We start from the raw sequence: 132,500 nt of genomic DNA, 5'->3' as shown, positions 1-132,500 counted from the left end.
CTCTTTCTTTTGTTTGCATCATCTTGCGCCGCTTGCATTTTCAATGTGGAACTTGTACTCTCGCCCCTCATCCCTAGAGGCCCTACAGGAGCTGCACATATTGCATTTTGCCATTAGTCTGTTCATTTCAGTCGTGTGCGTGCGCCCACACTTTTGAATGGGCAATTTGCCATGTTGACTAAACGAAGTGGGAAATCATGTTTTATAACATCATCATTCTATTTTATAAATTGTTAATACAGGGGTCTTCAACAGGGGGTCCGGGACCCCTAGGGGGTCCTCAGAGTTACTACAGGGGGTCCTCCAAATCTTCCAGTCCTTTTTAATATTAACAACTTGAACCCAAGTGTCCCTATTCTGAGAACTGTAGCCAGAAATAGCAGATCTACAAGCTCACAACGCCTCGCGCTCACAACGCCTCGCAGCGCGATTTAGGGATGGGACGATAAGCGATATTTTCGTTTATCGTGATAAAAAACACTCACGATAATCGTATTGTGGAGATTACATTTATCATGATATCGTCCTCTGTCATGCACTAGGATCAATTCACCTTTTATTTGCCGAGCTGCATATCCGGTATCACTTAAACCCTTTATGAATGGTAAAAGGTACTTATAATATACGTACTTGATAGAGTCTTTGACTCTTTTCTTCGCTCTATCAAATGTCTTAGCCAAAAAATAGCCGATCTACAAGCTCACAACGCGTCGCGATGCGACGCGTTGTGAGCTTGTAGATCAGCTATTTTTTGGCATATGTTCCGGCTCAGGATAATGGATTTTGATTATCACGATAATATCGTAAATCGCGATTTCTTTTGTCACAATAATTGTGATATGACATTTTCATATCGTCCCATCCCTACCCCCCAACCCCCCCCCCCCCTTCTCCTCTCCTCTCCTCCACCCTCTCTCCCCTCCTCTCCTTGCTTCCTTTTCCTGGAGGAGGTGTAGAACATGCCAAGTAAAACCCCCACCCACCACAACACCACACACACACACACACACACACACACACACACACACACACACACACACACACACACACACACACACACACACACACACACACACACACACACACACACATGCTGAGTGGGCGGGGCCTCCAGTCAGAGGGTCTTTGTGTCAGAGGGAGGACCATGCTGTGTGACTGACTGGTTGACACACGGATGTGTAGCGTCACACACACACACACACACACACACACACACACACACACACACACACACACACACACACACACACACACACACACACACACACACACACACACACACACACACACACACACACACACACACACACACACACACACACACACACACACACACACACACACGGGAGGCTTTCCGAATGGCTTTCATAGACTAGATGTACTGGTGTGTATTATTTACTCGCACAAACACATCCAAGTATGAATGAACACACAAACAAACACAGCCCAACAGGCATCCTGTGCGTAGGGGGGGGGGGGGTATGTCTTTAATATGTAAATCCTCAAGGGATGGGGGGGGACGCGCGTGAGTGTGTGTGTGTGTGTGTGTGTGTGTGTGTGTGTGTGTGTGTTTGAGAGAGCGAGACAGGGGGAAATGTCTTGTATGTATTCCCCACATACTGTACAAGCGTTCATCTGCCTGCTGCATTGCACGGCTGTGTGTGTGTACAGAATAGTGATTTTTAGTATTCGAATTATTTGACCTCAAAGTATTCGAATAGTCGAATATTCGACAGGACTGGCCAAACAGTCAAATATTAAGTAAGCAAGAGGCGAACATTGTGAAAATAGCAGATCTACATGCTCACAACGCCTCGCATTGCGAGGGCTGATCTCCAGCCAGACACATGTCCTTCTCCCAGCATGTAGATCTGCTATTTTCACAACATTTATCTGCGGAACCGAGTCACATTAAATGTAATACCTACAATTCCAAGTGCTTGTCAGGGTGGGGGTCCCCAGTTCAAATTATTTTGTTGGTCACGGCCTAAAAAGGTTTGAGAACCCCTGGTACAGAGCATTAACAAATGAATCCACCAGGGGCATTGACAACTCATTCTTATGACTTCCTATCTAGCCAAGCTTTGTAAACCATGAAGAAAATAATATATATATATATTTTCTAAAGAGAAAAAAAAAAAGAAAAAGAAAAAAAAAGCAAATATTCGATTTCGGTGAACAATGTCGAATAGTGACTTTGATATTCGAATATTTGGTGAATGGCCTAGTACAGTATGTGTGTAAAACGAAAGGCCCTCGGCCACACCCAGCCAGCCCAGCCAGGGCCGATCTCCAGCCAGACACATGTCCTTCTCTCGCTGGGGACAGAAGCAGAGGCAGGGTGGGGGAGGGGTGCTGGAGGTGGTTATTTGAGTGGGGGGTGCTGATCGAGGGGGGTTGCACTGCCGTGGTAAAATACGAATGAACAAAATGTGTCCCCCTCCACCATCTGTCAGGCAGAGATGTACAAGAGACCATGATTGAATTTGCAGCAGCTTTTTAAAATAACATAAATAAATAAATCATTAATAAAACTCTGGTCAGATCTGATCTTTTCATTTCTGTTGACTAAAAGAAAATAAACGAACAAACAAGAGAATGTGACAATGTGAAATTGGGAGACAGCTGTAAAAATAACATTTATATTTAGTATAGGGAGATCAGGCGTCCCGGTTTGGACGGGAAAGTCCCGTTTTCAAGCTGCGTGTCCCATTGTCCCGACAAATATCTCTAAAACACTAATATGTCCCGGCTTTCAACATTCACTACACAATTGTCCCAGTTTTCGCCAGAATTAAAATAATAGTAACTGTTTTCAGTGGTTGCAAAGACATTTATCATGTTCTTTTCATGACAACATGCTCACCTAACCAATCAGAAAACATGAACAAATTCATTGTGTGTCTGAATTCAACGCTGAGGCTGTTTGTCAATCACTCACTGTCTGTATGCAACCCTGCGTGTATGTGCGCGTGCACAAACGTTTGAGAATGGGCACACGCGTGCGTGGTAACATGCACATTAATTTTAGGGTCCCGGTTTTAGGCAACAGTGGTTCGCGTCCCGGTTTGAGCGGCTGAAGATATGGTCACCCTAATTTAGTACGTAGTCAATCTAATAAAATAGCAATTTAATGTAACTAGACGTTAGTATAATGCAGGATTTCACATCAGCCTCTCTTCTTTATGTTCGGCAGCATAATTGGAGCTGAATCCAAATAAAGCCTCAGTGTTTCCCCACCCTAATGCCTGACTTATACTTGGCTGCACGTATAAATCAGCTTAAAGTCATCATTACATGACACCTCCGCGCTAGTCTTTACAGTGTGTTTGAGCCCGGCGTGCCACCCACATGTCACCTCTGTATGCAAAAAGGATTAGAATGGCTGTTAGGCTTGGCCCCGCCAAGCACAAAACACGCACAGAACGCCGCCTTTGTTACACCAGCTCACACATCACTGACAGCATGGATTTTCAACCGCAGGATTTTTAAACCGTCTTGGGAAAGAGAGACAGACGAAGCTTTGGAGAAAAGCATCAAGGTATTTAAAGCGAGATAATTCACCTTGCGTATGAGGGATCAGTCGTTTTGCTTGAGCGATGACAGGGAATGGGATGAATGGGATCTATGTTCAGAGGCTACAAATGGAGAGCTATCTAAATGCACACTGTTCATGTTTAGTCTCTGGCACAAGGGAGGCCATTTAACCACTTAAGATCTATATACTTTGATGAGAGGGGTGCCCCAGGGGTCTATCCGTAGCCCACTCCTTTTTTTATCCTTTTAATTACACCAAACTTCTTAACTGAAAATAGCAGATCTACAAGATCACAAGGCATCGCAAACGCAAAATGTTGTGAGCTTTAGATCAGATATTTTCTCCCAATGTTCCCCTATTATGAGTGACATGCCCAGAATAGGGATGCTAGGGTTCAAGCGGTTAAAGGTTAAAGGCCCTAAGACAAGCTAACCTGTATAGGAACTGTGGCTACAGTGACTGGCGCCACTAGTTGTGCTACTCAAACTTTAACATTTCAAGGTCTTCCCTTAACTCTGACAGGGTACATTTGTACCCCCCTAAAGAATCCCACAGAGTCCCTGGAATCCACTTTGAGAACCACTGTACTAGAACACACCCAACAGTGCACTGTTTTGCAGTTTTTCACCTGCGTGAGAGAAAATAACTCTCTATACCAGGACGCGGCACAGAGAATACAAACTACAACAGTTGCTATGGTTTTGATCGTCATTTAAAGAAAAGGGAAAACATAGTAGGTCAAAATGGTCAAAGTATTTTGCCACTTAACCCAGGTTTTATACTTCATTTCATCTCTCAACGGTGCCCGTCTAGAAGTATACAACGCATTGCATTGTGATGAGTTGGGTGCTAATAGAAATGACAAGCCACAAATAGGGATGCCAGGTTGAAAGTGGTTAACAGGCTATGTGGTTATATTTTATATTGTCAAAAATCAACCTTACTGACCAACTCCTGGGCACCTTTACCCCTTGTTGCCATGCGGCCCTGTTACATCCATTACCTCCTCCTCAGTGGTGCGTTGTCAGGGTGAGCTAACCACTCGGATATGATGATCTAATGCAGCTAAAGTGAGTCTGCATCTGGGGCTTCCCACTGCATTCACCCTGCAGGCCACAGGACGCACTGTACCGTACTGTACTGTACTGTAATGTACTGTACTGTACTGTACTGTACTGTACTGTGATGATGTGCTATGCCCAGATAATGTACAGAGATACAAGTTATATATAGTCTGTGTGTGTGTGCGCAGGCGTATGCACACATGTGTATAACAAAGGCCGGAATCGCCGGATAGTAAAAGAGGAGAAGGAAATAAGCCTCAGCTGCATCCATTTTTCCTCTATTCTCCCTTGCATTCATCTTGCTGTCCTCCATCTCTGCCTTTTCCTTTCTTTCCGTTTTCTTCTCATCACACCTCAGCTCATTCATCCATCCATCCATCCATTCAGGCACGTGCACTAACCTCGCCTCACCAGGCTTTCTGGGAGAAAGACTGGTATTCGTTTACTAAACAGGTTGGTTGATCCAGTCGGGAATCAGTTTTAACCCAGTTGTGCGCATGCGCTAACTGGGTTAAAACTGATTCCGGTTGGTAGTTCTGGCCAAAGTGTAGTCCGTTTTGAATACAAAATGACGTAAGATGTCATCCGCTCCCGACCAGATCAAAAGCCCGAAATTGGAAGCGATCCCAGGCTACACGTGCACACATAGACATCAAAGGGGGCTTGAACCCCTTACCTTTTATCTGTCTGTAAAAACTGCCCTTTCCAGACCATAAATGCAATTTTTACTATGGTGAAAGAAATGCAAATGCCCCTCTTTCCATGCCATACCTGAAGGCAGCATTCAATAGAATTGCCTTGTCAAAACTCTCCTGAACTTGAATGCAGCATCTTACGTTGAAAGAATTGCCCTCACTGTGTTGAAATCCATGCCGTTACGCCACATCTCCAGTAATGACTTGGTTATGCTTAGTTCAGTGTGGTATCAAGCAGCGAAAATAGCAGACCTCGCAGCGCGACGCGTTGTGAGCTTGGAGGTCTGCTATTTTCGGCGCTTCCACCAAAAGGCCCCTTTGCAAATTCCAGCCCCTGCCTCTCTTAACATTCTCCCTGCATCCATTCAACTGCCTCTTTCTTCCCAGCTCTCTGGTCCCTCCTTGCCTCCACCCCACCCACCATCCTCCCTTCATCCTCTCCTCTCCTCTCCTCCTCTTCCCTCCAGTGCGTTGTGCTAGGATCCAGGCATCGGTCATAAATGCCAGCACATCATTCTGTGTGTGGCGCATCTCTGGTGTTAAATAGAGCCTGACCGATATATTAGCCATCGCTTGACTTTTCTGACGCCATCGGTGTCAGCGCTTATGCAGTCGATGTGCTCCAATTTCTAACCACTATTTTTGACATGTCATTATAGGTGCGATGCGTTTTGTGAGATCTGCTTTTCTTTTTATTCCATATAGGACTTATTACTTAAAGAGTTATGAAACCCAAAATCACCTTTTCTATAAATAGATATTATATCAATGAGTCACTTGTGATAGAGAGCAATGATATGGTTCAATTTCCCCATAGGCTTGTGGATTCAGAGCTTTCTGCTGTCTCTGTAGCTATTTCTGTGTTCTTCCAGTTTCTGGGTAGAAAAGAAATATTTGGCGCCACTCATTACATATTTGCTCTCGGCGTACCATTAGTTCGGCGTGAGGTGGCTTATCTAATTAACATTAACGTTTGTTTTATATATACAATTGCAGATAACCACTCCTACATTTTAGAAACCACTCCTACATTTTAGATTTATTTTCATATTCTGAATTCTGATAAAACAAATAAAGAGGCGGGGTTTCTCACTCCTTTAAGTGGTTAAATAAAATACAATTCACTTCATGACTGTATTTTATATTTACTTGTTTGCTTGTTCCTGGTATAATTAAAGTCACATTTTGATTTCATATCTCACATCAGACAAAACATCAAAAACTGGTTGTCTAGTGCTCTCCAAAGATCCGGTATCGGTTGAGCTCTACTGTTAAATGGAACATACGGTCTAATGATGTCTTCATCCACCCAGCACTACTACTAACATGGCGAGACCAACATCTTAAGGCCATTATATATGTATGTATACATACACACACACACACACACACACACACACACCCTAGTAGGATTAAACCCTATATCCCCACAGCAAACAGCTGGTGTGAGCCTCCAGTTGGTCGTTCGGTGGCTGGATGGTTGCTGTTGCCCCAGAGCTGCCTCCTGCCCATGTACGGAGAATCAAGCGTGTAATACAGAATTCTGTGGAGTGCTGTAGGCCCTAAGGGGAGGCTATGCTAATGTAATTTCGCTTTGGCAACGGGGCTGCCAACGTCGTTTCATATTCATGGGAGGTAGTTATGGGATTTTTTGGAATCGTGGTATGGAATATAATATGCTGCGGTGGGGGAAACGGCAGCCTCACGTGCAGTCAGACACATCAATGGAGTACCTGAGATGAAAAACAGTCTAAAGGTCTTTGCACACTGCTGCGTTTTTCGGGCCGAATATCGGAGTGAATTTCGGAGTGCGTGAATAAAAAAAATCAACCTCACGTTATGTCAATTACGTTTGCACACTGCCGCCCGTTTCGTATTTATTTTCGGACCAGTGTTGATTTTTTCCGATTTTCGCAGCTGTTACACTGAGTCCCTTGCTCTCTCTCTCTTTCCTCTCTCTCTCCCTGGCCTACGGCTTTCGGATTTCCAAAACGCAACGAAAACACGCAGTGCAGTGTGCAACCACCTTAAGTCCATATTTTAAAATTTTGAAAATAGATATTATTTTGATTTACCAGTCTGTAAACCACCAACTAGAAGTTTTTAATCTATTACATTCTTAATGCACTCCCCTCTCATTTTGTTGAATTATATATTTTTTATTTAATTCATATATATTAGGAATTATAAGACATAATGCTTATGGAAAGTGGAAAAACAGTATATCTCCAACAGTTTGTGGAACAACAGCCGTACAAGCAATATTCAGCAGTCAAAGGGAGCAGATAACATTAAAACAGACAATTGAACAAAATGAGGGGGGAGTGCATTAACAATTTAACAGATTGAAAATGACTAGTTTGTGGTTTACAGTCTGGTAAATCAAAAAAATATCTATATTCAAAAATAAATAAGGACTTAGACTGTTATTCGTCTCAGGTACTCAATTAAAAAAAGACACAAAGCCGGAACGTGAGCGAGTGCGGTTCGTACGTTCGTGTCTGTGTGTACTGTACGCGCACGCGCGTCTCCTTCCGTAACGCTAACATAATTAGAGTTTGATGAGAAGCAGCTTTGCGGTGTGCCGACGCGACGCCGGTCGCTGCAGTTCCGGTGATGGATGAATCGTCCACAATGAAGCCCATCACTACCAACTGGTGTCCAGTGATCTACTCCTCTATGAACGCATCTGAGTCACCAGGGAAGTGCAGAGAATATTAGAGAGGCAGGGGCTGACATTTCCAAAAGGGCCTTTTGGTTGAAATATCGAAAATAGCAGACCTACAAGCTCACAACACGTTGCGCTGCGACGCGTTGTGAGCTTGGAGGTCGGCTATTTTCGGTGTGTGATACCACACGGAACTAAGCATAATCAAGTCAGTACTGGGAAATGTGGCGTATATGGCATGGATTTCTACACATTAAGACGCTGCATTCAAGTTCAGGAGAGAGTTTGAACTAGGCAATTCTCTTGAATACTGCCGTATGGAAAGGGGACATTTGCATTTCTTCCACCATAGTTAAGGGCACTTTTTACAGACTGATAAAAGGGCAGGGGCTCAAGCCCCCTTTGATGTCTATCTGTGCACGTGCCTGTGAGTCACCTCGCTTCTCTTCGTCTATCCCCTCCCTCCCTCCATCCATCCATCCCATACTCCACCCCCCCTCCCCTTCTCTCTCTCTCGCTCGGTTCTCTAATTCTCTGCATTCTCCACCTCAGCACCATGGCGACGGGGTGATGCATCAGCAGGGAGGAGGGGTGGGGAGGTGGTGGTGGAGCAAGGGGTTGGAGGAGGTCAGGATGCGGGGCGGAGGGGGGACCACCTCCCCGGCAGCCGAGAAAAGCCCCTGCCTCCCTTTGTTTAGCAGCACAATTGGGAGCGTTTCCCGGGTAACCGGTGTGCCCCCCCCCCCCCTCCCCCCCGCGTAAGGGGGGAGGGCAAGGACAAAAGAGAGAGAGAGAGGGAGGGAGAAAGAGAGAGACAGAGGGAAAGATAGAAGAGAGAGGGAGAAAGGGTGGGAGGGGCCTTAGCGACTCATCCATGTCATTCACCGCTGAGGAGGAGTGTTTGAAAGCCAAGCGCACTGATTGTGTGCAACAAACGCACAACACACACACACACACACACACACACACACACACACACACACACACACACACACACACACACACACACACACACACACACACACACACACACACACACACACACTAATAGTTGTTGTGCGGAAAAAAGGACTCACTGTCTGAATGTGCTTCTCATTGACTTGGGAGGCCAATAAACATGGTGTTGGACATTAAATAAAACAAGAGCTCGCTTTATGCCACAGGTCACGCTGTGCAGGATTTATCAGACCATAATGTGTGTGTGTGCACATGTGCGTGAGACTACTTGCTAGCTCTTAAACTGAGTGTAATGACCAGTGCTTTTTGCCCACTGCACTGAGCAATATGTCTGACAGACTGGCAACCAACAGGGAGCCAAGTCAGCATTTTCTTTTTTAATGTATTTTTTGGGGCTTTTATGCCTTTTATTGATACAGTAGACTGACAGGAAATGGGGAGAGATGGGGAGTGACATACGGCAAAGGTCATCCGGATCGGGAATCGAACCGGCGACGCCGCGGCAACCATGCCTATGTGGCGGTGCCTATGTGGTATGCACCTTGACCAGTAGGCCACGGGACGCCCCCAAGTCAGCATTTTAAACACACACTTGCATGCACACATACACACGCACACACGCGCGCGCACACACACACACACACACACACACACACACACACACACACACACACACACACAGACACACACACACACGCACACACGCACACGCACACGCGCACACGCACACGCACACGCGCACACAAACACAGACACAGACACAGACACAGACACGCACACGCGCACACACACACACACACACACACACACACACACCCACAAACACGGCACGCACAAGCATACACACACAAACACACACACACTCTTTAGAAATCCATTCACACCGCCTGGGCGGGGTAACTAGGTTATCCTATACAACAGCTGTAACAGAACACGGTTTATCTGCAGTCGCTGTAAACCTGAGACAAGCCGCTAATAACATGACCCCAAACGACAAGGAAACTGGTGTAAATGGGGGCTGTTTAGAGACCGTGGACTAAACCTTTGTCCCTGCTCTGTCTACGACGACATGACGAACATTAACCACTTAAGGTCTATATACACTTTGATCTACAAGCTCAGAACACACTGCATCGTGACTCATTGTAAGGCTTGTAGATCTTCTATTTTCACAATCATTGAAAAGATCTGAAAACTGTGCAGTGAGCCGATAGCAGAGTGGGACCACATGGGATCAAGTGCCTGACAGCGAGTCCCCGGATCGATTCCCTGGACGGATCATTTACTGCCTGTCGTTCCCCTGCTCTGTCTCTGTGTTAACTGCCTCAAGGAAGCTAATAAAAACATTAGGAAATCTAGCGCCTGGGCTATAATGACAAGCCCAAAAGAGGCAAGGCAGGTATAAAGTGGTTAAGTGAATGATCATAGACTAGAGCACTAGTAGTGCAGTGCATGGCAGTGGGGATGTTGTCCATTATTCAGTGTGGTGCCCTGGCTGCAGTGCTGCCATGGTCACACTGAGCTCACAACAAAGGCCATCCACTTGCTGGAGAGTAACCACTTGTAAATAACTAGAGTATCTCGTTGCTCTGTTGTGTTGTGTTTGTCAAATCTAGGCACAATGTGAGCGGAGTGTTTACTTGCACTAATGCACATACGGTAGTTAAGTGTACTTATGTGTACTAGCCTAGCACAGCTAAACTCTATCCATCCATTTTTAACACAAGGGAGAAAGAGTAGGCACTTCTAGGCAGTGTGATATACGCCAGGCTATTGATGTACGTACATGCATATACCTTACATTGCAGTGCATTCCATTTTCCTTCCCCCTAATTCTGCACATTCCCTATTGCTGCTAAGAGGTTTTTAAAGAGGGTTAGAATTAATGATGTGCTGATCAATAATCTGTGCCAATATATCGATATTCCCAATCCACACATTTGGTATATTCATTAAAGAAAATACATATTTGTTTTACAATTAAACTTCAGCTTCTCATTTATAATGGGGAATCCTTAATCCTTTTACTGTAAGATGATTCCCAAAGAACCATAGGCATCACAGTGAGCCTAGGAAGGAAGATGGTTGTTGCTGACTAGCAGCCTACAGTATTTCAATGATGGAAGAAGTTCCAGGTTTCTGTCATTTTATGACGGCGGTTGATCCCCAATAAAAGAATTCCCCGGAAGGATGTCTTTGATGTTTAGGGAAATTCCAAAGTAAGTCAAAACACCACTGAAACCACTCTCTATAGCATATACAGTCAAATCAGTGTGGTAAGGTAAGGACATCAAGAACCGAACAGTTAAATATATAATTAGTTGCAGTTTTTGCAACGCTGCCATTTTGTGTAGAAAAAGGTGGAGTAAGTCATTTAAAATCTGGTTATATCCCGAACGAAACTGGCTCATTTTCATGTTTCCATGCATTGCTGTCATGACCATACATTGGTGTAGACTTCGCATGGTCTCCAAAGTGAAACACAGAAACACGTGTTTTCTGCACGATAGTGGTGAATCATTTTGATCCTGACTATGACTGGCAACTACTTTACTGTGGAGATCATACACACCAACATACTGTTTCATGTATGATAAGACTCTGATGCTATATTTACTGGCTGGGTGAAAGCCCATTCCTTCCTACAACTAAACAGTAAAATCCACAGTGTTACAGTAATTTAACCATGTTAACCCTCACGTTCCTATTTTGGGCATGATGAGGGCAATGTTCTTTTTTTTTATGTTCACATTCTGACCTACAAGTTCACAATACATCGACATGCAGTGCAAAGTGAGCTTGTGGATCGGCAATTTATAAGTAGCAAAACTATAAAATTGAGCTTCGGTGTTTCACTTTCAGCGTTAACATTAATGCTCCAGATTTTACAGTATAGGACCTTTTACTATCTTCCTTCCATGCCAGCACGCACGCACGCACGCACGCACGCACGCACGCACGCACGCACGCACGCACGCACGCACGCACGCACGCACGCACGCACGCACGCACGCACGCACGCACGCACGCACGCACGCACGCACACACACACACACACACACACACACACACACACACACACACACACACACACACACACACACACACACACACACACACACACACACACACACGTTACTACCCGTTTACTATGTACTGCCATGACAACTGAATTTCCCTCATCAGATCAATAAAGGTCTATCCCTTTATAATCCTTAGTTTTGATTGAAATGTGAGGGTGTACAAAAGCCACCAAATGGACACTTGGTTCCATTTGTACACCCTCGCAGTTAAATCAACTAGGGATGGGACCATAAGCGATATTATCGTTTATCGTGATAAAAAACACTCACGATAATCGTCATGCACTGGGATTAATTAAACTTTTTGCCGAGCTGCATATCTGGTACCACTTAAACCCTCTATAATTGATAAAAGGTACTTATAATATACGTACTTGATACAGTCTTTTTTTCACTCTCTATCAAATGTCTTTGCCAATAAATAGCAGATCTACAAGCTCACAACGCGCGTTGTGAGCTTGTAGATCTGCTATTTTTTGGCAAATGTTCCGTCCCAGGATAATGGATTTTGATTATCGCGATAATATCGTAAATCGTGATTACTTTTGCTGCGGTAATCGTGATATGACATGTTCATATCGTCCAATCCCTAAAATCAACACAGGATTTGACTGTGCATGCTGTTAGGAACACATGGGGAGTTCTGCTCTATTCTCCTGCTGTCCCCCACATCAGTCAATTCAAGACCAACACCTATAAATGGGAGGTTCTATGTGCCACTCAAACCAGCACTCATTACAAAAGAAGACTAAAACGGGGGGTGGGGTGAGGTTGATGCTCCATTTCCCTGTCCCAGTGTAACCACTCAAATCCACCACGCTCCCCCAGGGGCGTCACACCAAATTCTGAGCCCTGGGTACAAGGATTCACTGCGGGCCCCCCATGAATGTTAACTATTGAAAAATAGCAGATATACAAGCTCACAGCGCGGCACTGCGAGCTTGTAGATCTGCTATTTTTGATTCTTTTTTTTTTGAAAATGTGTGCAAGAAACCTATGTTTCCATGTCAGTGGTGCTCAAACTTTTTCATGTGAAGGACCCCCAAAATGATATGTATTTGGCCACGGACCAGCATTTCAAAATATTTAGTTCCAGGGACCCCCCAGAAGCAAAATTTGAGTTACAAACGTTCGCTAAAAAAATACATATATTCAAAGATTTGCACACATTTTCACGACTTTTCAAAAATAGCAGATCTACAGGCTCGCAGCGCGGCACTCGGTGCCGCGCTGTGAGCTTGTATATCTGCTATTTTTCAATAGCTAAAGTTACTAGGGCCCCCTCCACCTTGGGCCCTAGTAACTCAGTCCCACTTTCCCCCCCAGTGTGACGCCCCTGCACTCCCCCCCTCATCCAGGATATCACCAGAACAGAAATAGCAGATTCCCATCCCCACTGTCCCTGGGGCCACTGTCCCACTTCAGCTGGGGAGGTCATTCAACGGTCAAGAGATGACAGACCAGGCAACGGATTTGCACAACAACAGAAAATCCCGCTTTTTGTAAATAAATCGTTCTCTGTGTGGCTTCTCCGAGTTCAGACAGCCATGAGAAGAGGAGATCTGTGCAAACAAAAGAGTTTGAGAGGTAAAAAAAAAAAAAGGCAAAAAGATCTCCTGTGCCAGTTTTTAAATCAAGCCTATTAGAGAATTTCCATGCATGCTCATCATGTTGCCAGCAGTCATATGTCGATAATATGCCGCGCCAAAGAACTACTAGATCAAACAAATAATCATTTTGGATGGCACCATTCACACAATCAATACGCTTTCAAGATATACTCGGGTGTTTTAATGGACAAATTATCCCAGGCTCATCAAAAGCCTTCTTGAAAACCAATAGATCTGGAAAAAAAGAAATAACGCATTCAAGAGAGACACCACTTCAGGGGGTTTTGACAAGAACTGCGTAAGAATGGCAGCCGTTGGTTCTCGTCCAAGGCCCGGTCTCTCCATGGTGCGAGGCATTCATCATCATTATCACGGCCATTCAGCGGACTTAATTCCCTTTAAAATCGGCTGTCAATTCTCATTTGGCTGCATTCTCCCCCTCAAGGGCTTTGAATTCTCTCATGGACTTAGTCTAGAGAGAGAGCTGTTGGTGACACAACGCCGGGAGAGAGAGAGACAGAGAGAGGCGTAGTGTCTGTGATTTGGAATCTATTTGGGCTTTTTCTCTGGTTTCCTAACCCAATGAGCGATTCTTTCTCAGCATTAAGAGAGTCTTAATTGTGTGTCCATGACCAATCAAAGTGAACAGCGTCTAAAACCAGAGGCGCCTCTCTATGTTTAGCGTGTCCACGATTTCTAATCAGGCATAAAAAGCTAACCTGGTTCGAAAACACAAGATTGGGTTATTACATGTCTCAGGCACGTAGGGCCAACAATGTGGACAAGACTAAGAGTCGAAAAGCCACACTAGCACCCACCTAGAGGCTGCGCTATTCCTCACACCCAACCAGACAATAAAAGCAGAATTGACTATTATTTGGGACGGAGAGATTATTACCATTAGATTATTATAAAATGACGTTTTAGCCCGAAGGTGGCACCAGAAGCAAGGTCACGAGGTCACTCAAATAGCTAGGGTTCATCCTAAAGGGAGAATGACCAACCAACTGACAACAGTCATTGGCAATTGCCTCCTTTATTCCTTAGTCCTTACAGCTTGTAAATGTTGTCAAAAATGTATTCACCAAACTGCTAAAACTCCCGCCTCCGTGACAGTGTAGCAGTGTACCTGTCCACCATCGCAGAGTCTAGAGATTACATCCGGGAAAATGTAAGTTCTCGCATAAAAAAAACGGGAGGGGCGAGAAACACATACGGGTAAGCAGAGCGTCTACAACATGAACACAATTGGCCCTGTTCAGCGGGAGAAAGACGGGTGGGGAAGGTGATCTTTGTCGCTGCACATACTCTCGAGAGTCTAGGCTACGGCGACACCTATCAGTGGTTGTTGTTGAACGGGAGGAGTGGGATGGAGGTGCTACGTCCTCCCGGTGGGGGCTCCTCATCGGTAGGTAGCTGAGCCAGTTGGATGAACAGCAGTAGCAACACATAAATGTATGGGATAGAATTAAGTCATTATGCCATAATGACTAAATTCTAAATTGGGAGATAAAAGGGGTCAAAAATATATATATTCATATTTTTTTAAACATGTCACATTGCTTATAAGTTGGCTATTTATATATATTTTTGAATAGATCTTAAGTGCTTCTTTGTAGGGAACACTCAGGATTGTACAGCGCACTCTGAATAAAAGCCCAAAGCCTGTGCTCTGCTCTGCTCTGCTCTGCTCGGCTCGGCCAGCCAGGCTCAGTTGAGCACAGATGTAATGTGATGCGATGCATGTTCACGGGGGTTACATAACCCCTGGATTTTAATGGCACAAAACTCCTCCTCCTCCCTTCATCACTCCATCTCTGCCTGCGTATCTGGAGTACAGTTGAGCGCAGAGAGAGCCAGGCACAGATGGTCGGGCAGACATAGCATCTATGAGCGGCAGGCAGGCAGGGAGAGGAGAGGAGAGGAGGTCAGAGGGGACGGGAGAGCTGGGAGAGGAAGGCAGCATACAATATGGATGAATAGACTAAAAGGATGGATAGAGGATGGACGGGTGAATGGAAATTAATATGAGGACATAACGGATGGATAAATCAGTTCGGATGAATAGTTTAGACAAATAAGAGGAGGAAAACATGGACGGATGGGTAAACAAATAAATATTTGGAAGTACGGACGAATGGTCACAAACAGAGGCAGGTGGAAACAAAAGCCTGGGTTATACTTGGTTTGCTCGCAGGTGTCGTGCACTGAAAATATGCTACAAGCTCACAACGTGCAGCAGCGTGACAGCGGCGTAGATTGAACTTGTACATCTGCTATTTTCAGTGCACAACTAAGAATAAATCAGGCTAGATAAAGAGCGTGAAAGATCTACAGACAGAGTGAGACAGAAAGAGACGTCAAACGTGTATCATGATGACGGCCAGTAACTGTTGGACAGACTGAGGGTCCGTGGGAGCTGCACACATAAAAGATGGGATTAATCTAACGAGGTGATGCATCTGCTCCGTGATTGAGTTCAAATGCCTACGTGGACGTTTCAAAGAGGATAACACAAAACTACCACAATCAAATACCATGAGCCGTAAATCTATAGATAATCTATGAGAGGCAGGAGTGAGACAATAAAACGTAGGATAATTTCAGGAATCCAGGCTTAACTCCCATCAAAAGCATAGAGAAACTAAAACAAAAGAATGCCTTGTCTTGTTGGCTGTGCCGTGTGTTTATTTTTCGGCCCGCCGGAAAGGAAGAAACCCAGGTTAAGTCCACCACAGACTGCTACAAAGTCTGTTATGTAAAAAGGTTTTAGACATTGATTTGAACAGCCTCAGTCTAGATGTTGCAAATCTATGTAAAAAGGTTTTAGACATTGATTTGAACAGCCTCAGTCTAGATGTTGCAAATCACACAACCCATCACTGCAATAAACTCACCGGGACAGGATACCATTTTGGAATAAGATGCCGCCTTATACAAGAGCACAAGAGTGTTTTTATTAATAATGCAGCAACTGAAACAGCCATTCCCCTACCCCACACAAATACCTCCAAGAGGAAACTTAATTTCTACTTAATGATTTGGAAATTATGCTCACGGCCCCCGAGGCCAGACGAGCGATATGAAAAGTAGGCTAGCACTTTGGTATTATCAACAATTAGCAGTTAGCCAGCTAACCGTGGTGTGAAGTGGAGTTATCTAGGCTGCTACTACGGTGCTACCAGGATGTCCATGGGGTAGAATGCACAGCAGAAAACCACACTTGACCTTTAACTCGATCATTTCACAAACCCACAAGAGGTTGTGTGTGTGAGGGAGGGAGCCAGTGAGAGAAAAGGAATAGGCCAGAGTCTCTCGGATACAGATAATGTGTGTGACAACAAATGTCACTTCCTTCAGTTCTTATATGAAACAAAATGTGAGCGACCCAGAGGAAGATAGGGGTGCCTGGAAAAGGTCAGAGAGAAAAAAAAAACAACAAAGCAAGTAAAAGAAAGAAAAGGGGAACAGAAAAAGGTCACAGAATGCAAAACGAAATTAAAGGCACCATTTCAGAAACCCTGTATGTTTAAGATAAAAGAGCAATATTTTTTAGATGTGTGGGTCGGTCTTTGTTTAACCGCACGCATTGTGTTGTGTTTCAGGGCTCAAGTCACATGTCTATGACTGAAATCATAAAGGAGCATTAAAGCTTCTTAACCTACTTTTGCTTGGACCCAAACACACAGTCACACACACACACACACACACACACACACACACACACACACACACACACACACACACACACACACACAAGCTCATTAAAACGTTAGTTGTGCATATGCAGAGGGACATCAGATGCAAGGCCAGGGGACCTACAGTATTTGGTTCATTGACCCATAGTTTATACTTAAATTGGCCCCCTCCTTTTTTTCCACCAAAATGGAATACCAAACACCAAATCCCTTCACTGAAAATAGCATACTCCCAACAGCTCAGAACACATCGCTTTGTGGATCAGCTATTTTTTGCAGAAAGTCCACCTATTTTGACATTCCCAGATTAGGGATGCTACCAGGTCATGTGGTTATAAACATAATGGTCGCCAATGCTTGTATAGACTTGTAGATCTTTTGCCAAAATGTTCACCTATAACATGCCCAGAATAGGGATGAGGTATAAGTCAGGTATAGTAGAGCGACAGCCGACAGGATACCCAGGACAGAGAGAGGAGAGCAATGGCACACTCACAAGACACTATACTAGTCTGTGGTGTTATAATCTGTGTACTATTACTGACTGAGCCCCCGGGCAACCAGAATCTTGGCTTTATATCGTCGGAGAGAAACCTTGTATCTCTTTCAAGTTTGTACTTTTTTTCACCAAGTAAAGCCCTGCTTCATCATACAAGGCTGTCGCACAAAGGTAGTGAAAACAGCCGATCTACAAGCACACAACGCCTCGCGGTGCGAGGCGTTGTGTGCTTGTAGATCTGCTATTTTCACTAGTTGAGTTCATTTTTAAAATGATAAATACAAAACGAACGGTCTTGGACATACAAGGTTTCCACCCGACAACGACGATATGAACAAAAGTAAAATAAACAAACATCGAAACTATTGTCACATGGTTTCCCTATACAGTATGTGAGCATTCATTCGAACCTACCTCCATGGCGAGCGCTGCAGTCTGCTGGTCATAGTGGTTCAGGACGTTGGGCATGAAGGTGCCGTTGTACGGGAGCCCCTGGCACATGCGCAGGGTGATGGGCTCGCAGGTGAACGTGCTGTGGCTGCCCGCCGCCGCGTCCATGGGTATCGCCACGCACGCCGCCAGCATGGACACCGTCAGCACCCACAGGAGACCCATGGTGGGTCAGCACAGACCAGACCACCGGACGGACACCCAGGGCGGGGGGGATTAGGGCGACGACGGTTGGACAGCACCAGGGTACAGCATCAGCTTTGTTAAGGCAGGATGGGCCAAAGACCTCCGAGATGATGGTGATGGAGGGGACACAGGTTTACGGGCCGTCTGTGACTGCGAGTCTGTGACTGCTCCTTGTCTTTGACTCAGAGAGAAACAGTCCATGTCGCCGGTAAGTAATATCCGAGATGGCCATGGCTGAGGGTGTTCACATCCATCACCAGCAGACTTTCAGTCACCAAGAAGAGAATTACATTGGTCATAATACTCCATCAACTGAGAGATATTTATGAAGATCCCTTGTAGGTGTAATATGTAGATTGGACTTTTCTGCCTTGGTTTTTGGGAGACAGACCAAGACCACGGAGGAAGATAATTGAAGACAGATATTGAGAGAGATGATGTTTGGGCTGGGATCTGAAAAATACAAGCGGAAATTATTATTATTTTAATACATATTTTCAGTTCAATTTCAATTCAACATATAGTGTATTGGGTATTTTGTACTTGGCCTGAAAATGACCCCAATTTCATAATAATTTAAATAGGCTAATTAGAGAAAGCAACCCACAATGGGCTGCTGTTTAAAGATGGATGGTAATTGGCTTTCATGCATGGTCTGTTAGGGTGGGTGGTGATATGGATTAATGAATAAACATAATTAATTAATTAATTAATGAATGTACTATTCTGCTCACCCTACATGGGTAATTGCGTGAATAATTGCAAGTTATTACATTTACAGTAGCCCACAGTAGCCTACACACCCATCATGGGTGTGTAGTCTATGGTATAAACCTATAAACCTATAGCCTTGGATCAAAGACTATCATAGATGTAGGCTGTTTTATCGATTTTGACATTTATAGCCTACTAAGTCAGACTCGATAAAACACATCTATAGCCTAATAGTCTTGATCCAAGGCAGGCTAGTACAACCCATAATGCCAAATAAAATGTAAAAATTAGAATACTTTTGTTTGTGGCAACAAAACCTTAGTCGGTTACTTAATTTATCAGACAATTTTAATTGATAATAGGCCTGATATACACTGTATATAAAATATATAGGTTTATTCAGTGCGCCCATTACATTACCTGTGCGTAATGTTATTATGGGCGTGCTGGTGCTGGCGATAAGTGTTCACGGACCGCTGCAGCTGCCGGGCAATTCACCAATTAAACGCTCGTGTGAAACGTGTAACTACTATGAACGTATCGTATCATCATCAGTATAATAATGGTGTCCTATCGGTCATCATAGCTGTCGGCTCATCATCATCTGCACGATCAAAAGCGCGTAACGTAACAGAGTCGAGAAACACTGACGCCCCGATATAAAGCCTAAAAATAATGTCATGCAAACGCAGCGGAACAAAAGATGACGGTTACTTCATGTGTGTGTGTTGTGTGACTGCCGATAGTAACCGCTCCTCTATCCACGTTAAAGCGCTGCCGGGCCGGCAAGGCGGCTCCGACGCTGCTTTCATTTCAACGCCGTTTCCAAAGAAGAGCCGCGTCCAGCAACGGCGACACAAATGTCCGTTATACGCGTTCATTTCTATCTATTTGATAAGAACTTTACCTTGATATTGTGTGGAAGAAGATTCACGTGTAGGCTGCGGGCTCTTCTCTTCGCTGCTCCTCGAGTTGGTATAACAATGAGTGAATGACCCTCCACCTCCTCCTCCTCCTCTCTCCACCCTCCTCTCTCTCTCTCTCTCTCTCTCTCTCTCTCTCTCTCTCTCTCTCTCTCTCTCTCTCTCTCTCTCTCTCTCTCTCTCTCTCTCTCTCTCTCTCTCTTCAGTTCTCACAGCAGGTTTACGATGGCTGGCTCCGTTCCGCGCGGCCGCGCATCGCGGACGAGCATGTCTGTTGAAAGTAAAAACGTTAATCTATGCCAGCCCAGGACTGGACTGGGGAAAGTAGTAGTAGCTTTATTACAGTGTTTCTCAAACGTTTACATTTCAATTCAAGGTCTCCCCTTAACTCTGACAGTATACAAATCAGGGTCAATTTCCATTTGTATGCTGTTGATGTTGCAGACTTCTATGGGTCAATTTAGACCCCCATTAAAGGAACCCACAAAGTCCCTACTCCCTAAAATCTACTTTGAGAAACACTGGCGTATTATATGGGTTGTTGTCCGACACAGTTTTATTCCAAAATTCTATAAATATTTAGGGTTTAGGTCCGCATTTGATTTACATTTTCTACTCCAATGAAAGTTGTAAACGCACAGGAACGTGGCTACTTTAACCAGCACGACACTATTTATGCCTAAACTTAACATTGCAATGAGAACAGCTACCGGCAATTTACTGTCATCATTAGGCCTAGAGAGCGTACATTTCCAAAAAGTGTGGCCATAGGCTACAAACTGCACTTTATATCTGGTCAGAAACAGCCCGCCGACAACCATGTTACAACCTAACAACAGCCGGTCGACAACAAATGTTACTGCCTATCACTGATATGTTATCAGTAACAACACAGTTGTCCGCATTCACACATGCTGTAGTGTAGTGGTTCTCAAAGTGAGGTCCGGGGAACCCCAGGGGTCCTTCAGGGAGTTCCAGGGAGTCCCCACCAAATGGACCCTTACAGTAGGCTAACTTGGAGAGTGCACAAATGGAACCATCTCGGAGTTAAATTAACATTGATTTTACAATATACATTGGGGTCCCAGAGATAGAAATGCCATTGACAATCACTGCTAGAGCTGTACAAATTTCTCTTAAGAGGGTCCCTGGCATATCTTTTCAAATGGGGATCTGCGGACTAATAATAAATGGCAATTTGGGGGTCCTCGACATGAAACAGTTTGAGAACCACTGTAGTAGTCAAGTAGTAGGCCTAGGTTCTCAAACAAATGGACCAGGCCCATTTGCACACTCAGAGTTAATGAACATTTTACCTCCCAGGAAAAAATAGGGGGAAAAGAAAAGATATCAAGGTTTAAAAGGTAGGCAACTACTACCTACTGACTGTACTGTAGAGGCTGTATAACCTATAATGTGGGTTATTATCGGTTATTATACTGTGGCGCCCCCCTGTGTGAGCAGACGGGTAGTATTATTGTCTCAGCAGGCGGTTGTCGCTCAAGGCGTGAGCGCCAGATTACTAGAAGAAGAGGGAGGGAGGGAGCCCACTCAATGTTGCTATGGTAACATGTAAACTGTTTTAGTTGTAAAGTGGGAAGAGAGGAGGCCTCAGAAACAGTTCCTTGCACAGCTAGTGCTTCTCTTATACCCAAGAGGATCAAGGATAGAAGACAAGGCTATCATGCATATAGATAGATAGCCTACGCCTGCCATGTGGATAAGAACTGATGGTGAGTTGAATGACAGGATAGAGAGATAACTATTTGCTTTCAGCAATGTGCACAATATAAGTCATAGATAGTATTGTGTGGTGTACTTTAATCATAACAATGATGAGTGAGTTTTTTTTTTCTAGATTGATATTCCTATGCATTTGTTATATTGTTGTTAATGTAGTCCAACTGACATATTATCTGCTTAGTATAGTGTATAAGCAAGCAGGTAATACACATCACTATTAGTGATGTGTATTACCTGCTTGCTTATATTGTAAGTCGCTTTGGATTAAAAGCGTCTGCTAAATGCCTAAACTGAAACTGAACTGAGTGGAGACACACAAAACATGTTCATGAAGCATGGTTTGTTTTACAAGGTTTTAGTTTGTCTATTCATTTGAATGCATTCTTATATGTAGGCCTACAGGGAAAAGTGGAAAACACTACACTGTGAGCTACAGTGCTGCTACCTCAATCACCTCATTACAGTAGCAGACTCAGTGGAACAGAAGAATGCCACTTGCACCCAGAACATCTCTGAGCTCTGCTAAGATGCAGACCAAGATGAGTGCCTGGACACCTCTCAACCACCAGCTGTCCAACATCAATGTAAGTCAGTCATCTGGCATCTTATCACTGTTTGCTTAGATCCACTTCAGGTCCTATAGCCTGCCCTATACTTCATATTATGATAAATCTTATGACAAATAGCTAAATTAGCCAGTCACTGTAAGAACAGATTCTGTTTAAAAACTGAAAAAGTACCGGTAATTTGCTGCCAGTACATTGTCCGTTATTATATGGACACTTCCGTCAACTCAACTCTATAATTAGCTTTCACTGGTATTGGCGGGTTTGTAAGTTATCAGAGATATTCTCAAAGTTTAAAAAGTAGGTCCATTCTATTAATATTGCAGATTTTCTTTTCAAATATGAACATAAAAATATGGTAGTGTCTCAAACACATTTGCAACACCAATTGACTCAGATCAGGTGAAAGGTAAAATGCTCTCCATTTTAGGGCTAAGTATGAATATGGAAGTGCAGCACCATGGTGAAGTGCTGTTATTTCCATATACAGTTGAGCCCATTTGATAAGATTCCATTTAGGCTGTTAAAAGAATACAACTTTCCCTTGCCAGGGTGGAATACGTTGTGGCTTTGAGGGACATGCAAGTATCCACATTTTTGGTAGAATGTGTTCTGTTAAGTAGAGCACTTTGATGTATACATTGACAGGTGATGTTATGGTTATCAATTCTAAATTATACAGTAGGCTACTTGCTGATCCATCCAAAGTGTTGTTTTGTTTTGAATTATAATGCTTGGGTATCGCAAGCATATGGGTTGTTGTGGTTGCACATATGTGGTTGCACATATTGCAGATTCTTTTTCACAGGGGAGAAACATTTTGTAAAGGTTTATGTTGAGCTTTATTCAATAAAATATTGGATGGATTTGCATTGGTGTGTCAAATATTTGCTTTCGTCCCCTACTGGGACCACCGATGCTGAAAATCATGGTACTGTCTAAGGCATTTTTATAAAAGTGTTCAAAAAGTGACGTCATGATAGCCTGCATCAGGTTAATTTGAGGAAATATGGGGGTAAAAAAAAGAAATGTGCAAGGCAAGATTGGGTGTCACGAAAATTGATTGAAATGGGGGGAAAAGAGATTTGTCACCATGAAATTGAAGTACAAGTCAAGTTGCTATCAGCTTGAAGACATTGCACCTTCTGTTTGATGTGAAGAGTGCACACTGCAGTTGAAAGAGCCACTAGAGATGGCAAAAGGGTACAACAGCTCAAGTTTCATCACTTGCAAAAAGACACCAGGATTAAAATGTTTTGATTGAAAAATGTAATCAAAATTTACATTGATTTGGGGAATTGTGACACCCACCCTTAATATCCTAATTATTTACACATTACTTTTGAACAAGAGTTCAGTTGTAGAGTCCTGTGGTTAGTTAGTCCTGTGCTGTGTGGTTACTTAGATGGTTAGACAAGTTACTTTGTTCTCCCCTGACTTTGTTCTCCTTTGACCTCTCGTAGCAATACCAACAATAACCACTGGATGGCAACATTGGCAAATTGTGTAACGTTATGACGTTTGAATGTAAACAAAACTTGTCTGTTTATGTGCGATAATTCAGCAGGGCAATTCTCGCTCGAAACCTAAACATGGTGAGTTAGCTTTGCAAGCTAACGGCAGTGTCACTGTTCATAAATAAATGCGCGGTCTGTTTAGTAGTTTGTTTTCACTCAATGATTCATTGCAGATTATTTACCTGGTCGGAACCTATTACCGGACGGAACACACGAACGGAACCTCCGGCGGCGTCGTGCACCTCCAAAATGATTCCCCTTGTTTAAAATGGGGTTGGTATAATTGTTTCGTTTCTTTTTGGTGTATAATTAATAATCGTTTGGTAAATTATAACTTTTTCGCATTAGTTTATCCCCCCCAACAAACAAACAACCCGGAAACCGGATCATAATCACACTGCTCAGTTTTCAGAAAGAATGCCGGTGTTTGTTTACCTTTTAAGGCATGCGTGGGCGTGGCTTCTGCTGACGTCGCGGATTGGCTCATTTCACATGACACGTCAGAGGGAAGCCGCACGCGCGTCGCACAACAGACATTTAAAACGGTTTCCAGCGAGCTAACAACGCACACCTCTGTCAGAAAGCAATCAGATCAACACGGAGCGAGCTTACAGAACAGAACCAGCCCAACGACACTGCCAACGACATCTATCTGCCGCTTACAGTTATCTTCTTTTGAGATGATAAACGTTCAAAGCGTCGACAAGACGACAACAACCATGCATTTGCCAGAGAAGTGCTCAAAACTACCTTCAGTTGCCGTCGAGGAGGAACTTCTCGTCGTCATCATGCCTGCTGGAAACGGAGCCGTTGCAGGAGGAGGGCCCGTCGTCGTGCACGGCGACGGCGGCCGGGGAAACGTCTCGTTACAGACGAGTTGTTCTTCTCAACACGGTTGCATCGACTCTCCTCCGACCTCAACTGTCGCCTCTTGGTGACTCTCAGCATAGCTGGGCAGATAACAGAAATAATCGTTCACTTGCGGATACAAGCACCAAAATTGGCACACATACTCCTTAGGGATTGCTCTTTTCATAAAACCATCTGGCCAAATCAAATTTCAAGATGGCGGCCATTTTTCAAGATGGCCGCCATAAAATACCATAGACCTGTCCTATTTGAATGATCTTGGTGTCAAATCATACATTTTTCACTATGTAGAATCCAAATTTGTACCCATGGACTTACTCACTGGCTTCCTTGTACCATATATCAGTCCCGGAATCCTAATATTCTGCTAAATTAGAGGTTTGTGTTATGTCTGACTCGGATAAAATGGGTGGTAGTGTATATCTTAGTATTGTTAGAGGTTTATAGTGTGTATGTGTGTGTGTGTGTGTGTGTGTGTGTGTGTGTGTGTGTGTGTGTGTGGGGGGGGGGGGGGGGTAATGTAGTAATGTAGTAACTCAACAGAGCGGATTTCAATGCACAGCGGCTGACGCGGCTAAAATGCATGGTAGATATAATAGCGCCGTGGGATCACTCTTTGTCTAGTCTCTATTCTTCGACCTTTTCGACTTGGGTAACCCTGCCAGGAGTACAGGAGTACAAGACTCCTGCCGACATAGCTCTGGGGGTCATGGAGACACGCAAACTGCCTCACCACGATAAGGTGATGATCCCGTCGAGGCAGGAGGTAGTTTTTTTTTTGTCTTTTCTTTTTTTTTCTTTTTTTCTAGGGCCTAGGCAGTATAGTACAATAGTATAGTAGGCCTATACTACAACGCTTCTAAACCTCGCACCTGCAGCTGCACAGTGCCGTGCAGGTCAGACCAAAGTGGTAGCATTTGCATCGACTGCAGCATTCCAACTTGCATCCACACTTGGTCAGCTGCTGGCAACTCTCTGCAATGGGTGGGAGCTCAGTCCAATCAATCTGCCACAGATCTCCTTTCTTGGTCCAGCCCCAGTTGTCAGGAGTCTGCATTTCTGGTTGACATACTGTTGACTGACTCCAGATGCAGGCCGCTTGATAGGAAGCGCGCTTCACATGTTGCTTCAGTGCTGCTTGCGTTGGAGGAATGGCTTCGTATGGCCTCTGCTTCCGAGCAAACAAGTCCAACCTCGCATCATTGACACCTTCAGCTGTGCTGGATCGGTCGTACATCATGACCACAAACTTCTCCAAGGTTTTCAGGTCTTCATCATCCACTACAGGTGGGTAATGGCTGAGTTTGCTGAAGACACCAGAAGCCTCATCACAAACATTCCAGGTTTGCCACGCAGACTTCTTCCCCTTTACGCGGAATGCTGAAACAACATCGCAGCCAGTGAAGGCATGGAAGAAGAGCATCCCTTTGCTCTTTTCTGCAAGAGTGCAACACAGGTCATGAACAGAATCCACTTTAAGTTCTGTCTTTGGCCAAAGGCAACCCACTGCCCAGCCCTGAGGCTCATAGGGCAGGAGTCTATGTCCTGTTTCTGTGAGGCTGCTTGATGTACATTAAGTACCCCTAGTGGACATGATAATAGTTTGTCACAGGGACATACCCCAATCCAGCCTTTGATGCTGAGGTCATAGATTCAAGATGTATGACAAGGTCCATATATGGAGTTCCCTGATGTCTTCAATATTAAGCCCATATCTAACAGGACTTCATATGGGAATGCCCATATATGGAGGACACATTGGCCACATACCACACTAACAGAATCCATATATGGCCAAGACAGATGGCCAAGACAGCCCATATCTGTGTGACTGGTTCTACAGACAGGGATCTCCATGTATGGGCATAAAAGGGTATGTTGTCAGTTTTTCATGGACATCATAGTACTTTCACATAACAAATAACTGAGTAAGCATGTTTGGGCTCTCACAGCATATCTCCATATACAGTACATGGACCTCCATATATGGGTACCAGGGGGTCTCCATATATGGGTAAACAGCCGTTTGGATGGCCCCCTGTAGTAACGCTGAGGACACCTGGGGGTCCCGGACCCTGTGGAAGACCCCTGGTATTAGCTACAGAGCCCAGGTACAGGTACAAAAGCTTTTATGCTTCAAGTATGATCTAATTGTTCTGGAGCAGGAGCAGAGCAAGGACTGTACTGAGATAGGCTCAGGGGTCATTCCGGGGGTCCCAGGTGAGGAGAGACCCCCACCAAAAGTCATAAAGGTTATTCTGGCTGCTTCAAAAGTGCAATATATGAACTTAGAATGTTTTAAAACCTTCAAAACAACTCTAATATTATGAGAATTGGACATTAACTGGCTGACATACTGTTCTGCGAGGTCCTAACATAGATGACCCCCCAGAAAGGGGGCTGGGGTCAGGAAAATCTGACACCCATCATTTTCTGACAGTTTGGTCCCTATAAATGCCAAAGCAGTAAAAAAATACATTTTAGCAAAGAAATCCTTAGAAGTACACTTCTTATCACACTAGGTAGTAACTCCGAGGACCCCCAGGGGTCCCGAAGCCCCTGTGGAAGACCCCTGGTATTTGTTACTACTTTTTTTTTGTTTTCAGAAAAAAAGTTTATGCTTCAATTATGATCTAATATGACATTGTTCTGGAGCAGGAGCAGAGCGAGTACTGAGATAGGCTCAGGGGTCCATCTGGGGGGGTCCCAGGTGAGGAAAGACCCCAACCAAAAGTCAGAAAGCTTATTCTGGCTGCTTCAAAAGTGTAATAAATGAACTCAGAATGTTTTAAAACCTACAAAACAACCCTAATATTAAGAAAATTGGACATTAACTGGCTGGCGTACTGTTCTGGCATGCAGGTCCCAAACTAGATGACCCCCAGAAAGGGGGTGGGGGTCCGGAAAAGTTGACACCCATCATTTTCTCATAGTTTGGACTCTATAGAACCAGGATCTGCAAAAAGATCAATTTTAGCACAAAAATCCTACGGGAGCTGTTTTTTGGACGCATCGCACCACACTATTAGCAGAATATTAAGATTCCGGGACTGATATATGGTACAAGGAAGCCATTGAGTAAGTCCATGGGTCCAAATTTGGATTCTACATAGTGATAAATGTATGATTTGACACCAAAATTATTCAAATAGGACAAGTCTATGGGATTTTATTGCGGAATGCAAGATTACTGTATATTCAATGGCGGCCATCATGAAAATTGGCCGCCATCTTGATTTCTTTTTTGGCCAGATGGTTTTCTGAAAAGAGCAATGCCTAAGGAGTATGTGTGCCAATTTTGGTGCTTGTATCCGCAAGTGAACGATTCACCTGTAATATGCACTTTATCTGCCTCGCTACATGAGCTCTGTGACACGGACACTACTAGTAGCTCTTTGCAGTGCACCTCCACGGAGCTGGACTGTGAAATCGACCAACCCAGTGCTCCAGTAACAGCAGCAGCAGGGGACGAGCTCTTGGAAAGTGACACCAGACTTCTAATCAGCAGTTTCCTCATGGACTTTGCAGGCGTGTCATCATCATCCTCTCAACCAAGCAGGAGGAGACGTCAAAGCGAAGCTCATTCAACCATGAAGCGAGTTGTGGAGAAGACCGTCGAAAATCACCAGTACTTGTTCAACGGTATTATCCGCAAACTGAAGTTGGACGAGCGAGGGGATGATGACATGAGCGGCGTGGTTGCAGTAGCGGCAGAGATCTTCAGCCGCGATGGCACCACAAGCTGGGGTCACGTTGCCACCCTGGTGGCCTTCGGGGCAGTCGTGTGCCAGCAGTTGAAGAAGGATGACAGGGAACGGTGCGTTGCACTGGTGGCACAGGAGATCTCCACGTACCTCCTCACCCACCAACGGGAGTGGTTGGTCAAGAACAATGCGTGGGATGGTTTCGTGGAGTTCTTCCGCGTGTCGGACCCAGAGTCCACAGTGAGGAGCATGCTGCTGATGACAGTGGCTGGGTTGGCTGGCGTTGGGTTGGTCCTCGCCCTGTTCAGGTCAATCAGGTGAGTGTGTTGGAATCGAGAGACAGTACTGTTTCAACCCGACCAAATAATGCAGTGTTTCTCAAACTTTCAAATTCCAAGGTCTTCCCAGTGTACAAATGGAACCAAATGAGCCCGTCAGGGTTCATTTGGTTCCATTTGTATGCTGTTAGAGTTACAGACTTTTATGGGTCAATTTAGGAACCCACAGAGCTCCTAGATTCCACTTGGAGAACTGAACACACATGAGGGCATAAATGTCCATGGCAATGGGACATTTTAAGATGTACTGTAAATTATATTTATATAGATATTTTAACCCATAGACCTAGACCAGATTTTACAAATACCTTCTAAATCAGTTGTTCTGACAATTTCAAAAATGTTTTAAAAAAAATATGTTTTCTGATAATGCACAACATGTCTACTCTATGCACTTCTTTTTTACTCTATGCACTTCTGGTTTTATAGGCCATGTGTTCGAGGCCTGAATTATTGTACTGTATAGTTTAGATTTCTAATAAATCTATGAAACATGCACAATGTGTCTACAATATTTCTTCCAAAGTTCTAGGTCTGAATTCCTTACTGTAGGGCAGGCTACTGTATGTTAAAACCCACTAAGACCTGAGGGTCAGATTCTAAAAATGTCTTTTTCAGTTTTCTGAAAATAATGTTCTATATCAGTGGTGCATATATTGAGGGATTTGCACACAGATCTACAAGCTGGGTATTTTCAATGATATTCCCAAAAAGAACAAAAAAGGGACAAACGACAACAGAAATCCAACTCGGAACAACCCTTTTACAGAAGGAAGACCACATGGTGAACACATTTATATGGCAGAAGGCTGTGCATGCCAAGGTGGAAGAATGGTATACTGGCATGGAGGCCTTTGCATCTGGTATGTGTCCCTTTTGTGCCGTGTTATTTTGTAATTTTGACAGCAAAATAAATGTAGTTTTAGTAGTAAATCTTTATTTCGGTCCATTTAAAGGAGCAGAAATACATACGCACAATTTAGTCCACTAATACTAGTGGCACCAAAAAGGTGTAGGCTGAAGCCAAGGCTTATTTTCCCTTCCCGTTTCTGAAGGGTAAAATAAGGTATTTTAAAAGCAAAACATAACTGACATCATAAGTGTCTGACATCATACCACATGAGACTGACTGACACAGTATGTCCATATATGGGCATTCCAAGATATGGATCAGGGATCTATGGGCATATTTTGCTGAGTGGGCTCATCTCAATAGAGAATCTACAGAATTCTCCATATCAGGATTGAAGTGTTCGTAAATGGTACAGACAAAGTCCTGTAAATCTATGGAAATATCCATTATAGGTTTGACGGAAGTATTACATGTTAAAAGGTTGACGAAAGTGTCTGTATAATAATGTTTTTAATCTGAATAAGTTGTGGGCCACTGGAGCCTCAGGGAGCATATGGTGTTATACAGGTTTATTTATAACATGCAACAACATAAGCAGGAATGACAGTGTGGTTGAATGCTGCATAAGGTCAGAAAAAAATCACACCCGTGTGAACTGAGCTCTGTGTGTGTGTGTGTGTGTGTGTGTGTGTGTGTGTGTGTGTGTGTGTGTGTGTGTGTGTGTGTGTGTGTGTGTGTGTGTGTGTGTGTGTGTGTGTGTGTGTGTGTGTGTGTGTGTGTGTGCGAGAGAGAGAGAGAGAGAGAATATTGCAGTTGATGCTCAGACTAGACTCAAGAGCACCCTCTCTGGTCACTGAGTGGTAGTTCAGGCTACATACACACATACATACATACATACATACATACATACACGGATACACACACGGCCATGCTATGGAGCGGTCTACCACCGCTCAAAAAGAGGAGCACAGCACATCTTTTTGGAAAAGAATGAAAAATCCCAAACAAGGTAAATGGTACAAAAGGGAAAAGACTCTTGTGGAAAAATGAAAAGGCTTTATTTTTTGAATGGCTAACGCATGGCAAGAATAAATAAAAGAGACACCCACCACGCGTTGCGGCTGAGTGCAGTTTATCAGTCACCCTGATGAAGGCTTTGCACCACAGTGCGTGGGTGTCCTTTTATATTCTAGCCATTCAAATAAACACTTTTCATTTTGACAAAGTGCCTTTGTCTTTTCCCGTTTTTGCCATTTCATCTTGATTCAGATTGAAGCATTGAAAATATAATTACCCATCATCATTGTTCATTATAATGATTGTGGTCACTTATGATTACTTTTACGACGCCTCTTCCTCAGGTATTCATGGAGAGACGAAACCTTTTGGAAAAGTGGGTAAGTCAAAAGCACATATTCAGAAATAGTAAGCAAAGGTTTTTACTTGATGTCTTATGCTCACCGGGGAAAAAAAAGCACAAAAATCAAATTTCTGGCGAACAGTTGTAAGGCACAGCACGAAATCTATGAATTCACTCGAAGATGCAAAGTGGTGCAGGTGAAGTATTCTATTATTTTCTACTCTGTGCTATCTGGTTCATTCTCTCTCTTCCTACACCTCAGTTTGACAAGTGGTCGGACGGCCAGAGGAAGGCCGTGTTGGAGGACTTCCTGTCCAGGTGTTCTGTGGGCCAGCTCAGGTACCTGGAGCACAGTGTGAGCAGCAGGCTGCCCCAGGAGGCCGCCGACTTCACCTGCCTGCTGCCCAGAGTCCTCTCCCTCTACCTGTTCTCCTTCCTGGACCCCCGCAGCCTCTGCCGCTGTGCCCAGGTACTGATCTGCTTCAAAGGATGGATTGGACGGTCTTTGTGCGGTTGTACTTTTACTAGTGATGGGTATCAAATGTATTTTGTAAACTGAAATCAATAAGAATAGAATTGGAAATAATGTATATCGTCACTGTCGAGCAGAAACCTTATATCTCCAAGTTTCTAATTTGTACGTTTTTTCCTAAAGCAAAGCCCAGCATCATCATACAAGACTGTCACACAAAACTAGTGAAAATATGATCTTGTATGATCATAGAAAACGAACAACAAAACGTTGGACATACCAACAACGACGATATGTGAGAATTAATCAGCTGTGTGTGCGCGTGTGTGTGTATTTGTGTGCAGGTGAGTTGGCACTGGAACGCTATAGTGGAGCTGGACCAGCTGTGGATGTCCAAGTGTCTGAGGCTGGGCTGGTGCATCAGCTTCTCCCCAACGCCCTTTGAGCAGGGACTCTGGAAGAGACATTACATAGAGATGGTACAGGAACTGTGGATCAGCAAGCCTCAGGTTTGGAGATGATACTAGCAAGGCTATACTTCTGATAACCCTTTTGTTAGATTAATTGCATAATCAAGAACCCTTTTTTTTTTAAAAACATATCAACGAATGAACCAGATTTCTTCCCTCTAATAAATGCTTTTAAATAGACTAAATCGATGAGTCTGATTAACCTCATTATACAATGGTGTCACGCAAAAATAAGCTTGGCCATAAAGGAGTGAGGATCACTAGCATCCTTTAAAATTGCCCTGAAATTGCCCTGAAAAACCACTTACAGGCAGCAGCCGTTCGCAACTGGTAAAAAAATGAACCCAGCCCAACCCTACCCTCCCCCTTCTTTGTATATACTGTTTGTTTAGACTTACTGTTTTCTTTTTTGTTTTTCTTTACATATCTACTGCATAGTACTGTGTTCTATTTGTCTGTCATTCAATGTTATATGAGATACTTCAATGGTTTCCAGTGGAAATAAGCTTAGTCTTTTCATGGATCTCCTTTTAGTAGACCTTGTACCAGTGAACTGTCATGAAACTGTACCTTTTCCTATGCAAACTTCTAATAAAGTCTTCAATCAATCAATCAATGTAGTATCGATGCAATCTTGTAGATTTGTATTTTTATTTGAAAATCAAGATTTATTTGAAAATCAATGATTTTATATATTTTTAAATGAATTGATTAAATCTATTAGTTTGATTAACTTTTGCTCCCCTAGAGAGAGGTTCTTTTGCCAGTATCAGAATTGGCAGGATCACCACGTATGTATATTTCTGTGTGATTGAGACTCTTTGTGGGGTTGGAATCTTCCAGCGCCCTTCTGTCCAGCAGCAGTTTGTGGTTCCAGAGGTGACGGCCATCGGCAGCACTAGGCCAGAAGCGGCTGAACCAGCCGCCACCAGCGAGGTGCGCATAGTGCCTCCCGCCAACCAGCGAGGCAGGAGCACCCCTGGGAGGGGCTTAGGGGCAGGGACAGGGAAGCCTCCCACTGGGCTGCCACCCTGGAGAGATGCCGACAGACACCCCAAAGACACCCTGCGCTTCAACTACCTGGCCAACATGGACCCCATCGAGCAAGCACAGTAAGACCACTTCCCTCAGGTTACAGCGGATGGTTTAATTTGCTTTTATTGCCGTTTTGTTTTATAGCACTTAGTTTGAACACACAATAAAGTCCTCTTCTGGAGACTATATTGTCTATTCAAGAGTGTGGGAATGGCAGCGTGAAGGGAAATTTGTAGTTATTGGATTAGTAGTTACCTTTAGGAAATTGTAAGCAAAACTGTTATCACTGATGTGAAGAATGTTGATGTCTGTCCAAAGCACACTTACTTCACCTCTGATGGTAAAAATACAGCAACTTACAGTTTTCAAGTTGTATTTTGCTTTTAACTGTGCAGCCATTACTGTACCTCCATGCCAGGGTTTGATGATCAGTCATACATTTGTATGGCCGGTGGAGATATGTTTTATCCCTGCTTCTTTTCAGGCTAAATACATGCATTTCTATTTGGGAAGTGTATGCTCTCTGATGTTACGATGACATTTACGTTTGATCAAAATATTACATTTTAAGGAGCTTCTTAAATAGTGAAAATAACAAATCTACAAGCTCACAACTCGTCACTTACCCGTGTCGTATATATACTGTACGAGTATATAGGGCTTAAGTGGATCTCGCCTGTTTTTAAGTTTAGTCCCCCCACAAATTGAACCCTGCCTACCTCATAGAGCTTTATTGCTGCATACTGCAGCGTGAGAATCGTTTCCCCTGGTCTGCACGTGACCACCACTCACCAGCTCTAAATCTCTCTCCACAGGCAAATGAGAAGCAGATATGCGGCCCCCAACACCACCACTAACAGGGCCGACCCAGATAACACAAGGAAAAAAACCTTGTCTGAGGCCAATTATAAACTACGCAAAGCCAAGTCGCTGGTAGGTAAAGCAGCGCACTTACATCCATTATGGTGATAACCTGACTGTAACAGAGAGACCCCCATTACCTGACTCTGCAGGGGAAGCGTCCCCAGAGACACCCTGGCACCCTGCATAATGCACTGTGCATTATCCAGCCATTACAGGGAAATTACTGGTTCCACACAGAATGGAGGATGATGGAGGACAAAGGAAGAAAAAAATAATAATGATGATGATGGTGGTGGTGGTGAAAGAAAAGGCACGTTGAATATGCAACAAACACTTCAGTCTCTGTTGAAATGCTCCTCCCTAACCTGCAGAGAGGATAGAATAAAAGTAGAACTAGAGAGATGCAATTTGTGGAATTGTGAGTGTTGTTGTTGCTTATGTATTGTTGCTTATGTATTGTAGCCAAAAATGTTTTTGAAACTTGACCAAATGGTTGAACTCAATGGACTTACTCGATAATGGTGACGCCACCGAGAATGCTGCTTCCTGATTGGCTAAGTTGACCGTAATATTCTTGCTGCTTCCTGATTGGTTGTTGTTGGATGTTTACGCAATGTTTGTGTTTCGGTCAAGAACAATAGTCTGGTTGCACACTATTTATGTTCCATATAATTATGGTTTAGGCTCTACTTTTAGAATTTTAGAATTTCATGCTTTATTCAGATATACTGTAGGATAGTGAACTTGAACACCCGTTTCGAATGATATCAATGTACGGATACTTCAGCATTGAAACGTCTGAAAACACGTGAAAAAATCCCATTCAGTGCATTATCATTCGAAACGGGTGACATGAAAGGCACGGGAGGGAGGGTAACATGCAGTAAAGCACATCGGGTCGCATTCAAACTGGGATCTTACTCCAAAAAAAGAAACTTCATTGAAAACTGCTGTCACAAATGTTTTAAACATATCTTGAGGTGCTTAATGCCGATCTACTGTTACTTATAAAGTGTAGACTGTACTTTTACTGGGAGTGAGAGTGTTTTTCATTCACTTACCTCAAACATTTCAAATTAACATTGTTCTGATGACTGACATTCCAAATTAACATATGGTTCTGATGACTGCAAATTCATTCATATATCTATCTATCTATCTATAGTACAATATACAAGTGTGTACATACATATAACATCCATGTCCCTTTTCTTCTTTTCTCCCGTCTCGTCTCAGATGACTATGTCCCTTGACCTCAGCTCCAGCCCGAGCCCCCCACCACCCTCCCATCCTCCTCCTCTTCATCATCATCATCATCCCAACCAGAGCAGACCTGACTGGGCCACTCGCAGCCTGGACTATCCCATGACCAAGGACGCAGCGAGGAGCCTGGTGTGCTCAGCCCAGTGGAATGCTGGGATACGCCCGGGGCCAGTGAGGTCAGCGGTGCCTCGGCTGAGCACGGAGGGACTGAGGGCATCACTGCGCTCACATCGCACAGCTCCCAGTAAGACTGGACACACAGAGAGTGGGGGGCAATGCTCTTTGTACTTGTAGATTGAAAGAAGGGCTGCAACTATGGATTATTTTTGTAGAGATTATTCAGTCGATTACTTTTCTCAATTAATCGAATCATCGAGAAGCAATATAAAATAAATTATCTAAATCAATCAGTGTGATTAATCCCTTAAGCCTTACTTTGTTCAACAGTCAATAAATTGCTTATCTAGCTTGTTGCATCGTGAGCTTATCGGATCACGGCACGCTGTGAGATTGTAATTCGGCCAATACAGTATATATTTTTTGGAAGAACATAAGTACTTTTATTTCACACACAATCGATTGTTTTGATCAAAATCAATCGTCGATTATGTTGCATTATTGGTCAAATCGATTCGTTTGATATTACTATAATTGAGATGACCATTTTAGTCTTTAAACACATCAACCTTGGCATTGTTATTTTGTGCATGTCACATATAATTGTTTTATTTTACTTCTAATATGTAATTCTTGGCTTTCGGAAAGTAGTCTACCAAGCAGAAGTATAACTTAAAAGTTCTTGTAAACAGTTGCTTTCCACCTCTGCTAATTCCTCTCTCTGTCTCAGGTAGGCCACTGTTTGAAGCCATGGACATTGCCTGACTCTGCTAAACAAGACACAGATGAGGGAGTCACATTGCCCCCCTCAGGAGGATTTCAGAACTACAACACACACACCTAGGACTATGTACTTGAGGATTTTCAACCATGACAGTATTCTGAATGAAGAATGATTAATTAGGTGAATTACCTTGAACTTCTGTATACTACTCATAAGGAATCCAAATAATAGATACTATAGGATCTCCTGATTGTATGAAACTGGTATCCTGACCTGACAGTAGGGTTTCTGTTTATTAAAGAGCTAGAGACAGGGAGACCTCAGTTAGTAGTCACTGTCAGAATAAAGATCTTTAAAACTTCTTTTAACAAAAGGAAATCACATATGGCACATTTCACTTTGAAATAAGCTTGTCCTTGGTTGCTTGGATGTTCTATATTTCTGTATTTCAGAGCGAGCGAGTGATCAGGTTTTGATGTTTTCCCAAAATGGAGCATTATGGAGTCAAGACCTGCTTACTGTAAAATAAAACCAAAAGAACACTTGTCCATGTAAGAAATGTACCACTTTTATTTGTCAGTCCACACATCCCATCCAATATGCAATACAAAGCCATTGCCATTCTTGAACATCGAATCATCAGACCTAAAATAAAAATACATTTTTAACCACACTAACGGTCATTTAAAGACAAAAAGAGATGTTGCCTCAGTATGCAACACAGCTGCTTGCAGGCTGTACATCACATAAAGCATAAAGCATGATTTATACTTTGTCCTATGTTGGTGTCACGCACATAACATAGCCGATCTACAAGCTCCCAACGCATCATGGATGGGACACGTTGTGAACTTGTAGATGAGCTACTTGCGGTGCGCAACACCATCGTACAACAGAGCATAACTTGGCCATGGTCACAACAGAAAGACCTGTAGTCCAGTAATTTTAGGCCAAAATTAGGCTAAACCTAAAACAAATTGCAATAGTAGCAAACTCAACTGATTTTGTATCCTCATGTCCTTAGTGAGGGAAAAAAAAGTCCCAAGGAATCCCATCGGGGCAAAGTTTGGAAAACGACCTACCTACCTTCACTTACTATACACTACACTATAAAGGAAAAAATTACTCCCAAAAAAATCTGCTTTAAGTGGGATGTGAGGGGTCAAACTAGGGGTTTTTAATTATTCTGAATCCATTGCAAGCATTTGTTTTGCACAAAAAACATTCCTTGGGCAAGAAATGGCCCCTCAAAATGATGGTTTAGTGATGAGTCATCAATTTTCACAGTCTTTTGGGGTCCGTTTTTAGCCCAAGGAATGTTTTTCATGCAAAACAAATGCTTGCAATGGATTCAGAATAATTAAAAACCCCTAGTTTGACCCCTCAAATCCCACTTAAAGCAGATTTCTTTGGGAGTCATATTTTCCTTTATAGTGTAGTGTATAGTAGGTGAAGGTAGGTAGGTCGTTTTCAAAACTTTGCCCCGATGGGATTCCTTGGGACTTTTTTCCCTCACTAAGGACATAATGAGGATACAGAATCAGTTGAGTTTGCTACTATTGCAATTCATATAATGACAGGACTACTGTGTTCTTCAAACCGTGACCAACCAAGTTGAAAGAAATACTTTTTCCTCACTAATCACCACTCTGGAAATCACTTCAGTCAGTGGATGTACACTATCAATATCATACGTACACACTCTTTACATCTCACAAAGTCCACGTGTACAGTATTCATTCATTGCATATAAAAACAATTGCATCCAAAAAACAACAACAAAAAAGTATGGCTCTCACACAATATATTACTAAATACCGGGATGATCAAGGAAATTAACAATCAACATTATCTAAAATGAACGGTAGATAACTGATGCATTAGTAGCATATGTGAGTAGGGTACAAGGCAGGAGTGTGATCCATGTATGGCTTATGGGGCGAAATACAATAAAGCTCAACTGAAGAAGCACACGTCATTATTCAACAAGAAACTGAGATACCGATGATGTATTCATGTTACAAATTTAGTAGGTTAGTACTTCCATTATTTGCCAGTTTACAATAATGCTTAGTTTATTCGTACGACGAAATCAGACGTTAAGGATTTAAGGCAGTTGGTAGCATGTATACAGGGGCGTCACCAGGGGTAGGAAAGTGGGACTGAGTTACCAGGGCCCTAGGTGGAGGGGCCCTAGTAACTTTATCTATTGAAAAATAGCAGATATACAAGCTCACAGCGCGGCACCGAGTGCTGCGCTGCGAGCTTGTAGATCTGCTATTTTTGAAAAAGTCGTGAAAATGTGCGCAAATCTTTGAATATATGTATTTTTTAAGTGAACATTTGTAACTCAAAATTTGCTTCTGGGGGGTCCCTGGAACTAAATATTTTGAGATGGGGGATCCTTCACATGAAAAAGTTTGAGCATCACTGACATGGAAACATAGGTTTCTTGGCACACATTTCCACAATTTTTCAAAAATAGCAGATCTACAAGCTCGCAGCGCGGCACTCGGTGCCGCGCTGTGAGCTTGTAGATCTGCTATTTTTCAATAGTTAACATTCATGGGGGGCCCCGCAGTGAATCCTTGTACCCAGGGCCCAGAATTTGGTGTGACGCCCCTGCATGTATTCCTACACCAGTGATTAGAAGCATGTAGGTGGATGGAACGGTCCTTTGTTGATTGGCCACGCAAGTTCATTCTAGACAAGCAATATGATTTGATTGGTCAATAAAAAATACATATTCCAGCTGTAGTGTGAATTTATAAATAAAATAAAAACACTTTTAGGGTGTGGTCACAACAAACTTTACAAAGATTCTACCTAACTGTGCGGGCAGATTCTGCCAGGGTTCCCACGGTCGTGAAATTCCAGGAACTATTTTGAAATAGAAAAATATCTTTCCAGTGCTGGAAAAGTTTTGGAATTTATCAAGGGTCCTGGAAGGTCTTGGAAAAAAATAGCTATGTATTGTCTTTGGTTATTGATTTTGTTAATCTCTGAAACCTGAAACCTCTGAAATGACAAATTAAACATTGGCCAAATTGTCAAATATTAGAGGCAGAAATTGTGAAAATAGCAGATCTACATGCTCACAGTGAGCATGTAGATCTGCTATTTCAGAACCGCTATTTTTCAGAATCTGATATTTTCAGAACCGGTTCTATTTTCAGAACCGTCAGAACCGTGTTATACAAAATTCCTCAACTCCTAGTGCTCGTCAGGGTGCCGGGTCCCCAGTTAAAACATGATTATTTCGGGGGTCACGGCCTGAAAATGTTGAGAACCACTGGCATACACTACCTGTCTTTGGGCATTGCGCATAGGAGTAAGCGGACGGTTATTGAGCTGAATTATTGTTATATAGTCCTGGAAATTGGGTTGAATATTCTGGAAAAGTTTTTGAAATTACTTGTTAAATATTTGTGGGAACCCAGTTCTGCCAATGCTTTTCAATGGGAATGGACTCAAAGCCTTTTTTTGAAGAAACCCACCTCTCTTCCCATTGAAAAGCATTGGCAGAATCCACCTGCAAAGGTAGAATTAAAGTTCGTTGTGACTGCTGCCTTTAGCTGTTATTGCATTGCCTTTTTGGCTGCCATGCCTACCATCTAATCTGGGAGCTGGTTGGTGGTGACCTATCTTGTTTCGTCCCTGACTCTCCGTTTTAATTGATTTTAAAGGAATACGTCCATCTCTAATTCAGTGCACTTTGAAGCCCAGTGATCCGATTACAATTGATCTCCAGTGATGGATGAGCAGGGAAGCTTCACCCATCTCTGCAATACATTATACAGTACCAGTAAATGTACTGAATGATTCTGTTTGTGCCAACAAGAGAGCCTTGCCTTTCTATCCCTCTGCCCTGGTTGAGAGACGCTAAGTGAACATGTTGAGTGTTATTCTAATTCTAATAGAATACTCATATTCAATACAAAATGGCTTCAGTCGTTTGATTTGTTTTGTTGCTGCCAGGATGCTTCTTTGAATACAAATGAGTTCCTGTCTTTTGTCTCTGCATTTGCCCTTCATTAACTACAATATGAGACTTGAAAATTAATATAAAGTACAACAGTCAATAATAATGAGATTGTCTGATTCTGAGAAATGTAGTCAACGTCATTATTTATTCATGGGCCACTCCATTAGAGCAACCTTGAGTTATAATGAAGGGCATATATACAGTATATATAGTATATATATCCTTTATTTACCCTGAGTGAGTGGAGTGAAAAGAACCAAGAGGGTGATAAGCTTGCCCTGGTTGGCCATCCTCCAAGCTTATCCTCCCTAGGGGTTATACGGCACCTGTTCAATCGTGGCAAGCTAAAAGTGCCACTGTGCTCTGGACGGGCACTATGAGCGACCTCTCACCATGTAATGTATGGACAAAACTCTGGCAAACATGATTGCTGAGGATGGTTTTGGTAGAAGCCACATGGCCAAGTCGACACTGTTTTTCATCGAGTCAAAAGAAACCAAAACACAAACAGCGACTTAAGGTTCTGTATGGTGCAGAGACAACAACAATGGTACCAGAGACAATAGACAGAATAACAACAGATCAAATGAAAGCTGAATGACAAGACTCAAAGGTATTTTGGGGGTTGGGGTATAAAATAAAGTGACATAATAATAGGTATGCCCTGATTGGCCATTTTGGCCCCTGCTTTGGAAACGAGGAATTACTTAGTTCCCCTTCCTGAAAGTTTAAAACCCCAGCATTCATTCTGGGGGGGGAACATTAGCCAAAAAATAGCTGATCGGTAGACCGTCTATTTCTGGTTAAGAGATTTGGTGTAGAGGGGGGGAAAAGAAGGGACCAAGTACAAAGGCAACTCAGGTCCAGTTTAGTATAGAGGGTTTCAGTGGTTTAAAAAACACTTTACACCATTCATCACAATTACAAATCTCTCTACCTGAGCAGAGTTCACAAAACATGTTTTTCTTTTTTTTGCTCATACAAAAGAGGAATTTATTCAGAATTAAAGCTTGCGTGTTTTGTAAAAGAAAAAAACGTTAGAATTTGTTTTTACAAAAGCCACACAGACGACGAAGAGAGGAAGAATACTCCATACTTTTAAACATGACAATACACTAAATGCATCACTCTGAGCTTTGCCATACAACAAATGAAAAAAACTTTTGGTTGGTAGATTTATTTCTGGTGGCGCACATATTATACAGTAGGCTACCGCCTCTTCCGTCATCACAGCCTAGCCCAATACATCACAACAAACTGACATCAAATGATTGGCAACATTTAATTTGCAAACTAGCAATGACAATAATCGTTATTACATCATAATAGCGGTATAGGTATGTTTGATTGTTTTGAACAGGTGAGCTTGATGGCAGGGGGCTTTGCTCTAAAAAGTCGAACCTAACAGCTGGAAAGAGTGCAACATGCCGGTGTCAAAAACACGGCAGACAATAAATCCAACATGAATTTACTTGAGAAAATAAGTGTCATGTTGTTAAAAAGCCAATTCACTGAACGTGTTTATAGATAACTCAGTCAGTCACCCTTTAAATCACTCTTAAAATCACAACTATAATAAATTCTCTCACTCCAAGCCATTTCCCCCCCAACAATCATTCTACGAAGTATGTGTTGGTATGCTATATATTATCTTTACTTAAGTTTAAACTTGTTAAGATGGACATCACACTCAACTCCTCATTCATAGAATTGGCGGGCAAGTTGTGGTGTATATAAGGCTGAAGGTATGTTAGGTATCTGTGCTTCGGTAAACAGTTTTTGCTGTGGAAATGGTACATGTTCAGTGGGTTTCAGTGACTTGGAGGGAATGACTAATATGTAAATACACACAAGTATTAACATCGAGTCTTTTGTCTTCTTTAAATAATGTAAACATATACATCTTTCTGAGGTCAGTAAATCGATCCTCTTCATGTTTATTAATATATATATATATAAAAAAAGGAAAAGGTTACTGGAGCATTGTTCGAATGTTCTTCGGAGTGGACTCGTCGTTCAGGTGTTTTGTGGTGAATCTAAACACAAAGATAAACAATGTTCAGATCAGAACTAGTCGCGATTATGACATTTTAACATGACGATTAATTGTCACTCAAATAATTGCGATTAACAATTTAATTGTGTTTTTGTCGTTGACAATTACATTTCTGTTTGGCTTTTAGGCTTTTGAAGTTGCACATGGCAATTATGACACATAACTTAAATATACAAAGAAATTACTGACATATTTGAAACTTTATACTTAAAAAAGGTAGTGGAAATAGCCGATCTACAAGCACACAACGCCTCGCAAGTACATTTTATAGATGATAAATACAAAACAGTTTTGGACATACAAGGTTTCCACCCGACAACGACTATATGCTATAAATATAAGGTGCTGGGAGTGAAAATTATAATGTAGGGGTGCCTCGGATTAAAAAAATATTCATGGGGTGCCCTGAGACAAAAAGGTTTGGGAACCCCTGACACAGGGCTTAAGTGGTTAAAGTACAACAACATCTACACTCAGAATATACACAGACACAGCCTATAGATACTGTGTATAGGTCATTACATTTTTCTCAAAAGGATTTTTGTTTTTACATTGTGAAATGATTTAAAAAAATGATTTAAAAAATGTTGCCAAAAAGAGAGAGAGAAGGAAAAAAAATGCTGACATTGACGTGACTTGTTATTGCATTGGGTTCCGCCCTCTGTTCAACTCAGTGAGTTGAGAATGGAAACACTGCCCTCATGTGGATTCTTTCATATCACACTGTAACACTGTTAGTGAACAAACACTCGGTGGGAAGGATTCCTGTCACAATATAGAGCCGTTTAACACTGTTACTGAACAAGCACTCTATAGCAATGATTACTGTGACAACGTGGAGCAGTTTAACCTTCTCCAACACAGACTGGTTGGACTTCCTGGTCAGGTGAGCAGGCTGGGTGTGAATTCCTTGGCTACAGCGACATCTGTTGATGGGGACCTACTGATTGGTTTTATTTCACCAGACTCTACCTGGCTCCAGTGGGTTGGGGAGGCCGCGGCCGCTTCGCGGCCGCTGCCAGAGCACGCAGTCCGGCTTGGGTGCCCTCCGAGACGTCGGTGTCTGAGTCTGGAGCTCTGTGGAAAAAAAAAAAAAAAAAAAAAAGCCTGCTGAGCTGACCTGCGCAGCGTGCGTGCGTGCGTGCGTTCAGTGCAATGTGAATGCATGTGACGAATTGATAGGGAGATAGATAGATACGTAATAAACATGATTTGGTACAAACTCAACTAAAAGGAGATCCTAGTAATGTTTTTGGCTTATTTCCAAGTCAGGGGGAAACAATTTAAAAAATAAAACAATAAAAACAGCCGATCTACAAGGCTGCATGTGGGCTTGTGGATCAGCTGTTTTGGGTAAATGTGGGTTTGGATCTGTCCCATGTAGCGCCACCTTCAGGCCGATTTTTTAAAACCCATTTTTGGACACTACTCCTACAGATTTTGCCCTAAAATCACGCAAATCGCTACGCAGTCAGTATATATTAGGGAGTCTTACTGGTTTAATTATTTATTTCCCGACTATGTTTCCGAGACTGATTATTTATTTATTTATTTATTTATTTCCCGACTATGTTTCCGAGACTGATTATTTATTTATTTATTTATTTCCTGACTGTTTCCGAGACTGATTATTTATGTAATTAATTATTTATTTATTTCCGCCCCTGGACTCCGCCCCCCCCCCCCCAGGCGTCTGCCTATCGATCGGCTGGGCTTTAAAGAGCCATAACTCCGGTTTGCAGCGTGCTACCGTCTCCAAACTCGCTGTCTGGCTTCTCGTGTTACTGGTATTAAATACCACATACAAGCTCACGGAAGCTCCATCCAACTTCTGCGCAATGCATTATGGGATGTTGGAAAGTTGTGGATACTAGCAACAGAGTATTTAAATAAATAAATAAATATATAATGAATGAACGAACACATGAATAAATAAATAAATAAACAAAGAAAGTGTGTGTGTGTGTGTGTGTGTGTGTGTGTGTGTGTGTGTGTGTGTGTGTGTGTGTGTGTGTGTGCATGCATGCATGCATGCGTGCGTGCGTGCGTGCGTGCGTGCGTAATTACTGCCTCCTCGTTAAGAACCCCACACATTTAGGCAAATTCTTTCTTTCTTCCTTCCTTCCTTCCTTCCTTCCTTCCTTCCTTCCTTCCTTCCTTCCTTCCTTCCTTCCTTCCTGTAAATGAGGCCGCATGACAAGCGTTCTCGTCACCGCGCTGACGTGGTAATTACACGCAAATACAAGGGGTGGAGTCGAACTTAACGAGTGGGCGTGGTTTCAACTACAAGCTCACAACGCGTCGCATCAAGACGCGTTGTGAGCTTGTAGATCTGCTATTAACGAGTGGGCGTGGTTTCAACAAGAGGGAGGACTCTGACTTAACGAGTGGGCCTAACGTAATGAGTTTTGTGGGCGTCGCACGCATTAATTATGTAAATTAAGCCGACTTATGCAAATGGGGGGGCGGGGCATGGTTTGGAAATGCGTGTGGGCGTGGTGCGTGCGTGCGTGTGCGCCTCAATTAATTAATTAATTAATTAATTAACTGCCTCCTCGTTAAGAACCCCGTAAATTTAGGCAAATTCTTTCTTTCTTTCTTTCCTTCCTTCCTTCCTTCCTTCCTTCCTTCCTTCCTTCCTTCCTTCCTTCCTTTCTTTCTTTCTTTCTTTCTTTCTTTCTTTCTTTCTTTCTTTCTTCCTTCCTTTCTTCTAAATAAATACATAATTAAATAGCGGGGGTCCCCGAGGGTGTCATCGTGTGCGGGGCGGCGAGCCTGATTTTTATGTAAATGAGTCTGCATTAATTATGTAAATGAGGTTGGGGTGTGGTCTGCATTAATTATGTAAATGAGGCTGTTAAGTGGCGTTTCCCAGCGCGTAAAAAATGTAGACGACCGTATGTAAATGAAGGGGAGGAGCTTAGTCGACGTATGCAAATTGGGGGCGGGGCATGGTTTGGAAATGCGTTTGTGTATGGTTCGCATACATTATGCTTGCATACATTATGCTAATGAGGGCGTTAAGGTGGGTTTCCCAGCGCGTAAAAAATGCAGACGACCGAATGTAAATGAAGGGGAGGAGCTTAGTCGACGTATGAAAATTGGGGGCGGTGCATGGTTTGGAAATGTGTGTGGGTGTGGTTCGCATAAATTTTGCTAATGAGGCTGTTAAGTGGCGTTTCCCAGCGCGTAAAATATGCAGACGACCGTATGTAAATGAAGGGGAGGAGCTTAGTCGACGTATGCAAATTGGGGGCGGGGCATGGTTTGGAAATGCGTGTGGGCGTGGTTTTCAGACATTATGCTCGCATACATTATGCTAATGAGGGCGTTAAGGTGGGTTTCCCAGCGCGTAAAAAATTTAGACGACCGTATGTAAATGAAGGGGAGGAGCTTAGTCGACGTATGAAAATTGGGGGCGGTGCATGGTTTGGAAATGTGTGTGGGTGTGGTTCGCATAAATTATGCTAATGAGGCTGTTAAGTGGCGTTTCCCAGCGCGTAAAATATGCAGACGACCGTATGTAAATGAAGGGGAGGAGCTTAGTCGACGTATGCAAATTGGGGGCGGGGCATGGTTTGGAAATGCGTGTGGGCGTGGTTTGCAGACATTATGCTCGCATACATTATGCTAATGAGGGCGTTAAGGTGGGTTTCCCAGCGCGTAAAAAATTTAGACGACCGTATGTAAATGAAGGGGAGGAGCTTAGTCGACGTATGAAAATTGGGGGCGGTGCATGGTTTGGAAATGTGTGTGGGTGTGGTTCGCATAAATTATGCTAATGAGGCTGTTAAGTGGCGTTTCCCAGCGCGTAAAATATGCAGACGACCGTATGTAAATGAAGGGGAGGAGCTTAGTCGACGTATGCAAATTGGGGGCGGGGCATGGTTTGGAAATGCGTGTGGGCGTGGTTTGCAGACATTATGCTCGCATACATTATGCTAATGAGGGCGTTAAGGTGGGTTTCCCAGTGCGTAAAAAATGCAGACGACCGTATGTAAATGAAGGGGAGGAGCTTAGTCGACGTATGAAAATTGGGGCTGGTGCATGGTTTGGAAATGCGTGTGGGCGTGTTGCGCATACATTATGCTTGCATACATTATGCTAATGAGGGCGTTAAGGTGGGTTTCCCAGGGCTTAAAAAATACAGATGACCGTAGTGAGCATTCGTTCCACGAACGCATTCATTCAATGAATGAATGAATAAATAAATAAAGTGCACGTGCACACACGTGCGTGCGTGCGTGCGTGCGAGCGAACGCGCGCGCACGCACGCACGCACGCACGCACGCACGCACGCACGCACGCACGCACGCACACTTTATTATTTATTCATTCATTCACGCACGCACACACGCATGCACACTTTATTTTTAAATTAATTCATGAATACAGCCTGCGATATGCGTGAAATCTTGCAAGCACATTCCCACTAGGTCAAGGAACAGATGCCTCCCTTCTCACATTGGCCTGTTATAGCGCCACCAGCGGGTCAACTTTTGCATAACACATTTTTGGAACAAAATGCCTCAAATCATGCATGCAGCTAATTTCTGTCCTGATCTGTTGCATCTATTTCCTGTAGTAGGCTGCTACCATTAAGACTGCACACACAGAGAGTGGGGGGCAATGCTCTTTGTACTTGTAGATTGAAAGAAGGGCTGCAACTATGGATTATTTTCGTAGAGATTATTCAGTCGATTACTTTTCTCAATTAATCGAATCATCGAGAAGCAATATAAAATAAATTATCTAAATCAATCAGTGTGATTAATCCCTTAAGCCTTACTTTGTTCAACAGTCAATAAATTGCTTATCTAGCTTGTTGCATCGTGAGCTTATCGGATCACGGCACGCTGTGAGATTGTAATTCGGCCAACACAGTATATATTTTTTGGAAGAACATAAGTACTTTTATTTCACACACAATCGATTGTTTTGATAAAAATTAATCGTCGATTTCATTTCATTATTGGTTATATTGATTAGTTTGATTGCTATAATTGAGATGACCATTTTAGTCTTTAAACACATCAACCTTGGCATTGTTATTTTGTGCATGTCACATATAATTGTTTTATTTTATTTGTAAATGTAATTCTTGGCTTTCGGAAAGTAGTCTACCAAGCAGAAGTATAACTTAAAAGTTCTTGTAAACAGTTGCTTTCCACCTCTGCTAATTCCTCTCTCTGTCTCAGGTAGGCCACTGTTTGAAGCCATGGACATTGCCTGACTCTGCTAAACAAGACACAGATGAGGGAGTCACATTGCCCCCCTCAGGAGGATTTCAGAACTACAACACACACACCTAGGACTATGTACTTGAGGATTTTCAACCATGACAGTATTCTGAATGAAGAATGATTAATTAGGTGAATTACCTTGAACTTCTGTATACTACTCATAAGGAATCCTGACCTGAAAATAGAGTTTCTGTTTATTAAAGAGCTAGAGACAGGGAGACCTCAGTTAGTGAACGACTACTGTCAGAATAAAGATCTTTAAAACTTCTTTTAACAAAAGGAAATCACATATGGCACGTTTCACTTTGAAATAAGCTTGTCCTTGGTTGCTTGGATGTTCTATATTTCTGTATTTCAGAGCGAGCGAGTGATCAGGTTTTGATGTTTTCCCCAAAATGGAGCATTATGGAGTCAAGACTTGCTTACTGTAAAATAAAACCAAAAGAACCTTGTCCATGTAAGAAATGTACCACTTTTATTTGTCAGTCCACACATCCCATCCAATATGCAATACAAAGCCAATGCAATTCTTGAACATCGAATCATCAGACCTAAAATAAAAATACATTTTTAACCACACTAACGGTCATTTAAAGACAAAAAGAGATGTTGCCTCAGTATGCAACACAGCTGCTTGCAGGCTGTACATCACATAAAGCATAAAGCATGATTTATACTTTGTCCTATGTTGGTGTCACGCACATAACATAGCCGATCTACAAGCTCCCAACGCATCATGGATGGGACACGTTGTGAACTTGTAGATGAGCTACTTGCGGTGCGCAACACTATCGTACAACAGAGCATAACTTGGCCACGGTCACAACAGAAAGACCTGTAGTCCAGTAATTTTAGGCCAAAATTAGGCTAAACCTAAAACAAATTGCAATAGTAGCAAACTCAACTGATTTTGTATCCTCAATATGTCCTTAGTGAGGGAAAAAAAGTCCCAAGGAATCCCATCGGGGCAAAGTTTGGAAAACGACCTACCTACCTTCACTTACTATACACTACACTATAAAGGAAAAAATTACTCCCCAAAAAAATCTGCTTTAAGTGGGATGTGAGGGGTCAAACTAGGGGTTTTTAATTATTCTGAATCCATTGCAAGCATTTGTTTTGCACGAAAAACATTCCTTGGGCAAGAAATGGCCCCTCAAAATGATGGTTTAGTGATGAGTCATCAATTTTCACAGTCTTTTGGGGTCCGTTTTTAGCCCAAGGAATGTTTTTCATGCAAAACAAATGCTTGCAATGGAATCAGAATAATTAAAAACCCCTAGTTTGACCCCTCAAATCCCACTTAAAGCAGATTTTTTTGGGAGTCATATTTTCCTTTATAGTGTAGTGTATAGTAAGTGAAGGTAGGTAGGTCGTTTTCAAAACATTGCCCCGATGGGATTCCTTGGGACTTTTTTTCCCTCACTAAGGACATAATGAGGATACAGAATCAGTTGAGTTTGCTACTATTGCAATTCATATAATGACAGGACTACTGTGTTCTTCAAACCGTGACCAACCAAGTTGAAAGAAATACTTTTTCCTCACTAATCACCACTCTGGAAATCACTTCAGTCAGTGGATGTACACTATCAATATCATACGTACACACTCTTTACATCTCACAAAGTCCACATGTACAGTATTCATTCATTGCATATAAAAACAATTGCATCCAAAAAAAAAAAAAAAAAAAAGTATGGCTCTCACACAATATATTACTAAATACCGGGATGATCACAGAAATTAACAATCAACATTATCTAAAATGAACGGTAGATAACTGATGCATTAGTAGCATATGTGAGTAGGGTACAAGGCAGGAGTGTGATCCATGTATGGCTTATGGGGCGAAATACAATAAAGCTCAACTGAAGAAGCACACGTCATTATTCAACAAGAAACTGAGATACCGATGATATATTCATGTTACAAATTTAGTAGGTTAGTACTTCCATTATTTGCCAGTTTACAATAATGCTTAGTTTATTCGTACGACGAAATCAGACGTCAAGGATTTAAGGCAGTTGGTAGCATGTATTCCTACACCAGTGATTAGAAGCATGTAGGTGGATGCAACGGTCCATTGTTGATTGGCCACACGAGTTCATTCTAGACAAGCAATATGATTTGATTGGTCAATAAAAATACATATTCCAGCTGTAGTGTGAATTTATAAATAAAATAAAAACACTTTTAGGGTGTGGTCACAACAAACTTTACAAAGATTCTACCTAACTATGCGGGCAGATTCTGCCAGGGTTCCCACGGTCGTGAAATTCCAGGAAATATTTTGAAATAGAAAAATATCTTTCCAGTACTGGAAAAGTTTGGGAATTCATCAAGGGTCCTGGAAGGTCTTGGAAAAAATAGCTATGCATTGTCTTTGGTTATTGATTTTGTTAATCTCTGAAACCTGAAACCTCTGAAATGACAAATTAAACATTGGCCAAATTGTCAAATATTAGAGGCAGAAATTGTGAAAATAGCAGATCTACATGCTCACAGTGAGCATGTAGATCTGCTATTTTCAGAACCGCTATTTTTCAGAATCTGCTATTTTCAGAACCGGTTCTATTTTCAGAACCGTCAGAACCGTGTTATACAAAATTCCTCAACTCCTAGTGCTCGTCAGGGTGCCGCGTCCCCAGTTAAAACATGATTATTTCGGGGGTCACGGCCTGAAAATGTTGAGAACCACTGGCATACACTACCTGTCTTTGGGCATTGCGCATAGGAGTAAGCGGCCGGTTATTGAGCTGAATTATTGTTATATAGTCCTGGAAATTGGGTTAAATATTCTGGAAAAGTTTTTGAAATTACTTGTTAAATATTTGTGGGAACCCAGTTCTGCCAATGCTTTTCAATGGGAATGGACTCAAAGCCTTTTTTTGAAGAAACCCACCTCTCTTCCCATTGAAAAGCATTGGCAGAATCCACCTGCAAAGGTAGAATTAAAGTTCGTTGTGACTGCTGCCTTTAGCTGTTATTGCATTGCCTTTTTGGCTGCCATGCCTACCATCTAATCTGGGAGCTGGTTGGTGGTGACCTATCTTGTTTCGTCCCTGACTCTCCGTTTTAATTGATTTTAAAGGAATACGTCCATCTCTAATTCAGTGCACTTTGAAGCCCAGTGATCCGATTACAATTGATCTCCAGTGATGGATGAGCAGGGAAGCTTCACCCATCTCTGCAATACATTATACAGTACCAGTAAATGTACTGAATGATTCTGTTTGTGCCAACAAGAGAGCCTTTCTATCCCTCTGCCCTGGTTGAGAGACGCTAAGTGAACATGTTGAGTGTTATTCTAATTCTAATAGAATACTCATATTCAATACAAAATGGCTTCAGTCGTTTGATTTGTTTTGTTGCTGCCAGGATGCTTCTTTGAATACAAATGAGTTCCTGTCTTTTGTCTCTGCATTTGCCCTTCATTAACTACAATATGAGACTTGAAAATTAATATAAAGTACAACAGTCAATAATAATGAGATTGTCTGATTCTGAGAAATGTAGTCAACGTCATTATTTATTCATGGGCCACTCCATTAGAGCAACCTTGAGTTATAATGAAGGGCATATATACAGTATATATAGTATATATATCCTTTATTTACCCTGAGTGAGTGGAGTGAAAAGAACCAAGAGGGTGATAAGCTTGCCCTGGTTGGCCATCCTCCAAGCTTATCCTCCCTAGGGGTTATACGGCACCTGTTCAATCGTGGCAAGCTAAAAGTGCCACTGTGCTCTGGACGGGCACTATGAGCGACCTCTCACCATGTAATGTATGGACAAAACTCTGGCAAACATGATTGCTGAGGATGGTTTTGGTAGAAGCCACACAGCCAAGTCGACACTGTTTTTCATCCAGTCAAAAGAAACCAAAACACAAACAGCGACTTATGGTTCTGTATGGTGCAGAGACAACAACAATGGTACCAGAGACAATAGACAGAATAACAACAGATCAAATGACAGCTGAATGACAAGACTCAAAGGTATTTTGGGGGTTGGGGTATAAAATAAAGTGACATAATAATAGGTATGCCCCCTGATTGGCCATTTTGGCCCCTGCTTTGGAAACGAGGAATTACTTAGTTCCCCTTCCTGAAAGTTTAAAACCCCAGCATTCATTCTGGGGGGGAACATTAGCCAAAAAATAGCTGATCGGTAGAGATTTGGTTAAGAGATTTGGTGTAGAGGGGGGGAAAAGAAGGGACCAAGTACAAAGGCAACTCAGGTCCAGTTTAGTATAGAGGGTTTCAGTGGTTTAAAAAACACTTTACACCATTCATCACAATTACAAATCTCTCTACCTGAGCAGAGTTCACAAAACATGTTTTTCTTTTTTTTGCTCATACAAAAGAGGAATTTATTCAGAATTAAAGCTTGCGTGTTTTGGAAAAGAAAAAAACGTTAGAATTTGTTTTTGTTAAGATACAAAAGCCACACGGACGACGAAGAGAGGAAGAATACTCCATACTTTTAAACATGACAATACACTAAATGCATCACTCTGAGCTTTGCCATACAACAAATGAAAAAAACTTTTGGTTGGTAGATTTATTTCTGGTGGCGCACATATTATACAGTAGGCTACCGCCTCTTCCGTCATCACAGCCTAGCCCAATACATCACAACAAACTGACATCAAATGATTGGCAACATTTAATTTGCAAACTAGCAATGACAATAATCGTTATTACATCATAATAGCGGTATAGGTATGTTTGATTGTTTTGAACAGGTGAGGTTGATGGCAGGGGGCTTTGCTCTAAAAAGTCGAACCTAACAGCTGGAAAGAGTGCAACATGCCGGTGTCAAAAACACGGCAGACAATAAATCCAACATGAATTTACTTGAGAAAATAAGTGTCATGTTGTTAAAAAGCCAATTCACTGAACGTGTTTATAGATAACTCAGTCAGTCACCCTTTAAATCACTCTTAAAATCACAACTATAATAAATTCTCTCACTCCAAGCCATTTCCCCCCCAACAATCATTCTACGAAGTATGTGTTGGTATGCTATATATTATCTTTACTTAAGTTTAAACTTGTTAAGATGGACATCACACTCAACTCCTCATTCATAGAATTGGCGGGCAAGTTGTGGTGTATATAAGGCTGAAGGTATGTTAGGTATCTGTGCTTCGGTAAACAGTTTTTGCTGTGGAAATGGTACATGTTCAGTGGGTTTCAGTGACTTGGAGGGAATGACTAATATGTAAATACACACAAGTATTAACATCGAGTCTTTTGTCTTCTTTAAATAATGTAAACATATACATCTTTCTGAGGTCAGTAAATCGATCCTCTTCATGTTTATTAATATATATATATATAAAAAAGGAAAAGGTTACTGGAGCATTGTTCGAATGTTCTTCGGAGTGGACTCGTCGTTCAGGTGTTTTGTGGTGAATCTAAACACAAAGATAAACAATGTTCAGATCAGAACTAGTCGCGATTATGACATTTTAACATGACGATTAATTGTCACTCAAATAATTGCGATTAACAATTTAATTGTGTTTTTGTCGTTGACAATTACATTTCTGTTTGGCTTTTAGGCTTTTGAAGTTGCACATGGCAATTATGACACATAACTTAAATATACAAAGAAATTACTGACATATTTGACAACTTTATACTTAAAAAAGAACATTGATAGTGGAAATAGACAATCTACAAGCTCACAACACGTCGTGAGCTTGTAGATCTGCTATTTCCACTACTTTTTGAAAGTGTTTGAATCTATATTAACATTTCTCAACATGGAAACGATTATGACGATTATGCAAAATAATTGCGATTACCTCAAATAATTGCGATTAGACGATAATGTAATAATTGTGACAGCCCTAATCAGAACGAAACCAAACTCACAACACCTGCAACATCCACGTCGTTTGAGGGGACGAGACGCGTCGCTACAGGTGCAATCGCTTAAAAAATTACCGGCTGTATCGACAGAAAGCGTTTTACGTTTTTACAGCGTTACCGCTGTACTTGGTACTCTTGGTTATCCTCGTGAATCCTAGACTCCCTATTCTGGGGTGAACATTCTGCAAAAATAGAAAATCTACTAGCTCACAACGTGTAGGAACGGGGGCGGCTGGGGGGGGGGGGCCCAGACCAAACGGAGCTCTGGGAGACCCAGGTCGAAGCACTGTGACGAATGGTGCTACTCGGCACCTTGAAAGTGAAAAGTTAATTATATTTTTTAACTTCTATGAGAAGTTAAAAAGAGAGGAGCGTGTTCCAGTACCATAGGAAAACATTGGTTTTGTTGGCAACGCGTTTCTAGTGACACCCTGGTCCTAACCTGACAAAACACAAAATAGAAAATATAAGATCTACAACCGGACAATGTGCCGTACGGCAACGGCTAGCGCTGTTCGTTACACGATAAAGTATATCGGGCTGAAGCCATTCAAAAGGAAGGTATAAGAAGAACCTACTTGAGGGCGTTTAGAAGGCCTTCTACGTTGTCTGCTGGCTGCTCCTTCAACACCTTGATGCAGCCTTTCATCTGACAACAAAGATCAAATGCATCAACTGACGGCCCTCAACAAAGTGAACAGAGCTGTCTGTGGCAAAGGGTTAAAACCCCCCCAGGAGATATCCGTTTTTCAAATCGACTTGAAATTGTTATGTTTATTTTGTGTGCGTGTGTGAGAATCTTACATCTATCTTAGACGACTTGTTGAAGGCTCCGTTGGGGTGGACATGGTCATAAAGTATGATGACTCCAACCATCACCCTCATACAGAACAGCAAGGTGTCCTCACTGTTGAACCGACTCGTATACTCCCTAGAGAGAGAGAGAGAGATTAAGGCTATACAGTGAACAGAGCATCTACCTGTCATTTATTGAATCACTTTCCACCTGACATCACTATTTAGGTCTGGGTCTCCAAAGGTGAATGTCTTTTTAACAAATGTTCAAAAATAGGACATCTACAAGCTCACAACACCCTGATGATGTGAGCTTATATATTTCTTTAAGGCCTTAAAGTTGTTAATATTATGATAAGTGGTATAATAAGTATGTTATTATTGCGACCGTAGGTCACAGTTAACTGCGTTGTGACACCACATTGTTGACATTGTAATATCACATTGTTGTGACATCACCTCATCAAAGATCAAACCCTGGATATCCATACATGGAGACGACTGGATCATCACCTAGATCTCCATATATGGAGCGGACCTCTACATCTGATTCCCAGATGATGCCCTGTTAGGGCAACCACACTGCTTTTCGGTGTCTTCCTGGTACAGTATGTGTATGTGTCCATATGGGACATGTGAGTGACAGAAGCATGTGCAGTTAGAGGGTGACTCACGGTGTCTCCAGCATGACTTTACACACGCTGGCCATGGTGCTGAGGCAGTCTGTTGTGTTCTCCAGAGGAAGAGTCTTATTCTGCACACAAACAAACCACCAGACATGTTGTTATTAACCACACGTGTACCTGAGAATGTCTTCATTAATATTATACCAGGCTTTCTCAAAGTGTGTGCCTTGACACCGGTCCAGGGGAGCCGCAGAATACTTTGATAATACTTGGAATTCATAAATATTACTTCAGTTAAACCACTGAGACCCTATGCTTAGTAAAACACCCTGAGTTGCACTGTATTCTTTTTTTTTTTTTAAAGATTTGTTTTAGGGCTTTTTGCCTTTATTGGATAGGACAGTAGACTGACAGGAAATGGGGGAGAGACAGGGAGTGACATGCGGCAAATGTCGCCCAGATCGGGAATCTAACCGGCGACGCCGACAGGCATTGATGCCAAAATGGCAATGCCTATATGGTATGTGCCTGGTCCACTAGGCCACCAGGCGCCCCGTTGCACTGTATTCTATAGTTCTTTTTCTATCAGTCAGTACAGTCTACTCTACACCAACTCTCTTCACAAAAAATAGCCGATCCACAGATCTACAATTGAGCTTGTAGATCTGCTATTTTTGATGAACGTTCACCCCAGAATTTGGATGCTGGGGTTCAAGTGATTAAAGGGGTCATGACGTCAGGTGGTTGTAGGGGAGGGTGTATCGCCTTTGATGATACTTTTCCACTGTGTTTGTATCGTTCCAATTCACCATTTACCAGTTCAGTTGTTGAGTTCACCCTCACCTACAACCACCTCCTCCCCTGATGATGATGATGATGATGATGATGATGATGGTGATGCGTACGTCCAGAGGCAAATGAACCCACTTTTTTTAGCCTAATTATTCCAAAAACTACAGATAACAGAAAATCACACCCGTGTGAACTGAGCGGTGGTTGTGTGTGTGTGTGTGTGTGTGTGTGTGTGTGTGTGCGTGCGTGTGTGTGTGCGTGTGTGTGTGTGTGAGAGAGAGAGAGAGAGAGAATATTGCAGTTGATGCTCAGACTAGACTCAAGAGCACCCTCTCTGGTCACTGAGTGGTAGTTCAGGCTACATACACACATACATACACGGATACATACACGGATACACACACGGCCATGCTATGGAGCGGTCTACCACCGCTCAAAAACCACTGAATGTTGAATGTAAAATTTTTTAGGTGTTTTTTTAGGAAACATGAAAAAAGCCTAAAGGTCCGTCTGACTCTGATCTAATGGAAACGGATATTCTCTCAAGTTTTCCACCTTGACATAGGCTTACTGTATCTTAGGGGGAAAGATTTGCATATTTACATGGAGTAATATGACAGTAATTCAGGGGTGCCGTGGATGATTCTTTTTTACAGGGGTGTCCTGAGTCTAAAAAGAACCACTGGTGTAGACGCACGACAAAGCCGGATACACCACGGCGGATTCGAACCCCAAACCTCTGCGGTGGTGGGCAGGCACTTTACCACTGCTCCACTGGAGTGCCATCTTCTAACTTTTTAACCCATTTAGGCCTAGGATTATTGACTGCTTTAACTATTGAAAAATAGCAGATATACAAGCACCGAGTGCTGCGCTGAGAGCTTGTAGATCTGCTATTTTTTTTAAATCATGATTTTTTGCAAGTCTTTGAATAATTATATCTACTTAAAAGCGAACATTTGTAACTCAGATATTTACTTCTGGGTGGTCCCTGGGACAACATATTTTGAGATGGGGGTCTGTGGCCAAATAACTGTAATTTTGGGGGTCCTTGACATGAAAAGGTTTGAGAACAGCATGATTTAGAGGAAGGATTTAGAAGTCGGGTCAAAGATATTCAAAGACTTGCACTCATTTTCACGATTTTTCAAAAATAGCAGATCTACAAGCTCATCTGTTATTTTTCTAAAGTTAAAGCATAAAATAATGGTTAAAGTGGTTAAAATCTAACGCGACTTGGGCGCGTTCCAGGTATTTGAGAGTTAAACTTCCCTAAATGTTCTCCAAGTGCAACATTCAAGGATGTGACCCGCAAAAAGTGATTACACAAGCAACTCCATCTAAAACTTTATTACACACGCCGTTCTATCAGTGTGCAGTCATACCACAACTTTTATATATTACGTTGTAAGTTCCAGCTCTTAAATCAGCAGTTCTGGGAGGTCATCCAATGGCTTTGAAAAACATTGGCCCAAGGCCAAACTTACTTGCAGACCACTGGTATAGACAGTTGTAGAATCCTGTGTTAAATCTAATCTCGACAAAAATCTTCTTTTATTGGAGTACTTGGCACAAAATCTTTTCAAATGGGGGTCCACGGCTTAATAATACATAATGGGTCCTTGACATGAAACCACTTCCATATACCATGAAGTCTAATGTCTTTGTACTGTAAAGTTCTATATCACTCGCTAAGAGGAAAATCGTCGTTGTCGGGTGGTGTCCAAAACCGGGTGTGTTTTGCATTTTTCATTTTAAAAATGATTTAAACTAGTGAAAACAGACGATCTACAAGCACACAACGCCTCGCACCACGAGGCGTTGTGTGCTTGTAGATCAGCTGTTTTCACTACTTTTGTGCGACGGACGGCCTTGTGTGATAAAGCAGTGTTTTACTTTGCGAAAAATGTACAAATTTGAAACTTGGGAGATACGAGGTTTCTGCCCGACAGTGACGAAATGTTACATGCACATACAGTACATGTACAAGGTGACGGCAATAGCATCACTCTCACCTCTGTCACAAAGTTTGTGGTTGCATTGCTGAGCGTTTTCAGCATGGGCGTGGCCTCGGCGTAGAACAGGGACATCCTATTGGCCATCTCGTTGTTGACCTCACTCTCAATGTCCAACTATGGATACAGCAGAACATATAAGCACTTTTAATTCATTTGCTTTATTGCTTCATTCGGCAAACTGCCATTCTCACCTTGAACACTGAGTGAAAACTATCGTCACACAGCCAGACGATCAGCGACCTCCGCCTACTGATACATCTGGGTTTGAATGGCAGACAAAACCACCACTAACAAACCCGGTTGCACTGCTTTGAAACTAATCCTGTTCCCGTCCCAATTTGAAGGACTGTGTTCATCAGTTTCCAATCAGTTCTAGTCCCTACATCAGGGTTCCCCAATAGGCGGCCCGCTGGCCAATTTGCGGCCCACGGGGGGCTACTGTCTGGCCCACACCAACCCCAGTAAGAGCAGCAACAACACTAGTTTATCGTCGTTGTCAGGTGGAAATCTCGTATCTCCAAATTTCTACGTTCTTTTGCAAATCATACAAGGCCGTTGCACAAAAGTAGTGAAAACAGACGATTTACAAGCACACAACGCCTCGCGGTGCGAGGCGTTGTGTGCTTGTAGATTGGCTGTTTTCACTAGTTTAAATCATTTTTAAAATAAATGCAAAACAAACGGTTTTGTACATACAAGATTTTCACCCGACAAACGCCGATATCTGAACTGTCGCTGGAGTAGCGGGAACGCCACCGTCGCCCCCTGCAACGTTGTGGCCCTCGGCTTGGTACCCTAGACATGAATCGGCCCTTGAGGAAAACTAATTGGGGAACCCTGCCCTACATGAACTTAGATGTTACCAGACTGAGACATCTAATCATCAGTAGACAGAGATCTCGCTCAACTGGCTATGCAAGACTATTAGAAAACATTTATTACTGACTGTCTATTCCTTCCTGATTCTGAGCGAGGGCAGTAGTCTCGCGTGGCCAGACTGTTGCCTCCGCGATTTGGTCAAATGCTCCTGGCATACAGTCTGGCAGACGGAAATAGAAACGGTGAGTGCGAGATAAAGCGGATGTGACGCAACCGCTCCATTGGTGCAGTAACAATAACATGTCCTACTGGAAGCGTTATGTCTCCTTTCAACATTTCTGGGGGCTTTATTTTGTCTTTCTCTGGTGTTATTGGTGTCACCTTCATGATGTTTTCAAACGTTTCATAAACTATACACTCATAACAATAATAGGCAGCTCGAATGACTTTGTCTGAGCTATTGTGTTTCTGTTATGTTTCCAATGGGACTACAGTTCAGTGCAGCAGTGGCTACTTCCGATACTCGCCGTTCGGGAGCTGCTCTTCCAGACTCTATATAGCATTCGGAGATTGTGGAATAGTTGTCTGGCTACGCGAGACTACGAGGGCAGCAGCACAGATACCAACATATAAACATCAAAAGGAAGACATAACGTAGATCTAGCTTCTGATTGTGGACGTGGGGAAGGCAGAAGGAAGCGGTTGTCACTTTGATGGCAGACGATACAGATCCAAAAACAAGACTTAAAGATAAAACGTAATTGAGAACTCACGTTCATGTTGTTTATGCGGTTTCGACTGATTGTTCTTCTGTAGTAGCTGAAGTCGTTCTGGATGGCAGGAATTCTCATCTGAAGTGAGATGAGAAAATGATTATTAGGATATCATTATATTTCCCCTTGTTTATTGGTAGGCATTTTAAAGCATTGCTGATACTCTTATCACACTACAACTAATTAATTATTACAGCCCTGTTCAAATTATTTGACTGAGGGGGAGTGTGTGGGTGTGTGTGTTAGCAATTAAGAGAATGGGTGAGAACGAGAATACTTGTGATTGAGTGAATACAAGTGCAACTGTGTGTGCGTTAGGACATTCACGAGTAGTGATTTTTAGTATTTGAATTATTCAACCTCAAAGTATTCGAATAGTCGAATATTCGACAGGACTGGCCAAACTGTCAAATATTAAGTAAGCAAGAGGCGAACATTGTGAAAATAGCAGATCTACATGCTCAAAGCGGCTCGCTTTGCGAGGCGTTGTGAGCATGTAGATCTGCTATTTTCACAATATTTAGTATCTGTGGAACCGAGTCACATTGATACCCACAATTCCAAGTGTATATGTTTATATATATGTTTATTTTGGGGGTCACAGCCTAAAAAGGTTTGATAACCCCTGGTATAGAGCATTAACAAATTCATCCACCAGGGGTATTGACAACTCATTCTTATGACTTCCTATCTAGCCAAGCTTTATAAATATATTTTTTAAAGAGAAAACAATAAAAGAAATTTAAATAAGCGAATATTCGACTTTGGTGAAAAACGTCAAATATTGACTTTGATATTCTAATATTCTAATATTTGGTGAATGCCCTAGTGTGCATCGATGTGTCTATCCAACTATGCTGTCCCGCAGCATGCCCAGCAGACCTTGAGCTCGTCGAAGCGCAGCGTGAAGTGGAGGATCTCTGCAAACTGTTTGGCCAGCGCCTGCTCCTTCTCCAGGTGCTGCGTGGGCGTGTAGGGCGCACACGTCAGGCATTCCAGCAAGCTCTGCAGGGCCTCCTCTGCAGATCCCAAGATGGGGAGACAAAAAGGCAAAGTAGTTAGAAAGGCAGGCCGTTTTTTTGCCAGATAACTTCGCGCACGCGTGGATTGCGCTTTGATTTGTGCCAATGGTCTGCCTACACTACTGATGCATCAACTGGTGCATCAACACAGAGTGCTGTGGTTTGAGGACCCAGACTCTCAACTATTCGACTGCTTGTCCATGGAAATGCAGAGGTTTTAACCACTAAAACCCACTATACTTAGGTAAATAATACTTAGTTCAACGGGGTCGGCTCTCTTGTTGGTCCGCTCTTTTTTCCCCTTTACACCAAATCTGTTTGCCAAAAATAGCTGATTTACAAGCTGAACAGACAGACTGTTTCCACAGAATAGAGATGCAAGGGTTTAAGTGGTCAAGTGGACAGAGTTCCTTGGTTACGGTGCTGTTAGTTAACAGTACAGGGTACCTAATCGCTGTGAGAAGCTGTAGAACCTCTTGAGCCTGATGACCAGCGGGCAGACGGAGTTCCAGGCCCTCTCCTGCAGCAGGTGGTCACTGGGGTTCTGTATGGCCTGGATGGACACACAGACAGGTGGGACGTGCAGACAGACAACATCACTATCATGATTCAACATTATTAACCACTCAAGTCTCAGTGAAACGGACTTGAGTTACAATTGTACTCATACCAGCTTTGCTCATGCAATGTTAACTTGTATAAATATGACATCATGCAACATTTAACCGCAGAGCACTGCATTTGTACACATTTACCACAAAAAAAAAGGGAGAAAAAAAGCCCAAATGCCCATCTCTATAGTGAATCAGTTTATTCTCTGTATGTTAAGTTTCCTCTGTATCTGAATATGCGTCTGTGTGTGTTTAAAAATAAATACCAAATGTATTCAAATTCATTCACAGTGCATACGTTATGACAGTGGTTCTCAAAGTGGATTCCAGCCAGGGACTCTGTGGGTTCCTTTAGGGGGGCCTAATTGACCCATACTGTACAAGTCTGTAACTCTGGCAGTGTACAAATGGAACCAAATGAACACTGTCAGAGTTAAGGGAAGACCTTGAAATTGTAAAGTTTGAGAAACACTGCGTTATGATATGCTTCAGTTCCCAATGTGTGTGTGTTTGTGAGGTTGTCAGCAAGTGGGAGGGTGTGTGCGTGTGTGTGTGTGTGTGTGCTTACATCTCTGATCTCCTGCCCTGCTCCCTTGTATGCCTGCAGGCCTTGCAGGATGTTCTCAGAGTCCTGAAGGACTGAGTTCACCTGGTTCCACACATCACGTTCACCCTCTGTCGGCTGGGCATCTAACACACACACACGCACGCACACACACACACCAAGGGCCATGTGCAAAGGCACACACGCACAGGAACACATAAAGGTTAGCTAATCTAACAGTTAAGAAGGAATAATATAACCTCATTGTAAAACACTACATGGCATTTTATTCAAGCCTTTTCACATTAGGAAGCGATGCCTGTGTGTGCGTCAAAGCAGAGATAAAAAAATATTTTTAATTCGACTGTCACATTTTCATTCAGACGCAACACCTCTGGACCGCTCTAATGTGAAATGGCTTTTATTTCGTTTTTTTGATGATTAAAGTTGGCTTGAACAAAACTCTGCAAACATGTAGGCAGGGATGCATGTGTCTCCCACACAAAACGTCAACAATCACGTTATTCATACAATTCTAACAACATGTTTGGCTTTACGATATGGAAGCATGTGACACACGTAAGGATGGGACGATAAGTGTTATTATCGTTTATCGCGATATAAAAACGCTCACAATAATCGTATCGTGGAGATTTTGGCATGAGTAATCAATAGAAAAAAGTCATTTTGGGGGTGGTGAACTACTCCTTTAAACCCTCTACACTTTATAAAACAACAGGCCTGTAAAAGTGCATTTGGTACACTCTTATTTCACTCTACATAAATCGATTCGCAACAACACGTGTTCCGTTGTTGATCGACTATTTTTGGCGAACGTCCCCCCCCAGAATAGGGATGCTGGGGGTTCAAGTGATTAACAAAATGGCATTTTAGGTTTCAAGCATATTTTGACTATCGCGATACTATCTTTAATCGCACATTTTTGCCACAATAATCGTGACGTGTAATTTTCATATCGTCCCATCCCTACTTCCCTAGACACATGCACCCAAAAACATTCAGTGCAAGCAAGGACAGATATTTTCAACGGCACAATGAAAATATGATATTATCAGAGCATACTGCATCAGCAGGTTTTGGACTGTCTGTCACAGAACTACTTAAAACAACTTTAGCTTTGACTAAATCCTTGAGGAAAGAGTTAACTTGGCACAATTAAACCAAAAGCATTGTCATTCTGTGAAGGCATCATAATGCTTAATTTATACTTCGTTGCCCGCCAATGTCACATGCTAAAAATAGCCCTCTGTGCACGCTCACAATGCATTGTGACAAGACACGTTGTGAGCTCGTAGATGGGACACCAGCGAGCGATGAAGTAGAAATCTGACTTTAAACAGGGCTGCTGGACAATGACAAATACAGTATAGCAGCTGTTCTCAAAGTGGATTACAGGGACTCTGTGGGTTCCTTTAGGGGGGTCTAAATTGACCCTTACAAGTATGTAACTCTGACAGTGTACAAATGGAACCAAATGAACCCTAACGGGTTAATTTGGTTCCATTTGTACACTGTCAGAGTTAAGGGGAGGCCTTGAAATTTGAAAGTTTGAGAAACACAGCAGTATAGTATACTGTCATGATAGGTGATGGTCAATAACATACTAAGACAAGCTCTTATAACTGAACTAGTCTGAATATACAGATCATCATCTGATATTACAATACTGTGTCTGCAGTCAGTTTAGCAATTCAAAACCATTCCAATCCGATCGCTTCCTCCATGATGAGCAAACACATCTTGTGCTTGGCAGCATTTGCGAGAGAGGTTAATAAAAATGCCACCGGAGGAAGTGGGAGCACTTTCATTTCTGTAGAAAGTATTTTGAAAAATAGATAGAGTAGAGTAGATTTTTATGTTAAAAGTTTGTTTGGTTTTGTCTAGGCCTGCATAAGGAGATTATTACAGAAAAGTAATGTTATAATGAACTAATAACATTCATGACTAAATATATATATATATATTTTTTTCATATTTTGTCACAATTGATGGACACTAGAGTATGGGCATTGGGCATGCAACATGGGTCATATTTTGTTTTTACAGTTTTGCAATGTAATACGGCTGAATCTATTTTCTGTAACTATTGTAACTATGTCGGTTACTAGTTATTAGCATTTTAATTCTGAATATATGCAACACTACTTACTACCAAGGAAGAATAGCTAAAAGCAAGGACATAATGACAAACATGCTGTTGTTAGATGATAGCAAAGGCATTCTTCTAATATTAGAAGTTAGAACACAGGTTGATGCATGCATGGGGGTTAGAAAAGGTCAGAGGTCAGCTCCACTCATATTGAGATGCCAGTTTCCAGAATCATACACAGTAAAACCCTCAGTGTTATTAAGACATGAGGCCCATTCTACAAATGTCTTCTAAATCCTAACTGTTTTCTGAAAAACGGTGCTACAACTTTTTGGACCTCCAAAATGATATGCATTTGGCCACGGACCCCATCTCAATCCCCATCTGGGTTAATGTATCCATACGTAAAACTATAAATGGACCCGTAATAGCCAGGGAATGTGAGATGACCTGTGATGTCATGCCGTACTTTTTATTTCTGTTTTATCTAATAGTTTGATCATTAAGGTCCACAGAATGAGAGGCCTGCTCTGCCGGAAACATTGCGAAAAGGAGTTATGGCCATTTGTATATTCACTGTCCCATCGACTTCAATATACAGGAACAGAAAATGTTTTAGTGTGAGGGGTCAAACTACAGGTTCTTCATGATTCTGAATCCATTGCAAGCATTTGTTTTGCATGAAAAACATTCCTTGGGCTAAATTTCGGCCCCACAAAATTGTGAAAAGTGATGAGTCATCCGATTATATATATATATATATATATATATATACAATATACAAATGACCATAACTTTTTTTCACAATGTTTCCAGGCAGAATCACTAACACTGATTGACAAGGAGGTATTGTAAAAAGATCAAAGAGTAACATATCCTCTGCCCAAACTATGCTTTCCGTTGTACATGTAGGTCAACAGTTAAGAGTTTGGCACTCAAGGAGGGCATGGGGTGGGGGCCTGGGGGGAGGATTTGGGGGTCCAGGGGCTGAACATAAAGGTTACAGATTGTAACTTCAAACTAAAAACTGAGGCGTTTTACTGTGTATGGAAGTCTAGCGGGAATCACAAAAACAGCTGTGAGAACTTTTAAGATGGAAGGTTGGCTGAACAGTTGACCATTGACCCCGGGATATAAAGTAGTTCTAAAAAGAGATTTACATAAAAGGGGGCAGGAGGGGGATTGGTGGAAAGAAGAAAGCAGAGAAGCAAGAGAAGCCAGGCTGGGAAGGGGCATGCATAAGCTGTGCTCACTTTCAAAGTCAAGGAAAAAGTTTGGCCCCTGTTCAAGTTCTGTGCAAGTGAGCACTTTTAACAGATTCCCCATTTGGTTTCTGTAACAAAAAGGAAAAAAGGGGGGGAGAGAAAAAAGAGAGAAATAAAATGCGTGTTAAAAACAAGTGGATCCAAATAGGTTTTCAGTACAGGAGAGAAGGAACGCCAAATCTGACAGCCAAAGAAGCAGGAAGTCACGAGAGAGAGAAAGAGAGAGGGAATGAAGGAACAGGAGTAATAGAGCAGCGGTTCTCAACCTGTGGTTCGGGACCCCCAGGGTGGTCCCCAAATTATGTTGGGGCGGGTCCCCAGATGATTAGCTTAATGTGCAACATTGTTTTCTCACTCAACAGTAAACAAACCAACATAAAGTTGAAGTGTATAGAGGGGTTTATGCACATTTCTAAAGTGACAATTTAAGGGCTTCTAATACCTCTAAAATGACAAATTAAACATTGGCCAAATTGTCAAATATTAGACACAGAGATTGTGAAAATAGCCGATCTACATGCTACCAACGCCTCGCAACAATAGAACCGTGTTATACAAAATCTAATTGACCGAATTCACGTTACGCAACTTCCTGGTGCTGACGTCACGGTTCAAGGGGAAACCCTACTAAAAGCCCATAGAGTTAACACAGAAATCGCAAATTTAATGCAATTTCCGAATAGTAAAGTATAAAATATGGCTAGCATGATCAAGAACACAAGATAGTAAAAGGCACAAAGCATTATAATTTACTTTACTGTTCGAAATAATGATTTGTGGGCTTTAAGTCAAGTCCAGCAATTTCTGTGTTAGTTTACCCTTCAAAGTTGACGTCAGCACCAGGAAGTTGCTGAGAAATTTGCTGAGTGCGTGTGCGGGCCGTGAATAGGGTCTATTCCTCAACTCTTAGAGTTCGTCAGGGTCGGGGGTCCCCAGTTCAAATAATATGATTATTTTGGGGGTCACAGCCAGAAAAGATTGAAAACCACTGGAATAGAGGAGAGGAGGCAGAACCCCGATCACAGCTTCCACGTCCAGAGTGCTCGGTCTGAAAACACAAAACCACCTGCTGATTTAGAAAGAAGAAGAAAAAAAAGATACAGTAGTAATAATGGAGGAGAAAGCTGAGAGCCTTCCACCTTCTCCACCTCTCTTTCCATCCTTCTCTTTTCCTCCTCTGCTCGGCTGCCAGACTTACTTTCAAAGTCCAGGAAAAAGTGTGGATAGTTCTCTATTTCCCTTGTTAGGACCTTTAGCAGGTTACCCATTCCAGCAAACCTAAATGAGCAAAATACAATAGTACAAGAAGACAGGCATGAATGCATTGTTATGATTGATTCATTTCATCCCCAGTAAAACAAGGCAAGATGTTAATGGGCTGTACCAGGGGTCTTCAACATTTTCACACACTTAGTTGAGAGAGAGATGAATCAGGGACCCCCAGAACCTTTTCATAGATTCCATACAGTTTCATCGTTTGACAGCACAATCATCAGTGTATTCTGTATTCATGTCAATTTGTGTTTTCAGATATTTAACCACTTGAGCCGTCATTACCTAATAAACTTGACCCTTTACTCTGTACTTAGCCTGCTCTTTTTCCCCCTCTACACCAAACCTCTTTGCCGAAAATAGCCGATCTACAAGCTTGTAGGGTTCAAGTTGTTAATATAAAAAGGATTGGAAGATTTGGAGGACCCCTTGTAGCAACTCTGAGGACCCCTGGGGGTCCCGGACCCCCTGTTGAAGACCCCTGGGCTATACCACTGGTTCTCAACCTTTTTGTGTCAAGGAATGTCCAGTTTGATATGCGCCATGGACCCCCATTTGATATGATTTCTTTAATAAATGTTTTATCTCTGGCCCCCAATCTACACTATAAAATCTTCAGCGCTATTTTAACTCTGAGAGTGTACAAAATGGAACAAAATGAATCGATTGGTACACTCATGAGTTAAGAATAGTACAGACCTGTGACTCCTCAAGGACCACTGGGGGTCCCCGGACCAGTGGTCTGTACCACTGTTTGCCCAAACAGCCTGGACTTAAGGTGGTTGCACACTGCTGCGTTTTTCGGGCCGAATATTGGAGTGAATTTCGGAGCACGCAAATAAAAAAATCAACCTCACGTTGTGTCAGTCACGTTTGCACACTGCCGCCCGTTTCGCGCACCACTCAGTCCCTTGCTCTCTCTATCTCCCTCTCTCTCCTTGTCCTGAAAAACGCATTTCGCAACGAAAAACGCAGCAGTGTGCAACCACCTTTATTTGTGGATCCCACATTTTTAATGTAATTATTGTTATTTCAAAACATTAAAAAAAGAGATGCCGATCTTATTTCTTTAACAAATTCAATGATTTTTCTTAAGAATTTCATAAATCAATCAAAGAAAGTCCACAATGTTGCTAGTAGGTCTCTTGCCTACTACTACATTCTAAAATAATAAACATGGAGAAAGAGTATGGGGAGTGACATGCAACAAATGGTCCGGCTGGGTTGCCCTACGGAAGCTTTTTCTAGCCTTCTCCTTTCCTCTGTAGCAATCCGACGAATAACAGTTCTAAATAAACTGCCTCTCAGATCCAGGCCTTGTTAAACGTGAAGAAAGGGGTAATTAAGTCCTAAACGCCAGTTAAGACTCTCCATAAAGATTTCATGGGAGGCAACAGGCCCGAGGTAAGTAGCAGTTTCCAGAGGAAAGCCCAGCCGATGCATGGAGGGTGGTCAGTTGGTTGGGACTCCGTAATAACAGCAGGAGTTCCAACATTACGTGATGGCAGGCCGTGGTTGCAGCAGAGGACTTACCTCATTCTACTATGACACAGAGCTACAACTGGGCTAGCTCTGGTCCATCGCGTCTCCTCCCGGAGACGCTCTGACAGACCCGTCGGGAAATGGCTAGACTCGAGATTGTCGGCCCCTCCGAGCGCTCAACATCAGTCAAAATAAACTAAACTACTTCCCTACTCACCAAACCAAAGGTAGTTTTGCGTTGTTGAAAGTCTATTCTCCGCGGTGGTAAACCTCTCAGCACCCCGCCTACTCTGTAAAATACATTATTTTTGTCACGAAATAAAACGCACACACCTCAGGCCACCTAGCGGCCACCGCAGATACAATGGTTAACAAACCCGGAAATAAGCGGCAGTCGAGTTGGATGCACTTTATTTCATGCCAAAAATAATGTAATGTATTTTACAGAGTAGGTGGGGTGCTGAGGGGTTCACCACCGCGGAGAATAGACTTTCAACAACGCAAAACTACCTTTGGTTTGGTGAGTAGTGAAACAGTTTTGTTTATTTTGACTGATGTTGAGCACTCGGAGGGGCCGATAATCTCGAGTCTAGCCATTTCCCGACGGGTCTGTCAGAGCGTCTCCGGGAGGAGACGCGATGGACCAGAGCTACAACTGGGCCAGGGCCGAGCCCAGGGCCTAGCCCAGCTACTTTCAGCTTTTATAAACATGTGGACATGGGAACGGCGTGGAACCAGTGTGGATCTCAGACTTCACATGGCCAGCCTGTGATGTCAGTCATGTATGACTTAACTACAATTCCAAATTTGGGCAAAGTTTTATCCCGATCAGAGCTCCATTGACTGCTTAACTTTTTGAGTGAAATATTTGGAAAAAAGTATAATCAAGTATAGTGACAAGCAGTTCATATTCATGAGTAAAAACGAAAAACGAAAAAAAAATTGATTGAAAAGTTGAACAACATTTGCCTGACGAAGACGTAAATTCGGAACGTTGCAGTTGCCTAAAATTAAAGTTTTTGGAGCATAAAAATAGTTCCTCTCCTTCCATTGTCAGATATCTTGATGTCCAGCACCTGGCCTGAATATAGGCTTGAGATGTGCACACAATTTTGTCTATGACTTGTTTCAGTTAAAAAAAAAATGGACTTTTTCTTTAGTTTAGTTAACTATGATCCCCAGCAGTGTGCACAACGAATCTGGCGTTAATAAACCACACACACACACGCTATTAAAAAAGTTTTCATTCTAAATACTTTGGGGGTGAGAGAATGATATCTGGACCTCATTTAGCCCATTTGAATCCATGTTGCGAGACACAGACTACTTGAACGGCACTACTACATTTCATTAAATGAGAGTTCTGAATGGGTGAGGCTTATCTGAACCTCAGTCTCTCCTACTAACTTTGGTCTGAAGTCACAACAAGAGAGACCGTGTACACATGACGACCACCCCAAGATCACTGCCACTTCTGAACCCTAATCATCAGGTTTTATCACACCTGTATCCAGGGACGTGCAGAGAATGTTAAGAGAGGCAGGGTCTGAAATTTCTAAAAGGGCCTTTTGGTGAAAACATCGAAAATGGCAGACCCACAAGCTCATAACGTGTCACACTGCGACGGGCTGTGAGCTTGGAGGTCAGCTATTTTCGATGCTTGATTTCTACACAATTCTTGATTTCAACATAAGATGCTGCATTCTAGTTCAGGAGAGTTTGGACAAGGAAATTCTCTTGAACGCTGCCTTCAGGTATGGCATGGAAAGAGGGCATTTTCATTTCTTTCACCATAGTAAAAACTGCATTCATGGTCTGGAGAGGGCACTTTTTACAGATGGATAAAAGGGCAGGGGCTCAAGCCCCCTTTGATGTCTATGTTTGTGTGCACGTGCCTGCCTGGCTGTATCATAAAAGGTGGTCTTATTATGGACCAAATGTATGGTCCGTGTTTGACGAAAATTGCATGTCACCGACCCAAAACACACACCCATTTATAATAACCATTCATCATCTTTCTGTAGAATTGTTTTATTTAACCACAAGGGGGCAGCGTTGTACCACAGCCCGTTCACATATAGTCCACATTCTCCACAACCAATACCAAGGCAGTTACACAGGCACCAGTGTGGCTGTGTTGGGGCATGTGCCGCAGTCAGTCGACTACAAGCTCAATTATTGTAAAACATAACACCCACGGCTAGGCATAAATATACAGTAGGCCAGTGTTACTTTCTGTTCTACTTTCTACACAATCCTGTTTTTTACCCTCAGACCTGGAACGCGCTCGCGCCGCGTTAGATTTGAACCACTTTAACAATTATTTTATGCTTTAACTTTTGAAAAATAGCAGATATACAAGCTCACAGTGCGAGCTTGTAGATCTGCTATTTTTTGAAAGATCGTGAAAATGTGTGCAAATGTTTGACCCGATCTTTGACCCAACTTCTAGATCCTTCCTCTAAATCAGCTGCTCTCAAACCTTTTCATGTCAAGGACCCCCAAAATTACAGGTATTTGGCCCGCGGACCCCCATCTCAAAACATGTTCTTCCAGGGACCACCCTGAAGCAAATATTTGAGTTACAACAAATGTTCGCTTTTAAATAGATATATTCAAAGACCAAAAAAAAAAGAAAAATCATGATTTTTCAAAAATAGCTCTACAAGTTCGGCACAGCGCGGCACTCAGTGCCACGCTGTGAGATTGTATATCTGCTATTTTTCAGTAGTTAAAGCATTAATCTAATTTGTCTTGGGCACCTGCCAAGCAAAGATGTTGTTACCTTCGGGTACCAGTTGAGATAAAAACTCCAATATAGCTAGTGTCTACCTATATAGCAGATAACGATTTAACACCAACTCATCCACACCCCCAGTGTGATCTTGTTCTTGGCAAGGCAAAAAATAAGTAGTTAGCATCATCAAGACTGAGCATTAAGATCAAGTGACAACATCTACTGTATTGAAACCGATACTAATGAAATCAAACTAGACTGTTGCCCGACCTCCCCACCCTTTCCCCGCCTGCTGAGTAAGATAAGATAAACCTTTTATTGATCCTCCATCTCCAGACTCCAGGGCGGAAATTAGGCCATTACAGGAGCCCAGAGAGATGGGACAGAGATGAAGGTACAAAAGGAAAAAGAAAACGATGACTCTGCATCTCTACATCTCTAGTGTAGAATGTACGCATGTATGCATTATGCAACAGTAGGCACTAGTGAAATTCTCAGTTTGAATTGAACCGTTTCTAACTTTGAGAGTGTAGAAATTCAATCACATTTCTTTGTCAACCCTAACCACATTTTTACACTCATTTGGGCCTAGAATTATTTAATGCTTTAACTATTTAAAAATAGCAGATATACAAGCTCACAGCGCGGCACCGAGTGCCGCGCTGCGAGCTAGGGCAGAGGAGATATCATGCAATAACTTCTGTCTGTCTGTCGACCAGTAGTGGTCCTTCCCGACCACAGGATCAAACACAGAGGATTTCTACAGCAGCTGCTGGTCCAAGACAAAAACACCACAACAATGCTCACTTCCAACTGGTTGTCACATCCAGGGATGCTCCTGGACGGGAAAACAACGAGTGGACAGAGTTGTGGTACGTTAATACATGGTTATTATCTACAATCAGTCTGATCTAGGGCTGCGTTATTTTATTCTTTTTACTCCTTTTTGTCCTGAATTTAGTAGTGCCAATTGAGTCCTCCACACACAGAGTTTTGTGTTGCCACTGTTGTTGTATCCTACTAAAGCCTCTATCATAGTCCAAGGTGAAGAGCTATCGCCTCACCGCGGTGTCGTTTTCTACCTAAAAATGCATAACAAAGCCTAGGTGATAGCTAGAAAACTACACCGCGGTGAGGTGATAGCTCTTCACCTTGGACTATGATAGAGGCTTGACTCACCTGCCAGTGAGGAGCTACTACCTTGAGGACGTAGAGCCTTTGTCCTACTCCTCCCGCCCAACACTCCTCGCTGGCAGGTGATACCCCAGCCCGTAGGAATATGTGCAGCAATGCCACCCTGCCCGCTCGGCTCGACAAAGCCGGATGCACCACAAAAATGTATGGATTAAATCAGGGGTCTTCAACGTTTTCAGGCCAAGGACCCCCTAGTTGAGAGAGAGAGATGAAGCAACCTTTTCATAGACTCCATATAGTTTCATTGTTTGACAGCACAATCATCAGTGTATTTTGGATTCATGTCAATTTGTGTTTTCAGATATTTAACCACTTGAGCCGTCATTACCTAATAAACTTGACCTTTTACTCTGTACTTAGTCTGCTCTTTTTTTCCTCTACACCAAAGCTCTGCGAGGCGTTGTGAGCTTGTAGATCTGCTATTTTTGTCTACAGTTCTCAGAATATGGACACTAGGGTTCAAGTTTTTAATATAAATATAAAACTCTGAGGACCCCCTAGGGGTCCCGGACCCCCTGTTGAAGACCCCTGGATTAAATGTATTAGTTTGATTAACTGGCGATTAACCCCTAGTCTAATCTGAGCTTGTTCCAATCCTAGCAGTGTGTGAAACACAACCAATCAAAATCCAGTGATGTCACAGTCCACTCCTTGTTTTTCGGGAGGGGGGTCAGTTTGAGCTTACGTTACTATTTCCTGTCTCTTGTGAAGCCGAGACGGAGATAAAAAAAAACAAAAGAGAGTGAGTGAGAGAGGAAAGAAAACATGCTTTCCCAGGCAGGCCTCCAAACCAAACAAGCTACAAGTACATAATATGCATTATATTCAGGGGAACACGAAAATCAGGAGCGGATGTATACAAGGATCAGGAAGTGGGGAACGAGGAGTGGACGGTGATGTCACACGGTTCAGATAGTATGGGGGACAGATTTGTAAGTGGGAAGAATTTCTAACAATCCAGGCATTGTTTTTCCCCATACTACTGGATAAAACATGCCACTGTGAACGCATCATAATCAAAGGTCTGTATTCCTCTCTCACACACCATGATAATAAGGTCCACTGCTGCTGATCTCAGGCCTGCTGTATGTCACAATTCACAGAACAACCGACTTGTGGTTTTAATCACTTTCACCCTGGTGTCCCTATTTTGGGCATGCTAGTATAGGCAAACAATTTCAAACATTTTCGAAAATATAGTCGATCTAAGAGCTCACAGTACATCGCAATGTGTAGTGAGCTTATAGATTAGGATTCTTCAACAGGGGGTCCCCAGAGTTACTACAGGGGGTCCTCCATATCTTTGAGCGATAGAAACCTTTTTTTCTCCTTTTTTATATTAACCACTTGAACCCTAGCGTCCATATTCTGAGAACTTTGGCCAAAAATAGCAGATATACAGGCTCACAACGAGCTTGTAGATCGGCTATTTTCGGCAACGAGTTTTGGTGTAGAGGGGGAAAAAGAGCAGACCAAGTACAGAGTGAAAGGTCAAGTTTATAAGTATTGACAGTTCAAGTGGTTAAATATCTGAAAACACAAATTGACATGAATCCAAAGTACACTGATGATTGTGCTGTCAAACAACAAAACTATAGGGAATCTATGATCTAAAGATTGTGGGGGTCCCTCCCTGCTTCATCTCTCTCTCTCTCTTTCAACTAAGGGGTCCTTGGCCTGAAAACGTTGAAGACCCCTGCCCTAAACGCTCTGAAATCCAAGCTGGCTGTCTCCATGCACCTGTGCTTCTGGCGGGACATGCCGTCACCCCCCGGCCCCCCTGCCGTGTGACCTCCCCCTGGACCTAGACTGACCTCTGCTCCGCTCAGCCCTGCTTGTCCTCAGTTTACCTCCGTTTGAAATGTCCTTCCTTCCTTCCTCCGTCTTACAGGAAAACAGTAGGCTGAGAGACATCGCGCAGCACCGTGTGCTTTGTAATTAAAGCGGGTGCCGTGCAATTATAACTGCAAATAAGCGGAGTTGCTTGAACAGCTTTTTTTTCCTGGCGTGTCCGGGGAGTTTGAAACAACCTCTGCTGGGACTACAGTGGTTCGCTGTAAGCAAAGCAAACTGACGGCCAAATGAGATTTTGATTGAACGGTGGAATTCAGTGGGTGCATGCAGTATGTTATATAGGCTACAGTTGAGAGGAAGCAAACGTCCTTGTCATAACGTGCAGGCATTTATTTTGCATTCAATATCGTCACTGTCGGGCAGAAACCTCGTATCTCCAAGTTTCAAATTAGATTTTTTTTCCGGCAAACTAAAGCAGTGCTTCATCATACAAGGCCATCGCACAAAAGTAGTGAAAACAGCTGATCTACAAGCACACAGCGCCTCACGTGCGAGGAGTTGTGTGCTTGTAGATCGGGTGTTTTCACTAGTTTAAATCCCTTTAAAAATTATAAATACAAAACAAAAGGTTTTGGACATACAAGGTTTCCACCCGACAACGACGATATATTATATTAGCACCAGTAAGACTCCCTAATCGGGAGATAAGCGACCGTAGGTCGCTTATCTCCACAAATAGGGCAAAAATTTGTTTTTCCAAAATCTTCCTGATCCATGTTGATGACATGAGTGTAGACATGCTGTGTAGTGATTTTCGTGATTTTAGGGCAAAATCTGTAGGAGCAGTGTCCAAAAATGTGTTTTTAAAAATCAAATCAATCAAAAAATGCATCCGTTCTGGAGCACCAGGAGTGGGTGGTCCCCAGGAATTCCCCGTGAGCAGCCCCGTTGGGGTGGTCATTTGGTCATTTTTGCACATTTGGTCATTTTTTACACCTGGGGGTCCCTGAAGCTCCGGGAGGTTGTAGTTTGGCAGGTAAGGAGTGTGTGTGCAAAATTTGGCATGGATGGGGGCAACGGTTGTGGAGATATGAGCAGGGCAAAAGTGTGACGTGTGACGTGTGACGGAGAGACAGACAGACAGACAGACAGACAGACAGACAGCCGGTGGAGGTTTTGGTAGTAAATGCGACCTACGGTCGCAATTAAGCGGCCTACTACTCAAAGACAAATGCAGACATCAAAAACTGGCCTGTAGACTGTCTGCCACAGTGTAGCAATTTTAATCATGGTTATTTATCACCATAGTGTTGAATTCAACAGCCCAATTGTGAACAGAATAGTTTATTGGTGAACTAATATTTGATGCTCCAGAGCTGCTCTGGGGAAAAAAGACAAGAAAACGAAAAATAGGTACACATTGCACTAAAATGGAACTGTAACAGTCCATTTGTTTACATGTGTACACACTCATGAGTTACAAATGGATACGTTATTATTTTTATGGCGTACAATAGTTGATCAGCTATGAACCTCAAATTTACCCAATTAAGCAAAAATCATTGCTCCATTATATTTTTTTTCTCTTTTAAACCAAAAATAAAAGGAGGCATCATGCATGCCTTTGTAGCGTGTCCTGTCCTACTGGTCCTACTGGGCCTACTGGTCCAGGCGCATACCACTAAGGCATTGCCATATAGGCATGGATGCCTGGCGGCGTCGCCGGTTCGATTCCCATTCCGGACAACCTTTGCCGCGTGTCACTCCCCATCCCCCCCCCCATTCTACTGTCCTATCCAATAAAGGCATAAAAGCCCAAAAACAAAGAGATTGTGGTGAAAGTCAAAGTGAAAGATTTGATCTAAGCCAGCTAAGGTCATTACAGTAATTACAGTAACAGTATGGGTCTGAAGGTAGAGCTCCTAATGTCTACGTACATCAATGGGAACCTGACTGACACTTTTGCTCGATATCGTCTACAGAGCAGCTCCTTCCTGTACCATTAATGTCTGCCATGTTCCGTTAGAAAACAACCAACTATAAATCAGGCCTAATGTCTGCCATGTTCGGTGCGAAAATAACTATAAATCAGGCTTAAAAACAACATGTAATGCTCAGGCCTTAGGAAGACTGATGTGTTCACAAATACTGCCTGGCCTCTCCTCCTCCTCCTCCTCCTCCTCCAGATCGCAGGGGTTAAGTTTGCATTACAATTTTCGATTTAAAATGCCATTCCTCCTTAATAGTCACCATCACTCACTCCTTGCAGCCGCAGAAAGTGAAAAGTGTGGGGTTTTAAAATAAGTGCAGGCTAATCCCAGCCTGTAATCATTTGTACCGCAGCACTGTTGCTGTTCTGCACAATGGACTGTGGGTTCGCTCAGGCGTCACTGAACTGAACTGGCTCCAATGCAGTGATTGTCAACCTGTGGGCCGAGGCCCCACTGGTGGGCTGTGAGGATATTGTGGGGCCCTCCAAATAATTGGCAAAATTCAAAATTCAAAATTATTAGGGCTGTCACAATTATTACATAATGGTCTAATCGCAATTATTTGAGGTAATTGCAATTATTTTGCATAATCATCATAATCGTTTCCATGTTTAGAAATGTTAATATAGTTACAAACACTTTAAAAGTAGTGGAAATAGCAGATCTACAGGCTCACAACGCGCCACAACGCGTCACAGCGCGGCGCGTTGTGAGCTTGTAGATCGGCTATTTCCACTATCAATGTAATTTCTTTAAGTATAAAATTGTCAAATATGTAAGTAATTTCTTTTTATATTTAAGTTATGTGTCATAATTGCCAAGTGCAACTTCAAAGCCTAAAAGCCAAACAGAAGTGTAAAATACACAATTAAATCGTTAATCGCAATTATTTGAGTGACAATTAATTGTAAAATGTAAAATGTCATAATCGTGTCAGCCCTACATATGATAATATAATATTTATATACAGAATGTATAATAATTATGTAAAGTATTATTTTCTCTAAAACCTTGAAAATGTGTTTACAGAGTGATACCAATAGATAAGAACTTAAAACATACTACGTTAGTTCCATTGATCCAAGCCAGAACAACACAATCAACTGAAAATGCACGTGGCCCACCCACCAATCTGTGTGTGTGTGTGTGTGTGTGTGTGTGTGTGTGTGTGTGTGTGTGCGCGTGCGTGCGTGCATGGTGCATGATCTATCTACCTTCTCTGGTGGAGGAGCCTGGGATGCTGTCTATATCATCCGCTTGCTTTGTTTCTGAAAAATAAAAGAGATGGGGTCTGACGTGAGAAAGTGAAAGAGAGACAGAAAGAACCAATGAAGGAGAAGCAAGACACGTCATTAACATTGCTATGAATGTCACGGACACCAAAGCAGAACCAAAACCAGCATGCACGCCACGGTTGTTTTCAAAACACACAAATATAAGCCTGGTCTGGCCTACATTACGTAAAGTTGTACCATGTAACTTTTTTTATAAAACAAATCTTAAAATTGTCCTAACTGTTAAATCGCTAAAGTTTTAGAACACCCACTCCGTTATTTTCAGCTTCTGAAGCCTTCTCTTTATATGTTTTCTTCTTAGCAGTGACAGGGGCGGGATTTCGCGCCAAAATGACGTAATCTGCATCATCTGTATACGTTGTGTATACGTTGCCCAATCACATCGCCGATCATGCACACATGGTACACTACCGGCCAATCACAGCTTATCTGCTCTGGTCTCCAGGAAGCGCCTCCGCTTGGCTACAGTGTTTACCATGGTGAAGGATTTTAACCTCTTAATCCACAAATCCTGGCCATAAAATTATGTTCTACCATGCGTTCTACCCCTCCACGGATTACTATCGGTCGCGGTGGTTTGCTGGCGCCGCTCCGGTGGTCCGCGGCGGTGGTCCGCGACGACTCCGGCCGAAAAACGGCCGAAAAAAGCAATACCGCTACTGACCACTAGTTGAGCAACTTACACAGTATAGCTTTAACCACTTAAGCGCGCGTGTGTTGGCTGGGTATTGCCTACAGTCTCACGATACGATACGCATCACGATACAGAGGCCACGACACGATGCATATCGCGATACATGTTGATTTATTTACTACAAGACCTCTTTTTTATTATTCACTATAAGAGCAGTTAGTGTCAAAGATTTATGTATTGCACAATTTAAAACACTTCAAGCCCACAGAGATTTTATAATTAAAATACAAATATTCTTTACTATACGTTTTGTTTTTTACTGCAACTCATGTCTACAGTAAGTCTCAGACACACACACAAACTATAGCTGATGTTTATTATTCAAACAAAGCCGTGTCACACAAAGTATTTCCTGTATCGATACAGTACGTGTACACACGCACACACACACACACACACACACACACACACACACACACACACACACACACACACACACACACACACACACACACACACACACACACACACACACACACACACACACACACACACACACACACACACACACACACACACACACACACACACACACACACACACACACACACACACACACACATTATTGAACTGTGAAACTTGCATCCTGGCCTGTTGTATTCCAGCCCAGGTCTACTTGCTGATTAAGCTGCTCATCTGCGCGTTAAGCAGGAGTATTAGATGTCATGTGACACACTACACCTGCCAAACATCACTAGGGCGCACTCACTTATTTCTCGTTGGCTGCTGTAGAAAATATGTAGAAACTATGTATAATGCATTTCTGACTAATTCAGTCATGGGACATATCCCTGTACTGTTTCACACATATTTCACTTAGACAAAACTTGAAGTACAGGCATAATACTGTAGAAAGGTTAAGCATTGGACACATTATTTCGAAGTGTTCTTCAGCATTGTCTAAGTGAAAAAAGGACAAGATTGGATAATGAAAGTAAATGACTGCAGGTCCTAGGAGCAGGCAAAAAGCGTAGGCAGACACTGTAAATGAGCTCTTTTTGTGGTGTTTCGAAGCCTGGTTTTCAGGATGCGAAAGTGGGTCACAAGATCATTGGGGGAAAATCCCCAAACAAAAGGATTTCATGCCACTTTATTAGTTCCTGAATAAAATGGTAAAATAAATGCTAGACACATAGATAGACGCATGGTTGGGAGCCACAGTGGTAGCTACACCCACATGTGCATGATGTAGTACGCATGCAGAAAATGCATACTCACTCACGCTATGGTAAGCATTCCTAATCCTCACTGTACCTTGTTGCACACGCGGAAATTTGTAATGTCAAGCTCAACACATACTGAACAAAAACGGTACTGGACTCAAACACACACTGCTCTATTAGTACGTACGTACGTACGTACGTACGCACGCACGCACGCACGCACGCACGCACGCACGCACACACACACACACACACACACACACACACACACACACACACACACACACACACACACACACACACACACACACACACACACACACACACACACACACACACACACACACACACACACACACACACACACACACACACACACACACACACACACACACACACACACGAAAAGTACTGACTGTGTGATGTTTCAGTGCAGCCACATCAGTTAGTTATAGTACATTAAAACTAGCAACAGCTTGCTTCTGCTCTCCCTCCACGTGCTACCATCACACACACACACACCTCTATCACGTGAGAGCCTACTGCCTTGCCCCCCGTCTGTCACAGTGAATAGTCTTCACCTCTCCTCCCAGCAACCTGCATGGTAACAGATCAAGTGAACGAAGTGGGATACGGTGGATGATGGATGGATGGATGGATGGATGGATAGATAGAGGACTTAGAGGGATAGGCTGGGTTGAAGCAGACATCCTTATAAGGGCATGGTGGTGGTGCGTGTGGCAATTCCCCCAACGGGCCGAGTAGAGTAGACACATTTGAACCTCTTCTCCACCTCTCTCACACACCTCCGGTCTGTGTCCTTCTGGGCTCCATTAGACACAGACCATAGTGAGAGTGCTGAACGCACACACATGCATGCACGCACGCGCCAAAAACACCATGTGTAGAGCACAGAGCATGTCTGGTGTTAACTGACACCTCATCCTCCTAACACACACTGCACCAGCCAAACCGCCAGCTTGTCTCTCTCTCTCTCTCTCTCCGTCTTTACCCGTTCTTTACTCCAGTGGTTCTCAACCTGTGGGTCGGGACCCCCGAAATTATTTTGGGGGGGTCTCCAGATGATTAGGCTTAATGTGAAACATTGTTTTCTCTCTCAACAGTAAACAAACCAACATAACGTTTAAGTGCAAAGAGGGTATCTGCACATTTCTAAAGTGAAAATGTAAGGACTTTTTAATACCTCTAAAATGACAAATTAATCATTGGCCAAATTGTGAAATATTAGAGGCAGAAAATGTGAAAATAGTTGATCTAGTTGCTCACAATCTAGATCTGCTATTTTCACAATAGAACCATGTTATACAAAATGTAATGCCTCAACTCTTAGTGCTCGTCAGGATTGGATCCCCAGTTAAAATATGATTACTTTTGGGGTCACGGCCTGAAAAGGTTGAGAACCACAGCTTTCATCTCTCCACTTTCGCTCTCTCTCTGTCTCTCCTGCCTCTCTCAGAGGAATGTGGATGGGTTTTCTATGTTAGTAAGTCAGCCAGGCAGTCAGGAAGTAAATAGCCCTTCCAAGTAATTTAATTAGCCAGGCGGCAGCCAATCGGCCAAGCAGAAAACTAGCCAGGCAAACAAATGGCCATTAGCAAAGCCAACAATCACTCTCACACTGTAAAATCCTCAATGTTCATTTAACACAGAGTGGAAAAAAAGAAAAAAGAAAAGGCCCTGTGATGGACGGTACATTTTTACAGTAGCCAGCAATTCACCAGTCTAACGCAGGGGTCTTCAACAGGGGGTCCGGGACCCCTAGGGGGTCCTCAGAGTTACTACAGGGGGTCCTCCAAATCATTGAGTGATAGAAACCTTTTTGTTTCCTTTTTTATATTAACTACCTGAACCCTAGTTGTCCATATTCTGAGAACTTTAGCCAAAGGATGTAGATCTGCTATTTTTTGGCAAAGAGGTTTGTTGTAGAGGGGGAAAAGAGCAGACTACTGTAAGTACAGAGTGAAAGGTCAAGTTTATAATGTATTGACGGTTCAAGTGGTTAAATATCTGAAAACACAAATTGACATGAATCCAAAATACACTGATGATTGTGCACTGCTGTCAAACGATGGCCAATCCCTGCTTCATCTCTCGCTCAACTAAGGGGTCCTTGACCTGAAAACGTTTAAGACCCCTGCTCTAACGAATCAGTCACCAAAACCAGCTAGTTGGTGAAACTAGGTACGGTGGTTGGCCAAACAGTCAGCCAGCCGGTCAGTAAATCATTCAGTCGGCCCCAGCAGGTAGTGGAACCAGGAAGGGAGATGTGTGTATAATCAGAGAAAATAAACATGTTTTTTTTTTCTTTTTCAGGAGCCTCCAACCCACCCAGTGCCAGTGGAATTTTCCAGTGACCCCCCTCCGCGACGACACACAATAATATGGGTATTTTATGTTCAGCTGTGGCTTGTTTTGCAGAGTCGGCTAAATTGCTGTCAGGACCGTTTTTACATTAACCCACTTAATTTAATGCTCATACACTTGAGTGGAGTCTCTCAGGGCTCTATGCTAGTGTATCTATTTTCGGCTAAAGCTTTCCCCACAATACGGATGATGGGGTTTAAAAAGTGGTAAAAATAATAATAAATGTCGTTCTTAGTTCTAACAAAGCTTGACAATAATTGTATTGCTTCAAATCACAACATGCATTTTTCAGTAGGCCAACTCCACAACTTTAATTTATTGTGTACAGGTGTAAGAAAGCGTGTGAATTTCCCACAAACTGCAAACTTACAAAATACATAATCATAAACGGAAAATATAAAATACCAAATATCAAATATACATACAGAAATAAGGCGTACATTAATCTCTTGTGCAAGTAAGACACATCTTTTAGCAGCAGATACTGTGGGAATGGACAATGGAGTATAGACCATTCCGTCATATAGGTTACATAAAGTGATAAGCCTGTGTCGCCAAGATGACGATTGACGACAGAATTGGAAACAGGGTTCCACTGCCTGACTGCCTGTTGTGTTCAGCAGTTCAGTTAATGTGATATCTAAACAAAAGTAATGTCTTGTCATATGTTTATCTCTGTATGTCTTATACACGGTATATTCATTTTCAGTTTCTTTGACCTTGCCTTTTCATCACGTTAATAAAAAATCCCACACCATCTTAGCCCTTCCTCTCTGCAAAGTGCAAACAGTTTGACATTCCATCAGGAGCAGACGTTTATGACAAAATGTTACAGTGCTGTCATGCACAGTATATTAAAAAAGGGGAAACGAGACGTAGCAGAAAAAGCAGAAGGCTTAGGCATGGTTCCTTATCTTCACATATGTCAAACAAAACCACTGATAACTTAAAGACAAACATAACCGCGCAACGATTACAAGCTGATAACACGGACTGCACTGGAGCCCTGCTTTCTTTTCTGTGCAAATAATTAAAAAAAATAGGAACTCGGGAATCAATTACAAGCCAGAGTACTGATATATCTGTCTGTCTCTGCGCTGTCTGTCCTACCCATGCTAAATAAAGCAGAACACTGGCCATTAGTTGGCTGTTCTATGTAAAACTGTCACCATGACCTTTTGACTCCAACGGTGATCTCCTTGTGGTCATGAATTATAGACAGAAGGCCACAGACAACATTCTGGGGCATCAGTTCATCAGTTCACACCAGTGTTGATTTCGTCGACTAAAGCTATGACGAAAAATGTTTGTCGACTGCGTTTTTTTTCACTGACGAAAACTAAATAAAAACTAAACAAAAACTAAGCTGTGGTGACTAAAACTAAGACTAAATGTATTGACAATTTCGTCAACAAAATAAAAACAACTAAAACCTTAGGGAGGGACTAGTGGAGAAGAGAGTAATTTTATGTTTGGTTGCTCTCAGGTGTTGCGTGCTGAAAATTGCTGATCTACAAGCTCGACTAAATCAACTGTAGATTTAGTCGCCTAAAATCTTATGATATTTAGTCGACTAAAGTTAGACTTAAAACTAATACTTTTCAGGTGACTAAATTATGACTAAAACTAAATGAAGTAGGGATGGTCCGATCAGGTTTTTTGGAACCGATCACCGAGCACCGATCACAAAAGTTTGATCACCCGATACCGATCAATCACCGATCCGATCAAGTTATTATTTATATATTATTTATATTTTCTAAATGTTAATGTTTTAACTTTAATTAATAAATTCACTCATGAATTCATTTATATATTTGCCTTATAGTTATTTACCAGCATTACTATGTATTTATTATCATAGCAGTAACTAATTATTCCTTCAGCACTGTGGAAATCAATACCCCAAAATGGCATCAAGTGGGCATACTGAACGGCTGCTTGATCGGATGCACCGATCGGATCGGATTGGTGAATTTACCTTTTGATCTAATCCATTGCCGATTGATCGGTAACATCTCTAGAAATTTGTATTCAAAAGACTATGACTAAAACTAAATCAAAATTTGCTGTCAAAAACAACACTGGTTCACACACACACACACAAATGCACACACACACACACTGACAGACAGATGCACACACAGCACACACCATATGCAGCAGCCAGGCAGACAGAAGAACTCACAGCAACATATGGACACACACACATACACACACACACACACACACACACACACGCCTGCAGGCGGCTCCTCCTGTCTGCGCGCTAACTGTTGCCATGGTGACAGCCGGCGTGGCCGTTAAAAGACAGGGGAACCGCATGCAGCTGACAGGAGTGGAAACGCAGAGGGGAGAGAAACGCACGCACGCACGCACGCACGCACACACACACACACACGCACACGCACACGCACACGCACACACACTTAGAGTGATTGTCCAGAAGAGTGAAAGGTGTGCGAAGGACTGCCACCTGTCACTGCTCTCTGAACGTCTGACATCAATTGAAATAACCTATTATTGACTGGACAGATGCTGAGGAGTTGCTGACAGCTTTCAGGGATGTGTGTGACCAGCAGGGCATTCACGAATAGTGATTTTTAGTAATCGAATTATTCGACCTCAAAGTATTCGAATAGTCGAATATTCAACAGGACTGGCCAAACTGTCAAATATTAAGTTAAGCAAGAGGCGAACATTGTGAAAATAGCCGATCTACATGCTCACAACGCCTCGCAATGTAGATCTGCTATTTTCACAATATTTATCTGTGGAACCGAGTCACATTAATACCTAGAATTCCAAGAGTGCTTGTCAGGGTGGGGGTCCCCAGTTCAAATATGTTTATTTTGGGGGTCACGGCCTAAAAAGGTTTGAGAAGCCCTGGTATAGAGCATTAACAAATTCATCCACCAGGGGCATTGGCTTCCTATCTAGCCAAGCTTTATAAACTATATATTTTTTAAAGAGAGAAAAAAAATATTCGACTTCAGTGAACATCGAATAGTGACTTTGATATTCGAATATTCGAATATTTGGTGAATGCCCTAGTGACCAGCAGCAACACTATGCTGCTATGACATGAAATACATAAAAAAAACAATGGCACGACTACTCGACTAGCAGAGGTCTCCATCAGGATGGAACAAAAGAAAGTTTAAATAAGATAAAAAACCAACAACAAATGAAAATCCAACTGAACCTGAACCTTGACGTTATAAAAATGGGAATCCACAGCGACTCGGTAGTGATATTCAGTGCCGTTTTATTCCCAACTGTAATATACCGAGTCGGTATATTACAGTTGGGAATAAAACGGCACTGAATATCACTTCCACTTCATGTTGTCACCCTGAAGCTTTAGAATGTGACTCATATGTAATCTGAGAACAACGCATTTGACTGAATGACATGACGGAGTGTGTGTGACTGTGTGTGTGTGTGTGTTCTGCCAAATGTACTGTATTTATTAGAACATAATATATAGGCATACGTTATGCCTCTTATTAGATTATATAATGTAGCCTGCTATTATACAGTTCATATTACGCAAGCCTATGCATAAACATATCTTGTCATTGTAATAGGAACTTGCACGGCAAATTGCAAAGGGCTGTAATGCCTCTTTCTCTCTCTCTCTCTCTTTCTCTTTTGTTGGTTTACAAACTTTTGAGAACATTCCATATCTCCTTACCATAACTCTAACTCGATAAAACATCAGTCAAATCTAAAAGGGGACGGAAATGTTTTCCCCAATTTGACATGCAGACATTTGTTCCCGAATGTGGCTCATGTCAGGACACACACGCGCACACACACACAGACCTAAATGTTGACAGGGTCCAGAAAATCGTCCCGCTCAATGGTCTGTATCCAGAGTTGACACAGCAACACAGAAGACTCCAAATCCCAGAGTTCACTCTGTTAAATGGACTGGAAGACTGCACATTGTAGAGGTCCTCTCATCTGCTCCCTCATCCTGAGTTTACCTGCAGTGTAAGCAGCATTCCCTTCACATTCAACCGTTTTTCCACAGTTGGCACAGGTTAAAACCAATGTGTTCAACCAAGCTCACATATCCTACTCACACACACACCTTCCTCCACTGCCTGCTTTAATGTCTTTAAATAGCAGTTCCTACAAGCTCAGAACACGTTGTGATGCAACATAATGACTGTGAGCTTGTAGATTAGCTATTTACCTTATCACAATGAAGTATATAGGGCTCCAGTGGTTAACGAATAGGACAACGTAGCTAGAAAACCCTGAAGGTTGCAGCAGCGCTGTGGATTCTCAGTCATTCCCACTGCTGCACCATGCTGAGGAAGGATTTGCACCTCCTCTGAACATGAAAGATGGAACATGTGAGCATAATATGTAGCTTAGATGTCAACTCCTGTGTCAACCAGACGAACAAAACCTGGATAGCGTGACGGATACGTATCCTCATGGACATCTAGGGATTCAACCGGCAAATCAATTATTTACATCAACGAGCATTCCCAACGTTGGAGTAAAAAAAAAAAAAAAAAACGTTCTTGACACGGAACTCCAGGTCACGCGAGGGGAGTTGGAGGGCATCAATGTGTTGCTAACTTTGAAACAGGGTTCTTGGATAGTGTGTATGTTTGTACAGAACAGTACGGTACAGTGAATAAGTGGAACAAACTGTGAGTTAAAATAAAGGACAGTTTGTGTCCATGTGCGAGTAAAGCCTGATTTACACACTTGTTTGTGCAGCGACGTGTCACACACCGAAAATAGAAGATCTACAAGCAACGTGTGCGTTTGCAGGACACTGCCGTGCAACTGCACTAAGTTTAAGTCAGGCTTAAGGTGCAGCTCAAACATGCAAAGAAGAAAGACTGTTTCAATGTAGTAAACAGATAATAAATGGAAGCACATTTCCAGGTCATGGAAAGTGAAAAATAGATTTAGGGGTGGCAGCCAGACAGATGGATAAGGCACAAAGAGATGGATGGCTTCAGGTAAAGTGACAGACAGCCACATCAACATGCGCTGCCTTTAGCAGCCAGACACCCCCTGAGGGGTCACCCCGAGGTTTGGTCCCTGATGGAGGGTCTATGGGGGGTTGGAGAGGAGGGGGAGGTGGAGAGAGAGAGAATCTTAACTCCAGGAACATGGTTTCCTGTTCTAGTTTGCATGGCAACAGTGAATGGATGAATGGATGCTGGATTCATAACACACCAATGAACAGAGGGGGGAGGGTTGGGAGTGGGACTGGGATGGTGTGTGTGTGTGTGTGTGTGTGTGTGTGTGTGTGTGTGTGTGTGTGTGTGTGTGTGTGTGTGTGTGTGTGTGTGTGTGCGTGCGTGCGTGCGTGCGTGCGTGCGTGCGTGCGTGCGTGCGTGCGTGCGTGCGTGCGTGCGTGCGTGCGTGCGTGCGTGCGTGTGTGTGCGTGCGCATGCGTGTTGACGTCTCAGTCCAGTTAGATTCAGTGAAAACAGGAAAGTGCAATGGGCAGAGGTTCCCAATTATGTTTGTTGTTATTCTATTCTCTAAAAGTATAAAAATGTGTCCACACTTTGACCCAAATTGTCCCCACTTTGACCCAGATGACAAAACACGCACGCACGCGCACACACACACACACACACGCACGCACACACACACCCCGCCGTGGACTGAAGACGCACCTCTTCAGACTCCACCTAAACCCATAGCACTACTGTAACACTCAATGACCATACATGAAGCTAGTTAGCATTTTTTAGGTTTTAGAAATGCTTTTTTCTGATTTAGGTGCATAGTCTACCTATATGTTATTGTTTTTCTAGATTGATATTCCTATGCATTTGTTATATTGTTGTTGATGTACTGACGTATTATCTTGCTTATTATAGTGATGTATTACCTGCTTATTGTAAGTCGCTTTGGATTAAAAGCGTCTGCTAAATGCCTAAACTGTAAACTGTAAACACACAGTTTCAAACTTCCTGAGATGTCTGGGATCTGTCTGCAGTTTATCTCTACTCTCTCAGACAGGTGACTATTTGAGTTTCTCTTCAAACTGTAGTGGTACCCAACTGAACGAACAACAAAGCGAAAACAAAACAAAAACCACGATCATGAGCCATGCTGAGACAGCAGCAAAGAAAAACACCAATTTCCTGTGTTATCTCTCACTGTACGAATGCCTCAAAGAAGAGACCTCAATTTTAACCAGCCATCGCAATAATAGCAGACCTACAAACTCATGTCAAATCGCGAGGCGTTGCGGGAGTTTGTAGAACAGCTATTTTTGCCACAGGACAATGCTCTATGACAAAGACTAACTAGGGCATACTGTAAGTGGTTAACTGTCATGCTCCATACTGTATGAGGGAGGGGTTGTTGTGCTGTGTGAGAGACGGGGTTAAAGGCCTGACTCACGTCAGTTCAACTTCAAAATGAAAATGCTCAGACAGAGACTGCAATGAAAATAAAAAGGCATTCGTCAGTGTTAAAACTTAAAAGATCACATTTTTTCTCATAACTCTTAAAGTAGCCAGGAATTTAATTGTGTGGTTTGTTTGCCGTGCTTTTTGGTCACACTAGACTCCATCCATACTGTAATTGTAGCATTCAACTGAATTGTGACGATTTGTCTATTTGTGCTATTAAAAAATACTGACCTGACACTGCAATCGATTTTGCTCAGACTTCTGAGATCAAGAATACAGTCATTTCCAGTATTGGATGAAGCCGTAATGACTTCACGATGGTTTCGTTTTCAAACAGTTTGTTCGTTCATTGGAAACCTGTCCATAGGGTTGATGTGTTCAGCCATTCTCACATAATCCCCAAGACTCTTCCCTCATTCATTTATCGACATAAGTATCCCATATTTTTCTTTTTCACTCTCCATTTTCTCTCCTTTTCCTTACTTCACCCACCCCATACCAACCCCAATCTGCCTCCCCCTTTGGTTGGTTCAATTAATGTTACCGTTGTAGTTGCTGCAGTTAAATGGGTGTAACGTTTTTACTTGAGTGGCAAACTGCCATTCACAAGTGACAAAACTCGAACGCTGAGGAAAACAGGAAAGAATGGCCCTGGCCTGAGCCCTGATCCAGAGTCTGTCTGGAGACGACACTACATTCCACAGCTGCTTCATAGACAGACCAGGCTATGTCATGCTTGTTGTGTTATGGCTGTCGTCATTGTCCCGGTTTAAGGGCAAATCTTTCGTTTTCATGTCGGATCATGGTACTGTACATGTCATGTAGAAAACGGGTATAAAATAAAAACACCAGATCGAGGTGGAAATAGTGGCACTCTAAAAAGTAATGATACAAGACCTTAGCTCACATTTTAATTGTTTCATGCATTTCGCCATAGCGCCTTCATCAGAGCATCATATGATTATGATATAAACGCGTTGGGGGGAAAATGTCTTTAGTCTTGCTTTTTTTTATATCTTATGGAGAGCTGCTATTTCCAGTCATCTGGTGTTTATACAGTATACACATAAGTATTAAGTCTGCAACTATTATCGATAAGAGACTTTAAGACATTTTCATTAGATTTGAAGTGCATGTTTTTATAAATTTTTTGTATCAATGGATTAATGTGAAAAAATAATAACTAAGTATAGTCAGCCAAAACGATTAGTCTGATAAGCCCCTGACACAATTCTTTGTTTAGAGTAGCCAATTATTTTAACCCTTTTTCCGTTATGCCAATGAATTCCTCCCCTCACACAGTGTGTTGCTGTTGTGTTGTACCCTACTGGCACACCTATACCAGTGAGGAGCCCCCACCGGGAGGAGACAGCACAACCCTCCTGCTCCTCCCTAAGGCTTCATCAGAGTCCAAGGTGAAGAGCTATCACCTCAAATTTTAGGTGATAAGCTATCACCTAAAAATGTGAAAACAAGTGGAGGCCATCATAGTCACGGACTCGCGGTGAAGTCCTATCACCGCGCCTCTGTGTGCCTCTGAAGCCAGGGGGCACACTGATTGGTCAAGATCGACCAATCAGTGAACGGGGTGATGGGGAGATGTCTGAAGGTAAAAACAGAGGAGAGATGTCGGCCGGGGTTTGCGGTGACAGCCCTTCACCGTGGAGAATGACGTAATGTTGTAGTTTTCTCACTTTAAAAGACTACACCGCTGTGATAGCTTATCACCGCAGACTGTACTATGATACCTCCTCTACTCCCTGCTGACGCCTGATTATGGATCCCACTGGGAAAGATGGATGGAAACGGCATAGTGCACTCGTTTTCAGTTATTGTCCACGACATTGCAAGCGGCGCGAAGGCCAGCGGACCTTGGTCCTGCTCTTCACGCCCGAGCGCCGCAGGCGCGAGTGCCCGAAGAGCGAGTTACGAAGCCGTGGTGAATGCAATCGTTCTATTTATGCCCAGGCCGTAAGGCCTGGGCAAGCGCACGATAAACGCAATGATAATTGGGTTTTGGTGCACCTCGCACGGTCCAAGTGACTACAACAGAGCGCTCCCTACGTCCGGTTCAGCCAATCACAAGCTTCAAAAATGAGTCCGGGGCGTGGTTATCCATCTTTCCCAGTGGGATCCATAATCACACCCTGCTGACAGGTGCCGCCCCGGCCTGTAGGTTTACATGCAGAGATAAATATCACCCTTAAATTATGTTGTAATTTGTGACCAAGTGTGTCAATGTATCTGTGCCGTTTGAAAACCCCAGATCAAGCAATTATGGTGGTGCTGATCAGAATATGGACCAGAAATGTTGCTCACACCTGTACAAGCTCCTTTGACAACAGAACTACCTCTAAAAACACACACACTGTGCTGACCCCAAGAGCTCTGAAGACTTACAGTTTAACGGTTTACCCATTTCCACTGAGACAGAGACAGAGTCAGAGAGAAAGACTTTGTTTGAACCACAAGGGCCAAAATCAACACCAAAATGACCCAAAATAACTTCTGTTTGAGAGTCCCAAGGAAAGTGCCCCTGTGAGTGCAAACAAATCGTTCACCACAACTACCAGCAGCCAGGCCTGTGCTGTGTGGTGGGTCTCAGAACAGTGTATGGAGTATGGCCGCTGTGTGGTGGGTCTCAGGACAGTGTATGGAGTATGGCTGTGTGGTGGGTCTCAGAACAGTGTATGGAGTATGGCCGCTGTGTGGTGGGTCTCAGGACAGTGTATGGAGTATGGCCGCTGAGTGGTGGTTCTCAGGACAGTGTATGGAGGATGGCCGCTGTGTGGTGGTTCTCAGGACAGTGTATGGAGGATGGCCGCTGTGTGGTGGGTCTCAGGACAGTGTATGGAGTATGGCTGTGTGGTGGGTCTCAGAACAGTGTATGGAGTATGGCTGTGTGGTGGGTCTCAGGACAGTGTATGGAGTATGGCCGCTGTGTGGTGGGTCTCAGGACAGTGTATGGAGGATGGCCGCTGTGTGGTGGGTCTCAGGACAGTGTATGGAGGATGGCCGCTGTGTGGTGGGTCTCAGGACAGTGTATGGAGTATGGCTGTGTGGTGGGTCTCAGAACAGTGTATGGAGTATGGCTGTGTGGTGGGTCTCAGGACAGTGTATGGAGTATGGCTGTGTGGTGGGTCTCAGGACAGTGTATGGAGTATGGCCGCTAAGTGGTGGGTCTCAGGACAGTGTATGGAGTATGGCCTGTGCTGTGTGGTGGGTCTCAGGACAGTGTATGGAGTATGGCTGTGTGGTGGGTCTCAGGACAGTGTATGGAGTATGGCCTGTGCTGTGTGGTGGGTCTCAGGACAGTGTATGGAGTATGGCTGTGTGGTGGGTCTCAGAACAGTGTATGGAGTATGGCCGCTGTGTGGTGGGTCTCAGAACAGTGTATGGAGTATGGCTGTGTGGTGGGTCTCAGAACAGTGTATGGAGTATGGCCGCTGTGTGGTGGGTCTCAGGACAGTGTATGGAGTATGGCTGTGTGGTGGGTCTCAGAACAGTGTATGGAGTATGGCCGCTGTGTGGTGGGTCTCAGAACAGTGTATGGAGTATGGCCGCTGTGTGGTGGGTCTCAGAACAGTGTATGGAGTATGGCCGCTGAGTGCCCAAACCCAAACTAAATGACGGTCCACCGTCAAAGGATTTCTTTTCTTTTCTTTACTGTTAATGGTTCCTTAGAGCCTGGTGTTTTTCACCTTTTCTTTTAAGCATGCTTTTATTACATAATACATCCTCACACTAAACTACAGTGACAAGTGACCAATTGCATGACACCCATGTAGTAGGTGCTAAAGAGGCATGAGACCAGATCATTGTGATTTTCAATTTTCACCCAGTGAGCCAGTCAAAAAACATGTGTTCAGTGTTCTTAAAGATGCATATCTTAATTTCCAAAAATACTATCACTAAAATTAAAGCTTTCTTTTTTAAAACAACTCTCTCTTTGTATATGAGAATATGGACTTTATTTTGTATGAGCTAATTTTGTATGAAATTATATACACACATTCGCTCTGGGCAATTCGATTTGTTACACAATTGAACCATTTGCACAAAAAACTACTACAGCAAATATTATGGTGAAATTGCATGCTGCTGATTCCTTTGTATCTCTCAGAGCCACAACCCTGAAGTAAATCGGAAAACAGTGGCTGCAACTTGGGTCTCTTTTCAAAGCTTAAAACATCTGCTAAGGGAGGGGAAGGGTTATGTCATAGTAACTGGCACAGACAGATTTTTGGCCTCAGCGATGAGGCGAGTCCCACACATACATGACCTCCATCCATGCCAGGCTGTTAACAGGACTTTTTTTTAAAAGCTCGGCTAATAAAAAAAACAATGCCTAAGCCTACGAGAAGTCAGCCTGAGTTAACAGCATGCGCTGTGAGACGGTGGTCATTAAGGCCACCATGTGAAATACACAAACAACCACAACACAGCTCAGGCCAAGCCTATATTATCCCAAGTCAAACCCTTTAACAATGCACCCTCGTTAACGAGATGCCAGTAGTACCACCACAACAAAAACAACACGAGAGAAAGAGAGAGGGCAAGAAAGATAGAGAAAAAGAGGTAGAGAGAGAGAAAGAGAGGGAATGATCGAGGCAAAATGCGAGAATGAGAGAGCGAAATGGAGTTTCTGACTGCCCCCACCACAACAGCAGAACGAGTACACATTATTGTGTATCATTATTTTATGCTTTAACTATTGAAAAATAGCAGATATACAAGCTCACAGCGCGGCACTTTTGAAAAATCGTGAAAATTAGAATTTTGACCCGATTCTATAAGTGTCTTTTGAATCCTTCTAAGATTTTTTTGAAAAACCTATGTTTCTACAGTATGTCAGCAATCTGGCTAGCCATCGTCAAAGAAGAGGTCCTTTTCACTTAACTGGAGCTCAGTTAGTCTGTTCTTGAGAGACTACTATGTCAGTGTTTCTCAAACTTTTTCATGTGAAGGACCCCCAAACTGATATTTATTTGGCCACGGACCCCCATCTCAAAATGTTTAGTTCCAGGGACCACCCCCAGAAGCAAAATTTGAGTCTACAAGATCTACAAGCTTGCAGCGCGGCACTCGGTGCCGCGCTGTGAGCTTGTATATCTGCTGTTTTTCACTGGTTAAAGCATTCAATAATTCTAGGCCTAAATGGGTTTTAAACTGGGTTAGGGGAACTGCCATCTCCCCCAGGCTCACTTTACTGGAGCAAAAACGTGACATTGGAGTGGGTGGGGGCGAGAAAGGGCATGAGGGAGGTTCTGGTAGTGTTATGCCCTAATATGGGCAGACGGTGGAAAGGGGGGGAGGGGTGGTGCCCACTGCCCAGTGCCACAACAATGGCAGCCCGCTTGACTCCACTGAATCGACTCATACACACGCGCGCAGCCGCGCACACACACAAACTCTAGTATACATTAGTCTCTCCTAAGAGACCCTGTCTGAAATACAGTCTGTCTGTCCAAAGGGACTTTGTTGTGATGAAACAGATGCACACACAACCACACTTCCCACTGTGGTCTACGCGCCTTCACACCCACGTTGGAGGAGCCTCAGCCGCGTTTGTTTCCATGGCAAGTATCTGTGTATGTATAATTCATTCATACACGGAAAATCTATCCATTCTTAACACTTTCAAAGTTAAACAAACACTCCGGATTTTCGTGTACTACTGCACTATCATGCACGCACACGCACACACACGCACACGCACACACACACACACACACACACACACACACACACACACACACACACACACACACACTCCTGTGCTTGAGCCAGCTGGGCTGGGCCCCCCCAACTACAAAATCACTACTATCCCCTTCTACACATCTGGCCTGGTCAACACAGACACCCAAACAGAGGCTCCTCCGGGTCAGCAGAACGGGACTTAAAGAAGACTCTTTCTACTGACACACGATGAGGGAGGGGATGCAGAGACAAGAGGGAGAAGAGACAGAAGGGAGGGAGGGAGGGGCCCAGGCACACACAGTAGTAAACAACTCTGAAAGACGGGTGTGAATGGCGAGTGTGTTTTTGAGTGTGTGTGTGTGGTGGATGTGTGAAAGAAAGAGGGAGAAATGTGTGAGAGTGCTAGAGTAGAGTGTGAGAGAGAGGGAGCCATTGCTCATAGCGTTCGCATCGCAAAAGCCCAGAACTTTTGTAAGAAAGAAAGCAAAAGAGAGAGAGAGAGAGAGAGAGAGAGAGAGAGAGAGAGAGAGAGAGAGAGAGAGAGAGAGTGAGGGAGTGTGGAATTCAGAGGATGGAGGAGGAGGAGGCAGGGGCGTCACAAGGGGGGGGGGGGAGTGGGACTGAGTTACTAGGGCCCTTAATTATCTTATACTTTAGCTATTGAAAAATAGTAGATATACAAGCACACAGCACGCTGCGAGCTTGTACATCTGCTATTTTTGAAAAGCCGTGAGAATGGGTGCAAATCTTTGAATAGCCTATATGTGTTTTTTAAGCGAACATTTGTAACTCAAATTTTGCTTCTGGGGGTCCCTGGAAATAATTATTTTGAGATGGGGGTCTGTGGCCAAATACATATCATTTTGGGGGTCCTCCACGTGAAAAGGTTTGAGCACCACTGACATATAGAAACATAGGTTTTCCAGAAAAAGAAAAAAAAAACCTTAGAAGGATCTACAAGCTTGCAGCGCGGCACTCTGTGCTCTGCTAATCTGCTATTTTTCAATAGTTAAAGCACAAAATATGAGTGAATCCTTTTACCCAGGGCCAAGAATTTGGTGTGACACCCCTGGGAGGAGGAGGAGGAGTGGCCATTTGGGCTACTACTAGCCGTTATGGCGTAGCGTGGGACTCCGGGCGTAGAATTCCTCCTGCACTGCTCCGTCAATGCCACTTCTGTTCTGCAGGGCCCTGCCATGTCAAAAGCACTGTGCAGATACAAAGGGGACCATGTCTGTCTGAGTGAACAACTTTGTGTGTGTGAGAGAGCGAGAGAAATGTATGTGAGTATGATGTGAGTAAAATCTCTCCCTCTGGGTGTGTGTGTGTGTGTGTGTGTGACGTGTGTGTGTGTGTGTGTGTGTGTGTGTGTGTGTGTGTGTGTGCGTGCGTGCGTGCGTGCGTGCGTGCGTGCGTGCGTGTGTGCGTGCGTGCATACATGACATGTGCATCTCCACACTACCACAGGCTTCTCTCCTCGTGGGTGTAGGCTGCTATGCTTGCTAAGCTAAGCTCACTGTCTGATGCTAACAATACTCTGACAGCAAGTGGTGAAAAAGCATCCACCACGGAACTACCCAAACACACAAACTACACAGAGTTCTAAACCAACAAGGCTTGTGAGTAAATTCCTACAGCTATTCTATCAGAGACCCTGCAGACTCCGCAGTCAGACTCCGCATTTGACAAACTACTAGTGAAAACAGCAGACCTACAAGCTAACAACACGTCGCTTCATGCCGCGTTATGAGCTTATAGATCTGCTATTTTCACTACTTCTTAAACATTTCTTTTTATTTATAAATAATAATCAAGAACAAAATGTAGGAAACCAAAAATGAAGAGGTATTCATTCACTTGCGACCCATAGAAATTGGTCCGCGACCCACAAATGGGTCCCGACCCACTGCCTGGGAACCACTGCTGTAGAGCACATACAATGCAGGAACCCATGAACAATTTGCCAAAGCTACTGTAACTTGTTGAGAGCCAATAGTAGGCCATGTTCAGAAGTCCCATATGAAACGCCACAAAGCCTCCTGTGTGCCTCATGCCCAGGGCTCTGCGGGGTGTGCCACATACAGAGCCAGGGCACCCTGGGAAAACATTTCTGCCTTTCTGCTAAATCTGCAGTGATATCAGATGATGCTCCTACCAAGGGCGACAATGAGTGAGAAGGTAGAGGGCGTGCAAAAATCTCTTACAGCTGCAATGATACTGTAGTGTATACACACGTTTTCTTTTTTTCTATAATTTTTATCCCACGATTTTGCAACCCATTTTCACCCAGTGCCAATTGCCTATGTAATCCTGGGCTCTGCTCTCCCTCTGCCGCGCCTGGGGAGACAACGGACTGACCTCATGCTTCCTTCAATGCATGAGTAGTCAAAGTTGTTTCTTTTCACCTGACAGGAGGGATTTCCCCGGGGTGGACGTAGCGCGTGGAAGGAACACGTTATTCCAACCAGTTCCTTTCCCCTCCATCAAGCGCCCCGGCTGGCCAGGGGGAGGCATTATTGAGACCAGGATTACTGCATGTTTTTGTGAGGGTATCAACCCTAGGAGATACGGGGAAAACATGCAAACTCCACACAGAAAGGCCCTATCGCCGACCCCACCTAGGGTGTGGGCGCTGATGAGGCGGAGGGAGAAACACGCCCCCAGCACCCACAGCGTCCCCCGGCGGGAATCGAACCCAGGACCTTCTTGCTGTGAGGCGAAGCGCTAACCACTGCGCCACCGTGCCCCCTATACACACGTTTTCTTGCACAGATTATACAAATGCATCTTATACATTTATTTTTCATAACAGAATGAGTCACCAATTTTCTCCCTTGTATTGATTGCGCTCAGAGCGGCTATGCTACACAAACAGTACAGCTACTACAAGACATTAAAATAAATGTTTGGAGGGACCGTACCTATGTTCCCCAGGTTCTATGTTCCCCACTTACAGTACCCCCCAAAAAAGGTCCTATGTTCCCCAGGTTGTGTTCCCCACTTAGCCCCACAAAGAAGGTTCTATGTTCCCCGCTCATCCAAAAATGCAGGAAACAACTTTAAACACACACAACGGAATGGGGAGAAATTAAGAATACTAGTGGGACAGGGGGGCACCAGGGACATCTGGGCACTATATTTTTGTTATGACTGGACATCTGGACGAGTGGGAACCTGGACATCTGGGCACTAGGGACATGTGGGCATTTGGACGAGTAGGCACTTATGGGTGGAGACATCTGGGCTCCTGGACAACTGGACGAGTGGGCACCTAAATTAGTTACAATGTTCTTAGTGCCCAGATGTCCCATCATTCCCTGCATTTGAGTTGGGAAACATTGTGTTTCATACTAAGTATTCAATAATCTTAAGCTACACAGCTCCAATGTCACTCGTAGATGATAATAAATTAAATAAAGGGTGCTTAGAGCGTGGAGTCGACTATCCATTTTGTCATGCACTCTTATTAGTTCCTGTTTGGATGTGCCTTTATTGCATACCAAGATGATCATTCTCAACCACAGTCAAGAGCGGGCATTCCAAATTTAGCTGAATGCCGTAACTACATGAACCCTTGTTGCCCTATTCTGGGTGGAAATAGGCAAAATTAACAGAAAAGGGAAGATCTGACTACAACCTCTAAATGAGTGAGCTTGTAGATCGGTTATTTTCGTTTAGTTTACCATTATGCTAATAGGTAGGTGTAGTATGTTTTCCTGTCCATCATCAATCAGTGCAGACAATTGAATACCTGACCTTTGCTTTGCAGGCCAGCTGAGGACAGTTGTTGAACCTGCTATTAAACCAGTATGCCTAGTAGCATGACCTAGCTCCACATGAACACGTGCTTCAATGCTTGGAGGCTATTTTTGTTTCCTCCCTAAGGGGAACACACACCGGACGTGGAACGTGTTCGTCAAAACAGCCTCCCTTATTATTTTCAATGAACTAACCCACACCGGCGGCGTCAAGACGTGCGCAGGCGAGCCGCCTCTCCGATACACCACTGTTCTATTTCTAGGCGAAAATGTTCTTCCCCACCGGAGAAATGGATGCACCGCACCGTCCGCACGGCAGCGCACAGCATCCAGTTGGTGTTTACGCGCGGCACTTCACGCATGTCAATACCAGTGTGTTCCCTTTAGTCCTCAGCCTATTCTATAACCTCTTACTATTTACCTGAAACATAGTAGCTAGCAACTGTGCCGATGCTCTCTAACCCACATGAACCCTAGTGTCCTTATTTTGTGCAGGGGTTAACATTAGGCAAAAATAGCAGATCTACAAGCTCCCAATGCATCACAATGTGATGCGTCCTGAGCTTATGGATCAGCTATTTTCGGCAACTTTCGGCAAAATAAGGGAAAAAGGGATGGGGCCTACAGATCACACTGGTCAATTGTGCCAAGTTTAACATGTAGGGCACTCTGGACACGTTCTGGAGAATGAACCAGGTCACATTTTGTTATTATTTAAGAGTCTGTAAGTTCATTACTTGGTCACTTTGCTGACAGACTCACCCCAAAAAGCAAAACACAGGCAGAAGGAAAACAAGGAACTGAGTGAGGCCAATGACATACAGCCAGTAATGAAAGCGCTTTGTTCTCAAAAGTCATATATTTCTTCTAAAAAAGATAGGGCGGGTTGGTTTCAGGAACTCTAGACCACAATCTGTTACAGTCATACATATACACATACACAGACCAACTGTAAATCAATATCAACATTGTTACTGCCCAGCTTTGAAATAGCTGTTGATGTTATGGGTCCTTCACTGGTTCCTGGATTGTTACACACTCTTCCTCCGAGCGTGACGGATCTCTCTTTTAAATCACTCGGATATTCTCCACTTCACAGACCGTCAGCTTGTCACGGGCCCAAAAGAAAGACAACGCCCATAAATCCTGCACCTGCTAAAATCAATGGGTTTTCTGCCGAGTGATAAACAATCAGTCAAGCCAAGCACTCAGCCAGTGGCTCAAGGACAGGTTGGCTCTGAGATGACTCTACCAGCTGTGAAATGTAGTGCAACAGGCAGAGCAGTAGCACAGAGCAGCTAATTGGCTCATATCCACAAGTGGGGGAACTAGGGGACAAGCCTGCTCGACCAGTGACCACAGGGACACCAAAAGACACCAAAGGACGGCGGACAGGTTCACTTTGCCAGATAGTCTGAAAAAGCTAACCTCTCCAGTTGATAAATATTCTTAAATGCAATGCATTTAAAGAATGCTTTGTTTTGCGTTACTGTTTGTTTTGCGTTACTGTAAATCTTTTTTTACAGCTCTTATAAATCGGATATTGGCCTCTTTGATCACCAATATATCAATATCGGCCATGAAAAGTTGATTCCTAACTGATCCAAACTTCCTCCTTCAGAACCTTTCGCTACTGCATCATGACCTTGGCAACTCAGCAGTCTGGCAGGTGACGAGGAAAGAATGTCGGGCAAGGATCCCAAAAGAAAAGGAGAAAAAAAAAAAAAAAACGAAACGGTATCGTTGCATTTGTGTAGTGTGGCCCACTTTCCAAGGCTTTCCTGTGGCCTACAAAAGAACTCCGCTTCAGGCAATTGTACAGAAATAGACCGAGACCAAGAGAGATCTGTTTTTCAGAGAAGTCTGCATGGCCATCAGAAGAACGAATCGATAAGGACATATGGTGCACATGTTTTTCAGGAACGCAAGCTGTCATGCACCAAACTCAGGTTTCAATACAACCACTTAGCAAGCTCTTCAAGTGCTTGTGCACTATTAAGTTAGAAACACCTTGAATTACTGTAAGTTGAGTTAAAAATGCAGTTATTGTATGTTGCCCAACATGAACTCTGCAAAGTAACTATCAAATCGTCACTGTCGGGCAGAAACCTTGTATCTCCAAGTTTCTTTTTTTTTTCGCAAAGTAGAGCCCTGCTTCATCATACAAGGCAGTCTCACAAAAGTAGTGAAAACAGCAGATCTACAAGCACACAACGCCTCGCGGTGCGAGGCGTTGTGTGCTTGTAGATTGGCTGTTTTCACTAGTTTAGTACATTTTTCAAATGATAAATACAAAACTATCAGTTTTGGACATACAAGGTTTCCACCCGACAACGACGAAATGACACAAAACTCATGGCAACATGCCTGAGAAAACCCTGTTCAGTTCTGACATTGCAGCGTGACAACTACTCTGGCTGTGAAAGAACAGGCGGGGATGCTGTCGACTTGAAAAACATCAAGTTCAAGTCGAAGACCCATTTCCTCATGCAGTCGGCGGCAGTGCAGTGGTGCACGCTGAAATCTCCGCAGCGCACAAACACTCAGAGAGCTGTTGTCTTCGCTGACAGGATGCGAGTATAAAAGTGAAACGCGAGCAGGAAGTGTATCATGGGCCATAAAGCAGCACGGTGCGAGCAACACACACTCATTCTCACAAGCAGAAAGACAAACAGAGTGAAAGACAGACAGACAGACAGACAGACAGGGGTTTGAAACAGGAAGTTAAAGCAGCCAGTGTGATTTGCATGTGAGTTTCACTGTGGCTCAATAGTGGCTGGCCATATACAAATAACACATTTCCTCATGGGATTTTTCTTTTTTTATTGGGGGTCCTGGAAGGTCAGCTGTTAACACAAACAAATATGTGAAAAGTTATTATGGAACATGAAGCCTGGTGTGCACTAGTGGACACCAGCGGCTTTTATGGCGAGGAAAGAAATATATAATAAGCTGTTATGGATTAAGCTGTATTACTAATTACAGTAAAGTGGACAAATATTTATTACCACCAACCAATGAGCCAAGTGTCCAGGCAAGTGAAGGAACTAGCACCATGCTAGTCAAAACAATGTCCAGGCAAGTGAAGGAACTAGCATCATGCTAGTCAAAACAATGCTATGCCTTGGGCCTGTGGCATATTATTATGTCACATATTAAACATTGTTTGTATTTGTAAGCTCAACATTGTGGATTCAAATCTGATCTTGTCTCATCTCCTGTGGCTTCCTATTCTATAGTGTCTAAATAATGCATGTATGATTTGATATGAAGGTCTGTTCTGTTACAACACACCCCCACACACAACGTCTGTTCATGGACTCAGTCTAAACCTAACACCTTGCATATTGTGTTCAAGCCCAGATGGTGGTATTGACTGAGTCAGCTGTGTACGATGGACCACTGTTAACTGGATGATTAGTGGCAGGAGATAAGAGGAGGATGAGATAGAGGCTGAGCTGAGGAGCTAACCTTCTTAATACTTTAGCAATGCTGGCTGGATGATTTAACGATGGAGCTGGGATATTCTTAATAGGGATGTGCGAGCGGTATAATTAAATAACTGTAAATGCACCATACAGTATGCCAACATGCTACTATATTTAGTCACTGGGAAACCGCTAATTGGATGGCATTAATACTGTATAGTGACTTGGTTAAGTCATGTCCTCCTCCTCAGGATCAATACAGTACATGAGCTGAGCTGTGATGTGATGTGCACAATTTATTGTGTAGCTGCCACAACCTAAACATTTAATATTCTACGAGGGTGACGTAGCAGCACGTTGATCTGTGATAGCCCTGGCTCAGCTAAACTGAAGGATGCATGGGGAAAGGAACATCAGCTTGTGAAAGGAATTACTACAGTCCAGTAATTTATTAAGAATGTGCAAAGTTGTCTTGTGACTCACAGCATACAGCTGAGCTGAATGACCATCAAACACCAGGAGCCGTAAGTGAATGCAGCGAAAGAGTGTTGTCCATTTAACTGCATGTTCAGCTAAATACCCCAGTCAGATATTTGGGCTAGGCGTCTGTACAGTACAGCCTGCAGTGCAGGAAGGAAATCCTGTGGGATTTCTCATTTTGTGTCACAAAGCAGCTTGCAACACATTGCTGTGCTCTCTGGCTACCAAATGAAAGTCACTGTTGCAAATAGATAATGAGTTCTGCAACATAAACTGAATATCACATTACCCCACCTAGCCTGGTGGTTAAGTCTTGAATCATCACTTTTTTGTTTGATGGACACTAGAAGATGCCATGGAAATCTGTCTTCTGTGAAAGATACCACACTGAGGACCCCAGTAAGCCCAGGACACCTGGAAATACCCTATCATTTCACCCTTGCCCTGTTACCGGATGCTTAATTGTAATAGCACTGTAATAACGCTTTTTCATGTACCACGAGGTGGACGTGTGTAAAAGCCTTATTCATACTTACATGTACAGTATCAAATCAAATCAAATCAAATCAAGCTTTATTTATATAGCACATTTTAAAACGACCAAAATTGAAACCAAAGTGCTGAACAAGAACAAAGATAAAAATCAACAGATTTAAAAAAAAAAAAAAAAAAACAAGGCAAAAGAAAACAAAGCAACATATCAAGGTGAAATGGAAAACAAAATGTACATGGCATACATGTTTAAACAGTATTAAAAGCCAAGGAAAATAAATGGGTTTTCAGTAAGGATTTAAAAACACCCAGGGACTGTGCAGAGCGAATATGAAAGGGTAGAGAATTCCAAAGTTTGGGACCGGCCACAGCGAAGGCACGGTCACCTCTGGTGACCGTGCCACAGTAGTTGCGTGCTGGTGTCGTAGGGGTGGGCGATACTGGAAAAAAACATTATCACGATACTCTTCATGCTGTATCACGATACACGATATTATCACGATACTGTTTTATGCGAGTTTTTAGGTTTATTATGCTTATTAGACCCACACAGATATTCTATTGATAATCCATTCATTTTTATGCTGCAGATAGAAAGATAGATTGCCTAATCTATGATTTTTTTAATGAAAACATATTTTGATTTTTGATTAGACAATTAACATTTTTTACCTCAAAATATTTACTAGTTGGTGTGATGGTTCAGATCATTCATATGGGTCCCAGAAATGTTTTATGGGTTCCCTCAAAATGTTTTTGAGTGTTGTGAGCTTGTAGATCGGCTATTTTCAAAACAAATTGGCTAAATCATTTCGGGACCTCTCTGGGGGTCTCAACCCACAGGTTGACAACAACCAATGCCTTACCACTTGCCCCCCCGCAGCGGTGAAAAGTAACTAAGTACATTTACTTAAACACTGTACTTGAGTACAATTTGGAGGCATTTGTACTTTACTTGTGTATTTCAAATATGTTTACTTCTACTCCACTACATCTCGGATCCCAATATTGTACTTTTACTCTTCTACAATTATTTGAAAACTTTAGTTACTAATTACTTTGCAGATATAAATTATATTATAAAACATACAGAAACCACTGAAAATAGATGATCTGCAAGCTAGCATGTAGATCTGCTATTTTCAAACATTTTGTATGTTTACTTTTGGTACTTTAAGAACTTTATTGATAACTTATTGATGACTTTATACTTTTACTCAAGTAAATCTTGAATTCCGTACTTTTACTTGTAACACAGTATTTCTATATCACAGTAACCTATTGATACTTTTAGTTTTACTAGACTTGGTTGCTTGTTTCTCTCTCACAAACAACACCTGGCAACGCTGGACACCACAGCAGACGATCTGAGTCGGAGATGTGTTTATCTTAGTTAGCACAATGCTAACAAGCAGGCTGCCCAGCAGACTGCATACTGCTCATGATTAAATGCATTATGTAGAGCAATACAGGGAGTGAAAGATCGGGAAAGCTCTGTTGATAACATGGGAAATAGACGCTTTGCAAAAAAAAAAATGAGAAAAAAAAGACGCTTCGCAAGGGGGAAAAAATAGACGCTTCGCGAACATGTTTCACTGTTTTAGCGCAGCAGCCTCTGCTATAGATTTGTCACTTTTGCCCTGTGCTTCTGCACGTAAAGCGTGTAGATTAATCTGGCCATGCTGTAGCATAATGTGAGTTTGTGTTTTCGACTGAGCTTACTAGCTGCTTGTTCGTTCAGTGTGTGTGTTTGTGGAGGGAGAGAGAGAGAGAGAGAGAGATGATTTTCTGTATGACTGTTTGTATCACGAGAGAAACGATACTCTGAAATGGCATATCGTGGCAAAGCTGTATCGTCGAGACGATAATTATCGCCATATCGCCCACCCCTATGGTGTCGTGCACCCAAAATACTGTAGCAGTGTGCTGCACGATGCACAACTAAGTATAAATAGTCCAACAACATACATTCCACCAAACAGTCCAAAAGCTGTTTATAATTCTAGGCAGTTTTAATGTTTTTTTTTTAATGTTTTTAACAATTCAGTGGCAATTCTTCAGTATCACTGTATGTGTCAATGTTTATTTTCATTTCGCATAAATCTGTTTTCTTCCAACTTTTGTTTAGCGTGCAGGTTGCACATGAACAGCTGAAGTTATCTAATTTGATCCTATAACAACACTCGGCTCAGGAAGTCAAATTTGAAGCATTTTTTGTAATATCATATTTGCTTTAGAAGCAGCGGGCTGGCCTGGCTGGCACTGGTAAATATGTTTAGCTCTCTCACCCTCCTGCCCACGCCAAGCTGCACAACAGCAGCATGCCGCCATGCACTCAAACATACTGTACACACACACACACACACACAAAACTAACTACTGTTCTTAGAAGAACGCAAGCTAGCATATCCTGTTTGCCAGCCGTGGGCAACTGAAAACTGAGCTGAGAGTGAAGAAGAAGAAGAAGAATATGGTCCCGCGCCTTCGGGACGTTTTTTGTCGCGTACATTTGCACATACGTGAGATTTATCTCTGCATTTTACCCATCCTATAACAACTAGGAGCAGTGAGCAGCCATATTCGGCGCTCGGGGAGCAATTTTGGGTTAAGGTCTTGCTCAGGGACACATTGACACATTGCTGCCTGACCGGGAATCGAACCAGGGACAACCAGGGGAACTGGTTCCCCAGGCAGGCTCCCTAACCACTCAGCTATGGTCACCCTGAAGCCATGATGCTTTAAATTGTGATAGAGCGATGAGCAGACTTCCAGGGATGACACACACAGAAACACACTATAGCCCGACTGTCTCTTGGCAGGGTATGAATGATCTGCGACTGCGTGTGCGTCAACTATGTGTTGGAGGCTCACCGATATGTCAGTCTGGCAGGTAACAAATCTCCTGTTTGACTTTTCTAACTACATCAGTATCCGCAATTAAACAGCAGAGCTGATGTGCACTGATTGAATCCCGATTATTAACCACTATCACTTCACCTGCCGTTCCTATTTTGGGCATGTCATCATAGGCGAAGATTTTCAAACATTTCACAAAGGAATTTTGAACAGAGCTTAAGTGGTCTGACCTAAAAAGCTGGCATTGGTCGGGCTCTAACACACACACACACACACACACACACACACACACACACACACACACACACACACACACACACACACACACACACACACACACACACACACACACACACACACACACACACACACACACACACACACACACACACACACACACACACACACACACACACACACACACACTCTCCAGGCCCTTTCAAGAGACATTTGTAAACGTGTACATGTCTTTGCTCTCTTCAATGGTTTCCCCATTGGTTTCGCCACATCACATCAGCATGGCATCTTGCAGCCTTTTAAATGTTCAACAAAAGCCCACACAAAACACAACACGGATTGATTAGTCACTGTAAAACCGATTAGTGCTGCCGGCAGCACGACCTGAACAAAGGCTCTGTGAAGGACATCGTTATTAGTCAGCTTCTACTACGGCTGATTATGTTGTCTTGTCAGGTAAGCCGTTATCAGAACAGCTTCATCAAGCACTACCTCTGGCCAGAGCTAACAATGGTGGCGATAAGGTCAGCAAACTTGTAGATGGCACAAGATAACAGTGTTCCTCAAACCACGGTCCAGGTCCCAGATATGGCCTATGGAATGTTGCTGCTGAGTGTTCCCAGGAGTCTGTATTTTTAACAACACAATACAATTTAGAGTAAACTATTCACATAAACACTGCGCACACTTGACTATTTAAGCATGTTCTATAGCTAGCCTATGCACACCACATGCAAAGCATCTTCCGACTGAGATAATCAGATCAAGCACAACAGCCATTGTCTCGTCTTCAGATTCGTGAAATTCATCCAGCATGCCAGAAATGCTGCTACAAGATCCTTACATTCTCTCCCTCTCACACACGCGCGCGCACACGCACACACACACACACACACAGACACACACACACACAGTGTTGCTGAAAACTGCAGCTGTCACTGTATGTCCTGCACAACAGCAGCAGGCAGCATTTTAATGGATCATGAGCTTCGATGACGATATATCAGATTCCTCTAGACTCTGCGTGTTCTTCAAAACCCCTCCAGCCCTGAGACAACTTTGAGAAATTTCAATCTCTCACTCTTGAACACAAATCTGAGGAACCCAGCTTCACCGTGGGACCCAGTCTACCAAAAACATATGAATAATTCACTTGTCTTCAAGTGGGTACATGCAAGAAATAATCCCCTGGCCAATTTTGGGTCCCAACACAACATCACTGATCTTGACGAGAATCACCAGTAGGGCCTACGGTACCTGAACACCCCCACACCAATAAATACTTGGAGGGAGTGCCCTAAACGCAAAGCAAACCAAACTTGCAGTCATTTGAGTAGGCTAATCATACCACCTCATCTCTGACACTGCCTTTACATGTAAACTGTTGTTTATGTACTGTGATGTATCGTGTAGTTAGTACTTGTACACTGTACTGATTTGATATGTCACCAATAACCTGCCCAAGGACTGGTTTGGTCATCATGGTCTGAAGTGAGCTGACCGTGAGAAGTGAAGTGCTCTGCATGTGAAGGCCTTATGTGCCACAAGGCACAAAGTGATAACAGGTAAGGTGACAGCCCAAGGAAGGACTACAGATGAAAATGAGCTCATTTTAGCAAACTCTTGCACATTTAGGCTACATCGGCATGGAAACAGGACATGTGCATAACTGTCCCTGGTAAGAAAATAAATACATACATACAGACCACATAAAGGACCTGGTGAGAAGTGAACTAAAGATCTAAAGTCATTCAATAGCATACCCCATGGGAGAGAGTATATGGAGTCATATACATTAGCAGCACATGTCAAGGCAAGACGTCCAAACAGCTGCCGGGGTCTGACATTTGTGACAGCAACCTGAGACCAAAAACATTAGCAGAGCAGCCCAGGGTGCAAGGAAGGAATCCTCTACCGGTCTGACAAGTCGTGAAGACAATTATTCTACAATGAAGTGAACTGCAATTCCATTCCAAGCGTTCACAATGGTCGTTAGAATTTTAGCCTGAGGTGGTGATTGAATATTGGTGCTTTTCTGCACAAGTTATGCTGACTAGTGTTGCGGCAAAACTGAGAGCAAATAAACCTAATATAAACCAATACAGCCAGCCATGTGTTGCCAAAAGATTCCAAATGCAGTCAGATTGCACTGCAGGCTTTCCAATAATGCATGATATTTTACAGAATTGTAATGAACCCCCAGGAGACTCTCTCTCTCTCACACACACTCTCTCTCTCTCTCTCTCTCTCTCTCTCTCTCACACACACACACACACACACACACACACACACACACACACACACACACACACACACACACACACACACACACACACACACACACACACACACACACACACACACACACACACACACACACACACACACACACACACACACACACACACACACACACACACACACACAGAGAGAGAGCGCGCGGCTAAATGCTAACTAGCAAGTTAGCAATTCCTCCGGCATCTCTCTCTGTGTCTCTCTCTCTCTCCCACCATGTGAACTCGTTTGACAGTCACTGATTTCTCAGCCCCGCAGCGCCAAGTAGCCCAACTCCAGCCAGCTTAAATCAACCTACTGCACTACAAAAACCTCTCGAGGTTGACGAAAACGCTTCCACTCACCTGTAAAATTCTCCTGGAAGAACTGTACTTTTGTTTTGGGGACGGACGGAGGAAAGGAAAATGAGAACTCTGGACTAGAGCGTTACTTTTCTGACCAGCCCTGCTCAGTCCCCCAGTGGCTGCCAGACAGAGAGACAACAACGGTTTCTTTTTTCCGCACGCCCCTCCCCGCCCCGCCCACCAGCCCTGATACGAACCAATGACAAACGACTGTCCGCCCATGTGCATTTTTAATTGGCTCATATTGGGGATTTGCCTTCTTCGTTGTCCAATAGTGACCTGTTTGGGGCGTTCCTCGCCCGCTGCAACCCCTGGCCCTTGGCATTAAAGGGAAACTATAGGTAACTTTAAGCCTATTTTAATATAAATGTATTATGAATATTTTAGCAATATTTGAACCCTTTATCAGCCGCTATATTATTGTGCTGGGCGTTTACTTGCAGAAAGACACATTCCCCTGGCTGTATTTTGGTTTTGTTCCACTGTTTATGTTGACATTCTGAACATTCCACTGTTTATGTTGACATTCATCCCATGCAGGGACTTCTTTGTCTGTGTGGGGAGGGGGGGAACTCGGCCAGAGCTCTTAATCGCTCCCTCTGAACTTCAAAGGAGTTGTGCACTGAGTTGATTGATTGGGCTATAAAGGTGTCAAACTCTCGTAGTCGTTAGTGTTCTCTCTAATCAATTAAAACATCGAAGACAGCTAGCCTAACCTGTTTGATGCCTGTCAGAGAGGGGAGGGGGAGTGTGTTTGTATACACATAGACTTGCCTATTTTCCCTTAAAACGAACAAACAAAAAGTCGCACTGTGGCGCATAAGCGACAAATAGCAGATGCGACACGCTGTGGGCTTTGTAGATCTATTTTCATAGAGGATTTTCAAAAATTCAAAAATGAAACCGGGTTGAAAATTAAGATGAATTTGATTTATAATAAAGGTTGAAGGATTCAGATGCAAAATGCAAATAAGTAGGCCTACATTCAGGTTTAGGGAATGGAATCTAGTAACTTGATATGGCACATATTTAATAGCCAGTAGGCTATGATGACATAATATAGCCAGTAGGTTATGATGACACAATATAGCCAGTAGGCTATGGTGACATACAGTAAGTATACTGTATCTCTACAAGCCATGCTATTTAACCTCTATTCTGGAAAAACTCCAAAGACCCCTTTGTGCCCCTTGGCAATGTCTCAAGAAGATTCAAGTATTTTATTAGTATTACGCAAACGTGGTCAAGCTCTCCGGAATATGAATTTCACTTTGAGCAATTAAAATAAAATAAATTATATCAGCACATAAATTATATCAGCAGCTTCAGCTGTTGCTTTCTTGGTATTGCCAACAAGTGTCAATTATTACGACATATGACTTCCATTAAACTGCCAGTTTCCCTTGAGGAACAATTACAAATAATGATTCATGATCCTCAACAATATGCTCTCCAGCATTAGTTGTCCTAATAGAGTTGTACTTAAAGCTATAATGAGCAAATGTTAGTGTGGTGTTCATAACAAGGTCAGCATGTTGATATTCCAGTGGAATGGACCACATGGGACATCCTGCTTGCAATGGCTTCCCTATCTAAAGACAGTGGAGAGATTGATGGATGGATTTCAAAGGCATGTTGCAACATGCCAGGATTTAGGCATGCATGTATGGCACTTGGGGCTGCAATGTAATGAAATGAAAATGCACGCATGCGTAAGCACGCGCGCGCACACACACACAAATCATGAGATATGCAGTATTTAAAAAATGTCAAGCCTTTTACAATCAAAACATGGATCCATTTCTGTGCAAGGCCACCTGTAGCGTGCTTTTCCTATGGTGTGTTATGCAAGTGACACGTTGAGGTCATTCAGCTTTGAGGATGAGAAATGGATATTGTAGGGACAACAGTGTATGGTCAGTCTTGCGTAGCCAGACGATGTAGGAGGAGAGCTGTGATGGATGGTCTGGCTATGCAAGACAGGTTAGAGTGTACCCACCTCTCCCATTACCTATAGACGTATAGGCTCTGTACTTTAACTACACCATACAGGCTGTCATGGAATGTACTTTTTAGATAAAATTAATGAACTAAGATTAATACTTTTTCGATTAGGAATTTGGACTACTTTTATATACTTTTCTATGCACATTTCTCCACTAAAACCATCCACACTATTACCCATACTAATACTTTACTATTACATGCCCTGGAGCATCTGACTCCATGTTAAAGGAGTAGTTCACCCCCAAAGTGACTTCTTTTCTATTGATTACTGGTACAAGGTCTACTAAAATGAGATCCATGAAAAGACTAAGCTTATTTCCACAGGAAACCATTTAAATATCTCATATAACATTGAATGACAGTACTATGCAGTAGATATGTAAAGAAAAGAAAAATGAGAGAACAAAAAAAAAGAGTCCCTAAGACAATAATTTGATTACAATAAATTCACCCCCATTGATTCCGGATGGGGACCCAAATGCATTGAACTCAAGCGTCCATGGCTTGAGTAATCAATAGAAAAAAGTATTTTGGGGGTAAACTACTCCTTTAATGCACAGTAGCTAAACTGATCCACAGTGACCCCTGGCGGTAACATGTAGTACAACTTTAAAATGTATTTCTTACATGCTCACAACATTATAAAGAGGCACTGTACATCATAGAAATGCTATTTCCACCAAAGCTTCCTGGGGTCCCTGAAGGCTGCACATGCACAGAGTCTGTGCACGTGCAGCATGGGTAAGGCATGGACAAAAATAGAGTCAATAGTCAAAAATAGAGAAAATAAAGTCAGAGAGAACAATGTCAAGAGCTTGACAAAAGATGTGTGCATAAAGCCATTAGAGACTAGTCTTCCTTTTGCAAAGGACTCACAGAGCAAGTGTAGACCAGCAAATACCTGACACATTGCATTTCAGTTACAAATCACTATACCTATGAGTAACCTACAGTATAATCAGGGGCGTCACAAGGGGGGGGAAAGGGACTGAGTTACCAGGGCCCAAGGTGGAGGGGCCTTAATTATTTTATACTTTAGCTATTGAAAAATAGCAGATATACAAGCTCATAGATAGCGCAGCACTGAGTGCCGTGCTGCGAGCTTGTAGATCTGCTATTTTTTTGTTGTTGTAATATATATTTTTAAAAGCAAACATTTGTAACTCAAATATTTGCTTCTGGGGGGCCTGAGGGTCCTTCACATGAAAAGGTTTGAGCACCACTGACATAGAAACACAGGTTTTTCAAAAAAAAACCTTGGAAGGATTTGAAATATTCATAAGACTTGCAAAAATCTTCAAGATTTTTCAAAAATAGCAGATCTACAAGCTTGCAGCGCGGCACACAGTGCCGCGCTGCAAGCTTGTAGATCTGTGATTTCAATTTCAATTTCAATAGTTAAAGCACAAAGTAATAATGCGTTCCCATTGTACCCAGTGCACCCCTGAGTATAATTAAACAGAAATGTAATTTGTCCAATTTATGGTTAGCTGCTACTCACACCAGACTTGGTGACCTACCGAAGTCTGTAACTGCAGACTGCAGCTGGTCCATATTTAGCGATTCCATGAAGAATGCAGCTGAGGCTGCATGAAATCCCATTGATACCATTTTTTGTATTGTGGGTGAACAGACGGGCTGTTTTTTATTTTACGGGCACCGGATCAGACAAATCTCGATGACGAAATGATTATGCTTTGTCATCTTTTTGCCCTTAGTTTCTTGTCATAGAATGCAACACTCTGATGATGACACTGACTGATTATCTGTTTGTTCCGCTTTGGATGCATGCTCCATACTACTCTGTTATGTTTTATGTTATGTCAATTTGGACAGATTTGGAAACTGCTGTCATTTAAATTCCCATTAATCTAACAATTGGCATCCTTCCTAGCCCATTATTTCATTGCCCTGTACCTTTTTGAGAACCAAAAAGGTGGCTCGCAAGTCGCAACTCACTTTTAGTAGCTCCAATATTTATTTGTGACAACAAAGCACCGTGAATAAATGTTTCGACCGTCTTGGTCTTCCTCAGTCTGTACCTTTTTATACATGCATAAACCCCCTAAAACACTGCCAGCACTGCAGCACATGCATCGATCAGACCATCAGACAGGTAGAAAGATGGAGGTATGCAGGCCATGCCTCCTGGCGTAGATTTGTCCTCTAATCCAGTGTTTCTCAACCTTTTTTCTGCATGGGCACACTTTTCATGTCCCAAGAATCCATGGGCACGCCAACATAATACGGGGGTGTAAATATCGTCACTGTCGGGAAGAAACCTTGTATCTCCAAGTTTCAAATTTGTACGTTTCTTCGCAAAGTAAAGCCCTGCTTCGTCATACAACAGTAGTGAAAACAGCAACAGTGCTTGTAGATCGGTTGTTTTCACTAGTTTAGATCATTTTAAAATGATAAATACAATACTGGCTTTCGAGCAGTTTCAAGGGGCACATTTGAGCCTTCTCAGGGGCACACCAAAGGTCCCCAGGCACAGTGGTTGAGAAACACTGCTCTACTGAGCACACCATTCAATTAACAGAAGCTTTTATCCACATACGAGCAACACCCCTAATTCTTTAACCATCCTAATGTGTAGTACTGTATGTCAATTTGTAATATCCATTTAACTCAAAATCCATAGCCTTCTCAAAGATAACCCTACTTTAAGATAGGCTATAGCTAGAACCATTTATTGTTTTCTTGAGTTGCTATAATGCAGCAACAAAAGCCCATTGTCTTCTGTGTATTTATCTCTGAAATGTTGTGAAACGATGACATCAAATGCGTCATTTCACATCCTCAGGCCTACAATACATACGCTTGATGTCATGTAGGCCTGTCACAATTATTACATAATTGTTTAATCGCAAATTATTTTGCATAATCGTCATAATCATTTCCATGTTGAGAAATGTTCATATAGTTTCAAACACTTTCAAAAAGTTGTGGAAATAGCAGATCGATGCGCTGTGAGCTTGTAGATCGTCTATTTCCACTATAAATGTATAAAGAATAACTACTTATTAAATATGACAGTCGTTACTTTGTATATTTAGGTTATTTGTCATATCTGCCCTGTGCAACTTCAAAGCCATTGTAGTTTCTATTCATATGCTCAAGTGTTCAGCAACAAAAACACAATTAAATCGTTAATCACAATTATTTGTGTGACAAAATGTCAATCGTGACAGCCCTAATGTCATGACGACGACGCATGTCACAATGTCAATGGAATCCTTAGATCAGTATCTAAGGAAAAACACACTTTTTGTTGCTACGACTACATCCTTTTAGAAATATTTCGCTTACATTTTATAACGGAGGTCGAGGGGGCTTGGATCAGGCTGAAACATGTCAAAATATGGTCATGGATTTACGTATAGCCTACCTGTATATTGAATGGTTTTGATTGAATAATTTATTAGCAGTTTGAAAACAGTGCGACAGTAAATTAGAACTAGAAATACTGTTCCTTCGAAACAGTGTGGGCTCGATTCCAACCCAACAAATAGGATACTTTAAGGTACTGTAAGGTACAGTACCCTACAGTATTGTACTGTACCTTACTATACTGTACTGCACCTTACTGTACTGTACTGTACTGTACTGTACTGTACTTTACTGTACTCTACCTTACTGTACTTTACTGTACTCTACTGTAACTTACTGTACTTTACTGTACTCTACTGTACCTTACTGTACTGTACTTTACTGTACTCTACTGTACCTTACTGTACTGTACTGTACCTTACTGTACTGTACCTTACTGTACTGTACTTAACTGTACTCTACTGTACCTTACTGTACTATACTGTACTGTACTCTACTATGCCGTACTGTAACTTACTGTACTGTACTCTACTGTACCTTACTATACTGTACTTTACTGTACTCTACTGTACCTTACTGTACTCTACTGTACTTTACTGTACTCTACTGTACCTTACTGTACTGTATTGTACTTTACTGTACTGTACTTTACTGTACACTACTGTATCTTGCTGTACCTTACTGTGCTGTACGTTACTGTACTTTACTGTACACTACTGTACTGTACTGTACCTTACAGTACTGTACTTTACTGTACTCTGCTGTACCTTACTGTACTTTACTGTACTCTACTGTAACTTACTGTACCTTACTGTACTGTACTTTACTCTACTCTACTGTACTGTACCTTACTGTACTTTACTGTACTCTACTGTACCTTACTGTACTGTACCTTACTGTACTGTACTTTACTGTACTCTACTGTACCTTACTGTACTATACTGTACTGTACTCTACTGTGCCGTACTGTACCTTACTGTACTGTACTCTACTGTACCTTACTATACTGTACTTTACTGTACTCTACTGTACCTTACTGTACTCTACTGTACTTTACTGTACTCTACTGTACCTTACTGTACTGTATTGTACTTTACTGTACCTTACTGTACTGTACTCTACTGTACCTTTCTGTACTGTACCTTTCTGTACCTTACTGTACTTTACTGTACTCTACTGAACCTTACTGTACTTTTACTGTACTCTACTGAACCTTACTGTACTGTACATATTCTATGTGTTCTAGATCTACATTTTTGATTCTGTGTTTGGGAACCAGCAACTGTCAAATGGACTCCAACTGTAGTGGAGTATATTGAGTGCATATACTGTAGGCTAACAATCCCAGATCACATCTGTCCTCCACTATGTCTTTAACCAAGGCGTTCTTCTATGTGGCCACTCCAGACTGAGGAGTGGAGCATGGCTTTTATTGTGTTTGTGGATCTGACTTGGAAATGCATTGGTTTTGATATCTCCCTGACAACCAACAACAACCACTAATATGGCTGACTGTCCCTGCGGGCTCTAGGATATATGGCTATGGGATTTACATCCCATCGCCCGGACTTGATTCTTGATCACAGCTGTGTAATCAGTAGAGTGGAGAGGGACATTTATTTATAGTTTTAACTATAACTATAGTTTTATACATCACACAGCTTAGATATTTGGATCAAATCAGAGAGCAGACCTGTGTGAACGCAATGATATAGATAGCATATCTGAAGTGTGAACACTGCAGCCACAGCGCCTTAACATAAACATGGGTCTATTATCCTTCTCTCCACTCACTAAACCCATTGGAAATGCATTGGGTGCTTAAAGTTAAACATTTTTATTTTTTTATATTTATACTACAAAACATTTCAAAACCAAAAGTACAAGCACACGTGTCCTCAGTAAGCTGAACACATAAAAATTTGAATGGTGTTGAAAGGTGTAAGCGTTTAAGAGATGAATCGCGCCAAAGTTTTGAGGATACTGACTGACTGATAGATAAATAATGAAGATAACATACGTGTGCTCGCCTTCCAGGCGAGCCCACAATAACTATGCCTAAAAGCATAACATAAAAAGCCATGGGGCTTGTTTCCATTGTGGTCCATTGTATTCAACTCGCTCACACAGGAGCCACGCTGTTATTAGACCTCATCTTTGAACTTCTATGCTTGCTTGGTATGAAGTCCAGTTCCATAAGGAACAGTACCAGTCCAGTTTTGTAAAGAACAGTACCAGTCCAGTATTGTAAAGACGGTAGCAGTATAGTTTTGTAAAGAACAGTGGTTTTGTGATGAAATTCAGGAAGAAAAAAATGTGTTTGATTCCTGCTACTATAGCAACCATGATTGATGAGGAAAGTTTGGAGGTATATAACTAAAGGTGTCAGTGCTGCACCGATATTAGTGCATTTACATTTGTAGCAGATTGTTTGTTTGTGCTTAATGTCAATTTTAGTTAATGGGATACCGGTCCAGTCACTGCACGATTGCAGAGGTAGCTACACTCAAATCGGGTTGCATGGCAGACTCCCATTCGGAGCCAGTAGCAACTCAAATACTGACATGTTCAACTGAAAATCAGAAACAGATCATTGGATCACTTCTTAAAACAACTCTGCGAAAAGGTGACGAATGGTACCTGATAGATAGTCAGTGGTTGCGACAGTGGAAGAAATATGTGGGATTTGGAGATGTCGGAGAGCATAACCCCTATCCAGGACCTATTGATAACGGTGGACTGTTCTCAGACCATGAGACCCAGGTCCTAAAAGAGCATCTTGTAGATGAGCGTGACTATGTCCTTGTTCCCACTGAAGCATGGAACAAACTGGTCAGCTGGTATGGTTGTCACGAGAGACAGAAACCAATTGTCAGGAAGGTGATTGAACTTGGAATGTATTCCAAGCTCTGTAATGTGGAGGTCTATTTGTTGGAACTGAAGTTGTGTGATAATGACAACATGAACAACGTGGTAACGCGTTCTTTTAGTATGGCTGACACTATAGATACCATAGAGAAGGCGATGAGGTCCATTTTTGAAATTCCACCTGAGAAGGAGACTCGGCTGTGGAACAAGTACGAGCAGCTAAACAAACCAGACAACACTGTGCAAGATGCTAATCTGGTACAGGGACAGCTGCTTGTGATTGAACACAAGAACAAAGATGGCACTTGGCCCAGACAAGCATCCCCTAAATCCTCAAGCAGAGGGTGCTACAACTACAACTATCGAGAGTCACAATCTCAGGCTGGCCTGTGTGGTCTCACTAATCTGGGCAATACATGCTTCATGAACTCTGCCCTCCAGTGCCTGAGCAATACACCCCCACTCACAGACTACTTCCTGGACAACCAGTATGAGGCAGAGCTTAACCGTGAGAACCCACTGGGGATGAGGGGGAAGATTGCAGAGGCCTTTGCCGACCTGGTCAAGCAGATGTGGCAAAACCGCTCCAATTATGTGGTCCCGAGCAGCTTCAAAACACAGGTTGGCCGCTTTGCTCCACAGTTCTCTGGCTACCAGCAGCAGGACTCCCAGGAGCTGTTGGCCTTTCTGTTGGACGGCCTGCATGAAGATCTGAACCGTGTCAAAAAGAAACCTTACTTGGCCCCGCGAGATGCCGAGGGACGTTCAGATGAGATTGTAGCTAAAGAAGCCTGGACTAATCATCGCTTAAGAAATGACTCGATTATAGTTGACATTTTCCATGGCCTCTTCAAGTCTACTTTGGTGTGCCCACAGTGCTCCCACGTCTCTGTCACATTTGACCCATTCTGCTACCTCTCACTGCCTCTTCCCATTGAGAAAGACTGCACTATGAAGGTATCTGTGGTCCGATCAGACCCTCAGTCCAGACCTACACAGTACCGAGTGGTGGTCCCCAAGATGGGTAAAGTGAAGGATCTGTGCAATGCCTTGTCTCAAATTTGTAAATTCCCTCCAGAGAACATGGTTGTGGCCGACGTTTTCCAACACAGTTTCCATAAAGTCTACAGACGGGATGACAGCCTCAACCAAATCAAGGAGAAGGATGACATCATTGTGTATGAGGTGCAGGAGGAGGACAGTGAGAAGATGAACCTTACGGTGTACTTCAGGGAGCGGTCGAGATACAGCTACAGAAGTTATTTCGGCCAGCCTCTAATCATCACTGTGCCCAGGCAGAATCTCATAACAGACGTTCTGTATAACAAGGTCCTGGAAAGGATCAGACGCTATGTAAAGAAGAACTCCCGAAGCCCCTGCAGTGAAACCAGGGCCTCAGCCTCAACGTCATCTGGTCACAACACTAACCTGAGTGGGTCTAGCAGCCCCTTATCAGATGGCGGCTCATGCAGTGCCTGCTCCACCAACGGTGGTGACCACTCAGCGACCTGCAACAGCCCTAATGTCCTATATGACAGTGAGGGGTCCATGGACCACAACGACGACGACGAGTCAGAAGAAGAAGAGGAGATGTCTGACTTGGAAAATGGACCTAAGCCCAAGCTCTTCACATTCTCCATGGTCAACTCTCCTCACTCCTATGGAGCAGCCAGCTCCAGTCAACTGCCAGATGATGGAAGTGTCCTTAAACTGAATCCAAATTCCACATTGGCGATCGACTGGGACCCTGACACCAAGAAACTGTATTACGACGACCAGGAAGCAAAGGCCTATGAGAAGCATGCCAGCATGGTCCGAACGAAGAATAAATCCACAGTGGCCCTGAAGGAATGCATTGAGCTCTTCACAACCAGGGAGACACTTGGAGAACACGATCCATGGTATTGTCCCACATGTAAGAAACATCAGCAGGCCACAAAAAAGTTTGACCTTTGGGCACTGCCTCGCATTCTGGTTGTTCACCTAAAACGTTTCTCCTACAACCGATACTGGAGAGACAAGTTGGACACATTGGTGGACTTTCCTGTCAGGGATCTGAATGTGTCTGAGTTTGTGTGTGATGCCAAGGCTGTCCCTTATGTTTATGACCTCATTGCAGTCTCCAACCACTACGGCGGAATGGGAGGAGGCCATTACACAGCTTATGGGAAGAATAAATTGGATGGAAAATGGCATTACTTTGACGATAGTTCTGTTAAGTCTGCCTCAGAGGATGATCCGGTTACTAAAGCAGCCTACGTACTGTTTTACCAGCGCAGAGACATCCCAACCCCCAAGCCTCAGCCCTCCACCCCTAAGAGCCCCCAGCCCTGCACCCCTAAGAGCCCCCAGCCCTCCACCCCTAAGAGCCCCCAGCCCTCCACCTCTAGGAGCCCCCAGCCTTCAACCCCTAGGAAGAGCCCTCGGAATAGCCGATGATCAGATGGACGCCAACCAAGCCAGTACAAACCATCCAGCATAGGCCATTCTCCCTTGATGACTACTGGAGGAAGATTATTCATCATACCTTCTTCTTTTTTCCGTTCCTTTCCGTTCCTTTCCTTTCCTTTCCTTTCCTTTCCTTTCCTTTCCTTTCTCACAGCTAAAGACTGTGCATAGCTGAGTCTCTGGTTTAGCACTTTCCAACAACGTTATATTTTCGGTCCTATTCTCCCCAAATAGTATGTATACATTTCTCATCTGGTTCTTTGTGCGTTGATGGAACTGTACTTTTCATGAATGATGTTGTTTTGCAGTAGTCGTCACTCTGACTCTCCTAAGAAATTTCATTACATTCACTGTCTCATAGCCCATTGCATAAATTAATGTTCATTTTTTTTACATGTAAATCATGAATGTAACTGAACCTTATAGAATCCATAGAGCACCCTCACAGCCATCCTGTTTCCCCTCGCACTTCACTGAGCACACCTTTGTAGTTTGATGTTTGTTTTGCCTTATGTACAAGTTTTTATTCTTCTTAGTTTTTGAGCGGTGCCAACGGCTCCTACATCTGGCTTTGTCTGTTTGTCCCGTGTCTGTCCAGACTGTCATTGGTTGACTGGTGTCTGTTTGTGCACCACTCACTTCACACAGGGTGTGATTTTTTATTCTAGTTTTGTTTTCACAATTTTATTCTTTACTTGTGCCAGCAGAGTGCGCCGTACTGCGTTCGGTGTTTCTGTCCGTGTTTACGCCCATAGCCAATCAGGGACCAGCATTCCTGGTGATAAATAACAAGGCGCGCTCTGCTGGCTCACAAGTAGGCCATACATGGCCACGAGTGCACAAGACGGAAGTTGGCACCACGACAGAGTGCAGTCTAGTTTTATTTATGCTATGTTTTTGTTCATTGTACAGCAACTTGTAACTCCTATTTTGAAATACACTAAATAAACTAGAAAAGGGCGCTCCTTAGAGAGCTTATCTCTGCCAGCTGGGTTGTCAGACAGGGCTGTGTAAGTCATGGATTGCAGCCACCAAAAGATTCGAGGAAAGGATCTTGGTGCAGCCAACAAAATGCGAGGAAGCTGGGGGCATGGTGGCGCAGTCGGTAGTGCCTCACAACTAGAAAGTCCTGGGTTCAATTCCCGCTGGGGACGATGTGGGCATGTTCTCTCCTCCGCGTAATCAGTGCCCATACCCTAGGTGGGGTTGGCAAAAGGGCCTTTCTGTGTGGAGTTTGCATGTTCTCCCTGTGTCCTCTAGGGTAGATACCCTCACAAAAACATACAGTAAGTCTCTATACGGCCTCCCCTTGGCCAGTCGGGGCGCCTGATGGAGGGGAAAGGAACTGGTTGGAATGTGTTCCTTCCACACGCTACATCCAACCGGGGAAACACCCCCCTGTCGGGTGAAAAGAAGCGGCTTGGACTCCTTTGCTAAAAAACCCCAGGACAAAAATCCACTCGTCCTAGACAATTTGCCCTCTTGGCCCCCAAACTGTGGAATAAACTCCCTATTGCACTAAGAACAACAGACTCACTCCCTAGCTTCCGCCGTGGCCTGAAGACTCACCTCCTCAGGCTCCACCTATAGGCCAATAGCACTTACCGTAGCACTCGCCTACCCCCAATGACCATACATGAAAGATAAATAGCATTTTTAAGGTTTTCATATAAAGCTTTTTTACTGACTAGGTGCTCGGTCTACCTACGTTTTTCGGTTTGTCTAGACCAGGGGTTTTCAAAGTGGGTGACGGGGCACCCTGGGGTGCCGCGACGGCAGTCCAGGGGTGCCGCGAGATCATTTGATAATATTTGGGATTTATTTGGACACTTGAAAAAAATATTTAGTATCATTTTAAACTCGAAGTACAAAGCTATTTTCAGTCAGTTCTAACCAAAATGGCTGTTATCTCAACGTTTTCCTCGCAACATAATCATTAACATATCGTCACTGTCGGGCAAAAACCTTGTATCTCCAAGTTTCAAATGTGTACGTGTAAAGCAAAGCCCTGCTTCATCATACAAGACTGTCGCACAAAACTAGTGAAAACAGCCGATCTACAAGCACACAACGCCTCGCATCGCGAGGCGTTGTGTGCTTGTAGATCTGCTGTTTTCACTAGTTTAGTACATTTTTTAGATGATAAATACAAAACGAACGGTTTTGGACATACAAGGTTTCCACCCGACAACGACGATATGCTATAAATATAAGGTGATGGGAGTGAGAATTATAATGTAGGGGTGCCTCGGATTAAAAACATATTCATGGGGTGCCCTGAGACAAAAAGGTTTGGGAACCCCTGGTCTAGACTGATATTTCCATGCATTTGATGTATTGATGCTTATTGAACTGATGTATACCTCGCTTTATTGTATTGATGTATTACCTTGCTTATTGTTATTGTAAGTCGCTCTGGATTAAGAGCGTCTGCTAAATGCCTACATTTCCAATGTATTTCTATCATACTGTATTGAAGACAGGGTAACACTTTACTTAAAGGTTGCCTCTATAATGCATTATAATCGCATTTGTAATGCATTATTTATAATGCTTTATTATTTATAATGCTATATTATAACACTTGTTATAAATGTTTATAATCATGTATGACAACTTATAACAACATTTATAATTTGTTATAAGTGTTGGTCATACTGCATTATAAACTCAGTGGAACAGTACATTATAACTACCAGGTAACACTTTACTTTAAGGCCGGATCTATAATGCACTATTATCACATTTATAATGCATAATCACTTGTTATAAATGTTCATAATTATGCATAACAACTTATAATAAAGACATTTTAAAACTAGCTAAGTTACAGTAGTTATAATTTTCTGTTCCACTGAGCTTATAATGCATTATGAGCAGCACTTTTATAATACATTATAAAGTTATCATTTATGACAACTTATAACGAGTGTTATAATGCATTATAACACTCGTTATAACAGACATGCTGCAATGCGCTCTTCCACCTGTGTGGCAGAAGGGAGGAAGGATAGAAACAGTTGAGTGTCGTCGGCATAGCAGTGATAGGATAGATTGTGAGCAGAAATAACAGCACCAAGTGATTTAGTGTACAGGGAGAAAAGGAGGGGGCTGAGTACAGATCCCTGGGGGACTCCGGTTAGGAAGATGCGGGGGGATGAAAGCAAACCTTTCCACAAGGCCTGGTAAGTCCGGTCAGTTAGGTAGGAGGAGAACCACTTTAGTGCCGTCCCATCGATGCCTAGGTCGACAAGGGTGTCCAGGAGCAGCTGGTGGTTGACTGTGTCGAACGCTGCAGATAAGTCTACAAGAATCAGGACTGCAGAGTGGGAGGCAGCATGGAGTGCTTCTGTGACTGCAAGGAGTGCAGTTTCCGTGTAGTGGGCCGGTTTGAATCCTGACTGGTTGGGATCCAGCAGGTTGTTCTGGGAGAGATGGAGAGAAAGCTGGTTAGAGACAACATGCTCAAGAGTTTTAGAAAGAAAGGAAAGGAGTGATACCGCTCTGTAGTTCTTGACGTCTGATTCAAGAGTTGTTTTTTTGAGGAGTGGTGTTACTGTTAAGCCCTTTGCACACAGGCGCGTTTATCCGCACGGATAAAACGGACAATATAATTTTTTGAAAAGAAAACAATGATTCTCTATGACCTCATGCACACCGGCTCCGAATTAGCCGTGCGACGAGTGGCTGCCGCCGTGTGTTTTTTTCTTGATCGAACCCAGTTCGATTCGTGCGTCTTGTCGCATGCGGTAAAAAAGTCATCACTCCTTTTATGACTCCTTTTTGGATCCGCAGCGCCGATTCCGCACAGCCTTGCACACCAAATCCAATGCGTTTTAATCATGCCGCAAACGAAAAAAAACGCAACTGTCCTGTGTGCAAAGGGCTTTACTCTGGCTGATGTGAAGTGTGCAGATGGGGACAGAGAGAGGCACGCACATTCCAAAAAATAGTGGTACCCGGTGCTGGACTAAAAGTACATACATGAGAAGGAAGGTGAGGTCCGCACACTGGTGGTTAGTGTGTAGATGGGACACAGCCTGAGGTTACAGAAATGTTGGGGATAGTATTGGGTGAGACACTTTTTTATACTGTAGGTAAGGTGGGAGAAGGAACTGCCCATGTCATCAACCTTCTTCTTGAAGTAGGTGACAAAATCATCCGCTGAGAGAGATGAGTTGTTTATTTGGTCTTGTTTCTAAAGTGTAGTTGATTATTTGGTGGGTTTAAAAAAAGATTGCCAACTGAATTAACATTTCCTTGAAATCCAAAAGCTGCCGCTCGCTTCTTTGCAGGGCTGAACACCCATCTTCATCTTAATCATCATCATCCTCACATCTGGTGACAATCTTCACTTTGTGCCATTAGGCCACAGCCGCGCCCCCATGCGATTCCATCCGTAGCAGTCAGAGTTGTGGATCCTGTTAAGGGGGGAGGGGGGCACCACCCCCATCACAAAGGTATGCCGCGTATGGTTAAGTCCACGTTAGGATGCAGCTGGGCCTCAAGCTGCTGGTTCTCTCGGGTCAGCAGCAACTCCTGTCTCTTCAGATGCAGCCGGCCAGCCAGAACCCTGCTGTAACGCTGCCAGAAACGGCCCAGTTCCCTGCCGTCCTTCCCTGCAGGTGCTGCGTCTTCACCCTGTTTGTCCTCAGATGATTCTGGCTCCAACACACAAACTCTTCCTTGGTGTGCTTCCTCAGGTGTGAGAGAGGACGTCACATTGAAAGGCAGGACCTTCGCCTGCTCGCTCTCCAGCTTGTTGCACAGCTCGGCCTGTCGTAGGAGTCTGGCGCCCCTAGCGGTGACAGCATGCAGTTTCTTCAGAGCGACGTTGTTGTTTACCACCATGTCGGTGAGCCTAACCTTGGCCGCCTCATGCTCCCGGTTCATCTGAGCCCTGAGCCGCATGGCGGCCGGCACCGCCAGCTCGTCCACGGCGGCTCTGAGCAGTGCCTGGCCTCGGCCCGTCCACTCGGAGCGTCTCCTGGCATGTTTCAAAGCCTCGCACATGGCCTGTATCTCTTGCAGTCTCCTGCTCTCCGAGTCCAAATCTCGCGCCAGGCAGCGGTCGCGGTGGCGCAGCGCGGCCAGCGCGGCACCACACTCATCGCTGGCGTCCTGGTAACTCTGCAGGATGCGTTTCTGCGCTTCCTTCACGCCGGCGTAGCGCTTCTTGATTTGCTGCAGTTCGAATAGGTTGTACACGTTCCGAAAGCTCTGGTGGTCGCGCATGACATTGCTGCATCGCTGCTGAAGGTCCACCACGGAAGACGCAGCTCTCTTCTCGAGGCGAGGCAGGTACAGCGACAGGATCCCGGCTTGGTGAGAGTGGAAGTCAGAGCTCAGCTGCTGCTCGCTGCTCGCCCAGCGCCGTTCCAGAGACGCCAGTCTGCCAGTCTGCATGGCCTGCAGGGATTCCAGGCGGCCGGCGTGAGCCTCTAGTGCTCGCTCCGACAGCTGCTCTGCGGCGCCCAGCTCGTCTGCCAGGCGCGCTGCTGTCCTCTTCTTGGTCTCCACGCCGCTCTCGAAGCTCCGCTGGAACGCGTTGATCTCCTGCCGCAGCTCCTCGGTCCGCGACCGGCGGAGGAGCACTAGAGACTTTGCATCCAGCACACGCCTGCTATAGAGGCTCCTCTTCTGCTCCTCGCGCAGCTCCTCCCACAGGAGGGCCAGGCGCTCCTCTTCGGTTGCCTGGCGACCTCGTTTAGTCGACCGGCAGATCGTAGACAGTGACATCATCTTCTGGACGGGGATGGGCGACGTCTGGAAAGGTTCATAATGCTCCTCCCTCAGCCTCGGGACATTTATGGGTTCTTTACGGATGTCTTTCAGCTCCGTTGATGGACAGATGTCTTCTTTCAGATCTGTTGACACAAAGGTGTCGGGTTCACCACGCTCCGACATGGTGCCAGCACTAGGCATCCAAAGTGTAGCTATGGCAACTGTGAGTGCTTTGTATACCGACCTGAATGAGGTCATTGCTGACGTCACACTTATCCCTGATGTCATCAGTATGTGCCCATGTATGGGCATGTGACAGGGTTATGACTGAGGGCTGGTCAACGTTAATACACTACTAATTTCTCACAGCTACGTTATGCCGATCCGACGGAATGTCTGAGTCAGTCCCTTCTTCACCCATATATGGAGATCTCTGTATCTGTCTGTCTACTTGTGTCCCTTTTAAGCCCAAATATGGAGATCCCTGATGTTTGCGACCGTCAGGTCGCAGTTACTATGAAAGCCTGCAACTCATGTCCGTCCGTGAGTCACGCTGCTCAGAGTCAGCTGAGTTTGTTTTACGCTGCTCAGTCAGCTGTGTCTGTTTGGGGGGAACCTCTGTCAGCTGCACCTCTCCTCACTGATTGCTGACACCTCGCCACACACACACACACACACACACACACACACACACACACACACACACACACACACACACACACACACACACACACACACACACACAAACCAACCACGCAACCATTTGGTTCCATCTGTACCCTTGTGGAGTATTACTGAGCGGGGATGCATTCTCGCACGCATCGCCACTGCGGTAATGTCTGCCACCTCTTGAGATCCCCATGTATAGTGATCCGCCATTAGTGAGAGGCGGATGACGTTATCGCTGTGCATCGCCTCAAAAACGCCATGGTCGCTGGCCAAAAAAACGACAACAAGTTTGTGCCGTATTTAGAAGCCCTGACCTGATGGTCGCCACTTGCGAGGGCATGTTACTTGTTAGTACAGTCCATGCCCATACCCTGTATATCGGCATGCCGATAAATGGGCCTATTGGTTGGATTGGCTGTTATGGATAACTCGTATCCATATGTGGGAATATCATGTTTGTTTATGGTTATGTACAGTATGAGTGGACAGAGTGACGTTTTTTAATGGCCAATGCCAATGCCTGGATGATATGATTCAACTACAATGTCATGCTGATGGTCCATATACTGTAAATTGAAGTTGTGGGTGTGTTTCTGTCTGACTGTCTCTCTTTTTGTCTCTCTGACACTTCTGATGTCATAGTACTGACGTCATAGATGTACTGTATACTCTATCAACAGACACACAGTAGTGACTTCATAGTACTGATGTCATTGATGGCTGTCATGATGCCTCCAATTACTTTGTGCCTGAAAACCTGAAGATCATTATCAATGTGACACGTTGTCAGCTTACAGTAACACATGAAATCGCACCTGTGTGAAGTGAGCGGTGCAAACACGACACACGTGCATACAGTATCTTCTTGTACGGGCCGGGCCGTTCTGTCCGTGACATCAGTTACTTTATGTGTATGAGCATGGATCTCCATACATGGAGTACCGTAATAATGAAAGTGGCTAATACACACAAAGTGAAATGTAGGAGCAGTTTGCACCGCTCAAAAACCCCAAGTTGCTCTGGACAGATGTCAAGGCTACATAGTGTTTTTTGTCGTTTGTCATGGGGCAGTGAACCTGTCACATTCTGCTGGATGTTGCTCTGAGTTCAGCAAATGTGTTGTTTAGTCTTCTGTAGTTTTGTGTATAATTCGGTATAAATGTCCTTCAAATGTAACCGTCAAGTCGTTCAACCATGTCAGCTGAGCAGGGCAAGGAGTTTCATGGTCATGCCCCTCAAAAGGTGATATGCCCTACCTGCAGCCACAGTGACCTGGATGGCCCCTGCTGCAGATGTGACGTGTTGTGAGCTTGTAGATCTGCGATCTTTCTGCGTTCAAGTACAGTATACAAGTATAAATCAGGCTTAACAAAGTCCCTGCAGAGGAGAAGCATCCCAACAGCATGATGGAGCAGGTACTATTTCCGATAAATGTTTGTCCCAGTGTCCAAGAACGTAGGGACGCTAAGTGGATAATGAATGTTCTTATGTAAGCCACGGTCAAGCGATATTTTCATGAAGGTGTTTGCACTCTAAAAAACAATAAATTAATTAATAAATAAAACATTCAGAGGTGGAGAAGCTAGGAGGTGGCAATTGACATCCCCTGGGTCCCCTTGCGGATGACCCTTGGTTCAGACATCTCAAACTGCTGTTCAAATAGACTGTGAAATATGTGAATATTGGGGTGTGCAGTGCGTCTCCTACTTAAAAGTACAGTCTACTAATGACACAGCACCTCGCCAAACACTTTAGCTGTACGCAGTCATGGGTGGAACATAACAGGGCCTCTCTCCCACAGACAGACAGACAGACAGACAGACAGACAGACAGACAGACAGACAGACAGACAGACAGACAGAGCTGAGAATAATAGACATAGACATAGTCATACTACAACCAATAATAGCTTCATACCAAAACAGGTACAGAGTTCCTATTAACAGAACTGAAATGAAAGTAAAACATGAGCTTTGCATAAAACATACTCTTGTCTTGGCCTTCTAATGTAGCCTACAGTGGCATTCTGCCTTGCACCTTTCACACCGATAGTGTCCCTAGAAAACAGCAGATCTACAAGCTTTTAGATCAGCTATATTCTGATAAAATATCTGGGGAAAAGGAGGTATATAGTATAGACCCCTGTGGGGTTGAGGGAAAAATAAAACGCTCCATCCTCCAGATGGCAGTATCTCACCATACTGATGGCTCAATTGCTGCTGTAGATTAAGGCATGTCTGCTGCCAGCTATCAAAATGAATCTGCATGTATCAGATGATGTCATATCATATTTTATCAGTTCGCTTCCACCATGTGTGCTTTAATCTCTGGTGATTTTGTTGATATCTAAATTAAATAATGCTGCTCACAATGCCCGCTATAATCTCACAGCAGCTTCTTGCACTTCTTTCTGATATTTTGGTTTATCATAAACATACCTCACTGCCTGTACCAAACCTGCCACTTGTTGTACAGTGACCTTTTTTGCACCAAAAAGAGGGTGTGGTTTAGCATCCATACAGCACACATTTCTACAGCCTAATTTGCATTCATTTCATTTCATTACATAAGGGTTCCGTAATGGTTTTGATCAGCTGGTGCACTGCACGTTAGTAAATATATACAAATGTGCTATCCAAAGACAATCATTAATTATTGATTTGATCTGACTATTTCCAGAGCTACAGCCAAATACACTGTCCACACAGCGGGGGAAGAGTGTGTAGCATCCTGGGGTTGTAGCATGATACAGCAAAATGGAAGGAAAACACGGTGACAGTGAGTGACTTAAAAGGCCCTATCTGTGGACTGGACAGCACTCCCACGTTGAAAGAATTGCTGGATTGATTGTCGCCGGTGCTGACAGCTCACTCCCTACTGGCTGGCCCTGAGCAAAGTTACACTTAAAACTCATTTAGGTGTACTAAGATGTTCCAAGGACAGGTGCTGAACTCGCTAGCTGTGTCACTGCTGTCCTGCATGAAACCATTAATCTTTATATATTAATATTCAATCCCTATATAGTTAAAAGGCATCCATCCGTCCAACCCTTGTTTGTGGATGCTGATGCTTTGTTGGCATGGAAAGTGTTCAAGTCAAAAGGTTGTCAGTAAATTAATGGCCCAATAAAACCATATCCATGTACAGTATAGCCTATATGATTTCACTGTCCAGACTTGAGATGTATTGCAAGATAATTACTTGGTTTGATTGATGGAAAGGTGTTCTCAATACAAGTTTATAATGTCAAACGTAGCAGCTTACAGCATAATTAGTGTCACTGATCTGAGACTGCTCACTTATTTATAGTCATTTCCGTCAAATGGACTATTTTTAGATTTTGATTGCTGCATGCTGAATGTACGCCTTGGTTTAAAACAGAGTGAGGAAACTAAGCGAGGAAATGTTTAAATATGTCAGCGTTTCCATTTTTCTGGGTCAGAATATAAATGCTAGCTGTAGAGTTGTGAGTAATACAAAAATATACATGGTTTTAAATGTCATCAGAGCCATCTGGTGAAGGGCCTGCATACAAATGGGGTGGCTACTTCCTTTTCATACTCACAGTGTGAAGCACAAAAATGTCACAATTAGTCCTTACCTTTCTACTTTTGAAAATGTTATGATGTTTTTGCACTATCAAGTTTAGTAAAACAAAATGAGCACTTTTTTCACCACTGGACATAGTGAGTTAAGACATACAGTAAATGATGGCCAACTGAGGCTCTCCAAACAAGGTCTCTACCCCTTGCTGGAGGCACACACACTGCTGCTGACAAAGGAAAATTCACCCCAATCCGAAGGTTTATGAAATTCCACGACGGCTCTACGGCGCGCACCTCCATGGTTACAGCTGTTTATTCAACGCCAGCCCTCGTCATCTCGCAATGACGTTTGAATTTAATAAAAGCTGCACACCATGCAGCAAAACGCACGTCGATCCCCTCACAACTTTTTTGTCAAATTGGCTTCTGTATACACAGGTCGCACGGACACATGCACACATGCACGCACACAAGCACTTCCCTCCCCGACAGTAAACAGCCCTTCTCAGATCTGCCAGGCACTGCAGACTCTGAAGCACTCATTGAGTCTTTCTGGCCATTTTCATCTAATTAACTTGGTCATAACCCCTTTTCTCTCTCTCTCTCTCTCTCTCTCTCTCTCTCTCTCTCTCTCTCTCTCTCTCTCTCTCCCCTTCCTCTCTCTCTCTCCCCTCCCTCTCTCTCTCTCTCTCTCTCTCTCTCTCTCTCTCTCTCTCCCCTCCCTCTGTCTCTCTGTCTAACTGTTAGCAAACCTTCTGTATCATTATCAAAGTTGCCTTCCTGCCGACCCGGCTGAAAATGACAGCTGTTTGATGATGCCTGTTGGCTCTTTTGTGCTCGTCTCTTCCTTTTATGCTCTCCCCTGTAAGTATATATATATATATAGCTGTTTTTGTTGGTTATTGTTCACTTCACTGTGGTGAAGAAAAAAGAGTTGAGCCGGAAGGCAAAGCTCTCTGTCTACCGAGCAATCTTCGTTCCTACTCTCACCTATGGTCATGAAGTGTGGGTCCTGACCGAAAGTATAAGGTCGCGGGTGCAAGCGGACGAAATGGGTTTCCTCAGACGGGTGTCTGGTATCTCCCTTAGAGATAGGGTGAGAAGTTCAGTCACCCGAGAGAGACTTGGAGTAGAACCGCTGCTCCTACACTTTGAAAGGAGTCAGCTTAAGTCAGGGTTCGGGCATCTAGTACGGATGCCCCCCGAGCGCCTTCCTAGGAAGGTCCTCGATGCGCGTCCCACTGGGAGGAGACCCCGTGGCAGACCAAAGACCAGATGAAGGGATTATATCTCCAAACTGGCTTGGGAACGCCTTGGTATACTCCCTGAGGGAGTGGAGGAAGTTGCTCAGGATAAGGAAATCTGGCGGTCTCAGTTGAAACTGTTACCCCCGTGACCCGATTCCGGATAATCGGTTGAAGATGGATGGATGGATGTTCACTTCCAGTCTCGCCCCCTCTCCTCTCTGTCTCCCTTGGCCTATACTCTGTACCTCCATCACCATTCGCTCCTTGACCTGGGTGTCCATCTGTGCAGGATTCCAGGGATTATTGATGGCAACATCATCTCCCTTTGTGTCCGGATCGATGGCCAGGGCCCACAGTGGAATAACTGGTGCAGAGAGATGTCAGAGATGAGAATAGCTGCAGACGCCATGGAGGGGACTGACTGATTAGCGTGCGTGCGTGCAATGTTTCTTGTGCACACTGACAGCAGACAAAGGATGTCAATTCTCAAATATTTTACAAAATAGGCACAGTGACAATTATGATATTTTATATTATCATCCCTCCAGGCTGTGGGATAAGCATGCCAGTCTATGGACCGGAACTAGCCAATCGCAGACATGAACACAAACGTACCCCCTGATGGAAGATATACCCAGATTCTCTTTTAAACTAAAGTAGCAGTACCACTATGTAAACAATGTTTTGACTTGAGTAAAAGTACAAAGGTAGCCTTCCAAAGTAACATTACAAAACTTTTTCACATACACACACACAAACACACACACACACACACACACACACACACACACACACACACACACACACACACACACACACACACACACACACACACACACGCATAGGCACAGACGTAGGCACAGAGAGAGAGAAAGAGAGAGAGAGAGACCGAGGATGAGGCCACATATAAGATGTATGCTCTGCAAGGAGCAAAAGAGATTAAACTAGAAGCAGTGCTTTTCCAAGCACTAGGTCAGGTATGTTATTGTGGCCTCTGGTGCTTTAATATTCCACTGTGAAAAGGGTGCCCTGTCTTCTTCTGCCTTTCACTGTAATCTGACGCTGCATTCATGATTTGAGGCATTTTTTCCCAAAAAGGTGTGTTGCAAAAGTCGGCCTGGTGCTATAACCAGCTATAATCCACTTCGCCGTGGACTGAAGACTCACCTTTTCAGACTCCACCTAAACCCATAGCACTACAGAAAAGTCAGTGACCATACATGAAGCTAGTTAGCATTAGTTTTTTGTCTTTAGGTTTTTAGAACTTTGATTATACTGTGTTTTTTCTAGATAAATATCCATTTGCATTTGTTATATTGTTGATGTTCTGACATATTATCTTGTTTATTATTGTGATGTTATCTGCTTATTGTAAGTCGCTTTGGATTAAAAGCGTCTGCTAAATGCCTAAACTGTAAACTGTAAACTATAACAGGCCAATGTGAAAAGGATAGCATTTGTTCCTCGACCTAGCGGGAATGTGCGTGCAAAATTTCACGGAAAGTGCACCCTGCATTCATCAGGTGATGCATTTTGTTCAAAATGGAGCAATCCTGCAAACTTTGGAAGCCAATGTTAGCCAATTAGGATGGAATATGAAATATCGGACAGATCCATCTTGATCACATGACTATAGAGATACTGTGAGCCGATTTATGTGAATCTTGGATAAAATCTGAAGGAGTAATATCCAAAAGTGTGTTTTACATAAGTCGGCCTCCTGGTGGCGCTATAAAAGTCTCCTCCAGGCCAATAATAAATAATGATTATTATAATGAAATTATAATTATTTCGTCAAATGTTGGTCTTGATATGGGCCACGGATGTTGGGCAGGCCATAAAAAAAATGAGGAAATTCATGTCAGGTTCATAATATACAGTACAGTTAGAGTCCTGCAAGCTCGTCGGGACCCGACAAGGAACCGGCCCAGCCCGCCAAAACGGGTCGGGCTTAGGCCGTTTCTGTATTTCACCATCGGCTGTAAATAGCGGTACCAAACGGGCCAGGGGCCGGGCTGGGCTAGCCTCATAAATCAGACTCCTTTCAAGGCAGGAGGAGTCAGTTTACTAACAACAACGAGGTGGAGTACAGGCAAGAGGTGGAACACTTGGAGTCTTGGTGCAGTGCAAATAACCTCTGCATCAATGTGAAGAAAACAAAGGAGATGATTGTGGACTTTAGAAAGAGTGGCCCCACCTCCACCCCCCTTTACATCGGCGGCGATGCTGTGGAGGTGGTTTCCAGTTTCAAGTACCTGGGAGTGCACATCGCAAACAACCTGACCTGGAAGCAGAACTCGGCCTCATTAAAGAAGGCTCACCAGTGAGTCTACCTCCTGAGGAGACGGAAGCGGGCGGGGCTGGTTCCCCCTGTCCTCACTTCCTTCTACAGGTGTGCGGTGGAGAGCATCCTCACATCCTGTATCACTGTGTGGCATGGAAACTGCTCTGCTGCAGACAGGAAGGCTCTGCAGCGAGTGGTGAGGTCTGCTCAGAAAATCACCGGAAGCAGTTTACCTGCCATCAGTGACATTTACACCACCAGATGTAAGAAAAAGGCTACCAGCATCATGACAGATGTCACCCACCCTGCTCACGGTCCGTTTGCCCTCCTCCCTTCGGGCAGGAGGCTGTGTAGTATTAAGGCCAGTACCACCAGGCTATAGAATAGTTTCTTCCCTGTAGCTGTGAGAATGATGAACTCTGGACTTTGAAAACTGTGATCTTGCACTGGGAGATTACTCATGAACTCTGCACAATGAACTATGCTGTTTTTAATGCTGCTGCTTCTTAGTATTGTCTTTTTTAGCGGGCAAGTGTTTTAGGTATTATGTAGTTTTCTATAGGGTATTTGAATTATATTTATCCAGGACATGGGTAACAAATTTCATTTTGTACTTGTACTACTGAATGACAAATAAACTCCTTGAACCTTGAACTAGGTTAGGGCCAGTGTTGGGTGTAACGGCGTTATAACTAACAGCGTTACGTAGCGCCGTTAGGTTTGGTGGTAACGGAGTAACTTAACGAGTTACTTTTGCAATACAGCAACAGATCGTTACCAGTTACATTTCTCAAAAAATAACAGCGTTAATTAGGTATTTAAGACCTATAATTCCCTGTTCTTTCTGTTGCCACAAAGGAAGAATAATCCATCTGACACATTTGCGCTGTTTCCTGAATGAATGAGCTCGATCTCTGCCAGAGAGAGGAGCCTAGCAAAGTGAGGAGGCATGCATGCATGGCCTGCATTTTTACACGGAAAAGGGTGACCAACCAGAAATGTGTTGCAGTCTGTGGTGGATGCGTAGTCATTCTACAGTTTATGACAGGTTACGACATGTGGTGTAACAGGGGGTTACCCGTGGTCATCTATTAGCGACATAAGGAGTCTTGTTTACATTAATTTATAGTTGCGCACAACATGGCAGGGCTTGAGAGAAGCCCTTTAGTAAGGCTGTGGAAGGATTCACACTATTTTTTGATTACATTATCCCCGTTGACACAGCTGAGAGCCACAACAATCCGGTAGGTAGGCTGCACTCTTTTTTATGTTTACCAAACTTCCTAACCTAACGAGTTACTATAAAGTGTGTGTGTGTGTGTGTGTGTGTGTGTGTGTGTGTGTGTGTGTGTGTGTGTGTGTGTGTGAGAGAGTGTGTGTGTGTGTGTGTGTGTGTGTGTGTGTGTGTGTGTGTGTGTGTGTGTGTGTGTGTGTGTGTGTGTGTGTGTGTGTGTGTGTGTGTGTGTGTGTGTGTGTTACTGTCCTTGTGTTTGGGAGTCTGGGCCACATTCACAAACGTGTGCTACGTGGCAATTAGGAGGACTGCAAAGAAAGTAAAAGTAAAAAAGTTGTCTAAATACCGTTCTGTCTGTACTGTTCTGGCTCTCATGGGCAGTCTATCTATGTGGAGAAGACGATGTTTCATTTATCCTTGAGTAGCTAAAAAAGAACATTTGAAACTATAGGAAACCGGGTAAACATTGAACTTTGCACCAGTCTAAACAAGTTACATAAATGACATTCTGTACATTTAAATTATAGGACGTAGGGCTTGATTCACTAACGGTTCTTACAAAGAAATCTCTTCTAAAAGACCCTCTTAAAAAGATTTTTAAGAAGATTTGGA

General features: G+C 43.2%; 4 protein-coding genes across 5 annotated transcripts; 2 read left to right on the top strand and 2 right to left on the bottom strand.

Moving 5' to 3' along the window:
* Window positions 1-22,316: 22,316 nt before the first annotated feature.
* Window positions 22,317-36,022, top strand: fbxo16 (F-box protein 16; the record flags this gene model as incomplete). Its single annotated transcript, XM_080745038.1, has 8 exons — window positions 22,317-22,412; window positions 31,038-31,073; window positions 31,299-31,505; window positions 31,853-32,017; window positions 32,822-33,090; window positions 33,829-33,946; window positions 35,114-35,384; window positions 35,988-36,022. The coding sequence occupies 8 exons, from the start codon at window positions 22,317-22,319 to the stop codon at window positions 36,020-36,022; spliced, it is 1,197 nt and encodes a 398-aa protein (XP_080601164.1).
* Window positions 36,023-51,536: 15,514 nt separating this feature from the next.
* fam49a (family with sequence similarity 49 member A) lies at window positions 51,537-106,644 on the bottom strand. Of its 2 annotated transcripts, XM_080744169.1 has the most exons (12): window positions 106,530-106,644; window positions 76,210-76,263; window positions 65,724-65,803; window positions 61,175-61,296; window positions 60,443-60,548; window positions 59,856-59,992; window positions 58,974-59,051; window positions 57,379-57,495; window positions 54,620-54,699; window positions 53,955-54,081; window positions 53,729-53,799; window positions 51,537-52,690 (listed from the first exon to the last, which is right to left on the bottom strand). In XM_080744169.1, the coding sequence occupies exons 3-12, from the start codon at window positions 65,791-65,793 to the stop codon at window positions 52,627-52,629; spliced, it is 972 nt and encodes a 323-aa protein (XP_080600295.1). In that variant the 5' UTR covers window positions 65,794-65,803; window positions 76,210-76,263; window positions 106,530-106,644; the 3' UTR covers window positions 51,537-52,626. The 2 variants fall into 2 exon arrangements, with proteins under 2 accessions (XP_080600295.1, XP_080600296.1); XM_080744170.1 differs by lacking the exons at window positions 65,724-65,803; window positions 76,210-76,263; window positions 106,530-106,644 and adding an exon at window positions 64,514-64,589.
* Window positions 106,645-114,398: 7,754 nt separating this feature from the next.
* LOC308301143 (ubiquitin carboxyl-terminal hydrolase 4-like) lies at window positions 114,399-117,176 on the top strand (the record flags this gene model as incomplete). Its single annotated transcript, XM_080745037.1, has 1 exon — window positions 114,399-117,176. The coding sequence occupies exon 1, from the start codon at window positions 114,765-114,767 to the stop codon at window positions 117,174-117,176; it is 2,412 nt and encodes an 803-aa protein (XP_080601163.1). The 5' UTR covers window positions 114,399-114,764.
* A 4,461-nt stretch (window positions 117,177-121,637) lies between these two features.
* LOC308301142 (dynein regulatory complex subunit 2-like) lies at window positions 121,638-123,092 on the bottom strand (the record flags this gene model as incomplete). The annotated part of the gene is made up of 1 exon (XM_080745036.1): window positions 121,638-123,092. One exon carries the CDS (start codon window positions 123,090-123,092, stop codon window positions 121,638-121,640), a length of 1,455 nt encoding a protein of 484 aa, XP_080601162.1.
* Window positions 123,093-132,500: the final 9,408 nt, after the last annotated feature.

Source organism: Nannobrachium achirus (genome assembly GCF_963921795.1).
Source record: "Nannobrachium achirus genome assembly, chromosome: 16".
NCBI classification, from domain to species: domain Eukaryota; kingdom Metazoa; phylum Chordata; class Actinopteri; order Myctophiformes; family Myctophidae; genus Nannobrachium; species Nannobrachium achirus.
This window is presented reverse-complemented; position numbering and strand designations above follow the sequence as displayed.

What these genes read in the sequence shown, in the direction of transcription:
- fam49a (XM_080744170.1), bottom strand. Translation starts at nt 64,586, where the DNA reads ATGGGGAATCTGTTAAAAGTGCTCACTTGCACAGAACTTGAACAGGGG. An exon ending in ACCGCATAAACAACATGAAC is followed by an intron (nt 57,496 to 58,973) that starts GTGAGTTCTCAA and finishes CTGTATCCATAG; the next exon opens with TTGGACATTGAGAGTGAGGT. An exon ending in CCACAAACTTTGTGACAGAG is followed by an intron (nt 54,700 to 57,378) that starts GTGAGAGTGATG and finishes GTTTGTGTGCAG; the next exon opens with AATAAGACTCTTCCTCTGGA.